This window comes from Ptychodera flava, chromosome 6, assembly GCF_041260155.1.
Source record: "Ptychodera flava strain L36383 chromosome 6, AS_Pfla_20210202, whole genome shotgun sequence".
NCBI classification, from domain to species: domain Eukaryota; kingdom Metazoa; phylum Hemichordata; class Enteropneusta; family Ptychoderidae; genus Ptychodera; species Ptychodera flava.
This window is the reverse complement of record NC_091933.1, coordinates 3,714,131-3,858,309: the sequence shown is the minus strand read 5'-3', so window position 1 is coordinate 3,858,309 and position 144,179 is coordinate 3,714,131. Positions and strand designations below refer to the sequence as shown.

Below are 144,179 nucleotides of genomic sequence, written 5' to 3'. Positions count from 1 at the left end.
GTGACAAGATTTCTTACTAAGACTGTACCATATATGACTTGAGGATAAAATAGTTGTTCATGATTCTTTATTAATTTGAACAAAGCATGCTGGTTACTGAGCTCTTTTGAGCAGGCAGGGTGGTTTGTTAGGGGTAAATTTGACAAGTGCATTGGTGCAGGTTACAAACTCACATCAATGTGTTCTTTGACAGATCCTAGCAAAATTATTGTCGTATCAGTGATGATCAGGTTCTAATAATAGATGATTGGATAATTTTTATGACTCCCAGAAAGTATACATACTACATTGTAATCATTAAAAATGTACATCATCAAAAAAACTTAGTGCATACAAAGCACCAATTTGGTCTATTTTAAAATCTTTCAAATGAACACCAAATTGACAGAATTTTGAAATTCTAGTGGAACCTAACTTTGGTCTAAGAGATAATGAAATGTTCATACACACACAATATTGGCAGTATTTAGAACTAATGGTAATGGTAAAGCAATGCTGCGTTATTCATATGCAAATAAGCTGTGGGCAGTGTGAATGGACATTAAAGGACATTTTACGAAAATCAAATTTGAAAATGTGTAGGCTTACATTGTATCATTGATAAGCATAGCTATACTAAGAACAGGTCAACAGCCTCTGTACTTCGAAAATAAAATTTGAAATGGTAAAGTCGGTCAAGTCATACTGTATGTATACTTTGCAACATGAACCAGTTTTCATTTTGAATGAATAACAGTATGAAAGTTATATGCAACGGGGAAAGTTTACTAATTATGAAATATGCTCTGAAAGGAATCTTTTAACCTTGTGCAAATCCAATGAAAAATAGCTTATAATTATGACACCATTTTATTACACTGACCAAAAAGAATCAGCATATCGAAATCTTGCAAAGCCCAAGTTTAAATATTGCATTGAAATATATGAGTCAGAAGATGACCCTTGGAAAACACTTCACACTTTATGAAAAGAGTAATAGGTCTGGTTCATGGCCATTTTCCTTTTGTTATACGGATGTGAATTTCAACTTCTGCTGGCACCAGTTTTTGAACAGGTTTCAATACTATGTGAAGTCAGACTGGTGCTGAATTGTGAGTGGTATATCACCTATAATGCTTGTACTCAGCTTATGACCAAACAAATGGTTTAATATCACCAATAGTTAGATATTTATCAATAATTACAAAAGAAAATTGTCAATAATGCAATCAATGATTGAATTATTCACTTACTACATGTAGGGTTTTAAGAAGGATTAATTTTGATGTTGGATATGTTGATTATAGCGTATATGACCAAAGATTGAATGTAGGTGGCTGACATTTGTACTGTTTATCTGATGAAAAATGTGACGATCTGCATACATGAGCAGCATGAATGATAATTACCCATGAGTAAAACTGCCCGCGATTGAAGTATTCCAGTCACATTTGAGCCAGCTGCGAGCTGCATGTACTTCTAGTTGATATATTACCTTGGCCAGGTAGGTGAAGCTGGTTTTGGACTTTTTTACACAAAGGGAGTGAAGGAACCTTTGTCACTGAAACAAAATTCACATTGTTGGATTTACAAACGTAGTAAGGTGGTGGCAAGTCATAATTCCTGTATGTGTAGTTTGTGAGGCCTTTTGAAATATGCAGCTGTGCTTGTCCTGTTTGACAGATAGAAGGTATTAAAAATGCTTTGGATTCAAAATCATGTAGTCTCTGATATTACTCTGTGGATGTGATATTTAGCTGAGATATGTAAACATCTGGTTTGTCATGCAAAACCAAAACTTTGATGATTTGCCCAGATTATGAAACCTCCAATGCCTTTGCCTCATAACTTAATCTATCTCTGTATGGTAGAATAGGTGATCATTTCCAAAGGTACATCAAGAAGGGAAATGGCCGGAAATAGCAGACCAATGTAATTGACAGTCACATCTGAGTTGTAATGTCAGGGCATTCTGTCTTGAATACAGCATCATCAAAGTCTAGTACCGAGGTTTTGTTGTCCCTAAAATGACACTTAAAAATTATGAAAAAAAAAGACGAAAGCAGAATTTTCATTCCTGTACTAATCTAAATGTTTATAATAAAAAAGCTGCATTCCTGAGATGTGGATTCTCATTATATTTTCTATTCACTAAAAATCCAAAGTGTATTGTAAGTAAAGTCATGAATACTGATTGTTAGAGAGTGATAAATCATTCCCATCACAGTGACTTGTAACTAGTGTAAAATATTGGCAATGTGAACTGCAATTATTAATTCTGTGTCTCTAGTAAAGTTGTATACAACATTGCTTGAATCATTTGGGATAAGAAGATGCATTTACATCACTAACCCAAAACTATCACATCAGATAACAACAGACAATACAATTCCTCTTGTCCCCGCAGGATGATGTTCACTCAATCATTGAAGTGGAAAATCATTATCTTTCTGCTGACATGGGTGGCCTATGCATCTACTTATCTGCTGAGGAAACCGCTGGGAGTGGTAGGTATCAATAATGCCATGAATGCTAAGTTGTAACTTCTCAATGTAATCGTCAGCCAGTGCAAGACTGTGTCGTGCTTTGACTGGATTTGACTGGAAAAATCATTAATGCATATCCAGTACACGCATGACAGTGTCGGAATGTTGTTATTATTGATGCTAGTCATATTGACCATCTGATTTTATAAAGAAAAAGTAAATGCATGAAATTATTATTCATATACGTATGGAGCCAACACCTCAAACAGAACTAGATGCTTGTTCAATTTTTTTCAAGTTCATAGCTGAGGTGTTCACAAAATTGGAGTTTGGGATTTTGTTTTTCCGTATCACTTTACTTTGTCCAGCATAAATTGTACACACTATCATTCCATCTGTACTGGAAATCTTGTTTGTCTCTCCATCTCAGCTGACTATTTATCAGTGTGGAAAAAAAGTTATAAATGTTTTCCAAGGCTAATCATAAAAAATGAATGTGACAAAATCAGCAAATCAACTCTCCAGGGAAAAGTACAGAAAAAAGTGTGTGTCTTTCAATACTGTAAAATCATTGATTTACACAAGGATTTAATTTCACTATTTTGATTTTTGAGACATTTCATTCGGATTTAAGTTCATTGTTTTTGCTTGTAAAATAATAGATTCTATTGTTATTTAACATTTTCATTGGGTTTAATGTTTCAGTGAAAATAGCGTAATCAAATCCCAGTGAATTAATGCTTTTACAGTATGTAGTATTTATATTGCTCATGTATTGCAACTGATTTGATATTCACAGTTAACACATAATTTTAATGTGTTTTTGCCATTCTAATAATTGGCTATCGTGTTGCTGACGCATATTGATGGAGTATTTTATTGTCAGGGGAAACAATTATTCTTCTTTCAAACCAAAAATATACTTTCACACAAAACTACTTACCAAGAAATATGTCAGTGGAAGTATTAGCGCAATATAAATAATTTTCCTATTTTATAAAACTTTTTTAGTATGTGTAAAACTGGTAGAAAAGAGTGTTTAATTGAGAACATGACCTCGCGTCATTGCCACGCAATGTCTTCAAAAGGGTGTACCCAAAAACATTGGTGAGGCTCCCTGATTCGCACCATAAAAAGCATGAAGGTCTAAAAGTTGTGGCGATATGATCTCGCTTGCAGATATTTTTTTAAAATTGTTTTTAAGCCACAAAGGAGAAAATAATTTAAATTTTGTAGTTTAATGTACCAGCATGGCTGTACAGTGATCTGTAAGTTTGTAAATTTGTTAAAAGTGGTGTGATGTTGTCATGTACTTCCTGTTCAGACAGCAGACGGAGCATTGCTTTATGTTTATAGTGTTCAAATTAATATCAAGATGTCACTATAAAATAGACTTGCAGCAGACACATTGAACAAACTCATGTTCATATTATAAGAACCCATACTAGATCATTTCACTGTGATGAAGCATTCTTTGAGTGGTCTTTTTGAAAAGATCAAATTCTGTGTGTGGTCTTTTTGAAAAGATTGAAGAATGTTATATAAAGACGGAAAGTAAGTGTATTAAAAATTGTAGAAAGTAAAACAAGCGTAGACGAACAAACAATGACTGGTACCTTTATCTTTTCCTGGTGCATTTCAGAGTGACTTCCCCCCCCCAAAAAAAAAAAAAGTCAAAGCCCCAACATTTTTATGGAGGGGTCCAAATGTCCCCTCATTCAATCCTGGATTAAACACTGGAAGAATTTTGTCATTTAATTAATCACATATTTTTGCCATTGTCATCACTCTGTCAGTCTTTGTGAGTATGTGTGTTCGAGTGCGCAGTGCTACCGGTAGTCTGTCTGTCCATCTGCCCATGATGTTAATCCGTCTTTCTGTCTGTAGACAAAATTTTGGAGCTCATAAAATTATTATGATCGGCTTGATCAGTATAAGTATGTTTTTATGATTATATAGAACTGAGTGACATCTTAAAGATGTGGCTTGCATGATTTAGAAAATTATATTATTATGATTTTTAATAAATTTTTAAAAATCAATACAACTTTATTATTTTGATATTTGTGACAAATTTTGTGAGGGAATATGTCTTTGATATTTATTCAAATTAGCATAAAATTTGCATAATTGTTATATTTGAAATATTTTTTCAATTTTTGTAAAAATCTCTTCAGGAGTCTCTTGTCCTATAGGTCTCAAATTACATTTCTAGAACCTTTGTGATCACCTTATCATTATACTAGCAAATGATGATAATCTTTGGACATGTAAATATTTTGGATTTTATCACATTTTGTCAAAACATATTTTTGTAAAGTGCGAGTGCAGTAGCTTTCAAAACTAATTCATAGATTCCTTAGGGTAATTTAATTTGGCTTATGACAATCATTAATTGTTTTGTCAGTCAATTACTGAGATCTGATATGAAGCAAATAATGTTCACCGTAAAATATATGAACAAGGTTATAATAGCAACAGAAGGACAAAACACTAATGTATACATAAACTAGCAAAACTTTGCATGTTCCAAACTCCACAATTTTGATATTCAAGTTGAAATTTTAACAAATTCCTGTGTAGGCTGGACATCGTTAACATTACTGTGAATGTTCTTTCATGTGTAAGATGTGCTGGAGTTGCATGTCATCTTGAAGGGGTCGCCATCAAAATTTGTCACATGTATTGATACAGTAATACCTGCAAATTTGTCACATGTTGTCTGGGATTATTTACAGATCAAGTCTGATCTTGCAGTGGAGTTGTCATTCAGTAAAACTGAATTAGGATGGTTGGACACAGCATTGTTGTTACCCTATGCAACATTTCAGGTGAGTAGGGCTCCATTAACTGTCAATAATGCCATTCAAAAGGGCCACTAACTATAACTCTTGATGATTTTTTTCATGATTTTTTTTAACGTTAACGACAGTTTCTTGTTTCTTTCCCCAAAGCATGTTGAGATACACAGTGTAGAGATTGCAAACTCAGTCTATACGTGTGTAGAATGCACTGTTATTGTTGAAAGTGAAGTCTCATCCAGACTAGAATTGAAATGTAAACAATAACAGTGCATATGCATGCTGCATTGAAAAGTAAAAGAATGAGTGTTTCAACATGGTTTTGGGAGTAGAACAAGAACTTGAAATTTAAATACAAAACAAAAATAGTAAAAAAATTGTCAAAAGTTCCAATTGCTGGCATTTTAAAGGGACATAAGCTGTAATTTCTGGCAAGTTTTCAGTATTCTGCTTCTCTATATCAACTACCGTGTCTGACCCTAATCTGTTTGTCATGCTGAAATTTTGTGAATTATTTTTGTCAACACAGCTTGTATGTGTGTAGTGATCATTGTTTATTGTTTACAAATGAATTCTAGTTCTGACTTGAATACAATTTTCAACAATAACAATGTAGATTATGCTCATATAGGTTGTGTTGATATGTTAAATACTTGGCATTAAATTACAGTCTAGGGATTTGATACAGAAAGTGTAGGGAAACCACAAAACAAAAGTTCTGAAAAAATAGCCAAAAGATACAGCTTATTGAGCTTTAAATAATTCTAGGTATCGAGGTATATTTTGTTTAGATTTGGAATGCTGTCTGTAATTTTCCTCACGACTACAAGTACCGTACCTTAGCTTTATATACAGCGTATTATGAAACCTATAGGTACTGATCTAACACTGCTATAAATACGAATACCGTTCATGAAGCTGTATTGCAACTCTTTTAATGATCAAATCTTACAAATGTCCACTAAAATTAGTAGTGCTTCAACTGGCATTCATGAAGCTATATCAGTAGTCATAAAGAGACCACCAAAGTATTGATTAGCTGAGTATCCTTCATCAAGTTTTCAGTTCCAGTGTTCATCCATGTACCGGTAGTACTCAGGAACAAGACATGCTGTTACTAGACAGTTCAAATAATCTGAAATGCATAAAACCATCAGGGAAACTTTCGTTTAGAGCATGCACATTTTTAACTATCTACTGGTCTCAGGCTCATGACTTCTAACATCTTGTGGTCAACTTTAGAATTTTTGCCACAATTTCTCTGTATCTATCCTGTGGCAAAACCAACCATAATTTACCTAGCTACAGGGTGCATTTTTGTCTTCTTGCGCCTGGTCATATTTTCTTGTAAGATACCCTGTTTACTGTCAATCAAGGAATTACACAATTTCAAGTTAGGTATTCAATTCTTAGATCATTGCAGTAGAGTACCTAAGACAATGAAAGTAATAAAAAAAACCATTTTTTTGACTGAGTTGTAGTAGTGAAGATGCCAAATATTTTTTCTCCATGATATTCTCTCCAAAAGCAGTGGCACCAGCTTTGTTTTAGGAATACACAGTAAACATGATCATTGACATTCTGTGTAATGTCTTTGCTATTTTACAGGTAGTGTTAGGTTCTCTTGGGGATTTCTATGGTGCTAGATACACACTGTCTATTTGTCTCTTGCTATCAGCTGCTTCAATGGTAAGTTTATAGTAAGTCACCATATTTTCAAATATTTTACACAGTTTTTATGTTTTTACAGAGCTGTTTTGAAGACTTTGTGCCAATAAAAAGGTCTAATGTATATGTACAAAGTTTCTTTAAGGTGCAACAGATTATGATTTTGTTTCAGACACAAATTGTAAAGTGCGAGAGGGTGCTAAAGACTGTTTTAGGGTGTCCAAGGGTATGGTGGGGTGCTATTGCCAGGTATTTTGGACTTTTGCTGGGTATCTGGGGATTTATTCTTTGAGCACCAAAGTCAATTTTTGTCACCTTTGTAAAATTGTAGTAATTTTTTAAAGATTTTTGCCAAAATTTTGATAAAAAACTGTAGCCAATGAAATGTGATTTCCATTTGGTCCAAAATTATCAAAAAAGTTACAGAAATATTCAAAAACATTCAATTGGTAAAATGTTGCACTTAAATTTTGGTGGGAAAAATTACAGTGCTCAAAAGGTTAACCCATAACAGTATGGTATCTTAGAGATATCCATCATGAGACTTATTACAAAGGATGATGATTTGAATCAGTTGAATAGTGTATGTTGGAAATCATAGATGAGATATGACAACATCTCTCCTATAAAGTTCGTTCAAATTAAGTAATTTTTAGCTACTATAGACTATAGTCTATAGAAGCTATTGGGATGGGTATCCGTCCGGCGTCCGTCGTCAGTCTGTATGTATGTATGTATGTATGTATGTATGTATGTATGTATGTATGTATGTATGTATGTATGTCCGTTTGTGAGGCGTCCGTCCACTCAAATATCTTGAGAACCGCAGTACTTACTGATTTGATATTTGTTGTGTAGATGAAAAATATGATTTTGAGAAACTAATTTTTTCAATTTTTTGATATTGTTGAAAATAGGCAAATTAATGCCAAAAAGGGTGTTTTTGGTAAAAAATCTTCTTCTTCATAACCGCTGGTCAGACAGCTTTGTTATTTGGTATACAGGTCCCTAGGGGTAACCCAACTTAGATTTGTTCAAATTGTGATGAAATATGCAAATGTGTATTTTTAAGGAATTTTTTTGTCATTTTTGGTCAAAATTTGACTTACATTGTATGTAATTCTTGTACTGTATAAACCCTATCAATTCACCCAGCAAAAAATAATTAATATGATTTTAAGTTATTGAATTAATTAGGAAATCATCAAAGCCAAAAAAATTTTAGTGTAGAATTATCAGAAAGTTCAACTTTTTTTGACAGTTCATAGTGAAATGCTTTCCATCTTGGAGGATTAAAACATGTAAAGGCAACTTTCCTGAATCCCGACTTTGACATATTCTGAACTGTCATTTATTGTGCCCTGTATGTTATCTAAAAGAAATTGCTCAAAATAGTCAATAGAGATAGAGATAGAGAAAGTTCTAATTTCCATTTATGGTTGACTTGGTAAGGATAAAATAAAATTACTTTTTGAGGAAAAAAATAGAGTGGTCAATTAAAAGAGTGGTCAAAGTGATAGGGTTTTTATGGTAAAGCTGGGCTGTAAGATTCCTCATGTGCTATTTATAGCAATTATGCAATCTGTGTAAACAGTGCAATGAAAGTTACATGATTCCTTTTGATGACCTTGAACTTCTTAAGTTTCAAACATTTGTCTTTTCAGTGTGCTTTCTCTGAGTATGTACAGTCTCAACTTATTCAACAGAACAATGTTAATCAAAGATATCCACCTTCTTCATCAATACATGTGTCACAAAAGGTTATTCTCTACATAACACAGCAGAGCTCTGTCAACTGTTGAGTTGCTTGTTCTTTCAAAACCGCTGGTCAGACAGACAAAACCGCTGGTTTACAAGTCCCTAGGATGACCCAAGTGAGATAATTTCATACAGTCAGGAAATACTTAATTTTGTATCCATGTCTATAGTAGCTTCAGGGACTTTGGCCCTATGTTTAAAATATCCTAAAAGAATGAACTCTAATAAACTGGTGGTCCATGTAGCTGCTAAAAGATTGCATAAATTGCTTCAATTTTCAATGTTTCCTCATCATATATTTTGTGTATGTGATTTAATTGTTTGTGATTTAACATTTTTTTCTCAGGTCATGTTTGGTCATTGGTCTGCTTTTCATATATTTGCATTTTGTCTATTCCTAAATGGCTGTGCCCAGGTGAGTTTTAGTGAATTTGCTATTGATGTCTGAGTGTGGTAATTTCATATAAAATGAAATTTATTTCCAGTGTTTGTCACTCTCTGTCCATCAGGGACAAAAAACCCAGCAAAACATGTTTTGAGCCGATGGCAACTTATGCCTAGTATTTAAAAACGGGAATGTTTAAAATCCAATTCAAAAGTCAGAAACCTAATTTAAAAGTAGAACAGTTTTAATTCAACACAAACATTAGAAATATTAATATTTCAATCTCATTAAAGGAAAAAGTTGGGGTATTTTGCAAAATGTTTCTATGTTCAAATCGTATTAAAATATAAGTAACTGATATTGCATACTTTATTTAATCCACTTTTAACTTTTATGAGTCAAATGCCTTGTTACTCGTTGAAAATTAAGTGCATAGAACTCAGTTTTGGTTTGACTTGCATAGAGATTAACTGTTGCATACTTTTTTCCCTGTTGCAGTCACAGGCATGGCCTAACTGTGTTAAAGGGCTTGGCTACTGGTACAGAGACCAAAGAAATGCTATTTTTGGTATCTGGGGGACGTGTGTTTTTATGGGTGGCATTGCAGGCACTGGTCTTGCTGTGAGTAAAGTACTGTAGTTATCACTGTAGCAATAGGTTGCGTATAGATGTAATATGACTTTGAAGGTCAGAACAGATCAAACAGTGCGAAATTTTGTCTTCTTTTTCACAGAGCAAATTTTATGCCTTCAATGTCAAATATGGATTTTAATATGGGTCTTGAGAAGTATGCAGTCGTAATAACAGATTTGGCCCTGTAATGAGTCAGATGTTTCAGCTAGCCATGAATATCTGCAAATCCCCAATGATAAAACTACTTGTCATCACTTGTCAAGAAGTCAAGTGTAACATTCAAAGACATAGGTCATTCTATAACCATTTTATATTGTCATGTGTTCTATGTAATATGATGTGAAAGTGACAAGGTTAAAATGATTGTCAAGTGTTAAACAACCTTCAGAAGGACAAACCTAATAGTGTGTGTTCTTGATTCAATACGATGTCAGTGCTCTCTCTCTCCAATGCAGAATAACAAATCTTGCAAGGTACTTTTCTGGTGTTTAACAATGATGAAAATACAAATGTGGTAATACAGATAATTATTGTATATCTACAATTGAGAACAATAGAATTTGCATGCGCTTGAAAGGCTTTATGGAACATGCATTCTATAACATGGCACATTCTGTGACATCAACTGTTTCCAGGCACCCAATCACACTTGATGCCTATGTACAATCACTTGTGGACAGTTTCAAGGGACCAACTGGATGATTGCTAGAATCTATCTTAAGCTCTGTATCTGTGGTTGCTCTGACTGTCAGAAGTGAACCCAAGATAATGTTCCACACTGGAATTATAAATTGGAAGAAAAAAGTTGTTACATGGCATGAAAACAATCTCACCTCTTTAATGCCGCTGTCATGAGGTGTGCAATTATAAGGTTATAACTAAATACCGCAAAGGATGCAGACAGATATTAGAGTAGCACATCACCCAATGTGATGCCTAATGTTTTTAGTGGATCCTTTGTGATAATTTTGTAATATACAATATAAAATTACACACTACTTGGGTATAGCCTACGCATGTGGTGAGGGCAACAGATGCATAGTCAACTGTCTATCTGGCTATCAAGAACAGCGTGTCTTTACCAGGTACATTCGCTCTTTATATTCTGAACAGGTCTATTTACAGTCACAGTATGGATGGAGATATGCATTTACAACACCATCATTTATTGTGGTAAGATCTTCATAATTTTGTATTGTGATATAAAAATTGAATACAGACTAAGTGGGAAACCCATGCACACCTCCAGATGATTCATTTCTTATTTGTCATCATTGAATGCAGAAAACTAAACACATTACCATCTTTAGAAAAATTGTCAGTGTGCAAGCTGTCAGGCACAGAAACGATAAATCATGGAACAAATTATTGGAAATTGTCTCGTTCTTGTTGGATTGCTTCTGTTTTACATGTTTTCTAGTGTTGAACTCCTTATCCAAAGGTCAACAGGTCATCTTTATGACCTTAAACTGCAGTCTTCTATCTCTTGTTCTTGCATTAGTGCGTGTTGACATTGGCCATTTACATGGTGTTAATCCTTTATTCTCGTGTGAACGTCACGTTTATGGTTCAGAGAGAAAGCTGTTAAAAACTTTTTCCCTATAACTCTTGTGAGTTTTGATGCTGTTACAAGTGAAAAATTGAACATTTGTCGGAAGAATAATGGTAATTGTTGCTTGAAAAAAAATAGCATACAGTGGCAATGCAGCCCAAAATATCAAGTGAATGTAATTGGCTGTTGCAGAGTGTTAAGTCAAAGTGTTTAATTTATATTAGTGAATATACTGGTCATACAGAAGTCATGAAAACGTGCACTGATTTTTTAGCTCCGCTGTCAGCGACGCGGAGCTATCAAATAGGTTGATTTTCCGTCGTCGTCCGTCGTCCGTCGTCCGTCGTCGTCGTCGTCGTCGTCGTCCGTCAACAATTGCCTTCTCCTCTGAAACTGCAAGTCTAATTGCTTTGAAATTTTATATGCAGTTCACTTGGGGTGACCACACTTAAGTTTGTTCAAGTCGTGGTGAAATTTGCATATTTGTATTTTTGGGGCAATTTTTGGTGTTTTTGGTAAAAAAATCTTCTTCTCTGAAACCGCTTGTCCGATTGCTTTGAAATTTGATATGCAGTTTACTTAGGGTGACTTCAGTCAGATTTGTTCAAATCGTGGTGAAATTTGCATATTTGTATTTTTAAGGCAATTTTTGTCATTTTTGGTAAAAAAATCTTTAAAAATCTTCTTCTTCAAAACTACCAGTCAGATAGCTTTGATATTTGGTACATATGTCCCTAGGGATGATCTATTTCAGATTTGTTCAAATTGTGCAGAAATATGCAAATTTGCATTTTGAGGCAATTTTTGCCATTTTTGGTCAAAAAATGTATTTCTCAAAAAGTACTGGTCTAATAGTTTTGAAATTTGGTATACACGTTTCTATAGATATACTGAGTAATATATATAGAATTTCTTTTGAAATCTGAAATTTTGTATTTTTGGGCAATTTTCGCCATTTTTGGTCAAAAAATGTGTATTTCCAAAACTATTTATCTGATAGCTTAGAAATTTGGTATACAGGTTCCTACAGATAAACTACATGATGTTTATTGAAATTGTGATGAAATCTGCAATTTTGTATTTTTGGGGCAATTTTTGCCATTTTTGGTCAAAAAATGTGTATTTCCAAAACTACTCATCTGATAGCTTTGCAATTTGGTATACAGGTTTTTACAGATCACCTTAATGACACTTGTTGAAATTATGATGAAATCTGTAATTTTGTATTTTGGGGCAATTTTTGCCATTTTTGGTCAAAACGTGTATTTCCAAGACTACTCATCCGATAGCTTTGAAATTTGGTATACAGGTTTCTATAGATGAATTAAATGATATTTATTAAAAAATAATGATGAAATCTGCAATTTTGAATTTTTGGGGCAATTTTTCCCATTTTTGGTCAAAAAATGTGTTTCTCAAAAAAAGTACTGGTCTAACAGCTTTGAAATTTGGTATACAGGTTTCTATAGATGAAGTTATGAACTAAATTTGATCTCTTGAAATAATAATGAAATCTGCAATTTCATTTTTTGGGGCAATTGTTGCCATCTTTGGTTAGAAAATTTTATTCTCAAAAAACTACTCATCAGATAGCTTTGGTTGACATGTTCTTAGGGATGATCTGATGTGATATATTCAAAGTATGATGAAATCTTCAATTGTGTATTTTTGCAGCTTATTTTAGCCACTTTTTTCTGGCCTCAGCATTGAGCTATCAAAGATTTCCACCTTCCTAATCAACATGTGTAAAAAATAGTTATTCTCTACATAAACACAGCGGAGCTATATCGGCCGCTAGGTCGCTTGTTTAGATTGTACATTAAAAATGCTCGTTATGGATCGTGTTGGATGACACCACATTTGAGTTCTTTGAGACAATAATCTACTGGTTAGTGTCGGTCAAACAACAGACTCACTAACAAAATTGATATTTCCATTAGGAGAATCTCAGTGTTAGCATTGTCCATTTAGGATTGAGTGAGACAGCCTTGACAATATAATGATATGCAATGTGTTTCTACTATTTCCCCATGAACACATGTCACTAACCATAATGTCTGTTTTCTTTTCATTCTGTATCTGCTAACCAGAGTGTTGTTGGAGTGTTTGTATTTCTCTTCCTGTTAACTCCAGAAGAAGTCAAGATGAGTATGAATGGTGAAGGTAATTGAGAAATACCGGTACATGTACTTAGAAGTCAGGAAGTCAAGACTGTTCTACTTTTCAGACAAGTTATTTTGCTGTATGTGGAAAAGTAGTACATTGAAATGTTGGGAGGGGGACTGATGTTCTTAGCTGAAAGATGGCAAGTGTTAAGTACAGCTGCTGATTCCTAGGGTAAAAGTCGGTAACTTTGAAGGCCAATACCAAGTGTGAAGGTTGCTCTGTAATGTCACATACTGGTATACTATTACTATACAGCACACATATATTCTACCTAATGACTGTATCTGTAAAAATGACAGGATTTTCCGTGATAAAGTGAATATCTCTGTATTTTTAAACACTTTCAAAATGGTTCTTTCACTGACATTCTGCAACAATTTCAGTGATCAGTTCTCTGTTTATTTGTCTTTTTATGCAGAATATATCAATGGGGTGAGACCTTCCAAACCAGTTCACAGTCCTGATCTTTCTATGCAGTGGTTACAGCTGTGGAAAATACCGTGAGTAAAGTTAGGAATAAACTATGAGATGTAACCGTTTCCGTCCTTCACTCATTTATCTGTTCAGAATGAACAACCCTGGGAAAACATAGTCAACAAATGCTTTTATTGGAGGAATATACATTATGATAAGTACAAAAAATGTTAAAGAGAAAGTTCATGGGTAAAACTGGTTTTCAATATTGACAAAAAAAATACTACAAAAAAGAACAGATTTCAAGACAATTGAAAACTCCAAGATGGAAAATTGTTCAAGTGCCTAAAAGGCATCATGGATTCTGAGGAGGACCAAATGTCATAACACAACATCTGCAGAAGTGCTTTTATCAAGTACCTTACTGTGGCAAATGACTGGCATCAAACATCTAGTTCATGAGGAGTTTTACATTAAGCAATTGGCAGATGACAAGGGTTGACTATAGATATCAGTCAGTTATTGTGCAAACATCATCCCGCCGTCGCATGTAGGTATGTCCGAGTACTTGCTTCTCATCAAACTGTGCTTTTGTTTGGCATCAAACAGTATTGTACTCTTGTTTGTTCTTCTATTCTTATAGAGAGATAAAGTCAATCATTCGGAATTGTTGTTTTTTATCGTACATTTTCACCTAAAGTGCATGTGTTAAATTTCAAGTTGTTGTGTTGATTTTATTTAATAGTGACAAGTATACAGAGGAAAAGGTTCTTGTAATTTGATTAAAAGCATATCAAATATATGTAGTACTCATTATTCCTTGTCTATAAATCTTTCCCACTGCTGATCCATCCTTTCAATAGTTCATAGTTTTTCAGGAAGGAATGAATTCAGATTTACTCAAATTCTGATGTTTTATTGTTTCGTTTGCTTTAATTCATAATAAACAGCTAAGGTCAATTTGTTCATTATTATCAAAATAAGTAAAGAGTTAATGGCATACAGTTCTCACAGAGCATCATTAATGCTGTATGTTTTTGTTGTTGTCGTTGTTTTTTCAGGATGCTTCCAGAAATTTCAATTGCGACATTTTGTGTGAAAATTGTGCGTTACTGTATGTATATGTGGCTGCCGATGTACCTACATCAATTTGTAAGTTTCTGATCATTTCAATCAGGGATCTCAATTTGTTGGGACCCAGGGATCAAAAATCAAATCAGTATTGTGAAACTTTTTGAAAGGAAAGCAATTGAGTCGTTAATGATGGAAACAATTATCTAGAAAGGTGTAGATGACCTTGCCACATAGAAAAACATTATTCACAGGACCATCACAAAGACTTCAGTTGCGTTGGTTTGTACGTAACAATCACATACTGTTCAATCCCGCTAACTGATTTAATGAACAGAAATCATCTTGTGTGGAGAAAAAGCATTCTTGTTTTCTTTGTCTTGCAATCCCTTGAGGGGGAAAAATGGCTCCCAGGGAGTGGCATTACGTCCCATGTCCAAAGCAATTAACACAGATACAAAGTTGTATAGTTACCTTATCAGCAACATGATGTCCAGTGTTTCACATGGTACTTAAAATCACGTCCCTTGTGTCTCCAGTGTCGTGTATACATCAAATTTACAAAAGCACAAGAAACACATGCATATATTGGCACAATGAGTTACAAAGTGACCAAATATCCAACTTAGTTTCTTCTCTGCTTAAAAATTTCCATAATGAAGAAAAGATCTATTATTATATCCGTCATTGTTAATATCTTCAAATTTGCCACATACTTAATTTATTCCTTTATATATCAATGCATAATTACCTGTAGATAGGTTATGAGAAGTCAGAGGCAGGTCTGTTATCAATATCATTTGAGATGGGAGGTGTTGCAGGCAGTGCTGTCATCGGATATGTTATTGACAGGTAAAAAAAGTCAACAAGTCTCTATCTGTATGAGTGTATGTACATTGTGTTTATATGTATGAGTGTGTAAGCACATGTGATACTTTATTATTTACTATGGAATAGACTGTGAGACAGAACACGCTGATTGGTTTTGAAATTGTAATCATTGTTTTCAATTGATATATTATTGACCATTCTATTATAGCGTTGTCATATATTATAGCTTTGTCAATATGAGTGAATTTTGTGACATCATCCTCCAACAATGTTACTGATAACGTATCCAGTTATCCTATATTGTTGCCCAAGATTTTTTCTCAATCTACAAATTCACTTGCATTGTCAAAAACTACAAAATGATAGCAATAATGTTACCCCTTCCGATCCATAATGGACGAAAGCAAACTTTGCACTCCATAATGTACTCGGCTTGGCCATGTATATTATGTTGTGCAAGTTTGCTTTTGTCCACCATGGTCCAGGAGTGGGTACATTATTGCTTGGTGTGTGTATATATAAAGATAAGATACAATAAAGTTAGCTTTTGCTCCAAAATACTATCGCAATCTATACTATAAATTGCATTATGTGAATTGAAACTGCCCAGTATTACAACTCTATCTCTTCATGTGTTATGGAAAAGTAAGGAGTATATAATGATAAATATTCTTGACAAGAAATTCATAAAAAGGAAATGCTAAACAAATCAACATTTTGCACTTTTCCTCACATTTTGCAAAATGTCACAAGAATCAGATTCAGCAAATCAGAAGGTAGTAGTTGCTTGTAAAATCTAAAATTTTTGAACTATGTGTATTTTTCACCTTATTGTAGTTTTAACACTCTCATGTCTGCAGGCAGTTTCAAGGTCAGGCTGTCCTTGGCAGTGCCATCTGTGTTGTGCTGAGTACAGTGGGCTTGATTATGTTCCTGATGACCAGTGAACTTGGAATGACGTGCAATATACTGTGCATGATTATGTGTGGCACGTTCAACTGTGGACCGGATCCTATTCTGTCGGGCACACTGCCTCTAGAAATGGGGGAGATGTCAGGACGGAATATCCAAGCCTCTCTATCTGGTTTCATCAATGGTAAGATTACAAATACTATGATATGAATTAGTCTTTTTTAAAGCTACGATTGTTTCCAGTAGGGTCACTGTATCGGTATAAATAGAGTGGAGTATCTACAAACCTGGCTCAAGTATGAGTTCCATATGAAATAGGCTGAATGAATTCAATGGACAAAGTTTTCCATATTTTCCATGGGCAAGGTGACTTGAAACCTGATCAAGCAATTACCCGGCATTGTAGCTGTCCGTATTGCAAATTCAATGGGTAAACACTTTGGTATAGGTTTGGATTGATTTGTTTTGTGTGTGCTACTTCATGTATAGAGGCAACGTTTACTTGCACTTGTGGCAGATCAGTCAACAATACTGTATTGCAGTTCCTTTTCAACACTTTCATCTTTTCTTTCTCATTCCAGGGTTTGGCAGTTTAGGCACAGTACTACAAGGCCCTGTGATTGGCTATCTAGCAGACACTTATGACTGGACTTCCATGTTTCATTTCATGATCATGATGTCATCCGTTGGTGCACTGGCACTGTTCAAGGCGCAGCTAGTCAAGAGAAGACAAATTCTGTCTGAAAGCAGTACTGAAGTATGATGAGTCTATGTTTTTGTGTTGAATTCCACCAGTTGCTTTCTCCTGGTGCTAAAAGCATGTCAATGTTTGTTATTTGTATGAGGATAATGCCCCCTGTGACAGGCACATAGAATCACCCTCTAGTTGTGATCATTTGTAGATTTGTCTTGTTCGTGCAAATGCTAGTTAGTGGCTCACCAAGTATCTGTTGGTTTCATTGTACACCCTGAAGTGAGATGGACTGATAACTGCCATATTTTCTTTAAAGCAATAACTGCCAGTATAATCCCTATCAAGCCATCAGGCAGCTAACAAAATGACTAACTAACAAAATTAGTGGTGGACCAGTCTTTTTCTGGTTTTGTAGTAGTAAAACACTTTTTTGCATAATTTGCTATGCAAATATCCTAAAAACATGTAAAACAAAGTTTGTGATTTTTTGAGACTATTGATGCACCGATCACCCTAAGAACAGGGTTCGTAAACCTTGGGAGAAATAAAATTCCAGGGCTTTCCAGGGTTTTTTGACCAGTTTTCCAGGGCTATTTCAACTAAAATCAAGTAATTTTCCAGGGCTCTTGACCATGAAAACAAATTTATACTTGACTTCTATCGACACACCGTACCTATCTACTGCTTTAATTCCTGAGCTTTTCCTTCTAACTGTATAGCTACTGATTGTATTTCAGTTTGTTTTTCTCTTTTGCAGTCTTAGAATTTGCACTCCTTCTAAGACTATTTAACTTTGCGACAAAAGACATTTCCCTGTAGATTCAGCTTTCTTGGAATATTTATTATCAGATTTGTTAAGTTCAACTACATCAGTCTCAAGTATCTTCATTTTCCAGGGTTTTCCAGGGCTAAATCACATTTTTCCAGGGTTTTCCAGGGTTTTCCAGGGCTAAAATAAAATTCCAGGGTTTTCCAGGGTTTTCCAGGACCGTACGAACCCTGTAAGAAACTGCTCATTATTTACAGGTTCATGAACACAATTGGAAGTTAAGTAGCTAGAGTTTTTGCCAATTTACTCTCTGATATCAATCATTGTGAAGATCTCGCAAACTCACTCACAGTGTGTCCTTAATCACAACAGCTATAAATGCTCAGATACAGACACTGTTTTTGCAACAAGTCCTTCTAAACTGGTAAGATCAACTGCACAATCCTGCTGCCACTACGTGGTGTTGCTCTTTTCAAGTAATTGGTGAAGGAAAACTTATTTGTAAATGGCATTTTTTCTTGGCAAGAGAAGAAATGTCCAATACAATTGCCAACATCAAGATCTCCAATTTCATAAGGTCACTTGTTCACTTTCAGTCATATTTCTTTCGTAAATGGGGTAAATTTCACTCAAAAAAACAGACAGTAGGTTACCCTGACTTCACACAAATGGTGATAGAAAGTTTCTCACCAAATTTGACCATGTAAAAGTTATTTAATTTTACTCCTGTCTGTGAAAATATCAGGACCAAAATTATTTGTGCTTCTTCATGTTGTTCAATGATTCTTTTCTAAACCTAATGTGAAGGGCACAAACAATGGGATTATCTTGACCTCAATCCAAGCAGAGGTTACATGCAAATTTTGTCATTTCCCTTTGATGGTCTCTGAAATTATTCATGCCTCTCACTCAAGGACAAGGGTCTACAGGGTTGTACTTATATCACCACTCAGTGTTCACACCACAAATAAAATTAAGAGATTTTGCTGAAATTTATTCCCATTATTTATTCACTTGATGATAAGACATTAATAAACCAACAGAACTTGGACAGGCCCTGTCTGATTAATGCCTCCATGTTTGTCATGACACATCTGTGATTGTGTTTGTCTAACCATCCAACATGGTAGTATGTGATAAAGGTGACATACCTACCACCAACAACATTATCATAGCTTTGAGTTATCACTTTGAGTACTGTCATTGTCTTCCACTGTTAGTACTCTTGCAGTGTGATAGCACAGTTGTAGCATCTATCATCATTGTATGTACTTCTCAGTATTATGAAAATGTCTTATGGTTTGTCCATTCATCCCGTCATGATGTCACGTTGTCTGCTCAGTGATCAATTAAAGTAGTATATGCTGTGAGGAAAGTTCTAACTTTTTCAATATTTTTCTGGTCTTCTGCTCATGGGAACTCATTTTGAAGTCAGTAGATTAAATAAAGTATTCACCATTTTGCATTAAATTTAGGCAAATTGAAAATGTCAGTGTTTATCAGTAGAGTTTCTACAGGGCATTGTGGCCATTTTGAATTTCAATTATTGATAAATTTTGAAAATCTGTTTCTCGTTCCAAAATTTGCATGTTGGCTGTAAGTTGATTTTTGACTATGAAAGAGAATGGTTTAAGTTTCCATGAGGAAAGTTTGAGCAAACTTTCTGTTTCGAGGTATATACTACCTTAATACCAGCAGCTGACTACAGAATTGTAACAATAATCACAAATATGTCAGATCTGCATTTCCATGGGTCATTGACTTTTCAACATGTGTACGTGATGATGGCTAGCTGGAACAACACTCCAACAACTTAGTAGAAATCAGTGTACGTTCTCAATGAATATCACAGTATTTCAACTTCCACTTCCTATGCAAAGATCTAAATTTGACATTGAGAATAACATTGTAACTAAGTTCAGAAGTGAGAAGGGTAAAGAGCATGTCATCAGTTTATTCACATCATATGGACTGAAACAACAAATATTCATGGCAAGCCAAATGAAGTCTGATTGGGACAACCACTCTAATAAGAGCGTAAGTTAAGATATTGATGCAACTTTCATGAGAAATGTAAATTTTCAAACAAAATGAGTACATAACAATACTGTATATCTTCAAATTTCATTTTTTATAGCAATAAAACAATGCATTTTAATATTTAATGATTATGGATAAATTGAAATAATTTCTGATGAAAGCAATATGCAAATTTACATTAAAACCAAGACTGTAAATTTTTTGTGTGATGTTATAGATTGTTGTATAGTAGTTTCTGCTACATTCAGGGAAATTCATTTCTGTATATTGGTATATTTAAACTTGGCATTTTTCTGTTTTTGAGATAACTGAAATTTGTTTATTCATGTTTTGATGAAGGTCAAAGAAATGTCAAAATATTTAAATATTGATTCAGTTGTTTACATGTTTCCAACTGGAAAGTCTTGGGGAAACTTCTTTCCAAGGGTAGAAATGTTTTTGAAATTTGTTATTCTCCCTGGACAGAGTCCAGGGAGGTGGTGTAGGGAAAGGGGATTTTGCAGATTTGGTGAAAATATGTCGTTCACAAGATTTTCCAAGTTTCAACTTTTCACAGTGTAAGCCTAATGAAGCATTCTCATTTCAATATGGGTTATTTTTGTGACTTGCTAAAGTACAACACCTGGTACTAGGCAGCTAATCACATCATGTATGAAAAAGGTTAGCCATAGCAATAATTCACAGTTATACTGTTTATTAATGTTGTTGTTTTGTGCTGAACACCTGTTACGCAGTGTTTGATGTATGTGTGAACACTGTCCATGATCTGCAGGGTAAACTTTACATTAGTTAAGTATTTTGATTGTCATATTTGATGTCTGCTTCTTTGAAGGGACATAGTCGTCAGAACTGCGCTCAAAGGTCGCATGGGACCCATACAACCAATGTAAACACTGTATCCCAGGCACGATGGCGATTGATGAAAGTTAAAACATGTCTGTCATAATCTACATTGTATAATTTAAATGTTACAGCTATGATGATGAGGTGTATCTAGATATCGTGCACACAATACATTGTTTGTAAACAAGAAACTCGAACAGGCGCAGTTCCGAAGACTGTTTCCCTTTAAATGGAATCCTTGATTAAAATATGGACAGGGTACAAAACCTCCAATTTAGTGTGTGATTTCTCACACTGTAATTTTGTTATTTTTTCAAACCCTGGATCGATCTTTCACGGCAATCAGAAAACCATAACCCAGTTCAAGTGATGTTCACATTAGTCAGTAGTATATTCTGGATAATGTGATGTGAATAGTTCTACTCCGGGATAAAACAGAGGCGCTGTGTTCTATAGACTCAGTACACCCTATAGATCTCATGATAGCAGTACGAACAAACCCATGTGTACAAATGAGGATGGAAACATACATATTTCTGTGAGCATTTGTGTACAAGGATTTGTGCTTATCATGGTCAATTCTGGGTTTAAAATATTGGAAAGTTGCTGGTGTGCACAAAATCCAAGTCAAGTGAACAGGAAATAGCTATCATAATAATCAAATGTTTTTAGCAACAGTGTGCACAATTGAGGCAGATTGTATTATACAGTATCTGAACATGTTGTACACATTACTGTAACAGCTTTATACAATTTCCTGAACATCATACACACATGTGTAATATGTTTTCAATTTTGAAATCCACAAAAGCAAAAACTAATATGGGTTCAAAGCTTTGTTTAGATTATTATTATGGTTTGAACTTTTTTTGATCAGGGCTATTCAAGTTGTGATTCAAATAATGTTTTGTGTGTTTAACATTGACCGTTTACATAGAGTATTAATTTAGGTCTTCCTGTACTAGTGTTGAAGTCGGTAGTTTGATAAATGGTGTCCAATTTTTTTACGCACTTTTACAAAGTTTGATGTACTTTTCATCATTAGTTTCCATGGAGACAGGATGAAGATGTAGCCATGACTGAATTATGTAATCTCAAAACAGATGAGAGTATAAAAATAGTTGGTAATTACCAGTTGGCTTGAACAGTAGCAAAAAACTGGGTGGCTTGCATCGCTGAAAGGTCTACAGTCATAATGCCTCCACCTGTATGGCTTGTAACAAATATTAGATATTTCTTAAGCAAAATGTGGTTGAAAGGAGTTGAATTAGCTGCAAATGTGAACAATCCAGTGTATAATGATAATACAGGAAATAATTAGGTGTAACTGTTGTTTGTCTCTGACGTAAAATTTCCACTAGGCTTCTCATTTGTAAGGGATGTACCTCAATGATATTCGAATGAGGTGTTGAGGATTCTGGCCATTTTCCAGATCCTGGTGTGAATATTCCATTGATGAGCTGGTGTAGGCTAGTAGAGTATGTACATTTTAGCTATGCAATTACTTCAAATATTGACAATAATAACTAATGAGCAATGATGACAGTAGTCTTTTAATTCAACCAAAGATTCTTTTCAAAGACTTACTGAGGTTTATATTTACAACTATTTTACTCTGATTTCTTACATGTGTTATTCCAGTATTGTATGGATTATTTAAGCAACAATATACATCTCTTGGCCCATAATGGATGAAAGCAAAGTTTGCTTGAGTCCATTATGGGCTGGGAGGGGGTGTATTATTGCTATTATTTTATAATTTTGGCAATGCCGGTGAATTTGAAGATGTAGAAAACATTTGAGGCCACAATACTGAATAATCAGATATATTGTCAGTAATAATCTGGGTGGATGACATTCACTGGTATTGCCAAAACTATAATATAATTCATAATATGATATGAAGGTCAACATAAATTGATTTCAGGGCAAAGTTATCAGTGGATATACAGATATCCTGTGAAATCAGTAAGGGTGAAATTTTCATGTCTTCCTTGTAGTGAAAAAGGTTGTGTCTTATTTATTATCAGAGCAATATGCATCGGATGTACAGAAAAGTGGTTGGTTTTGCATTTTTGGTAAAAATAAAACATAATAGAGTAGTACAGCCACTGTGAAATATCGTTGACTTTTTATTTATACCATGGATGGTGAATGTTATCAACTCATTCTTTGACCAGAGTTATAGGAGTCAAATAAGTTGATTAATTAAGCAATAAAGCACTCCCAGTGACAGTGCATGTACACCACAAGATTTCGACCGTTCATGACATATGTGCACGAGCATAGCGAGTGCACATATGTTGTGAACTGGTCAAAATCGAGTTGTATACCATCGCTGGGTGTGATTCATTGCTATTATATCAAAACAGTATATTGCAATTCTGGCGTGAAACGTCAAAAAGACTATTTTTGCTCTAGCCGAGAGCTTGCGTGTGTGCCAGCAGTGGTATATCACAAATATACAATGGTTCTTTTCATGTCTCGACCAATCAGATTGCTGTATTTGAGCTATCAATATACTAGTATGATATAATACAATTCATGACATTTGGGGAAAGGAATGGGGAAGGACAATTGCAAGTGTGCAAAAGAGACTGTATATAGCAGAAGTACAACGTACATTATAAACTATTCAAATTTGTCATGCCACACTCCTGTTTCCCAAAGACAAAACAGTTGATATTTCAACATGGCTTTTATACTCCCTACATAAAGTTTGGATGTGAAATAGTGAGTGTAACAGAACCAAACTCAAGATATAGATAAGGCATAGTTGAAATAAGATTGTCAACAATTTTAATGTCACACAAGTTGTCCCTTTATACAGTTGAATATGATTTATTTCACTATTAACGTGGAATTTTACAACTTCCTTTGTAAAATTAACTAAGCCTGTCTACCATCTGGTGCTTAAGTTCCTCAATAATTTTATTCATTAATGCAAAGTGTATTAATTTGCATTGTTTAAGTATGCAAATAAACTGATGAATCATTATCAATGGAGAATACTCATTGGCCTAAAATTGTACAACATGTAATAACTACACATGGCAACAATTGTAGCAGACTTTTGTAAATCTTGTAGTTCTTAACTCCACTGACCAGTATTTTCTGTAAATATTTGTACGTAACCTACAAGGAGTTTAGACTGCTTTGGAAGACTAGCCTACAAGGAGTTAAGACTGCTTTGGAATGATATTGATGTATCACATTTCAAAACTTCTCTTATCGCCATGGTAGCATAGCAAGATGTTGGTAGAGTGAACTCCATCTTGAGTGCTTTGAATTTTCCGTCTGAAATAGAAAACATGAACATTATTTTCATGCTGCACCAACAACGCAGATGCTTACAACTTGCTCAGCTAGTGACAGCATAAATACAGTGTTGGATAAAGACAGAATTCCTCAAGTTTAGCCAATTCCATGACTTTGTGACTAAATCTGTCAATATCTGACTGATCATACATTGGTACCTGTCAAAAGAGTTGACCATACACATTGTCCAGCAGTATTTGTTCTAATCACGGTACATATTTAGTTGAATCTTATTCTTTCTACATACACAATCATTTTAAACATATTATCATTGTGATTTTTGTAATCATATTGATATTGTCAAGCTGTGATTCCTTAAAAACCATGCTCTAAGTCACTATCTTTTGTCATAACAGTAGAAGCGTTACCCAAGGGAAATCTAATTTGTCACATTGGCTGTAAAGGAAAAAGAAAATGATTATGGTGCAATTGTCACTGAACAAAGATTGTAATTCAATTTATGTTTGAAAACCAAACAATAAGATTACCTTTGGGAGATTCTTGCAGTCTCTTGCCCTCTATGATATCAACATCTGACAAGACCAATGGAACAGTCAGGTCATCGTAGCGGACTATCTCCCTGTAATCAGGAACGAAACTTCATTCAGAAAGGTTGAATTGCAGAGGACTTTCAAACCATGTAACAACAGTATCATTGTAGCTATTTTAACAATGCAAATATCTGTTTTACAAATGATAACTTGAAAACCATAAATACATTATATGGATGACTTCCTTCAACATCAAAAACACCAAGTTTCAGCGCCAAATTTTTTAACTGAAAGTTATGACCGCAGACTTGGTCCCTGAACAGTTCTATATTTTGTATGTATTATCAATTATGTCAATATAGATATTGACTCATGTGGTGTTGTATGCTACACTGTTAAGTTTAAGAAGGGTTCCATTTTATCTTACCATTTACAGTCTGTCGGCATGGTAACTATCTTCCTATATGTGCCTTTAAGTGAATAGTCCCTGTGGAAAGGGTCAAAGGGTCAAAGGGTCATACATAGTAATTCAGTATTATTTGAAGCATTGGTTGCACCAACTTTTATACTGAATAAACTTCCACTAAGAAGGGTTTATGGTTGCTATTATTGCAGCCTGATGGATATTAACCATTATTATATTATCATGCCCTGTCCATCTCATTGTAATTGGTCGAGCTGAACCATATGGCTGCCCACAAATACACAGTAATGGTTTGTTCACAAGCCTGTGAATATGAATAATACAGTAAACATAGTAACTTTACAGCTAAAACAAAAATTGTGATTTGTACAAAAATCATAATGAATCACAAAATAAAATGAAACACTTGTGGGCCAAGTTTAGACACTTTTTCAAAAAAATCTCCGGATTTGCAAATTTTTGCAGCGTGCATCAGCTACTCACTGACAAGTTCTGGGGGCCCATTGTCGTTTGCACGGGAAATTTTTGTAAATTTTTACAGTTTTTAGGGGTTCGTTGATAATGTAATGGAAATAACAGACTCTGCGCTGACCATTAACGTTTATTTACAGGCGCAGCGAAAGGAAAGCCAAAATTAACGGGCTCGGCAAGCCTCGCCTGTTAATTTTTGGCTTTCCTCTCGCCCTTGCCCATAAATAAACGTTAATGGTTAGTGCATCGCCTGTTATTTCTATAATAATGAATCATTATCAGGCACTTTGCATACTTAAACAAGACCCATTATCAAAGTTAGGAAACCAAGTATCCGATATTGCTATGCCCTATGCTCTTGTATGAAGCACTGATGTACATGGTTTATATAATTCTGAGAGGGGTTCATTCTCTGCATTCACTACCCCTTGCAGTTACATTTTATTATTGAAAGAAGATATCAACCAAATGAACTCTGCAAATACAACAGTCAGACTTTGGTGAAGCAATGATATTAGAATTTGATGGTATGTTAGCTGTGGTCTTGTTTATCACACAGAGAGGTCCTTCATGTGACATAAGATGTTTTCTTCACACGTCTTCAATGATAAACAAATTAACCCCTACCTGACGTCATGCTTCATGCTGTTGATATCAAGGTCATCTTCTGCCAGGGTATGCTTATACCACTCATAAACTATCAGAGATGATAAAATGAGATGTCAGACACGTTGCATTTATAGGGAGCACTGTTCATAAATGCGGAAACAACACCCTTTCACCACCATGGTTTGTCCCAAATCCATTGTTTTCTATGGTTAAGTTGGACCTGTACACAGGGAACTGGGGGTGAAAGGGTTAAGGGATACCAGTAACTTTACACCAGGTACTTTCCTGTTGTCCAAAACGTAACACAAAAACTTCAATGACACCCGACCCAAAAGATCTCTACCAACTTAAAATTGTTCTTACAGGAAAATACCTTTGACAAAAAATAAAATTAAACTGAATTTAAATGATCAGACAAAAAATTTTTAGAATAGACAAATATTGTTAATTTATGAATACATATACCACAAAATGCTGTCGTACAGCAGTTTTGCAAACATATTTGTCCAAATTCAATACACCACAAAAATTTTGTACAAAGTTTCCCAAATAGGTACACTGCTTGATGATTTGGAAGATAAATGATGGTTATACTAGTGTGAAATTTCATTGTTGTTGAGGAGGGTGGGGGATGGGGGGAAGTGAGGGGGAGTTGTTTTGCTTATCGTACTAAATGCACTTAGGATAACAGTATCTCTGAGGGTGATAAATTACATGCAAGGCTTGAAAGCATGGGTGTGCAAATCATTTTACAAATGGAAAGCCATCTTTTGCCAGTTCACACAAAACTGTAAAACTTGTGCTTTGTTTGAATACGCATTTCACCAATACTGTCAGAATTGTGTGAATATTACTCTTATTATAGAGGGCGCTGTTGTCACAAATTTCAATTTCATCTCAGGAACTTATTTTGTTATGAATATGGATGCCAGATCACCAAGACAGATACGAACATACAACACCAGCTTCCCTGTGACCAATGATTGAACTTGATAAATGAAGATTATTTTGGCTGTAGAAATGTCAAAATTATAGAATATACATCCAGCATTCATCCCGCATCATGAGGTGAAATCAGATTATGAATGCTTTCCCTTCTTCAACTTTCATTTAAAGTACACAATTCTTCTCCCTTACTCAAAGCTAATATCTCAAAATCAAAATAAAATGACAATGATATGTACAAATACTATGGTTCAAAATGAAATGATGTGTTTACCTTCATTTGCAGGATATCTCACATCGTATCCAGGCATTGGCAGTAGTACATCATATATACTAAACTTATCAATGTTATCAGCAGTGATTTCAACAACGCTGTTTTTACCATCACTTTCTGTAATAAGTGGAAAAAATCCAGAATAATTCAATCTGAGTAAATGCAATCAATAGAATAAAGTTTACTGACACAAACACTGGTTGCTCATTTTCCAAAAGTGTATAATGAGTAAAGCTGACATTACAGGTCACTGTGTGTGTTATGTTTTATGATTGTCATTACATTGGGTTTAAATGTAGGAGCACTGATGGTTGATAAAACGTAAATGTCAGATCTAATTACTTCTCTCCTCTCATCTTGCTATTTAATTTTCATCTCTTTTTCTCCCATTTTCTCATGAGTCTGGTAAACTTTTGCTAAAGACCATCATACTACTGACCAAAATTTAGGCAGTCAAAGGTAGATATGACAAGAATTTGATTTCACCAAAGAATATCAAGAAGAAAATAAAACAATATTATATTTGAGAAAGCAAAGGTGGGATTTTTTTTTTTTGGGGGGGGGAAGAGTTTCTAAATTGACATTGTTATCTTTTCTGCATCAGAAATAAATGCATAACTAGCATGACTGTAAACAGAGCATGGCATTCTGAGATTTTTTTCTGAAACAAAATAATGAAAAGTGACTCACTTTGGTCATCACTCTGGACAAGGTCACCGACCGTTACTTTCAACCCATGAAGTTTGACCTTTTTGCTGACCATGCAATTCCAGACATGGCTTTGATAACTGTGCACATACATGAGTCTTGTGTTCTTTGGAATCTGGAACCAACAAAATGAAAACAAATCAGAGAACTTACACTGAATGATGAGAAAATACCACCATTAGGTACACAGTCAACATGCATGTATGGCAAACTGACAGTGCATCAAGCTTCAATTAACTATATTTATCAAGGCTGCCTTTTACAAACCTTGGTTTGGTGCACACTAAATTCACATGTTCTGTTCAGACTGGTTTCAACTCTAAAAGCAAAACTTCCGGTTATACAGTAACACAGTGCTACCATGCACTCACATTTTCTATAGAATCTTTACAAATTTAGCTGTATTATTGTTGAAAAGATGCATTTTTTCTTTCACCCGATTGAGTTAGCTTGCCTTTGAAACTGTTAAAGAGAACTAAATGACCCAAAACTTTTACATCTCACAAATCAAACCATCAGCAAACCTAAACAAGAAAAAGGAAGTTTAAACGACATGTCCTTGAGCTTTGCATCTTCCTTTTCACAACCTGACTGTCCTTCAGTTTTGACAGGTAGTAACTGATTTACCCTTGAAATCCTGGGGGGGGGGGGGGGGGGAAGAGTTTCTAAAGATACAACTTTCTGCAGATACAACCACTTCTTAGATTTCAAGTGAGAGAGTCTTACTCAAAAATTTCTGAAATATTGCTCGATTCTTCAAGGAATAAATCTCTTTTTTAATAAACAAAATGAGGGACTGTGCCCTGACCAATATCTCAGTCCTTTTATTTTGTCACATGTTTGTAACATTTGTTTTCATTTCCATGGTTAATGATACTTATCCATGGCAACATTGTTTCATTGCTGATTTTGTTGCAAGAAACATCTATGCAATGTTAAATTAAAACATCTATTTGAACACTAATACAGGATATGACATCATTGCTGTTTCCTACCAGTGAGAAGCATGGACCAAGCCTGTCTTGTTCATGAAATAAGTTTAATAAAGTCATCGTTGATGACACAGTCCCCACTTGTACATGGGTACTTTGGTTACATGTCCTCAGGGAGGATAGAGTCCTCTTCATTAATTAGGTCTGTGATAAAATACTTTGATACAGATGGCACTCAATGGCCAAGAATGAGTTCTATGGTGATGAAAACATAAAACCAAGTAGGCCACCATCCTAAAGTTCATAAAATGAGTCTACTAGGAATTAATCAACAGGATGTTGCAAAACATTTTTGCATACAATCCTAACACTTAACAGATTATCACTTGTACCATATTTCATAAAGTTTGATGCAGTATTTACAACACTATGAGATCAACATCTGTATCAAGTTTCATCACATTTGACGTTGTATTAATTTGTGGCTATATCACCCTAATTAGGAAAGTTCATTACTTATGCAATTACAAATTAATTAAAATGACACTGATAAATGTCTTTTTCAATGTTAAAGCAATGTGAGCTTAAAATCTGTACAAAGTTTCATGAATTTGATGTAGTATTTCTTGACATATCAGCCTACTTACGAAACTTCAATAATTGATATGTCACTGCTACATGACGTGAAAAAAATTGAAGAGCATATGTATGAAATAGGTCAATGTCCTTGTACCAACTTTGAATGATACTGGTGGAAATATGTCTGAGTTATGGCTCTGTACATGAGAAAATTGTAACAAAATCACCGCCATGCAGCGATATTTGATCTTACTGTTTAAAAAATCAACACGTATATGTATGACATACGTCAATGTACATGTACCAACTTGGAATAAGATCAGTTGAGACTTGCCAGAGTTATGGCTCTCGACATGAAACAACCATAACGAAATTGCTACCATGTGGCCATATTGGACCATCTCGTGAAACCAATCGAAATACATATGTATAAATAAGTCAATGTCCTTTTACCAACTTTGAATAAATTTGCTTGATACATGTCTGAGTTATGGTTCCGGACATGAAAAAATCGGAAAAAATGGCCACACGGCGGCCATATTGGATTGTATCACAAAACAAATCAATGTGCATATGTATGACATAGGTCGATGTCCCTGTACTAAGTTTAAATAAAATCGGTGAATAAAATCAGTTGAGACGGGCTGCCATGCAGCCATATTGGATCATATCATGAAACAAATTGACGTACATATGTATGACATAAGTCAATGTCCTTGTACCAACTTTGAATAAAATCGGTTGAGATATGCCTGACTTATGGCTCTGTACATGAGAAAATCGTTACAAAATGGCCGCCTGGCGACCATATTGGATTGTATCACAAAACAAATTGACGTGCATATCTATGACATTGGTCAATGTCCTTGTACCAACTTTGAATAAAATCAGTTGAAACATGTCTGAGTTACGGCTCTGTACATGAAAAAATCGTTACAAAATGGCCGCCTGGCGGCCATATTGGATCGTATCACAAAACAAATTGACGTGCACATCTATGACATTGGTCAATGTCCTTGTACCAACTTTGAATAAAATCGGTTGAAACGTGTCTGAGTTATGGCTCTGTACATGAAAAAATCGTAATAAAATGGCTGCCTGGCGGCCATATTGGATCGTATCACAAAACAAATTGACGTGCATCTGTATGACATATGAAGTATTCTTGTACCAAGTTTGAATGAAATCGCTCCTTGCATCTCTGAGATATCTGCGTGAACGGACGGACGCACGCACGCACGCACGCACGGACGCACACACGCACGGACATGACCAAACCTATAAGTCCCCCCGGACGGTGTCCGTGGGGACATAAGTTTAATAAAGTCAAACAGCAGTTGAGCATATTGGAAAATCCAGTTGGATTGCTAGATATGAATAAACAGCAGTTTGTTTCTAAATCATGCTAGCTCTACATGCGCCAACAACTTTCATTCAAATTTGGAACAACAAAATGACATGAGCCATAATTCATATGAAATTTCAATAATTATATCCTTTGGTCATTTCTCTTTGGTTATGCTTCACTGCAGGATTAAATGAAAACTAGAAAACTTCAAAATAATTTTATCACAGAAAATTTTGTGTCAAAGGTAAATTTAGGGTCAAGGGTCATCCACGTGAACAGCAAACTTACAGCATAAAGTGCTTTGACAAGCTGATCTTTAGATCCATGTTTAATCAATGCTCGTAGTAACATATACTCAAGTGAAAAGGCTTTGGTATTTTTCATTTTCTCCAGAGCAGACTTTGCATCCCTTGTCTGCCACCAATGTTCTCTAGCGGCACGCATCTCATCAGGTTCTGAAATGTACAAAAGTGCTCTTTATATTGCTCTATTGCTACCGTCAATGACAAAAATTTATTAATTTTGCAATACATGTACAGCAATCTGATCAAACAAACAAAGTCTTTGCATCACTATTGTTTGACTTGATACTATTGTTCCAAAGAGGAATTCCAACCAATCATGTGAAAATAGGATGAACAGGTAACATAAAACTAAATGGCTCTGATTATTATTAGACCTTATCTGTTACTCATAATCCAATTTTATAATGCTGTGTTCCACTGTTTAACAAATTATCTTCCTGCACCACAGTACATAGCATTGGAGTCTATTATTACTGTAGAATCATGGAACAGTTCACCGAGTTTGAATGGACACAGCATTGCACTCTTTTTACAATCAGAGTAAAACTCACCACCATCTCTGGGTTTAAGGATCAAGTCTACAGCTTCCTGCCACTTGCTCAGCAGGAGAGCCCTGGAATGATATGAGTTGTGGAATATCACTTGATGTATCATGTCATTTGGAAAGATGTCTCTAAAATAGTGCTGAGTAACAGTTCACACAAAAAAGGAACAAACATCCGTCAAAAAATAAAAAATGTTGTGATATTACATTGCTCATAGATATTAGAGAGGTTATAGCTCCAGTAGCTGTATTTTTTTTGATAAGATGGTTTGAAATCAAAGGCAGCTTATGTAAAAATGTTTGCCAAAGTGTCACCATAGAACATTTTCTAAACATTGGCAATGAACTTAAAACTTATTTTTAACAACTGAATAATTTTTGGCTTGCATTCAAATGTGGTGGTCTGAGTAAGTACATAAAAACTGTGAAGAAGCCACTGAATCTACAGCCTAGGACCGAAATATGGTAATAACATAAGTAAATCTCCTTTGATAGATAAACACCTATTTAACTATGGTGGTACTTGCATCAAATCTGTTAAGGGCTATACATACTTAGGACTGACAATTAAATCAAATGGTAGCTTCAGTGACACAAATTTGGCTGATAAAGCAGCAAAATTTTTGTATAGTTTAAAAAGGGTTTTATTGCACAACAGAAAGATAAAATTTGCCCTACATTTATTCAATGTTTTCATTAAACCTGTTTTACTGTATGGCTCAGAGATTTGGGGACAAGATTTCATGGATTACAAGAAGTGGGATAAATCAGCAATTGAAAAAATTCACTTCAAATTTGTAAGAACATTTTACAGTGTAATAGGCAAGCTTGTAATGCTGCTGTGAGGGGTGAACCAGGACAATTCTCACTTCTACTTGAGATCAAACTTAATATTGTTAAATACTGGCTTCATATTGTACAACTGCCACATTGAAATCTTGCTAAAAAGCTTTTCTGGAGCAAATGGTAAACAACACTAACAATAGATCCTGGTTTAACTGTTTACGTGCTTTAATTAAAGACAATGGAATGGACTTTCTGCTTGATAAACTCCATCACTTAAACACCATTAAGTTATAACTGGATTAATGAAAACAAATTTAACAAACAATTATGAAGTCTTTTGGAAAAATTTGATCACTGTTGAAAATAGCAAACTAAAAATGTACTCAAAAATAAAACATAATTTTAGATTAGAAACCTACTTAACACAGTAACAAGGTGAGAAAAGAAAATTACTCACCAAACTTAGCATTAGCAATCATGATCTAGCAATTGAAAAAGGAGACACACTGTTCCAAAAACCCCATTACAGTAAGATACTGCAATCAGTGTAACACCAACAGTATTGAAGATGAAACACACTTTTTATTAGTCTGTCAGAAATACAAAGTCCAAAGAAAGAACTTTTTCAGTAAAATAAATTTCCCAAACGATTCAACTGAAAATCAGCTTATTTCTCTACTAACAAAACAAGAGTTATCTTTTAATGAATAACTTGCAGATTATATTTTTACTTTATATAAACCAAGAAATACCTAGTCATATTTATTATTAGCTACTATTATTATACTGTATTACTTTATCTTTATTGGAGAAAATTTGAACTTACTTTTGTATCACACTTTTATTGCCACAAATGTGATAAAAATCCATATTTACAAGCAAGCAAGCTAAAATATTATTATTATTATTATTATTATTATTATTATTTTCAAACACACATGGCTTAATAACGGGAATAAAGACATCTTTCCTGAAGACTGGACAGTATTTGTTTTTGATAAGCAAAATGCAAACAGATACAGCTCATGGGCATTAATTCTAGCACGGTCCCTCTATGACCGTGATTCTAGATAAAAAATGTTTTCACAAGATATGTAGTTACGAACTCTTGTGGTTTATGTGACATATGCAGAGTAATCACATTGAAAATGACTGAAAATAAAATTGCAATATACACAAAGGATTTTTGCCTGTTAACCGGCAAAGGCACCAACAATCAAGGTAAACTAAAAGGTGACACAGTACCCATCACTGGTGAATATCCTGTTGATATGCATCCTAAAAGTGAAACAATCATAGAAAATGAAAATGTGCTTGCCTGCCAATCTGGTAAGTGGGGATGTCAGTTGTACCAAATCTTTGCATGCCGTAGTAATTGATGAAACCGTTGTCTTTTAATGATGTCATTGCACTTTCAATCAGAGAATCATCAGCTTGTACATTCCTGTTGAAAGATACAGGTAGTTTTATCAATGATGCAGCACACACAGACTACACACTGGTCAACTATAAGTTTTGGAAAAGATCAAACGGTCTACCATCAAAACATGCTGCCATCCCTGTGTTAACTCTATGGGGGAAAATAATGTTTTTTCAATATTTGAAAAACTTGGATGGCAAATGTTTCTCACACCAAAAGCTTTAAAATGAGCCCCCACAAGTGGTAGATCAGAAAAGAATTGTAGAAATTTGAGAGGCTGAATATCTGTCCCCAAGGCACATTCTACCTTAAAGTTGTCTGTTTTAATCAAGACAAGCTGAGGAACCAATCAAATCAGTGGCCAAAACCACCCCTATCCCTGAAATAGAATGGTTGAGTCTTCCCCTGTCATTGCTTTCAATGCTACAGTAGAATCCAGTAGGAGGAAAGACGGTCAAACACAGGATACAGAAGATTAAACTGAAAGCAAGTCTTATGCCAATAAAGAATGCTAAAATTTATAGCCTGTTAATACAATATGGCTAAACAACAAAACATTTAAACTGTGAGGTTAGGACTTAGGTTGTTACCGATAAAACCCCTATGAAATACTAAAATATCTGCATGTTACAGAATGTATATATTCCCATAGTCCTTGTAATTAAACAGGTCAGTGGACCCTTTGTGTATCATTAGCAATGCTGTTTGGCAGTCTTCAGAAAAATAACTGACGGTTGACTTTTAAAACTTCATGAAATTATCAGACTTGTGAATTGATTGGTTATGAATTGTTCTGTATCCTTTCCAAGACACTCATATTAAAATCGGGGCTACCAGCTATCATTCTATCAGATCATCTTCAGATCATCCCTGGAATACTTCAAACACTGTGCTTACCTTAGGATGATGACAAAATGGTTTCCTTCCAAATCACCAAGTCTCAAAGCATCTTTACTGTACCTGAAAAAAACAAAGTTTTAGGGCTATCAAAAAAATGAATATATTTGGTTTGTTTGTTCCAAAAGACGTCCAAGAGTGAGCAAACCAGTTTATGCATGCATATTCATCTTCACAAAAATTTAATTGAAATAATCCATTTACAACGCTATATTAATCTCTACAACCCTAAAACCACATGAATAATTTTATCATTGTTGTTTCACAAAGAATGGAACTTTAAATATAAGAAATGGGCAGGATTTGAAGTGAAAAAAATGATCCTTTGAATGGCCTTGAACAGTCATACATAGAGTATACTAAACAAAATCCTGCTTTATTCAAAGAAAGTGACTTGAAAAATTACATGTCTTCAAGACCATTGTTTTAGTCTGTCAAATGCATCAATGTGAAAGTCAGTTTTAATGTGAATGGTTGAATGTACGGAGGCAAAGGAATCTTGATTGTACTTGCTATCAGATATCCCATTTATTCTGAGGATGACCGAGCTCAGTAACTAAAAGAACAGTTGACCTGATTACGTAGGTCATTGGAGATCAGATGGCAAAGACAACAGATCCACAGAAATAGCCTATAAAATATCCTTTTTACTGATGACTTGTTTTAAAGCTCTAATTCTGAAAAAACAGTCACAAATTAAAACTGTGAAAATTATGGTTGCTGACGTGTTCAAGCAATTGGTGGTTAACAACATTATTTGAACAAAACACTACGTGTCTCTGTCATATGTGTGTCTCTGAGTTATGTTGAAAAAGAACTTGTGAGGCAGTTTGTCTGTAACATGGTCACTGTAAAATAATATGCAACAGGGATTTATCATTTGTGTCCTCATAGTACCAAGTAATTTAAAGACAAGATGCAGATACTGCAATTCCATGGTTACAAAATTCGGAAGTTCATCAACCACGTCAAAAAACATAAAAAAAAACACTATTTATCATCCTTAAGTCCAAGCACTCTCTTGCTGTTCAGTTATTATGACCTAATTTTTGTTACTCTACTGGTAAGAACACACTGGGTACGTTCCTTAATGTTCAATCTTTTTTATTAAAAAAATTCTGAAGTATACTAGCGCCCAAGAATAGATTTTATACTGACCTGAAATTACCAACCCTCATGTTTCTAAGTGTTTCATTTAAAGAGTATAATTTTGATGATGATACCCTGTGAAAAAAAATGAAAATGTATTATTAGATATAAAATTGAAGAAAAAATGAACAAGTGTCGTTGTTATTGAAACTTGCATCAAATGATTTTTAAGGGTTTTCAAAATTTTTAAGGGTTTTCAAAGTTCCCTAGGTGGTGGTACACAAACAACTTCCAGTAGTGACTTTGCAGCTGTCAAATTTTGATCTGCTTTCTGTTGGGTAAAAGTGAAAATCATGACCAAAGTTCAGAAATTGTACTGTTAATATTGCTTTTATTTACCTACTGTGATTAACAAAAATATCACAGCTCATAAAAATGAATGACAATCTGTTATCACTAACAACTGTTCTGGAAGGAAATGACAATTTCAAAACAGGTATTGATTGACACATTATTTTATCACAGGTCAATATTGAAGGATTGTCTATATGGTGCAGATTTTTTATTCTGATAGACTTCGGTGGTAATAACATTTACAACAAACATAGGGCCAAAGTCCCTGAAGCTACTATAGACATGGATACAAAATTACAGTACATTTACCAATGATTTTGACGATGAGATACAGCTGGATATTGATACACTACCTAATTAGGTTTGTCAGTTTGCTCTTGAATTTACCCTTTTAGTGGTCAACTTTTACAACTTTGCGCCAACATCAGACAGACTAAAACAGCAGGTGACGCAGCAAGATGTCTGTAAACTAATTTACTATTTAGTATGTTTATATCTTTACAGCAGCTATCAGTTTCAATGGTGACACACACAGAGACTGGTTGCTGACTCAAAGCCCTGACTTCCAGACAGTTAGTGTTAGATTTTGTTTGAAGTCATGAACTTTATTGATATTCAACTACAAAGAACACTGTCCTCTGAGTCTAAATTTGCAGTAACGTCGTTCTTTTACCACCTCTCCATGAATTTGAACTGCTTGTAAAACTTGGCAACCAGTCTCTGTGTGTGTCACCATTGAAACTGATAGCTGCTGTAAAGATATAAACATACTACATAGTAAATTAGTTTACAGACATCTTGCTGCGTCACCTGCTGTTTTAGTCTGTCTGATGTTGGCGCAAAGTTATAAAAGTTGACCACTAAAAGGGTAAATTCTAGAGCAAACTGACAAACCTAATTAGGTAGTGTATCAATATCCAGCTGTATCTCATCGTCAAAATCATTGGTAAATGTACTGTAAGTATTTCCTGACTGCATGAAATTATCTCACGAAGGTCATCCTAGGGACCTGTAAACCAAATATTAAAGCTGTCTGACCAGCTGTTTTGAAAAAACAAGCGACTCAACAGTTGACAGAGCTCTGCTGTGTTATGTAGAGAATAACATTTTGTGACACATGTATTGATGAAGAAGGTGGATATCTTTGATAGCTCATTTCAGGATGGCCTGACCAAAAATGGAAAAAAAAATTCTGTAAAAATACAGATTTGCATATTTCATCACAATTTTAACAAATCTAAGTTGGTTTATCCCTAGGGACCTGTATACCAAATAACAAAGCTGTCTGACCAGTGGTTATGAAGAAGAAGATTTTTTACCAAAAACGCCTTTTTTGGTGCTAATTTGCATATTTTCAACAATATCAAAAATTAATAAAAAGAGTTTCACAAAATCATATATTTTATCCATAAATCAGTAAGTACTGCAGTTCTCAAGATATTTGAGTGGACGGACGCCTCACAAACGGACACACCGGTACATACATACATACATACATACATACATACCGTGGTACATACTGACAGTGCACGCTGGACAGATACCCATCCTGATAGCTTCTATAGAGTATATTAGTCTATAGTAGCTAATAAATGAGAGTTAATTACATTCTAATTAAAGTAAACAAGACTTGCTTAAATCAAGATTTACGTCATAAAAAACAGCATATCTGTCAGGTTATAAAGAATCTTAAGCTGGTTATCTTTTTATCAGTATTTTCATCCTATTAACGAAGCACATTTTAACTTTCAAATTAACATTGTAAGTAAGTTCTGTTGAATAAGTTGAGACTGTACATACTCAGAGAAAGCACACTGAAGAGACAAATGTTTGAAACTTAAGAAGTTCAAGGTCATCAAAAGCATCATGTAACACTTTCATTGCACTGTTTACACAGATTGCATAATTGCTATAAATAGCACATGAGGAATCTTACAGCCCAGCTTTACCATAAAAATCCTATCACTTTGACCACTCTTTTAATTGACCACTCTATTTTTTTCCTCAAAAAGTAATTTTATTTTATCCTTACCAAGTCAACCATACATGGAAATTAGAACTTTCTCTATCTCTATTTATTTGACCACCCTATCATGACAAACTATTATGAGCAATTTCTTTTAGATAACATACAGGGCACAATAAATGACGGTTCAGAATATGTCAACGTTGGGATTCAGGAAAGTTGCCTTTGCATGTTTTAATCCTCCAAGATGGTAAGCATTTCACTATGAACTGTCAAAAAACGTTGAACTTTCTGATAATTCTACACTAAAATTATTTTGGCTTTGATGATTTCCTAATTAATTCAATTATTTAAAATCATATTAATTATTTTTTTCTGGGTGAAATGATAGGGTTTATACAGTACAAGAATTACATACAATGTAAGTCAAATTTTGATCAAAAATGACAAAAAAAATTCCTTAAAAATACAGATTTGCATATTTCATCACAATTTGAACAAATCTAAGTTGCGTTGTCCCTAGGGACCTGTATACCAAATAACAAAGCTGTCTGACCAGAGGTTATGAAGAAGAAGATTTTTTACCAAAAACGCCTTTTTTGGCATTAATTTGCCTATTTTCAATAATATCAAAAAATTGAAAAAAACAGTTTCTCAAAATCATATTTTTCATCTACACAACAAATATCAAATCAGTAAGTACTGCGGTTCTCAAGATATTTGAGTGGACGGACGCCTCACAAACGGACATACATACATACATACATACATACATACATACATACATACATACATACATACATACATACATACAGACTGACGACGGACGCCGGACGGATACCCATCCCAATAGCTTCTATAGACTATAGTCTATAGTAGCTTTTACAACAAAAAGGTGAGAATGGTTGTTGATTTCCAGAAATAGCTCTGTCTTAGGAACATGAGCAATTTTCATGCTGAGCAGAGATCCTAACTGTGTTGCTATTCTGTAAGCCAACACAACTAACACATCCTGTGTGCTGCCTTATCAGTCGCCTCACAAATAATAGTTCCTTCTCTTGGTCTAAATATAACAACAAAATCTGAAATGAATCCAGCATTGCTAGGACAATGGTCCATGGAATGGGAAGCCAATAGAAAAAACATCCTGTCTTCCTGCCAAACTTTAATTTATGAAAGTCAATCCGCTAATTCCTGGATTTATGAGTCTTGAGATCCATTGCATATCATTAACAGACTCTAGGTCAACTGTTATAATGAGCTTTTAATTTTATATCCATATGAGAGGAATTGCATATAAAACAAAAGTTTCAGCCTGTTAAAGTAAAATCTATTTCCATGGAAACCATTTTACAGCAGAAAGTCTAACACTATACTAGTTTCATGGCACCTGATTATGAATAGCACAATGACCACAATATGAGTTGTTTTAAATATGCCAAACAATTGCTCAATTTGTTCAAACCATTATGTTGGTTACTTGCTCATAACTTTTCATTTAGTGTGGTCAATAAACCTTGAAAAAAAAACAACTGTTCATGATTAAGTAAAATTTTCACGATAATTTTGCACTCTACCACTTGTGGGGGCTCATTTTGAAGCTGGTCGCATCAATAAAATTTTCATCTGCTTATGTTTGTGAAAATCGAAAATTTAATTTTTCCCCGTTGCGTTAGCACAGGGATGGCGGCCATTTTGAATTTCAAGCGTCAGTAAATATTAAGTGATTTTTTGCTCCAGTACCAAATTTTGTTCGGTGACTTAAGATTGTTAGTCTTGATTTTGAAAAGGAATGGTGTAAAGTTTCCCTGTAGAAGTCTGAGTAAAAGTTTAAGTCTTTCATTTTCAAGGCACTAACTACCTTAAGTTTCATGTTGATCAAAAAATTGGTTAAGAGTCCTTGTTTGGTTGCAAGTACGTGACAGGAAAAGCTCCCTACTTCCTCTCCTCTGTGTTTAGTTAAGCTTACAGACCGAAAGATGGTACATCATATTTTCATTTTGACAATACCTGAATTAAACTATCTGAAGCATTGTTCAAGAAAAATTTACAATTTAAATCATGTTTGATAGAGATGCACGCTCTCTTTCAAGACGCTTACAAAAATAGTAGACCCTAGAGAAACCAACACCAAAAAAAATGACAGAAGTGTAAAGTTAGTATTTGTCAAAATGAATAAACAGAATTATGACCTCCAAACCACTTTGTCAACGTCTGTTGAAAATTCCAATCCTTGTGAACGTCACGGACGATCAAATTTTATTTTTATCTGATCAGCACTTGTATCCTGCTTCCTGTAGATGTGTCACATGACCAATTGCTTTTACATCGCTGTGGTATACAGGACATCCAGGGGTTTATTCTTGACGTCGCAGGTATCTGAGACAGTCAGAACACAACCAGTTGGGCAGCATTTACAACCAAGGATGGATACAGCATAGGGCTACACACAAGGCTGTCTTTTGATTCAGATAGACAGAAAACAGTCACTAGAGAGAAAAGACTTGGATGGGAAGCAGTTGTCTGTGTCATTAAGTCAGCATCTGTTTGCTAAATGAGATACTGGGTTTCTCAAGTAAGGTGAGACTGAATGAGCAACCGATGTCGCACAGGACCTGTTCAGCGATCATTTACTTTGTGCAATAACCATTTTCAACACTTGGCGTCTCTTGTCTACCTGGCTGCTCTTCTTCCACTGTCTGGTCTTCTGTGATATAATCAACACTGGAGAATGAAGATACACTGGACGACTCTATCATTGGTGGTGGTGTTCGCTGCCTGCTGCCAGTCTGTGAGTACCGACAACTGCCCCTGTGAATGTTCCTCTACAGACAGATATTTCTATCCACTGCAGCAGGCCACATACTTCCTCGTGAACTGCCGCAATCACGTTCCACTCCTGACAAGTGTGCCAAAAGACTTGCCAAATGCCACCCAGTGCCTACAGCTGAACTATAACACCATCACAAGCATTGCCCCGCTGGACTTCCAAAACCTGACAGAGTTGCTCTACCTGGATCTGTCCTATAATGAAATACAAGAGCTGCCTGCTTACACGTTCAGCAACAACACCAAGTTAGAGGCACTGTTGCTGGGTAGCAACCAGCTGACATTCATTCATGACACAGCATTTGAAGGCCTCAATGAGCTGAAAGATCTGGTCCTGACAGAGAATGCCCTGAAACTGATCCCAGCAGCTGTACAGAATCTTAGATCTCTGGTTTCTATTCACCTTTACCAGAATCGGATAGAATCAATGCCATCACAGACATTCCTTGGATTGAATAATCTCCAATTTGTCAATCTCCATGACAACTACATTGCATGGGTGGCTCAAGATGTTTTGTGGAACTTAACGGAACTCAATAATATCTACCTGACTGCCAATAGGATTGAGAACTTGCCGCCGACTTTATTCAGAGACAACGGCAAGCTGCAGTACATTGCACTTGGTAATAATAAACTGCAGAATCTTTCCGCAGACGTTTTTGCCAATTTGCCACATTTGCGACACCTCGACCTCCGGCAAAATTACCTGAAGACTCTTCCCTCTGGTATCTTCAGTGGATTACCAGTTCTCTTTGAACTTCACTTTGAAGATAATGACATACGAGGTCTGCCGAAGGATATTTTTGACGGCCTATCAGAATTGACCTTGCTGCAGATGGTAAACAATCCAATTGGATCTTTGCCAGAGAACATCTTCCAATCAAGCATCAAAGTAGCCAGATTGGGATTGAGCCATATCACAGACATTGCCGACAACACTTTCTCTCCTCTGAAAAACCTGGTACATTTAGAAATCAGGAACAGCCGTATAAGCACTGTAAACAGCAAATTATTCAAAGGGTTACAATCATTACAGAGCTTATCCATGAAGGGTAACCAGATTAAAAACATCGATGTAAATGCATTCAAAGATTTGACACGATTGAACATCCTCTTGCTGGCACAGAATGAGATCAAGTTCCTACACTCTGGTACCTTCAAAAACCTATCAGCACTGGACACACTAGATCTAGAATCAAATGGATTGGTGCATGTTGATGACACTGTTTTCCAAAGCTTGCAAAATCTGACAAAACTCACACTACACCGCAACAATTTGACCAGAGTCAGTGCAGTGCTACTGAAAGGTTTGACTTTACTTAAGACTTTGTACTTACAGCAAAATAAAATACACAACATTGAGGATGGCAGTTTTGAAGGTCTCAAGCTCCAGGAATTTGATATTTCATCGAATCCTTTGTTCTGTGACTGTGAACTGAGCTGGTTTAAGGACTGGATTGACAAGAACGGCCACAATTTTTTCCGTGCTTCTGTAGCAAATACACAGTGCAGCCAGCCTGAGGTTTACAATGGACGCAGTGTATCAACAATGACCACTGATCAATTCAAGTGTGTCTTTCCCACCATTGCCACACAGCAGGTCAGCCTTCAGGTCAACTATGGGGACAAGGCCACAATGGACTGTAAACTCTCAAACAACAGCATCGCGAGTTTGAAGTGGACGTTGCCAGACTTGAGCAAAATACACCAAGGAGAGATGTATCCTGGGATATCTATGAATGATGTGGGGACTTTGTATCTCAGTAACATGACGACCTTTGACACGGGTATGTACATCTGTACCTCAACTAATGACATTGGCAGTATGAACTTGACAGTTGATGTGACAGTAACTTTGCCAACTACAACAATTCCACCTACCACAACAGTGACAGTTCGTTCATCAACAATGCCAATCACAGAGTCAAAAATTGTGACAACAAAAGGCCCAAAAAAGGGACCATCTCACAAGTCCTGCAAGCCAAGCCCATGTCGCAATGGTGGCAAATGTGTAGTACTGGAAGATGGTCTAGGTCCAACCTGTATATGCACATTGTTATACGGAGGTCCTACATGTGAGCTCCTGATACCATCAACACCCGCTGACCTTCGTGTAGTCGTCAAGACAGATACAACAATCACTGTAGCTTGGAGTCAATTAGATGACGCCCAACAGGTGTCCTCGTATCAGATCTTGATGACTAACCTTGATGGAAACGGAACATCTCAAACATTGATGGTTCAGAGCAAACTAGGTAGCGTCAACCTGCAGTCACTAATGCCAAACACGTCCTACAACATCTGCATCATTGCAGTGAATGCTGCTGGTCCAAGTCTGATTGACAGTGACAAGTGCCTTGTCGTTGTAACCAATCCATTAATGGCCAATGCCAGTACAGCTAGCACTGGTAGCAGTAAAATTACACTGATAGCTATCGTTGTTGCAATCTGCCTGCTGGCTTTTGTTATACTTGCAATCTGGGCATTTTGCCGAAAGCACAGGAAGTACAGACTGGGTCAGTACAACAAATACAGTGACCAAACAGATGGGGACAACTCTTTCTTCTCTGACCAGGTTAAATTCCGTAACTGTGATAACGCTAGCTTGGACATGTCACTGACACAGATTGGACCTGCGAGTAACGGCGACACAGACACAGACACAGACACACTGCCAGGGGAAGAGGCCAATCAAGTCACTTCAATTCCATCTTATTAGACGCTGATATTTGTTTCTGTGCTTGAATTGCCTTTGTTTTTATGTGATGGATGAGGAAAAATCAAATTCACAATCTCATAAAAGTGGTACCATTCTATCAAAACTTCATCACTGAAATGGAAAAGTCTGCAAAGTCTGTAATTATCAAAAAGTGTGTAACTGTAACAGCAATAATAATACTGTGATAGGCGATCCCATGTGAACTTACGGTGTTCATATTATTTTTTATAATAGGTAGTGTGGTGTCAGAGATAGACAAACATGATAGTGGAAGAAAACAAAGGTATACCATCCTCTATGGATGAGAAAATTGGTTATGTTAAACAGCCAGGCACAATCAGAGTCTCATGGTACAGCTACAAATTAATAGACTGTGAAACTTAACTTATGCCTAATACCTAATTCTTGTAAGAAAGTTGTCGCAGATATTTTCAATAGCAAGCTTTTTTCATTCCTTGGAAACTTTCTTTAATTTTTTAATGAAATACTTAGAACTATGAAAGCAAACCATTCTGAAAAGGATATTTTCAAATGTTCTAGAATATTGAGATTTTGAACACTCACAATTATAATGTTCTGTTTAATTAAATTTTACTGTAGCATTGCTTAACATTGACTTTGAAAACAGAGAAATGTCTGGACTAAAACAAGGTCAAGATTAAGAGCTGGACAGCAAGATGTCATTTGAAGTTCATCGCTTTATTCACTGTACCATTTTTTGATATCATACTATTCAAATAATGTACATATTTCTCTGAAAATGTAATTAATATATAAAATTGATAAATTAATTACAACACGGTCTACAAAACCCATGATTCATTTTGATATAATAATATTTGTTTCATCGACCCTTCTGTTGAACAAACTTTTCATATAAAGGCTATACTCAAATATTCAGGTCGAAATATTCTTGTTCAAAATCTCAGTACATGTATGCTTGTGTTGCACAAATATTTTCAAAAGAAACTCATTTATAAATTTGACACTGTATTGAGAGGTTTTATTGTAATTCAGGGGTGAAGGCATTTTTACAATTTTGCAAAGCAAAAAACATTGAGAGACTGGCAGCTTACCTGTACGCTGTGACCTCTTGAACTGTGATTGCTCTCTTGTCTTTGTTACCAGCAAAACTGAATACATTATGTGGAATTCTGTCGGAAGGTCAAAGTGTAGAGGTATAGCTTTCATGGATAAATGGTTTTGTACAGGTTCTGTTACATTCAAAATGACAGGAGTCTATATACTCAGTTTTTGCACTTTCTTGATATGTTACCTTTTTATTCAAATGTCATGAAACTGATGGACATCTTTTTCAATCAACAGAAATAATGTGGTTCCTTCTAGTAAAAACAACAAATAACCCCAAAAATTGTCCTCTTCATAGCAGCATATCAAAATGAATAGGATGCTAACGTATGACTTCAAAATGTAGAAAAATTGAGTTCTGATTGTCTTTTGGTTGCTCTGCCACCTGTTGTTATGAGTAACTTACTCACTATGCAAATATGATGTACAGGGTTCTTTTTAAAGTGACACATTTGTAAGATGATGCTTGGAAATTTCATGAGACTTTTAAACTGTTCACCCTCAATTCCCTGTAAACAAGTCCACTCTCACCACTGATGACAATAGGTTTTGGGCCGAACCATGGTGGTGAAAGGGTTAGTTTACTGGAGTGGTCCTTGATTTTTAGAAGCAATTGTCATACTAGCATTGTGTAAAAATGGGACATTTTAAACATAGTAAAATATTTTCTTTATATAGCATAGTATACTAAGCATATTTTGATACCTATCTATGCATTGTGCCAGGATTGTTTATGTTTCATGTTTTCTTGTTTCAGTGTTTTGTGAAGGTGCAATGTCTACAGAAAAATTCACTTTTACTTTGAACAAATACTGAAAATGCATTTTAACCAAACATTCTACTTTGAATTCTATAATTATCCTTTCCCACCATGTTATGTGAAACATGTCAGCAGTGTTCTTACAGATTTGAAACCCTTACATAAATAAAATACAATGACTATATCATTTGATAGAAACGTTGGAGTCTAGTGTTTTTCCATTGCTGGTAACTTATGTTAATAATCATTACTTTGGAATTAGTATCGAGAAGTGTGCTGCTAAAAATGATATTTCTCATTGGTAAATGCTAAACTAAAAACTTTGGCATACCTAAGTTACAGAAACTTCATGGGGATAAAACAATGGTGACAAGATTGACATCTCTTTAAGGCCTGTGCCGGAGTCAGATTGTCTGGGAGGGATAAGATTACAATTTCAATGGAAAACAAAAGGCTATGACACTCCATAGTCCTCTTATAGACTAAAACAAACTTGATCTCGGGGATCAAGTACCTGGCCTTTAAAGTCTTTGTTATAGTTACAAAATTTGGCCAACCTAACCATTATGACTGATTGCCTTTCTAAAGCTTACATCAAATGATCACAAATTCTGTGTGTTTTGCAACCAGGTCAAAATTTAGAACGAAATTCAAACTTGAAAGTGACACTGACCTTAGTAGCCTTGCAAGCAAGTTCAATGCATCCATTGTATCCTTGTTTTCTTTGTACAAGACAAAGGAACAATAATCTGGACAATCTTTAGACCACCGACTTTTAGCTTTTCTCTTCACGCCTGCAAGACACAATTCACATAGATCAGTAACAAAACATCTCAATCATTTGCTTCCTATTGGCTCTTCCTAATTTGATATTTGTTTCAGAGATTCTGTCTGTCAACTAACTGAAAAAAGCTCAGCCATTGGCTTCCTAAAATTTACAGAGTTTCATTTTCTTGTCTATACTTTTGAAGCAATTGTTGTCACACAAGAGTATTTACATGTTATACTCTGAAAGTAGAACTTGGAACATTGGAAACACCAATTATTAATAAATTATCTGTAATTTAAACCTCACATGTTACAGAAAACTATCAAAATAATTTAAAACAAACCAATTACATTACATACTCAAAAAGAATTGCAACTGATTAAATAATTGAAATGAAAATGAAAAGATTAGTATAGGACAATGCAAATTACTGCATACAAATAGACAAATGGCTGTTTTATCACTCTTATATGATAGACCATACATTGTGTTGATTTTAGAGGTGTTCTAAAATCACCATTTTGTTCCAAGAAAAAGCAAACGTTTGCTGGAAGTCCAAGTACATTAATACCAGCCAATGAATTTGAGAATTCAGAGCATATGGCTGCCTATCAGAGTGTTAAATAAATGTAACTAGCGGCGTCTACAACAATTAAAATACTCATATGTAGTCAGAAAATAAAAATTTGGCTATTTTGGGAAATATGTTCTCAATGCCTGAAATGATTCTGCTACGTAATCAAAACATCTTTGAAAACATTTTAGATTCTGTATTATGAGTCAATATTGAGCATTGAGGTATCATCTTTCACATATCAGACTTTGTTGCGAAGACAAAAATGAGTCTCTTGCAAGAATGGGGCAAACCACAACAAATGATGATGTACTCTTTGATTCCAGGTGCATTATTGCAGGGTATGGACTGTATTCATTACCGGGATTCATTATCAACTCTGAGCTCATGAGGGCACTGTTTGAGAAAGAAGAACTCAGTTGACCCTGAGCAGGAATGCATAGATCTGCTTTCCTAACACTTTGCTGTAAATTGTTGCCCTACTTGTGGTCATGCCATGTGATGGGTGATTACATCCTTCCAGGATGACATTTGAGTGAGTGGATGAATGAAACAGTCAACTAAGAGCAGAATCATGTGAATAAAGAGGTTTTTAACACTTAGTCTGAACCAAAGGATACACCAAACCTTAACACTGGTGGCGCTAAACACCTCAAAGTTTTACTTCCATGTATAACACAAAATTATGATTATATATTTTCTGTAGTTTACAAGAACTATAGCCATATTGTCGGATTATCCTCTTTTTCTTTCTAAAGCCAGTACAATGATACAATGTAGGCAGTAACAGCTATTAATGGAACAGAAATAGATGCAGACATACCTTTGTTTTTAGAATTGACAACTTTTATGGCTCTTTTACCATCTTTCTCAATGGTTTGACTCTCTAGGGATGGATACCACTGCCGTATTGTCTGATGAATTTTGGTTCTTACTTCTTTACTGTCATCTGTAATCTTAAAAAAGACATCATCAAGGTGTATGGGATCCCCTCCAAATAACTACAGATAATTATATTACATTTCTTCATTTTCAAGTTACGTTCTTGTTGTTTTCAGTTATCAGTTGCATGCATTTGTTCAATGATCTCAAAGATTAGACTAATAGATGATTTCATACAGTTGCATTGGGGAAAACAAATCAACTGGCATGACGTCATTGACTACCAAACTCATTTCAATCTTCTTTTTTATTTTCCTTCACTAGTGGATTCGCCATATTGCTAAACTGAGGCACAAAAAACCTGAGAGCAAATAGGACATGCTAGCTTAGGACTTCATTAATTAAGACTTGCATACTGTATCTGAAATGACAATTATATAAGCCTATAAACACCACGAGATTTAGGTTGATTTGGCATTAAAGTGGACACTGATTTGAGACTAGATCAGATTCTAAATGGTACTTCCTGAAGACTGCAATGTGAATTATTTCTTGACATTCTACAAAATTCCACTTGATCTTAAACTTACAGCTATGAAAACACTCCCTGCTTTATCTTCACTATCAACCAATTCTTGCAACTTGTGTCTGTCTTCTTCACTGATAAACTCATCACAAGGTACACTCTGCTCTTCCTCCTGTAATCAAATTGCAGGCAGAATATCAAATAAAAAGTTATCAATTACTTCCTGGAAAACATTGTTGATAGATAATAACTGATCCCAATAGCTCAAAAGATCAAATACATTCAGTGATAGAGAGTAAATAAATATTGAACAATTAGTATCTTTTTTGATACTTCACTATGCACCAATCTACAGACCCTAGGTTTTTACTGCCACAGGGTTGCAAACATTTATCCAAACATCCATAGACTGCCATAGGGTTTTTTTTAATTGAAAAATTTGTACATGATGCTTTCATGTTTCTGGACACACACTTCCACCAACAATTTCTGACAAAATGCTGAAGGAAATGATGTCCAATCAATATGGATTATGAGCTCTGACACCCTGCATATGAAACTGATATGTCCTAAAATTTCATCTGAAAAAATTACCAACAATATTTCCCTTCCGCTAATTTCACTGGTTTCTTTTTAAAAGGAAATCAGTCCATCTATGTGTACATCTATTGAATGAAGTGGCAATATTTACCTCTCTAACAGCCCATCTATGTGTACACAAAAATGAACTGGAAATGTTTACCTGGCAGTGTGTACATTTATTAAATGAAGTAGAAATATTTAGCTGGCAATCAGTCCATCTATGTGTACATTTATGAAACGAACTAGAAATATTTAGCTGGCAATCAGTCCATCTATGTGAACATTTATTAAATGAACTAGAAATATTTAGCTGGCAATCAGTCCATCTATGTGTACATTTATTAAATGAAGTAGAATATTTAGCTGGCAATCAGTCCATCTATGTGAACATTTATTAAATGAACTAGAAATATTTAGCTGGCAATCAGTCCATCTATGTGTACATTTATTAAATGAACTAGAAATATTTACCTGGCAATCAGTCCATCTATGTGTACATTTATTAAATGAACTAGAAATATTTAGCTGGCAATCAGTCCATCTATGTGTACATTTATTAAATGAACTAGAAATATTTAGCTGGCAATCAGTCCATCTATGTGTACATTTATTAAATGAAGTAGAAATATTTACCTGGCAATCAGTCCATCTATGTGTACATTTATTAAATGAAGTAGAAATATTTACCTGGCAATCAGTCCATCTATGTGTACATTTATTAAATGAAGTAGAAATATTTAGCTGGCAATCAGCCCATCTATGTGTACATTTATTAAATGAAGTAGAAATATTTAGCTGGCAATCAGTCCATCTATGTGTACATTTATTAAATGAAGTAGAAATATTTAGCTGGCAATCAGTCCATCTATGTGTACATTTATTAAATGAAGTAGAAATATTTAGCTGGCAATCAGTCCATCTATGTGTACATTTATTAAATGAAGTAGAAATATTTACCTGGCAATCAGTCCATCTATGTGTACATTTATTAAATGAAGTAGAAATATTTAGCTGGCAATCAGTCCATCTATGTGTACATTTATTAAATGAACTAGAAATATTTAGCTGGCAATCAGTCCATCTATGTGTACATTTATTAAATGAACTAGAAATATTTAGCTGGCAATCAGTCCATCTATGTGTACATTTATTAAATGAACTAGAAATATTTACCTGGCAATCAGTCCATCTATGTGTACATTTATTAAATGAACTAGAAATATTTAGCTGGCAATCAGTCCATCTATGTGTACATTTATTAAATGAACTAGAAATATTTAGCTGGCAATCAGTCCATCTATGTGTACATTTATTAAATGAACTAGAAATATTTAGCTGGCAATCAGTCCATCTATGTGTACATTTATTAAATGAACTAGAAATATTTAGCTGGCAATCAGTCCATCTATGTGTACATTTATTAAATGAGTAGAAATATTTAGCTGGCAATCAGTCCATCTATGTGTACATTTATTAAATGAAGTAGAAATATTTAGCTGGCAATCAGTCCATCTATGTGTACATTTATTAAATGAAGTAGAAATATTTAGCTGGCAATCAGTCCATCTATGTGTACATTTATTAAATGAAGTAGAAATATTTAGCTGGCAATCAGTCCATCTATGTGTACATTTATTAAATGAAGTAGAAATATTTAGCTGGCAATCAGTCCATCTATGTGTACATTTATTAAATGAAGTAGAAATATTTAGCTGGCAATCAGTCCATCTATGTGTACATTTATTAAATGAAGTAGAAATATTTAGCTGGCAATCAGTCCATCTATGTGTACATTTATTAAATGAACTAGAAATATTTAGCTGGCAATCAGTCCATCTATGTGTACATTTATTAAATGAAGTAGAAATATTTAGCTGGCAATCAGTCCCATCTATGTGTACATTTATTAAATGAACTAGAAATATTTAGCTGGCAATCAGTCCATCTATGTGTACATTTATTAAATGAACTAGAAATATTTAGCTGGCAATCAGTCCATCTATGTGTACATTTATTAAATGAACTAGAAATATTTAGCTGGCAATCAGTCCATCTATGTGTACATTTATTAAATGAACTAGAAATATTTAGCTGGCAATCAGTCCATTTATATGTACATTAAAATAAAATGGAAATATTTACCTGGCAATCACCCATCTATGTGTACATTAAAATAAATTTGTAATATTTACCTGGCTATGATCTACAGGTTCTGACAGGTTCTTTAAGCGAACAATATGACCATCTTTGCTTTTCTCATACACATGGAAATCTGAATATCTGTAAAACACAAATATAACAATAGCATCTTCATGGAGACACAAATATTCAAACAAGGCATTCAATATACAATTTTTTGTCTCACATTTTTTTTACTTCTATTTCATTTTATTATTTTCTTTACGTTTATCTATTTTTAAATTATTTTTATTTGCGCTTCTCTTGGCATGGAGCACTGTGAGGACATCTGTATACTTTGGTGTTTAAGTTACTAAAAGTTGTTTTAGTAACAACATTTCCCACACACACACATACAGACAGACACAGACAGACAGACACGGACACACATATATATATATATATATATATATATATATATATATATATATATATATATATATATATATATATATATATATATATATATATATATATCGAAGTATACAGATGTCCTCGTGGGAAATTACAGTGCTCAATGCAAAAGCAGAGCTATAAATAAACAGATTACTTCAAGTACAAAGTACTTGAAGTAATCTGTTTATATATATATATATATATATATATATATATATATATATATATATATATATATATATATATATATATATATATTATATTTGTTGCAACCCTTTTAAACTTTTACAGCTGGAAAGCAGGGGCTCACTGAAAACAACAGGAGCAGCAAATTACACTGGGCACTGGAAATGCAAATAATTGCTGATTTGGTTAAATACTGGAGACTCATTGTGCATTGGAATGAATGGCGTTTACCTCTGTTTGAGTATGCCCATGAAACCATGATGTTGACCTATGTACTCTGTAATTCCAACATCTGTTTCTAACAGTCCAGTTATCTTACTGCTAGAGGTTGTCGCAACCGTATTATCAGCAACCATATCATCAGCCGGCAGCTCTGTAGACAAGCTTCTGTCCCTCGTCGATCGACCTGTTGCTGGCAAGTCATCTGTCTCTCCTGCTTCTCTTCTCAACTTTTTGGCATGCAAGCATGGCACTGACGCTGGACTTGCTTCTTCTAATGTTCTTTTATTCTCCATATCATAAGCTAGAAATGACGATCTGGAATACACCTATAGCTCTGACATTTCGAAACATAACATCAGGACACCATGCACCGAGCACTCCACAGAGGACACATGTGTTGACACATACTCTGCACAGAGTAGACATGACCTCTTGACTTTTCAACGACCCTATTTTAGCCTCGTTCACAAACAATTTCAATCAACGGTAAGGTATACCTGTAACATCTCTACATTCTTTATATAATTTATGTTATTTCTTTCATTATTTTATGTTGTTTAGTAGCTGTCTTTTCCCTGAACCGTACTTCATTTCGTAGGATCATAGGGGTCGACCGTCATTCGGCACCTGATCAGCACACAGGCATACAAGCAAAATGCCACTGATGCAAACAGTAATCTTGATTACATCAGTGACGGTTTGCTTGCATTGAGTCGAATGCCTGTGAATCAGCAAATTGTGCGCATGCGTTTTTCAAAATCATGCATGTGTATACTGTAGCGATTTATAGTCATTCATCATGTTATTGGACATGTACAATGTCACTGCATCTATGTACCAGAAGTGTACTTCATAAACTCATCATACATCTAAATTGTCATGATTACATTGGAATTAAAAATAATAACATTATAATTCTCCTACTTTGTCAGCAGGTCAGGATGGCCGAGCGGTCTAAGGCGCCAGACTCAAGGTTGAAAACCTTCTACTCGCATGAGTAGAATGTGGGCGTTCTGGTCTCCAAATGGAGGCGTGGGTTCGAATCCCACTCCTGACACCACTTTTTTTTTTTTTAACTTACTCCTTCAATCTGATTCGCTATAGAAATGAGTTGATCTTTCATGCTTTTGTATAGCGCTGTTCACGGTTACAGGTGTGTTACTAAATATAGCTGTACGCGCGCGACATCGGACACGCAGCTTGAAATGCGGACAAATTTTATCAATGTTGCATACATGGCTGTTTTGGCAGCTTGTACTCTGAGTTGTGAATATGTTTTTTAGTATTCACTGTTACACTAGCAGTCGCCCACTGAGATGTATTTTCGTCGTTTCTTGCATGCGTAATTTTCAAAAGCGTAATCTAAAAATGCGGACAAATATTTATTTTTGCATATTAATGAGAGAACAGTGACGTAAACTGTGAACAGCCCTATTGTTGTTTTGATTTTTGCTATTTTCTTTTAATCAGAATCTAGTTTCTTGTACTTGGCACACTCCACAGTCACTAGTGATCAGTCTATTCCGCTTGGCGTCTATGTGTACATATGCCTGAGAAAATGTACACACGTCTATGGGGGCATAGACGCTAGCGGAATAGACTGATCACGAGTGACTGTTGTCGTTAAACTACCGGTGTATTATTACTCTCATTGTTTTTTTTTCCTTCAGAGTGCTTTCCTGGGATCGCATTATTTTTTTCTGTGACCATACACACTTTGTTTTTTCGCCATTCACACGTACTTTGTTTGTGCACAAACATTCATTCATAAGTGACTGGTCAGTTTCTTCGGCCTTGGGGGGGGGGCCGGTGGATTCATGGGGGTCACCCTGTTTTTGACTTTGGTGATGGGGGGGGGGGTGTCACCATGTTTTTGAAATGCCCAATAGGGGGGTCAGTGTGTTTTTGAATTTCGACGCAGGCTCATCATTGCCTAAAAATGCATCGTGTCAGCCACAAATTTCATCCAGTTGCATTTTTGGGCGCCGTGACGTTTAATAATCAGTCATATTTTTCAGCACGCCCAACTTTAACATATGAGGCATACACATATCAGAGACATTTTTCAGCATGCTCTTTGCGCATTACTTTAATATATCAGACATTTTTCAGCACACCCTTCCTGTGCATTACTTTAATATACAAGACATATATCAGAGATATCAGGATGTTTCAGAATATTTTTCTCCGTGCCCTTCGGGCGCCATACTTTAATAAATCAGAGATTTATGCCAGAGATATCTTGATGTTTGCTAAGTGAAAGTGTACTATTATGAAATCTGCATTTCATATGAAAAGCATGACAAATTCCTGATACTTTTCTGTTCTCTCTATGAGAATTCAGTATGAGAAAGCAACATGCACAAATATCAATGTTACAAGAAAAGGTCATCTCAGACTCTGCACACATCAGATTTGGCTAAAATGCCTCTCTATGGTTCCTCAGGAGATTTAATTGGATGGCTGGCAAGTCTTAACACCCATCAAAGTTTTTGATTTACTGCTTTTTGCTGTTTGATATTAATGATTGACATCCACTGCATCCATTTCAATACAACAGTTCAGGACATCTGGTTAAGCATAGAAAGTGTGAAACACATTCACAGCTCATTCAAAATGTACTGTATTCAAACTTTAAGATTGACACTTTGAAATTCCTATCTTACAACTGACATGCCAACAATTTCATTAAAACACAGAATGACTTAAAATATAAATGTATGTAAAATATAATATATTTATATACATATATATATATATATATATATATATATATATTTATTTACATATATATATATATATATATATATATATATATATATATATATATATATATATATATATATATATATTACAGTATTATATTATACATATTACAGTTGTCGCGTGCGGGGGGGGGGGTGTCACCCTGTTTTCAAAATTTGGAATAGGGGGGTCACCCTGTTTTCAAAATTTGAATAGGGGGGGTACGGCGCGCCAAATGTTTCAAAAATATTTATCGTCATAGAACAAAAATAAACTGTCAAATTTTCTTTCTAAAAAAAAGTCGCAAACGTGTATGAATAGTAAAGAAAAAAGTTCTTTCGTCCATATCATTGGATTTTATTACTGTACCTTTTCATAAAAATAGATTCATTTGAAAATACGTGTCATTTATTTGAATGTGTCTGTGCAGATAAAGATGACGTGCAACCGTCTTTCTTGATTGGAATAAAAATTCGATGGAATTACGGAAGAAAATAAACGAGAAAAGTATTATTGCAAAAAAGGGCAGAATATTATGTAATGCTTAATTGTAAAATATTCTTTAAACCGTAATGAGAAGATAAACTTTTCAAAAATTTGGAAATACCACACTCCCATACTTATTGACGTACACATACATGTGTATTTGAAATAACGGTGCAATGAATGCTGATTACAAGGGAAAAAAAGAAAAAAAATCAAGCACACACACAAAAAATATTGAAATGATTAAAAACAAAACCACAAATAGTACTCACACTACTACCAAAAAACAAAACGAACCACCATCAGGTCTGACTAAAAAAAGAAAGAGAATCACAATTGACAAGTCGACCGAGATCGCGCCGGCGTTGAGGCTGTAAAGAAACCAAAACGAGGTCAGCTTGGAAAAAAACCCAAAGCGAGGTTACAAAAAAAAAAGAAGAGGTTACCAAAAAAAAAAAAAAAAAAAAAAAATTCAGTAGAAAAAAAAGAGGCCCGTTCGAGAAAAGAAAATAGAGTGGGACACCCCGCAGAAAAAGCCCAAAATGTAAATTGAATAATTGTCAAGTCATGATTGTTACAGTTTAATGCCAGAGGGTTTTGGATCATCACACTCGGATGTTGGACAAGATATTTGGGGTATTTCAGCGATAACTCTCAGCTTCTAGTCTTCAATATCATCTCATGGACCTCCAAGTTACCGACACGTCCCATTCTATATTAAACAGTTACCAGTTTTGGTTAAAAGTGGACAAAACACTCGTGGTGGTTCGTCGGCTGCCAGCGGTCCCCTCGCTCCGATGTACACTCGAGATGGTACGCCAGCGGCCGGCGTTCCCGTCGCTAGTACAGTAGGCCTACACGTCGGCAACAAGTGATCCCCTCGCTGTAAAGTGTAGGGCCGCCTCTCCCAAACCATAGACAGTCTGTGCCCAAACCCCAACAAAACGATGGCTAGCCGCTAGCCCACGGTTACGTGTGGTTCGATACACAGCGGCCGCCGTGTAGGTATGCATAGTAAAACATACAGCCCTGCCATGCAGAGCTAGCAGCGGCCGCTATATATCGAACCACACACGTATCCCGTGGGTTTAGCCTCTAAACGGAGTGTGGCAAAGGCAAAAATACTCAGGCTGAAACACTCCGTTTAAATTCGAGGCAACGTTTTCACTAGTACATGTAGAACGCGAACGCGCCCGACTTGACAAACACTGATCAAGCAGCCGCTATTCTCTTATCTGTAGCTCTGGGTGGCAGGCAGGCTGTGAGTTACCGGCGTTATACGGCCAGGCCGTATAACGCCGGTAACTCACAGCCCTGCCACCCAGAGCTATGTATAGACTACTGCACAAATATTGTAGCTCCATATATTGGACTGTGTGGATATAAAGATTTCTGCAATGGGGATCGACATGTCGTGTATGTGCTGGTCAAGCCCTGCGAGTATAGTGAGAGTGTCTGGCGTTGCGAAGGCCGGACACTCTCGCCATACTCGTAGGTTCGTAGGCTTGTACAGTTGCGTGCTCGTCTTGTCGAACACGGAAAACGATGGACGTTCTCTCAACACGCGGCAGATTTCTTCAAAACTATTCAATTTATCATGATTTGGGTGATCTTTGAGGATAGACGAGGAATTACCAAACAACGAGGTGGTTTATTATCATGGTATTTGAACGCGATGTATCGAACCACACGTATAAAACTGTGCAGAAATTAGGCGAACGGCGATGACAGTGCGGCTCGGTGGAAGGCCTGCAGTGGGCTCCATGCCATACCGCGCCTAAGGCATCGATATGTTCGCAGCGTTGCTATGAAGGATCATGGGTTGTACGTCTCGCTCGTGATCTGACCTGTGGACTGCCTGAAATTGGCTCAGTTAACTTGACTCTCTGGAACTATTCACTGTTAACTTGGACGTTCTTTAGGTGATATTGCCCACTTCATTTCATCAAGTATGGTTTCAAGTAGAGCAGGGCCCAGCCAAACAGAGCTAGGTTTCAAGATGTCACGTTATCACTGAAATGCTCAATTAACATTTCGTCAAACATTGTAGTATGTGGTGATCGGATTCCCGGCTGTTGGGGATTCATGGATCGAAGGAAACGTGAACCATGAGTTTTTTGAATAAAATAATTGTAATTTCGGGCTTGTTGTTTTTTTTCCTGTGGCGAGTACTCGTTTTTTTTTCTTTTTTTTTCTTTTTTTCTTTTTTCTTTTTTTTTTTTTTTTGCTGTGGCAAGTCCTCATTTGTTTTTTCTTTCCACGGCGCCACACGTTTTGTTTTGTATCTCTGTTCATGGCGTTTTTTTATTTTTTTCGTTTTTATTTCATTTTATTTTATTTTTTTGTAGATGAGATCCACTTCTGTCTAGAACCATCACTGCCGAATTTTTTCTCCGATTTTCTCTCTTTACTGTCAAAGCGGCTGGTGATTCATATTATATTTTGATTATCTATAATACGTTTATTATGAGACGTAGTGCTTTTTAATTTTCTTAAGTACATAAATAATTTTATGTATGCATGACTCTTTTTTTGTCTGATTCTTTTATAATGATTTTCTGTATGTGGTTCACATTTTCATTTTTTGTACTATTTTTTCCGAGTGGTAGTAGTGATTTTTATTGATTTTCTTGTGAATTTTGTGGACGTACCACTGTAAAACATATTTTTCTTTTTTTTGTAAAATCAGCACTCATTGCACCTTTACGCGAACTATTATACGTGTATGTATGTCGATAAGTATGGATGTTTGACTTTTTTCAAATCGTTGAAAATTGTTTATTTCCTAATTACGCTTAAAAGATTTTTTCTCAAGTTAAAATGAAGTATTAAATGACATTTCTGTCTTTTGTTTTTTAATTATACTTTTCTTACTTATTTCCTTCCTAATGAGACCGAATTGACAGTTTATTTTGCACTGAATCGATAAATATTTTTGAAACATTGGCGCGCCGTAGGGGGGGTTCACCCTGTTTTCAAAATTTGAAGTAGGGGGGGTCAGCCACTTTTCGACGTCGGCAAAAAAATAATCCACCGCCCCCCACCCCCTCCCGGGCCGAAGAAACTGACCAGTCCCTAAGTTACATCTAAGGTGACATCGCCGACACGGTGTCTGGCCTGAGGTCGACACATTGTATGCAGGGAACCTACCGTGTGTTATATATTAAAAACAACCAAAAGGCTCATAAAAATAAAAGAGATGCCGTCCCATTAATTAATCCAATACAGCTGGCAGAGTGGAAATACGTGTATGCTCCTCTCACACTTTTTCTCGCGTTTGTCCCCCGCGCAGCGGTACATGTATGTTTTCTTGCGTACACTGTATCGTAAGTGAATCAGGTTTCCAGAATTTAAACTTGTTTGTACACTGAACATAAAACAAATTTATAATAGAATGAGCTGCATTTATGGATCACGTGACAGATATGAAAAAAAAATGAAAAACTGCGATGATCAGATTGCTCGCTAGGAAATCATGCCGCTATTATGATGAAAAAAGTGCTCAACGGATGTGAACAAAAGTTATTGCTGATGTTCGACCTAGAAAAACAGCTGTAAAATGTTTTAAATTGCATAATCTTGATAAAGTTTAATAAGAATATATTTCAAGCAATGTTGCTGAATTTGCTTTCGGGTATTTGAAGACGATCCTTCTGAAGAACAGTGAATGTAATCTGTTTCCATGACGAAGATGGTGATTTCTTTTCACGATGTGCTTACACGGCATCTTAGAGTGCACCGTGCTCACATTACATACAGTGATGTGCTTTTTGACAGATGTCAAGGTATATACTGTGCGACCAATAATCGCAAAAAGTAGTCGATTTTGACACAAGCAATTTGAAATTGGACTAGCTTATAAAAGTACACAGTGTATATTGCACGTGCTCACCACTTTGCAACATATCACTTTTGAACTGAGGAAAGCATACCAAATGATAGGCTATAGGACTGCACACTTTCTCCAGTGATTGACAAATTTTGCAGTAAACATCGAAACAAATGTTCTTGTCAAAATTGCAATGCCTTTTCAGCAACTGCATACAGTGTTGGGCACAAGGTAGGATGAATGATGATGTTCAGAGTATGACACTTCAGTCTGCTGTTTAGGTATCAGAAATGATTTTCATTTGAACAAATATATTTCCGTAGATAAGCTTACCACTTTTTTTGGTAGGTAGGTAAAACAAAGATTATGGCATATCGGTAACTGGTGTTTCAGTCTACTATAAATATGATAGTAAAAGATCTCGCAAAAGAGCATCAAATCACAAAGGACAGGCACTGACAGATACCCAAGTTATTTACTCGGGGGTACAGGAGGTAGCCCAGTGGATTCAGCTTCTTGCTGGTTAGGCCATATATCGATTGCTCACACTTGATCTAGGCTACAGACATTCACTGTGGACACAGAAACACAAAAAGTGACAAGCCCATACTGAAAGTATTTGCTATTAAACTAGCACCTCCTATACGCCGGTAAGAGGTTTTGGGCTTCACTTGAGCCTAAAAATCGAAAGCTTGTTTTAATGACATCAAAAGATTATGCCCACAATGCGAAGAAAGTGATACTAGTAGCCTACATGTAGTCTTAGGCCTATTCTTTTTATGGGAAAAGTATTTAAAAACCGGTACCATAATAAAAGCTGTGTACATGTAACAAATGAAGGAGATTTGCTAAAGAAAGTTTCAAACAGAAAAAGTGAAAGATATTATGTCCCTATAAAAAATCTGAAAATTTGTATCCCAAGTGTATTATTAAGTTGACGTCTTGATACCTGCACACATAAGCTTACACGGCTACGGATAAGAAAATATTTAGGCCTGAAATACATGTTCATATGTTGTACACATGTATACAAGCATATCATATTTACTTTTCAAGAAAAAATATCTATATAATCATTAGAAAGCAAACATTCCGAAAAGCTCTATGGAGGGGTGGAGTATCCAAAGAGATTGTTATAATCTCGTAGCGGCAGGCACCGGCAGTCGTCCAGGATAGGTCTTGGCATGCCGATGATATTCGTTGGCATTATACATTTCACTGTTACCAGCATGCATTGCGACTCTCTGTCACGCAAGCGCAGTGCAGGTTAATATCGGAAAAGTGGTGGCGAAAAGTTTACGATGAGCTCCAAAGGACAGAGAAAAGGTATGTAAATTTTAACAAGTTTGTCGAAATTTTTATTATATTGTGATCCTTACTACCTCATATCATATATCTGGTGTCTCGATTTCAGTTCTTGCCATCCAGGCGCGAAAGAAGCGAGCCAAACCCCCCAAGAGTCGTTATGTCAAGCCAGATGAAAGAAATACCAACAAGAAGGCAAGGTGAGTGAAACATTTCCATCGAGAAACTGCCAACATATCTTCCATCATTCAGTAGGGTTCGGAAATTTTACTCGAAGGATGTGGTCTCTCAGAAACAAACACGTGTGATGTGTCCTCGGGTTGCAGATCTATGTAGAGGTCTAGGCGTACGGCTGTGCCATCGGGACAGTTATGTTGATCATGCATGGAGCATGAATCATGCACTGTAGTATAGTATGTGATATTATTAGCAACGTTAGCTTGTAATGGTTCATTCTGACAGCCGGTCGAGGTACTCGTGCGGCTTCCTCAAGAAGGCGTCGTGAAATTTTAGTAGCCCCTTACAAGACACTGCTTTGGTTTGAAAATAGAATGAACCCACAGTGTAGCTATAAGGTTCACACGCAATATACACTGAATCAGTCAATATCACATGTGTACTGTCTAAAATGTGGAGAATGTTATTGTTTGACCACCCGTTACAAGTTACAACGTGACCTATTGCAAAATTTGCCCAGTTTTCATTCTTTTTTAATGTATTATTTATATTCCTTTGTGTACTATCTTATGCTTACTGTGTTACTTAAACTATGAACACCTCTAGTGATGAGGGATATGTGATGAGGCGAATGCTCGATTTGCTGTTGACAATGACAATGGAGCATTTCCTCACAACAAGGCCAAACAATACACTGCACAACTGGTGCAGGACATTGTCAGTCATTACCTTGTTAAGGAGTCATTTACATGTTTATATATCCAAAATGTGTGGCACTGATCAATATCATGCAAAGTAATAGCTGTAAAGCTGCAATTTCCGCAGACATTTTAACAACAAGTTTCATGAATTGTAGTTGACTTTGTCCTCTGACTAAGGTCAACAATATTGGTTTCCTAATGCTGTACCATATTGTTTGTTTGTGAATGGCATTCAGGACTCAAAGCATTGTTATTGACCAAGCTCTTTAATTAATGTACATGGCATTTCAGCGCTTATTTTTTTCAACAGCAAATAGTGCCAATACTACAAAACCATATGTGCACTACAATCATCTATAGCATTAAAAAGGGATCAGATTATGTGAGAGTCATATTTTACACAACAGTAACTTTTTAATGATAAAATTGAGACTTCCCATCAGAATGCCCTATAGCTAAATTTAAGCACTACTGACCACATAGAGTTCTCTCTTAGACTGAAGAAATTTGTATGTATAAAATGTATTTGAGTAGGGCCGGCCTGCTCAAGAAAATCTTTAAAGGTTCCTTAATTTGCTGAAAGAGTTCAGCTATCTGAAAAGTCAAGTGGCATTTTACTTCTTATGAGGCAAGGACATTTAGTTTGCTTTGTCATGAGGACTCTTTCCCTGGTTGTCTCTGTCTTGATTTATGGTTTTGTCTGCTGCAGTCAGACACGTCTGCTGTATTCAGATGTTAGAAATACCAAGGGTAATATAACCCATCATCATCTGTTGTGTTTAGAGGATATCTAGGTCAGTTCTTTTTGATATGATGGGGACAAAAGGATGGATTTCATTTCTATTTGTTCAGAAACATCTGCAAGTTCAGTCAATAACACCTTGGAGGTTTTCATCTCAGTTGTTGTACTGAGGATACACATGTACATTTGTTTAGAATTTCAGTCAATGAATGAAAGTTAAATCACATATTCAACAGTAGGCCACATACCCTAAATTAAAAATGTTTGTTCCTTATGATTAAGTTTATTTGGTGATCATCCATTCAGAATATATGCATTACACAGAACATCATCACCAACCGTGCAAACTCAGTGCCACTCGCTTTGTAATCTGATATCTGTGTTCAGCCTTGATCAAACCAAAGAAGAAATTTACAGTTAACGGGGTGGACTATATGATCCAATATAGAGGTTTGAAGCCATAATTGAAGACTGTGAAATTCAAAAGTTCAGAAATAGCTCCTCTTGGTGTATCCTAAACTTTTTTTGCTGGAAGCAAGCACATATAAGTGCAATGGAAAGGTAGTGCTGAAACTATAGTTTGACAGATATCCACTATAGTTTGACAGGTATCCAACACAGAGGATTGAAGTAATTAGTACATTTTTTCCAAAGGAACACCACTTCTAACTTCAACTTCTAAGCAAATTTACACTGAATAAGTCAGTCTTACCGATACAGTTCCTTCTTTATCTTGAAATGTTAAGTTATGATGATGACTTCTCTCTCTAAGGGACATGTCCTTTGTATCTGGCATATTGTATCCAGTGTATGTAATTCACAGATATTTTGCATCAGTTAATAAGTGACAATTTTGCCAGGTTCATGATAGTCCACACAACCAACCCCAGTGTCTGAAAATCTGTGGAGATGTGCAGAGGATAGCACCTTTCCAGCTAAATAATGACAATAATACGTGATCCTGTAATAGAGTGCTATATGAATCTGGATAGATATATGAGGGTGTGATGAAAAGAAACTTTTTTTGGATGCGATTGATAATCTGTTGAGTTTATCAGGTGCCTGTATCTTTGTAGCCACATTTGTCCCAATGCAAGTAGGAGACCATCGTTATGAGTATCAAGCAAGTGAAGAATTACATACCATACTTCAAATTTTATTCAATTTCATGTAACTCATTGTTGGTTCATTTTATGTGAATAACTTGATATGCACTTTACTATATTCATTTACTTCCATCAACTGGATTGCTGATACAAATACATTGTGTATGCATTATGGATTTGAAATTTGCAATTGGTATTGACAAATGAGGTGTATCTCTTATCTTAGTGAGATATCGACATACCAACCAGTAATTCCTGGGTCTCTGTATCATATAGATTTTGAATTGTCTCATTGTTTATACCTTTTGAAATATAAGCTAGTACTGTCAAAAGGATAATATAAATGTGTAACCTTCATTGGAAGGGTCATCAAGGCCCTTGAAAGCTGAAGTACCTAGAGATGAAAGCTTCCCGTTTGGTAACCCTAGTGTTTGCTGTTATGTAACCCAACATGTTTGGAATGACATCATAATAATGAATTGTCAGCTGACAGAATATCAGGACATCCTTACTTTTGGGGATTTGTTAAAAATTATCACCACCGAAACTCAGAGAAACAAATTCTCAAAAGACCAAGGCATTTCAGTGGAATAAAGACATTACAAAGCTACCAGAAACAAAGAAAGGCAAAGGGCAAACTAATGGAAGTTGAGTAGTTTTTGATCCAGATAGAGGATGGCTACTGGCGATGCAGAACATAAATCAATTCTAGGATGTAACTGCATTGCATTTCAAATGCTTGTAGCAAGGCCAAACTTTGGTTAGGTCTGTCTGCTCTCTTTGTTTAGCAATCACCAAAATCTTGTTCAACAGTCAAAGAGTTTGTTCTTACTGCTTCAAAGAAGAGTTGCTATGATTATGTTGTGAGATACACAAACCCGTACATCCATTACATTTGCATTTATGTTTTCGTTTATTGGAAATTGGATGTAATTTCTCAAGGCCTCTATGAGTTAAAAATTATGCAATGGAGTATCTTCCCCTCATGTCTTTATCTCTGCTATTTTTATCCATTAGATGGTTGTTATGCCTTCTGTCAGTGCTAATCTGTTCACAGGGACAAGGTTGGCGTGTCAGTATTCTGATGGCTTTGCTGTTAGTTTGTAGCTAATACATGATTAATTGGCTTTTGTGTAGTTTAATTAATAAATACGGAGCAAATTAGTCTTACTAATAATGCAAACAGTATATGTTCAAAATGATATGGTATACCCCCAGTAACTGTGTTATGTGACTGTTTCAATATACCACATCTGCCAACCAGGGTCATCGTATCATTGTGATCACATGTACGGTAGGTTGTTTTCTTTGTTGTGATCAAATCGCAATTGTCATTGTGTCAAGTATGCTGGACTGACAGTGTCATTGAGTCTAGCAAGGTTGCTAGTTTAGACAGCAGTCATAGATACTATTAATTAAAGTATAGTGATGTGGTCAATGTACTTCCTACTAGATACAGTTCTGCTGTTTACACTGTCACGGCGAATGGAGCAGCGCGAGTCCATAATTAACCCTTTTCCTGCCGAGCGCCCCTGTCCGTTATCCTGCCAAGTCGGTCAAAACCGGCCCCCTTTTCCGTGTCTACAGAAGATAGGCTCTCCTGCACGCTTTCCTGCCAGGCATTTGGCGGGAAAATACCGCATTTTCGGGTACGATTACCGACCATATACGTGTTAGACTTCAAAAATTTTTCATGCCCGTATAGAGGGGCAACCGCTGATGAGGTTGTGTCCAGAAAATGACGAGGTCACGGGCGTTGTTTGCCCCGGGGGACGTGCACTTTTATGCCCTTTTCTAGCTTACTTTCGCGGAAGTAAAGCTCGTTCGCCGGCACGCACGGCCACACCGGGGAAACGTCACCTCTCTCGTGGGTTAGTAGAAGAACCCAGGGGTTAGTGCTATGGGTGCGGAGCACCCTCAAACCTGTCCTGTTTCCCCTGGGTTGTGTCACTTGGCCACGTACTTTGAACGACTTGGAAGAGTCGCACATTGCAGTCTGCTTTGACGTAGTGTCAACGACATAGTTCCGCCATTGAAGGAAGGCGTGTACGTAGTTTGGCCAGTTCAGTGAACACTTAGCTCGTTAGTGTTACCGTTTCCTAACACGTAGTTGTGCAGTTGTTACTAAGGTGCAGTTTTGTACCACCTTAGCTCTGGACAGTGCAACTGCTCTATGCACTAACCCCAACGACAGATGGTTGGTACAACGTCTACGTCGCACGAGCACAGCCTCCGTTGGGCTGTGCCCCTCCCACGTGATACAACGCACGTTCATCATCCATTACTATAGCGTCCTTACGGATCTGCCAAAAACGAAAGTGGGGGTAAAAACAAAACAAACGAAAATATGCGATCATAGATAGTATTTTATTCGGGAATAATTTACATTATGCCGAACAATAAATCTCGGAGTCTGTCTCGACGTCCGAGTGCATGGTCCGTGTTTCAAAAATTACAATCGGGTGGCAGATCCGTGTTTCAAAAATTATAATAGGGGGAATTGTACAAAATAATCCGTCTAAACAAAACAAACGAAAATATGCGATCCATAGATAGTATTTTATTCGGGAATAATTTACATTATGCCGAATAATAATCTCAGAGTCTGTCTCGACGTCCGAGTGCATGGTCCGTGTTACAAAGATTACAATCGGGGATTGTACAAAATAATCCGTGTTTCAATTTTACAATCAGCGGGATCGTAAAGCACAAACAAACGGCACAACCGTGCTCAAAATGTGATCATGGTCCGTGTTAAGAATACAGTCAAGCCACTGTTAGGCGAAGCTGTCCCCTGTCCGTTATTTACGTCGGTTCTCTTGCTGATGGGTGTCGTCGGGGCTGTGTGAGTAGAGGTCTGCACGCCAATGCTCCTCTTACCTCGTAGCATCATGCGATGATGAAAAGCCGCAAAACACTCGCCCTCGTGAAGATGAACCCCGCACAGACTACATCCTTTGGACGTCTCAGACAGTCGTCCGCTCGCAGTGGTCTTACCCTCTCTGCTACATACTTTACAGCATTTCTGCCGCCCCCCCAACCGGCTGACAACGTGCATCGGCTGATTTTGTGGATTGATGTACGAGGCAAGAGAAACGGTGGCCTCGACCTCTCTCACACTGGGCTGCGATCGCCCACAATAACCGCCAATGAGTTGTTTCCCGACACGCAGATGAAACATCTTATGGGTCAGCTTACTATCAGGGTGTACATGCTTGAAGCATATATATGCATTTACCAGGGCAACATCAATCAGGTAACATGCCAGATATGTCCACCATCTGTGGTTCTTGCGCCCAGTGTGAAAGTACTTGCGCTTCTGGTTGGCTCGGTCGACGCCTCCCATGTACCGGCGATAATTATACAGCGACAGAGGCACTTGTCGCCGCTCGTCTCCCTCCCCCACTGGCACGCACTCCAAGGGTGGATAGACCGTATTCAAGATCAGCACCTGAGCGTTACTATCCTGATAAGCAGTGATGTTAAGACGAGAGTCCGTTCTGGTCGTGGCTTTCATATCCCCAACAGACAGAGGAAGGCGCTTCCTCTTACCCGGCGGAATTAATTGAGGGGGCATGGTGCGACGATTACGGCGGTTAAAACTCCCGACCATGTAGATCCGGTCTCCATCAGCTCTCTAGCAGTAACGACCGTGCTAAACAGGCTATCACAGAATAGGCTGTGATTATATCCACAGAATGGCTGGACCAGCTCCATCGTAATTCTTTTCACCACACCTCGCTCCTGCCGTCTCCCATCAGTCCGATCCCGATATTTCACACCTAGGTACGGTGCAAAGTTAGCGATGTATGCAGTGGTGGAGTCGCACAGCTGCCATATCTTGAAACCGTCTCGATCAGGCTTATGCGGTAATCTCTGCTTAAATTTAGAACGGCCCTTAAATCGCACCATGCCCTCGTCGATGGAGATCTCTCTACCCATCTTATAATTATTTACGCACCGGTCAACTATGGGCTCCATCCATGGATTGATTTTATACAGGGGATCCTCCTGACACCGACGTCGGCGGCGTGCCTCATCAGGATCACGACGTGGATCGTTCTCTGGGTCTGCCAGATGAAAGTATCGCATAAGCTGCTGAAAGCGACTGCGGGTAATCACAGTAGAAATACCCTGGTTTCTCAGAAAGGGATCGCTAGACCAATAATCCTCCACTGATGATTTACGGTCGATACCCATACAGACTAAGACGCCAATGAACGCCTGCACCTCTCGGTAGTCAGCGTTACGCCAGTATTTATCTATTTTCCTAGCGATATGTCGCTGGTGGAATTTGGCGTATTTATTAGTCTCGTCCTTGGCCAATCTGATCAGTGTAGCTGGAATAAACTTAAAAAAGTAATCGAGCTCACGGGCGTGGCTGGGCAAGGTGAAAGTCGGTCCTCTCTCATGGTCAAAATCGGTCTCCTCAAATATATTAGCATCGGTAGTCTCCGACATACGCCAGACAGGAGGGGTGTCGTCCTCCGCCAACACAGCAGCAACGTCATCATCGTCGTCAGAGCTTGCCTCACCTACATACTGCCTGTCATAAAAGTCATCGTCCTCTGCCGCATCCTCGTCAACCTCCGAGTCGGACTCAGCGGTGATATCACCGTCGTCTGGGCGTCTGGGCCTGAACTCGCCCGTAGCGGCATCAAGGATCATATCTGGCTCAAAATCAGGTGGGCTATCCTGATAACGAACCCTCCGCACTATCTTTTTCGGCGGGGACATCGCAGCACACGAAACTATGGCAGGAGCGGGCTCGGCAGCCTCTGCTGATGACGAGGACTCAAGCTCTTTCGCACTGGGCACAGGAACCTCTCCTGACGCAGGATGAGGGCTCATAGTAGCAACAGGTGGTGTCTCTCCCGGAGCAGCCGGGGAGAACCAATGGCATCAGCCGTCTCATTACTCACTGTCTCACTAGCAGCAGCAGACGTAGTCTGTGCAGGTGAAGTATCTCCCACAAGAGCAGATGTAGTCTCTGCAGGTGAAGTAGTCTCTCCCGGAGCAGCCGGGTGAGAACCACTGGCAACCGGTGACCCGTCATCATCCTCATCGGCAGAACGATCGGTCTTACGTTTACGCTTACCATGGGTTTTTCAGCCGGAGATGGCTTCGCCTTACGGGAGCGTTTCTTGCCCGACCTTCTTAGAACGTTTACTAGGGACATCACAACGATCGCTACCACTACCGCCCCGGAGACTCTGCATCTTTGAGCTTCAGTCGTCTGCTCGCCTTCAGAAAACTTTTGCGGTCCGTCAAGCTCATGTCTGGAACAGTGTCGACAGACTAGCAGGTCCCTCCCTTTTAAAGCCACAGGGAAACAAAGCCCTGGACATGATTGGACGCAGGGGTGTTAATATATGCATCCACCTGTTATTATAATGGACCTACGGCAATCAGTCCACCAACCGGCGCTGACATTCCTACCCGTCATGTAAATTGCCTGTCCGCACCATTTGATATGCTAATAATACTCATTTGCGATGCAAATCCCTCGAGCACTTAGCATAACATAGTCAATGTCATTAGCATCTCAACTTGACATTCCGTCCAGCTGGGTACGTGGCATGCGCACCTGCCACCCAAGGACGTTGGCCCAAGCCCATGTTTAGTACGGGTGGGAAACCCGTATCTTTAACCTCATGTCCCTTCTAAGTACGCCTGCGCAGGGCGTATTGTCATCCAAGTCGGTGACAAGCCAACCCGACAGATCGCCCATTAAGCAGTAATGGACTGGCCGTCTCGTTCTTGTACGGCAACGAACAGTGCTTCAGCGGCTTGTTTAGGTCATAACCGTCGCCTGCCGAGCGGCTTACCCAACTAAGGCGGTCAAAGATGAAGGATGCCAAAATTGTCAACGGCTGTCTCGGCCTCGTCCGTTGGGCAAACATGGCTCCTTCAAATAACGTGGCCAGCACGTCTACGTCATCAGCGGTGATGACGACCCGTCATTGACGCCCGAGTGCGTAAAACTCGGAATATACCGACAGGTACCTCTACCTGAGTCGGTCATACTACGGTATAAACCAAACACAGGTCTGCCAACTCCCGTTAGACTCGGCCGTTAGCCGAACTTCACAGGGACAACATAGGCGTAACAAGTCGGTGAACAACGGTTCACGCACCTAACCGCAGCCGCCAAGTCGGTGAACAATGGTATCAAATTTTGAGGCCATGTTCCTGAATGGCAAGGCTGAGGCGGTGTGTTTCGTTGCACGGCTTGAACGTCTAGAGCCAAGTGCAGCCGACAACGTCCGACATCTGAGTGGGTAGTCTTTTCGAGAAGGTAACAAGTCGGTTAAAAGCGGTGGTTACCCTTCACAAATGTCGCTCAAGTCCGTTCGGATCAGTTCCATGTCAGGGACTAATCAAGCCGAGTCCGTCAAATCCGTCCGCACTTCCCGTCAATCAGGACCAAGTCCGTGATTTTCGTCTCGCACCATTGGCAAAAAATTGCACCGCCAGCTGAGGCGGTCTTAGGCGGTTGCCTTACAGAAAGCCGAGTCCGTCAAATCCGTCCGCACTTCCCGTCAATCAGGACCAAGTCCGTGATTTTCGTCTCGCACCATTGGCAAAAAATTGCACCGCCAGCTGAGGCGGTCTTAGGCGGTTGCCTTACAGATTAGCGTTGCCGAGACGGTCAATTTCGGCCGCAATCTATGTAGTGCCTCAGAGCCAAGTTAACCCAAACTCCGCTAGAATACGTCAACGTGCTAACCTGCCAAGTACGCTACTCGTCCCCCCAAAAAAAAACAGTCCCCCACCGGGGTGGGGGACTGGCTGGGTAGCTTCCGCCGCACCTTTCCCTGTCGTTGGACTCTCTGTGAACCCATTTCGAGAGCAAACGCCGTTCCTCGCCCAAAACCTGTCCTCGAACGACCCCTAGCGCGAGCAAGGGTTTTGCTACACGTAGTTCCGTCGACTAGGCAGGAAAGGGGGTACCAAAAAGTAGCCCGATTTCCACCGCCTTGGCAGGATAACGGCCGTGGCTGCTCAGATTCTAGCTACACCGAATTCAAGCCGGATTTTCACCGACTTGGCAGGAAAAGGTTAATGATGTGTGTACCTTTCTCCCTGGGTTATTTACATGTCAAGTGCAGCGATGTAGCAAATGAGATGTTCACTTGGTAGCCAGCCAACAGCACAGGGTGTTGTCAAAGGTTTTTATGGTGGTGTGCTAGTCTTTTTCAATGTCAGAATATTTGCAAGTGAATTTAAGTGTCTTGTTTGCTACCTTTATGCTAACATTACCAAATACCGATGTCACGGTTTTTCATTTGCCTTCATGACAAACATACATTTAGCTACTGCCATTTTTCATAATCTCTTTTACAGTTTTAGTTTTAATTCTGTATACATACAGTGACCACATGTGTTGTGTCTTATGATTCAGTGAAAGACAGATGGCCATACCCCATACCATTTTATTGTCTTACAGTGTGATGTCTTGAACTGCACTTATATCTTGACCCTGGCCATCACAGCTGATTACATACCATATATTTCCATTTCTTATGATCTAATCTTCCAAACGTAAGAACTTCTTTTTCTAGTCTAGCCTGTTGACTCAAATTGTTTTCTCTGATTGCTTTGAATCATAGAAAGTTTTGAGACTTTTTACAGGCATTTTATTTTGAAAATCTTCCTCCTCTTACTGTCTTTTTGCTTTATCATGACCCCTAGAATGTTTGAGGTCAGCTGTATGACACATGATTTGCTCACTCATGTTAGCAGTCAGTTCATGCGTAGAATCTTCTTGCTTTTTAGATGTTTAGTAGTTAAATGTCATAATGATTAAAATTATTATTTCTGTTAGGTAGTCGAATTCCATAAAACATGTCCATGACAACTATTGATCAGGAAATGATCATGAGGCAATAAACTAATGAGAAACTGAAAGTTAGAGACAGTCATTGTTGATTTTAAGTAAATTTTACAATGTAGATACTTTATTAAGAAGGAAACTCTGCAAATGAAATTTGCATAACAGCATGCAAGTTAAATTCTGTGTAAAAAACGAGTTGACCCATACAGGCCAGTGTATAGCATTTATTGAGTATTGCTGTCCAGTCACTTACATGACACAGGGTTGTGGTTTCTATTCCGGTTGCTATGAGTATGTGTATGTTATTGAGAAGACAAAATTCAGCATATTTCACTTTCTGACAAAAGTGTGAAAGTGGAAAGAAAATTACAAATCTTATTAAATTGCTGGACATAATAATTTGATATTGAAAAGATTGTTGATGATTTCATCAATTCAGTTGGGCATAAATGTCATCAAGTCTTGGGTCCTGAAGACAAAGAGAGCAGTGTCCCCAGTGTCCCTGAACATGTATCATGTATGTTTCACTGAAATATAATAAAAATCCATGGTAACATCACATGACCATTATCTACAACAGTGAAACATGATTGCTGTGTGAGTAGTGCTTTCATGGAGGATTGAAAATGCAGTATATTTGCTTTACAAATTACTGAAATGTGTGAATCTTTGGATGTGTTTCTTTTATTGTGGTTTTTCTGAGAGCTTACACCTTCAGAAAAACTGCTTGCCTTGGTTCTTTCTCCATGGCTTGAATTGGCATAGCACATAGAAATTGGTACAAGTTCAATACATTTAAAGTTATCTGTAGCAAGATTTATGATCTTATTACTGATAATTGACACATTGGCTGAAGTTTTACAATAATGGCATGGCTGAAGTTTTACAGTAATGGCATGCATAAATATGTCATACATGCAAATAGACACATGCCATAGAAATTTTATTGATAGTTCCAGTGAAAGATTGACTGTCATTTTACTGTACTGTAGTATGATTTATGATGATGATGGACAAAGACAGTTCTTGGAAACTTACACCTGCACCCAGTAATGCTTTCCATCATATTCCTACAGCAGTAATCATACCTGTTTTTTGTCAAAAGTTGTATGTAACAGTCATAGGCTCCAGTGGCCTATTAGGAAGTAATGTTCAAAAACATATAAGATTTCTTCATGTTTTGCAGCTGTACACATACTTTGATCGACTGTGTACACACTGCTCTTGTTCTAGCTATCAAGTTTGATGAAAAGCCTTCAGGTGTCTTCTTGGACAGACTTTCACAGCAGTCAACATGCGCCATATTCTGTTCAGCTGGTAGAGGTGTTGGATTTCATTTTGACAGAAAGTTTCTTATAGTTGGTGTATTCAGTCATCCCGCCAGCAAGGCTGCAATATTCCAGAAATGTCCCGGGTCATTGACCTGTCCCATCAGGAATCACAGCTTTTCGCATAATAGAACTCCCTCTAGCCACAGATATCAAACTGCAGAAATTCCACTACCCTACATTTATCAATTTTCAAGCCAGACAGTCATGTCCAGGAGGGCAACTCAGAGAGAAAATTAAATATTGATGACAGGGATTTCATTTATGAGACAACTATAAAAGGTAACATGTTATTAAGTCTTGGAGTTTATGTCATGACCCTTGGAGTCAACCCAATCGTAGAGACATTCTATATTGCAATGTGTATTTTGATGGGTCATTAATAACAAGGCAGATGTCTTCATGTTGATGCATGCTGCCAATGTGCATGTGTTGAAATTCCAAATACATGGCGGGTTATCGCTGGTGTAATTCCACACCCAAGCAAAACATACATGTGTGTATAAGAATAATAAAAATTAATAATAGTGTACAGATATGAGATCTCCCACCTGTAAAGTCAAAAGAGCATGTGTTATGAGTGTATGAAACAGTCAGTGTGAAATGTTTGGTGATGTGAGAGCAATTTTTATGTGCCTGTCTGGCATAACATGGGCTCCAAGGTATGGTTGACTGGTAGATCACTTTTCTTGGGAATATGTCATAATTGTGAAGAAATTATTGAAATTGAAAACATTTTATCTGCTTGAACAGATGTGCCACCAGATAGGAGGATGCTGCTAGACTTGGAATTTTTTCTAGAAAATGTTCAGTACTAATGTGGTGGTGTATTTTCTGTGGACTTAGTGTTTATGAATCACAGCACAGTTTGCTTGGAAACCTTGGTTTTCATTTTCTGGAAAGTTGTGGATGTTGTAGCAGGATTTCTGGGTTGTTATAAATCAGTGTTCAAAGACATTCTTGTATGGGGAGGTTGAGGTGTGGGAGTGTGATTTCACCTGGTTAACAGTGATAAATATCTTTAGTACGCCATTGCATTAAAAATATTGATGGTTTCAAAAATGGCTGTAATTTCTACCCATAACTAAGAGTGTCAATTCTCCTTGCAGAGGAAACCTCTAAAAGCTGTGTCTATTATAATTGATATTAATTCTTTTTTGATAAACTGACCCAACAGCGACAGCAGTACAAGACCTCATAGCCTGTTGTTGTAAATCCTGTGTATTACTGCTACATGTGATAAATCATGCAGACTGGATAATTACAGGTAGTCTAAGTTCAGTATCATTGCTTCCTTTCAAGTGCTTGGAATTCGGATATACATGTAATTTCAATGGCAGCTTATTTACACAGCTAGTAGCAACTACCCAAAGATTGTACAGGCAAGAGTTGCTTGTGTGTGTTGTGTTGTCGTGTAGCCACTTGTCCAGGTGTAGGTTTGTGCATGGAAGGGTAATGTTGAAATGAAATTACTGGAAAGCTGTCTTGACACAATTTGACTGGTTATTGTCCATATCGCGGAAGAAGTTTGTAAGTTTGTAATGTCTTGGCACAAGTTCAGTGGGTTTGGTATGCAAAGAATTTTGTACCACACACCATTGAGTCAATCTATTTCCCACACGTTATGTAAACCAGAGTTACACAAAGTGTTGGAAATCGATTAACCACCAACTGGACTTACACAAGCCAAACAAGGGTTCCTACAATCCAAACAACCAGATACAGTGTGTATGTGTATGTGTATGTGTTTATATGCATGTACATGTATACATATGTATGTGTTATGTGTGTGTGTATGAATATATGTGTATATTTATATTTGTTTGTGTATATGATGTATGTACACACACACAAGCACACACAAATCAACTTATCAGACATTTGCTGGATTTCCTCTGGGTCTGCAGGTTATGTTCTCAAAAATGAGAATGGTGTGCTAAAAAAATTCTCATTTTGAGAAAAATTTTCTCATGCAATAATTAGCGTAGACTTTAAATTTTTCCTCAATGATTCGACCATCCCAGTACACCCTACATTTCACTGTATTTCTTGAATTGATCATAATTCTATTATTCATACAGTCAATTGAAGCAAATAATACTAGTACGTTCATAAATTTGAACTTGTGAAGTCAGATATCTTTATTTCCAGTGAAAATACTGAAATGTGAGACAGTGAAAGTAACAATGTAGACCTGCATTTTTCAATATTTTGTTCTGTGCAGCAATGTTGTCCAGTCATATACATATGATAATAAAGTACCAGGTATTAAGGCAAAAAAATTAAGTTTGTTTCTCATCCTCGGTTGCTTACAAAAATGATGCAGTTACGTGATTTTTGATATCCCATTCTGGGGTTCTTGTGAGCTTTGATATTTATGTAAATTGAGTCGTACATGTTGACCTTTGTTGCACCGCAACATTGTACAAAGTGCTGTGCTGGGTGGACAGACCATGGATAGTAGAAGAGAGACTGTCAATGATTGTAAAAGCGACGCATCGAAAAGACGATAATTCATATAAAATAAAAAGACAAAATTGTAAACCAATGAATAATAATGGTTTAATTCGCTTAACAAAATAAATGGGATGTCAAAATAGACAAGTTAGACTGAATAAAAAATAAATACTGTACATTACCAACACTCGATCGTGATCCCAAAACAAATTAAATGATTTTCGAAGTTAAATTAGACCCCCGAATGTATCTTAGAAGAGATTTGAGTTACGGAACTGGTATGACCATCTTTAAAATTATTTTCCAACTTTGATTTCAAATGTAGGTAGCTCCATTAGGGGAAGACTGCATTAACTTGCATGGTACCTGAAACCCGAGTCCTTGCCTGACTAACTCAGGTGACAGACAGAAGACTTTTAATCCCTCAAGGTGTGAATGTTCCATTATTATGTTTATCTAATCCAGCTGGTGCCATTGTAGTGCCATTGTAGGAAAGGCAGGTCTGTGAAATTGATCCTCATAGGGAAGTAGGGTATTCCTAAGTTAATGGAGCCTTCCTGTAATGTCTACGACGTTCAAATCTGCTGCACAGGGACAACTTCATCTTGCCGAGCTCACGTATTTCAAAATGGTATAGGAATCACGCATACTCTTTCTTGCGAAGTCTCCAGCAATTTCTAAGTTTGTGGCTCTTGGCAGCCAAAGCTACTCAATCTCTTTCATTGTCTGATAAAGCTAACCACCGGTAATGCCTTATTAAAGTTTCGGAGATCGGACCTCTTACTTGTTTAGTCATCATCGATCGCAAGCAGTATCGACCGCTCCGTAACTGCCATGCACCATGTGACGTCTGTTGTGTGTCCACATTTCAAATGCATTTTCCAATTAAAAGACGGCTTTCATGCCGAAAGTGGTCCCAACATCAAAACCCTGTGCAATACGAGCGCAGAGACTTAATTATGGTTGATACAGAGTCATTGATTGGTTGAAGTTTTTGGACGATGTCATTTTAGTAGCGGGACTTAGTCGTATTCTTAGTCGTGTAAAACCATAAAGTTTCTGGGCCAGGTTCGCATTACAAACTCAGCAAAATGAAAGGTTTGGCGTAAAACAATGTTTTTCCCTTCGAACATTTTTTCATATCTTCGCAAAATGTATGAATACTAACTAGAATATTTTCGTAAACATCGGAATTCTTCTGAAAATGCAAAAAAACCGAGCAGCAGCGGAAACACAGATTTGTAATTCAATCATATTCAGAGCATGTTGGATTGCATATATTGGTTACATGTGAAAGTATGTCACAGCTGTGCAGAGAGAAGCAATAGTTCTGTACCATCGCAGTGTCTAACCATCTCTTCAGTATGTACTCAGCAGGAGAGAACATTACATGAAGTGGTTCAGTGATTGAGAGTAACAGGTTCTCTCTGTAAAGTGCACAGTGCAGATACTTTATGTGTTCAGAACAGATGCATTTGCAACTGTCAGAGACAGTTGTCGACAAAATCCCTACAGTTGTGTACTCTGTTACGTATGCAGTCAAATTAAGTCGTGAACGTTTATTTTTATATTGATCTTGCCCGGTGTGTAATTCTACTTTCTAAAACTGTATCTAATATCTGTAGGTTAATGTTCCTTGAATGTGAGACAGGTAATATTACAGACATCAAACATAAATCTATCACCTTGATAGTCATCTAATGTACACTGGCCACTAACAAGTACACATAATAACAAGAGAAGCCTCTAGCACATTCAGTCATCAGTCTTTGAAAGATCTTGATGTTGAATTGGATGATGGTTCACTGTTGGTTAAAAATTACCTGAGTAGCTGAGTTCAGGCTTGTAACATGTGTCATGATTGTGTTGCTAGCGTAATCAGCTACATGTAATCACCTTGTCCTTCAGTCATGTGATGAATAGTTGTATTTCAATCGATTGCAATAAGTCTATTTCTGTGACCCTGTTTGACCCTTAAGTGTGACCTTATCTAACCGTGGCATTGGTAGGTGTACACTCCAGCAAAGTATTATGAGATACTCCCAAGGTCACGTTTTCAACGTTCTTTCAACACTAGGGGGCGACCTGTTGTAATCATTACATGAATGTGTCTAGGTAGCTGCTTCACTTCTGCTCTGTTTTTTCTCACAAATTTTCTGTTAGAATTCAGAATAGAGAAAAAGTAGGAGATGTCAAAGAAAAAAATGCATTTGTTTGTTGTGTTGATACAGTTGTTGTAATGTGTTTGTCTTCTACTCAACTTTGCAAAATTTTGTGTGATTATTAGCTCACATGTTTACATGTGTGAGCTATCACGGTTCACCATAATTATGTCTGTTTGTCTGTGTGGCTTTCTTTTTGGAATTATCTCAAGAGTGGTTCATCAGATCAGAAGCAAGATCTGGTATATATTTTCTATTTTGGAGTGGCCAGCTCTGCTCAGTTTTTGGCTGGTATAGCTTGGATAATTAACACTAATTTGCATTATTTATTGTCCAGATATCAGACCCTGCATCACATCTGATAAATCTTGCTACAGATGTTGATCAGAAAAACTTATGATAGATTTCAAGGTAATTTAACAGGGTGATATGATGTTAACTTAACACATGACACTGCTTACTTACATATGTAGCAAACTTTTACAATCAGGGGATATTTATCCTTGAGGACTTGACCAAAGTTGATGAAACTTAGTACGTGTTAAAAATGCAAAGATATGAATTATGATAGGAAAAGACATTTAGCAGTTCCATGTCAGCTAATTGCTAATTTGCATATTTGATGATGTTGAAGCCACATATCAATGAATACTGCAAGTTTGATTAAATTTGGAATAGTTCCTGTTCATAACAACATGAGAGTGAACTGATGGAAAAGTCATAATTCATATCAAATGATTCGAAATTTGCTCACTCAACAAAATTTTCAAATTTGTTTCATCACTGGTAAGCTGAATCAAATTCCATGAATTTGTAATAGTGATGTGTAGATCAGTGCCAGAAATTTTTTCAGAGAAAACAAAAGTCAATATACACAAACAACTGTAGACTTCATAGTTTGAAACATGATATCATTTTCAGTTTTCTGGTTTTTATCAATGACAAACTGACCCTTGTGCTTCTGCTGAATATTGATTCCGTCGTATGGCTTGTCAAAGGATTGGTAACACCATAGACTCTCGAGAAAGTTTTTCTCGGGGGTCCGTGGTAACACCAATAAATACCGTAATCAGGAGGATTGGCAGCAAGAAATTATGGTGACAAAAAATGACTGCCCTCTTAAGAGGCCCATGAGACATTTTCCAGCCTTAAAACCAAGCAAAAGAAAGGTGTGACGGCCAGTGTGACAATTTGAGAACTATATTAGAACATATTGATAGGCTAGTTAGTTGGTGTCCTTGTGTGGAGAGACAAGACAATTACAATTTTAATTTGAAACACTTCATTGGATGTGAAATAGAGAAATGGTTGAAGTGGACTGATAATCAGAGGAAGTACTCCAATCAGGCAGTAACACAGAGATACATGTAGTTGAATTGCAATCAGGGAGGTATTTATCTATAGTGTTATCTTCTACAAAAGCAGAGACTCACTGTAATGTGTATCAGTTTAAGTATTGAAGTGAGTGGTCTCTATTTGGCTCTGAACTGCCCTCACTGGCAATTTTGCAGCCTTGAATAATTAACTGTTGCATTGAATTTTGCTGATGCATTGTTCACTTTTCAATTTCACTGGTATTAGTGATGTTACCTTAATAATAGCTGATGATACCTTTTGTGTGTTTTGTTACCATGACAACGATTTTCAGACAAGGAAGTTACCTGTAAATCTTGTTTAGCATTTAGGGATATTTGAACTTACCTTAAAATAAAGATTTAAAAAAAGTTGCTGGAAAAAGTAATTTTATTCAGGCAATGCCGATAAAATATGTGTATATATATACATTCAGTGCAATTCAAAGTCATTTGCATTGCACTGAATCAAATGCTTGATTTAATTACATTGAATTTCAATTTATGTAATTTTATACATGTTGTAAAATTAAATATTCTGTGCAAGGTCCGGTACACCCAGTACTTGCAGAAATGCTTGTGATTTTTTTCCATTATCTTATTGCAAAAGTTGCCAAAAACTGCTTGGAATATGTATCAAACAATGTTTTTTTGCCAGTTAATCATCTTTGGAAGGTAACCTTCTTAATAAAAATTCATATTTAATTAATTAATTAAAAGAATAGTTTAAAAGACTCTTTTTAGATTCCAATGTCAAGCTATTATTCATGTAGCTTTACGTGTGATTTGAAACACAGGAACAACATTTTAGGTTTTTGCTTTACAATAACCCTCAGCTGACAGGAAGTTTCAGATGTTAAATGGTTGCTCATGGTGTCATTGCAATGTCTGATATGGGAAATTAGAAATGGAGCTGTTTACAGTGATCAGTGACACTAACAGCCAGCACGGATTTACTTGAATTCTCTGGTGTAGGTGTATAGTATCGAAACATTTAGCATTATACAGCTATTTCCATGCCAGTTCAAATCTGTGTTCATGAGTTTAAAAATTAGAGAGTATTGCTTACGTTTGGATTACTGATGACTTCATATGATATGAAAACCAGGTTACCTGTTGGAGCTGTGTGCACCTGGTCTTAAAAGGACCACAATTCCAATTTGATCAAATTTTTCAGCAAGAAATGACATGAATTTCTGTTGTTCATGTGCAGTACATGTACTTCCTTTTTAAGTAGAAAGCTGACTGTTTCATTGTCACTTGTGTACTGATTTCATTATTTACCATTAATTTACACACAAATTTGTATGGTAAACTAAATTGATCATGGTGGCTGTTCAGTAAAATTGTAAAGCTACTTCTGTTCTGCGCATAAAAAAATTTGAAAATCCAAAATTTCTTTTTAAAGTTCGACATGTTCTTGTATATGTTTGCAAAAAATATGTACCATTTTCATTGACCTAAACTTATACACCTAAACTTTGTCAAAATGAAATCAACTAAGTATTTATGTATATGTATGTACTCAATTACTTTTACAATATGGGATATGTAGGAAATTTGCCGGAGCTGTTTAATCTTGTTAAATGTTTCACGGTCGTGGATTTATTTCATTAGCCGCATATTTTAATGTAGAACCAAACCAAGCGTGTCAAAACCCCTACTGAGAAATTTCTGGTTCTGTGTAAATTTAGCATTCAAGAATGAGTGCCCTAAGTGTCAATTGGTTTGGATGTGATTCTACATGTACACTGAGAGTAAAACCATTTTTGCAACAATGATTTTAAAAAGCCGGAATCCCTTTTCTAAAGCAATCCTCTTCTAAGAACTAGCTCAGCATTTAGAAAGTATAAGTTTATTTACCAAAATCATATTTTTTAATGGTCTATCCTAACCAATGGGTCTTTTCTTTACTGAGGAATTTTATAAGTGTTTTGATAATGGAGGTAGGTTATCAGAAAACATGAAGAGAATGTTATACATGAACAGCTTACTGTATATATATTCTTGAAGCCCTCTTGTGCAGTCTACATGTGTGGCAACAGACCTAACACATCTGAAATTAGCTATTATTGTAAATTATTTAGGTGACCCATAATAGCTCAATTAATGTACAGAATGTTTTATCATGAGTTTAAAGCTTTCATAATATACCCACCGGTAATATTTTTTAATGGTGATGATTTTCTTGTGGTTTTGGAAACAGTGATAAAGTCGGCATTCATGCTAATTATTACCTGTCCCGATGTATTATGTAAATGAACATTGCCTTATATGAACTCCTAGCTGGACTGTGTATTCTCAGTTGACTGATTACAGGTTATCTTCCTCTGTTTTAATAAGTAAAGAAGGGGCCAACAATTTGTCAAATTTAAAGAGAAAATCCCTTCAGCCTGTGGTCAAAAAAAAATCTAAACGAGAACAGAGGGCTTTATGCGGGCAGCCAAGTCTTGTTTTATTCAAGATATTGATTGCGTATGTTCAATTTGCATGCTTAAAAAGGCATTTGCAGTCAGCTGACACAGGGATGCCCAACATGCAATACAAACCTCACTCACTCGGATAAAAAAAACACCGGGCAATGGTTGACAGGGAAGGCTATTAAAGGCTAGCCTGCAATGTTCCTACAGCAGTATCACCTGGATAGCAGAGATAGAAAGTTCAATAGGTAGGTAGGTGAGATTGATGGAATTTCACGCTTGTGATCTGTCAACGTTGCGGCAAAGGATTCATTCTGAAATTCTCCCATCCTTATTATCATGGAGACAGTGTTATTACAAGATGGATTAATCCACTAGAATAGAACAAGATTTAGATGTTTTTGTTCTCTGGAATTTAAAAAAAAGCGTGATTGTATTGATTTATTTTTTATGTATTCACGTAAGAAAATCTCCTTCATTGCATTTACGTCAGTATGTGATGATTTATAAATCCTCACAAATAAATTCAAACTCTGGGCTGCTATGCGTGTGTTTGCTTGTCTGATAAGAGTGTATGATAAAAACATCTAGTGAATATGCTGCTCTGTCTGATAAAGTCTGTCACCATTGAAAATCTGTATGCTTGACGTGTGGCAGGAGGGTTCTCATCCCTGCATACTGATCAACCATGTATTTTTTTAAAAAGCATCCAAAGCATTTAAAGGTTCTCGGATGCCATCATTCTTGATTTGATGAATTCATTGAATGAAATAGCAGTGGGTCGATTAAACAGTTCAAAGCAGGTCATACGTGAGCCATTCTTTGAAAAATATTGTACCATCAGCTGAACCAACTGTCCACATTTGTTTCAATTTAAAGAAGTTAGCTTTGATTTTGAAAAATACTGCCATGCATTAAATGCAGTTTGTAAAAGGCATAGGAACAATAATAAACCAGACATGCAACATTTTTAAAATTTTTAGTTGCATACACATGTATATGTGTGTAACCAGTTCATCAGTACAAACACCACTAAATGTTCCACTTTACTCATAGAATTTTCCAGAAGCTTACTGCTATAGCTGTTTTACATTGTGATTACAAATATTGGAAATTCTTTCACTGAGAACAGCCATTCTAATTGTTTCCAGTTTCTTCATGTCAGTGTCTGAATGTCAGTGTCTTGCTGTGTTAATTTAACTATTATTTCCTCCATGTTTCATAACGTAGAACCAATACTTTGATGAAAAAATGGAATCTGTATGCAAATTCCCTTCAAGGAAAAAGAAAGAACGAGTCAAAATTAAGTTATGATGGACTGTGTATGTCTATTTATGACTGGCGTTTACAAAACATCTAGCCATTGAATATGTATATTTTGTGTGTTTGGGTAAAATGCGAAAATGTTTTTGATTAAAATTCTAGGATAATAACATTCTGGAGTGAAAGCCATGACCTAAAATGGTCATATCAAGTCTAAAATGTAAGTAAACTACGGTAATACAATAAATAGCATAGGTTAAAATAGAACCAGTGAAACATAAACTTCACTAAAAAGGAAGTGACGGTACACGCAGTGGTTGTAATTTTATTGTTGTTCTAAGTCTAGCTTAGCTATAGATGGGAGTTACTGACCATGCTCTGTATGAGATTGAAGGACAATACAACTGTGAGATTAAATAATTTGCTTCAAGGTACTGTACTGCAGCAGTCAATAAAAATAGTTTCAGTGGAAAAAAATCAATAAGTATATCTACATGGTTGATCTGTCAAATTGTATCTGAACCACGTGAGTATGAGATGATTGCAGAAAAGTGTGTCTGTCAGTTGTTGATAATGTTTCAGGTTGTTAAGCCTTTGAAATCACACAAAAGGTGAGATGTTCAGATTTCTATTATAATTATGGATGGCCAGGACATGCAGATATTAATGTTATGTACAGTGGCATAGGTGCCAATTTATTGCAACCTTTTCAGTCTCAGAGACACAAGTCATGCTACCTATTTTGAACGTTTGTTGTGAAATAGACAACCTTTGATATTTATTAGCACTCATTGGAAGTCGGTCTCTTATTCTGATGAAAGGAGAAGTTACCCTCTGATTGGCTCATGTCAGCTGAATATTGTTGTCAGGTGACCTCTTGGTGGGGGTATTTGTATGCTGGACAATATGCCAAAGTTGTTAGTATTTTGAGACATAATGCTGTGATTCACCGCGCTCATTTGAATATCCCATTGTGAGCCAACAAACCTGATTACCTCCATTGTGAGCAGAAGCCGTTGTATTCATTTGTTTGTGGATAGAGTCGTCCGAGGGCCCACTGCATAAACAACATCATGCCGGCTATAGTCAGCCACTTGGACAGTGCAGAGCCCGACAACAAATACAGGTTTGTTGAAGTGACACTTTACGCGTCAGCAGACAGACATGTATCGTCCACCTGAAAGTAAATTATTCAGTGCAGTGTATTGACCATTGCATGGCAGTGTTCGCTCTGATTTGGGCATGTAGCTACATGCACCTGGAATATTCAAGCGTCTGGCAAGCTTTTGTGATTGTAGACATATTATCACGCTGTGAAATTTATCTGTCTGTTTGAATTTAATTTGCCATCAGTGGTATATGAAATTTTACGTGTCTTGTATAACATGCAGTTTGGAGAGCATATTTTAATGTTGTAAGAAATTTATATCAAAATTTTTAATGATTCACCACGTCAAATATTTATTGAGCGCTGTTTGTCTCGACACCGTTTTGCTGTTTGGCATGTTTAGCTAGTATATGCATTTGTTACTATGTACTTTATCCATTGAATGCTTACAGAATGGTGCAGCTAATACAGACACAAATGTAATCACTTCTAATTTATTATCAAAGAATTGAAACTAAACCACTATAAAGATATCTGCCAAAATCAAAGGAAATACCTACATGTAATCTGTTTATTTCAAAATTCAGTGACGGGCAGCTTTATTTTTCATTTTCAACAAGATTTTGGACATTTTGTTCATTAATCAGGTGTGATTTGCAAAACCCTTAACTGAAGGAATTTTCCACCCAGACTACCGGTACACTGTATATTGAGATTAATGTCAGCAAAGGTCACTCAGTTGTCTCTAGGGTGATACCTGTGTGTTTCAAATGCTGACGCTAGGCCCCAGTCGTGTAGCTTTTCCCTGTATTGCAATCCAGACTGTTGTTCTATAGCTGAGTGGCTGTCATTACACTCTCATTTCTGAGTCTCATATTCTTGACTCCAGGCATGCCTTGATTGAACAGGCGGACATGGTCATTTCAAACAAGGTGAAATTTGTTTGTACGAGTTATCCATCACGGATCACAAAGAGCATTCTTGCGTTTCACATTCAAAATACATGTAATTATTCATTTAGCAATAATAAATGTTTCATGACACATTCATTTGTCTGCTGGCAGTAATAAATATCAACAACCCGAGTGGGACCAATAAAGGATATTTTTAAACAAATTGTTGATAAAATATCTGCTGAAGTTTTGTAATAAATCATAGCATATGTTGGTAGCATATGGTGTATTAAAGAAAAACAATTTTTGTTGTGTTGTGTCATATTTCAAATAACGTGCATTGTGGACAAATTTTAGCAGGTATATAAATTTCTTATGCCTTATTTTGATTTTGATTTTTAGGAACTAGTTCAAATGATAATCAGTAAAACTTGTTTGCAATTTCAGCATGAGTACAGATATATTTACTTAACCTGAAACTATAAGGGTCATTATTCTTTTATGGGGCACATTTTTGAATGTATACAATTTAAATATAGTAATATTTAAATGTTTAGATGGTGGTCTATTCTGGGAAAAATTCCCATGATGCAGTGCTTTTCCCATTGAATTTGTTATAAATGTTAGATCAATTTTAGTGTACTTCTCATGGTGTGCCATGGATAACATATGCCGGAATACATTAATCTCATCTCAGAATTTTCCAACGTGTGCCTAATGCTGGTCAGATAAGTGAGAAGTGGGACTATACGAGACAAGAGTAACATAAAGATCAGTCTACCAGTCCATGCTCTGTTGTAACACCATGGGTCATTGCATCTGTTTCAGTTCTAACAGCTACGATTATGCAGGCGCTGCAGTGACAGCAGACTCCCAACAGCAGCAGCAGCAGGAGCCGCAGCAGTATCAACAACAACAACAGCCGCAGCAGCAACGCCACTCACAGTATGTAGAGGATCACTTTAAAGATGACGAAGAGGAGGAGATACTGGGATCCGATGATGAGGAACAGGAGGACTCTGCTGACTACTGTAAAGGTGAGTTGTGATAACAGGGTGTTATTATAAAAAATGGTCTTCATACCTAGCTCTATGCAACGGAAGGGGGAAACAGGGATATCACTCTTGAATTTCAACATTTTCACTTAGTCCAACTGTATCATGAATCTTTCATCGCTACAGCTTTCTTACTCCACATCATATGAGAATATTTGACAATGCTGTTTGGTGTCAGTGTGGTGAGATGCCAATTCAGTTGTTTCTTTATCAGGCTACCGTTGCTTTCATAGGATTGGCAAGTTTTAATCTTAAAAGCTGCTGCTTAGATGAAATAGGATAGGGACAAGTGATAACACATGCTAGTGGTGCCAAAGCCTTAATTGTGAATGCTAAGCACTTTTGCAGGTCATGTTCATGACATGGAGAAATTCCCATGTCTACTAAAAGATTGTTTGTTCAGAGCTGTGTATATATATATATATATATATATATATATATATATATATATATATATATATATATATATATATATATATATATATATATATATATATATATATATATATATATATATACATGGGTAGCACATGTAGAAACAGATGCTGTTTGAAATCTCACAAAATACAATGTCATTGGCCAAAAATACCAGAACGGTACTGAATTTCAAGTTGATCAAATTTGGACCATCAATTTTCCTGCAATATGTTATTTTCCTTGTTTTGTTACAATGTAATTACTGACTATTATTTAATTATCATTTGAGGGTGTGTAATATGTTTACTAAAGAACAGTACCATGGGATCCTGTCTCTCCAGTGATCTGCCACTTCCAACAGTTGATTTTTATAACCCCATGAGAAAACCAAATTGTCCGCATATTGAATTTGCCAAGCTGTTTGCAGGGCAGTCTGGGTTTTATACAGAGGTTTGCAAGGGCCCCCACAGCTTACATAGCTAGCTGTAAGCTTAATGGCCTACTAATAGGCAGGCTCTCCTGGATAACTCACAATTAATGAAAGTCACATCCGACAGTAGCAATTAGTATGGACAAAGTAGTGATTAGAGTTAATGCTATGGCTTCAGTTACATGCAAAGTGTGACATGCAGTAGGATATGGAGAACCTTTGATCAAGAGTTTTGTGATCGGTGTCTTGTCTAATACTATGAGGTGTATGTTGATGACAGAAAATTCTAGAATTCATTGTGGTGCTCTTTGTCTAGATGTAGGCTATTTGTCATAATTTACCATTCCATCTGGTAATATATTTGAATATTTCCTTTGTCACAAAATATAGCTGAAGTTTATGCTGCCAATTCATAGGAAACAAATTTTTAAAATATACCTATGTGACAGATTGACTATTTAATGTAAATCCTTTTGTGGTCTGCTGTCAGTAGAATGTAGTCTTCAATTGTCGTTACCCATTGTGTTTATGGTCATGGCCAACTGATACAGTTGCAAACTTAGCTGCTCATATGCTAATACACCATAGAGGATGATTTATTGCTATATTTGACATCTGCTTTGTCAGAATGCTAATAATAGTACAGCTGACTCCAGCTACACTCAGGTCATGTCATCAACAGTGTCAACACAAACCAGATCAGATATGATGTTTTTCCCATGACATAACATGACTGTGTATTTAAGATATTGACAGTTTAATATCATATGATCTGTGAAGGGCATGTTGATATAAGAATAGTTAGCTATCACATAGTGTGGCTCAGTTAGATTATCTCAGTTGATATGATAGTGATAGTGTTTAGGTCTTGAGCTGTGTACAAATCCCACTGAAGATTACTATCCAATTATTTTATGTTTAGGTGGCTATCATGCTGTGAAGATTGGTGATTTGTTCCATAACCGTTATCATGTGGTGAGAAAGCTTGGATGGGGCCATTTCTCAACTGTCTGGCTGGCCTGGGATTTGAAGTGAGTAGCTATTTTGACATTTGGAAAAAAATCTGAATCTGCACAGAAGAAACATTTTTGCTGAGCAGTGAGCGTGTGTCATGTATTTAGCAGTACTTTGGTTAAAATCACCAAGTTATTAATTTTTTCTCACCTGGAGGGATGATAGTCCACATCAGACTGAACATAGTTGAAAGAAATGCTCAATCTCTGATGGATCTGTTGATAAAAGAATTTCCATAATTTCTCATAGATTTTGATATCTTATCTGTTCAATGCCTACAAACAGTTTGACAATTGACGTTTCTTTTTAAAATATCAAAAATATGTAAATAGTTTTTAACATGATTTTAACCTGAATTTTTGTGTTTTTTTGAGATGCAATGGACTAATATGAGATTTTCTGCAAAATACAAGGTGCAAAAAAATTGCATCTTGGTTATACCATATGAGCAACTGCTTGGCTTCATAAAGTATACAGTAGCTCAAGGACATATTTCTCATTTTCAATTGAAAGCGTGAATAGATGAGCAGACCCTAAGGGATTGTGATGACAAAGTTACACGTTTCCCCCTGACTGCTAGAAGAACCCCCATGCATCATCATCACTCTCTCAATAATCCGCCATTTTGGATATTTGGTCACTAATTGATTTACAAGGAGATTATATATAGTGTACTATGTTTACTTTATTCTTAAAATAAGAATGTAAATTCCTCCATTACTTGATTACAAGACTATGTTCTCCAGCTTTCTACGATGTAGCTTCAGTGTCATCAGTGTTTCATTTCTCAGCTCTTCACAGAATGCCCCCAGGGAACATACATTTACGCAGAAAAATCATCTTCCATTTTATACTGGTACAGTCTTGTTGATTAAATTGAAATTCTAATGCTACTAAGAAATAAGTCCATTGTTTGTAATACACTGACAAAATATTTGTATTTTGAAACAATTTCTTTCCAGCGATTACTGTGTAATTTTGCAACCAGAATAATTTTAAATAATGTAGTTAATGAGGAATTAAAAGTGTGCGACAATTTTATCATTTACTTAAAAATTTTATGGAAAGCTGTGATTTTGTGTTAATATTTAGAGCAGAACAGACTTAAGTAAAGGCATTTTTGTACTCAAATATATAAGGTATTAATAAAAGCTTTGATCGTCAAGGCTTTTGCTATGTTGCTGCAGTTGACAAAGTCATTTTTCATTCTCAACCACACAGTCTTGTGGTCAATTAGAAGTACAGTAATTGGTTGCTGACTGGCCATCTTCATCCCTGAAGGGAAGTCACATCCTGAATTTAATTGAAGATGTCTGCGTCAGCAAGAATGAACTTGGAAACTAACAAAAAGCTACATTTTTCTCTACATTTTCTCTCCCCTCTCCATTTTCTGTCTCCAGTGGCAAACGATACGTTGCTCTGAAGGTTGTGAAGAGCGCACAACACTACACAGAGACTGCACTAGATGAAATCAAATTACTGAAATCGGTGAGTGTATCATTTGGTTGAGAAAGATATGATGAAAGCAGTGTGTGTCTCTATCTGTCTGGGTCATTTCCTATGCATGTAAAGCACAGAGGACGGCTGTAGCTAGGGTCAAAGGTTGTACACGCTGAACCCTGCTTACATACTATGTGTGCCATAAATCAAAATAAACTGATTTCTGTGCAGTAACTAATATCTCCTCATATATTCTCAGAAATTGCAGCTTTCCAAAATGTTTGCACAAAATGCTTCAGTTACCATGATACTTCATGAAAAAAATACTTTATAAATGTACAATTGTATTAAAAGCCCATTGTTATGTCTGTATATAGCTTTGATACTCGACAGTAAACAGTAATGGTTTTTCACTTTCAAATTGTTTTTCACTTTCACTCCGGTTTCTCTAATATATTTAGAAATGTTCAGAAAATCCCCACTTTTCAGTGCTTAGTGGAACATTTATGTCATTTAATATCTATGAAACATGAAACTACTGACCTCAAACAAGGGTACACGGTTTCTCAATAACCTTATCAACAATTTGATATTAGAAAAAGGCAGTCGAGATGGACTGTAGGGGGCAGCAGAAGAATATTTTTAAAAAACCAATAAATTTTGAAATGTATATTTCTACTTTTCATTGCAGGTACGTGAAAGTGATGAGAGTGACCCATACAGAGAGAAGGTTGTGCAGCTCTTGGATGATTTCAAAATATCTGGCCAGAATGGTGTTCGTATCCTTTCACTGACCTAGTCTGTGTAACACTGATAAATGGGACAAGAGTTCAACTGCCCCTTTATGTCTCTTGGTATTAAGATATCTAGTGAAACAAAAAATTGATCAGAGTCATTGTAGGAGTCTTTTATTTCTGAGCTTATAGGAGAGTGGAGCTTTGAGAACATACGTTTTAAAAGCTGAAGATTAGTTCATCAATTAGGCCATTTAAAGAAAATTCTTTGTTTGCCGTCCTTTGATTTTTGAAAAACCTACCTGGCAGCCAGGGAAAACAACAAACATAGACAAAAAACAAAAGTGTGTTGCATAAGCCCAATTTTTAGTTGCTTTCTTTGGGGAAAAAATATTTTTACTCGTAATAGTGTTAACATTGGTGTTGATTTTATTTAGATTTTCTCTGAAAACTTACTAGCACGCGGAAGGCAAACAGAGAATTTTATTTAAAGCGCCTTACTCAGAATACGTAGGCTGTGACAGGAGATTGTTTAGCATCGGGAACATCTTATGAAACCTTAACATATATCCTCTAGATGTATGTATGGTCTTTGAAGTTCTAGGGCATAATTTATTGAAACCAATTATCAAGAGTAATTATATGGGTCTACCGTTGTTAACAGTCAAAGTTATAATTAAACAGGTAAGGTGATTAATTTTTACTAATTGCTTTGTATAGATTACATTGTCTTGATTATTTGAAGTTTACTTCATTTAGCTGTTCTGATCAATCATGTGTTGGTTTTTGTGTTTCCGCAAAGATTAATTTACTTTGAGGTTACGTAATTGTGTGATAGAGGTATGTTTTGCCAATTATCATGGGGTCATTGTGGCATTGCTTCCTCTGGATGAACTGTCATGAGTTGAACAATTCACCACAACTTCCAAAATTTCTCACTGGAGAGAAAATTTCATACAAGAGTGCAAAACAAAATTGGAAAATCTTTACTTTTTACACATGTTCTTCCATTTCTTGCAGGTTTTACAGGGTCTAGATTATTTGCACAAAAAATGCCAGATTATTCACACTGATATTAAACCAGAGAATATCTTGATGAGTGTAGATGATGAGTATGTTCGCAAACTGGCTGCTGAGGCATGTTCATGGGTGCAGTATGGTCTGCAGCCACCAAATTCATCAAGTTAGTAATAACTTATTCATTTGTGTACGTTATTTTTGTCACTATCACATACCCATCCTACTCTGTCAGTCTGTGAATGCATTTAGCAGCCTATATTTGCATAACTTCATCGTTTCTGATATCTGTCATTCACAATGGTTCTACTCCGGAATAAAAAGACGCGATGCGTACGCCGTTCTACATACTCAGTACGCCCAATAATCACGTGATGCCGGTACAAACTAACCCACATGTGTACTGAACGCGTACGGAAATACACGTACGTCTGTGCGTGTTTGCGCACATGGCTTTGTTTGTACCGTGGTCGATTCGAATTCCGGGTTGTGGCCTATTCACCTGGCAGTCTGTCCAAATACTGATATATCAACCATTTCCAGGTACATTCAATGTCAAATCTCTACATGTCATATTACCTACAAGCAGTGAAACAAAGTTTTTACTGAATATCCCAGTAAAATGGCCAATAATAATCATATTTTGATACTGTGCTTTCATACTCATGTGGGCATTGTTTCTTGAAATGTTACGTCAGTTCATCCCCATCTTCAAAATATTTCTTATTTTATAATGTTCCTGGCAGTACAGTTACCAATGACATTGTGGCCGAATGTTTCTGTTGAATTTCTGATCTACCTACAGCCAAGAATTATTTCCATCTGTCATACTGCACCAGAGGAAAATTCCCCTTGACCTTTTTAACTCTAACCTCAGTTGACCTCTGATATCATTTGGAAATTTACAGTCCAACAGGGTGCAAAGAGTTTAATCAGTGTTCTTACTTACCAATGGTTGTTTGCAAATACATAGAGACATATTAATTGCTGTTTTTACTTTCTTTCTACACTGTAGTCAGCACAGCTCCTGTAGAGAAGAAACCACAAGGCAAAATGTCAAAAAACAAGAAAAAGAAGTTGAAAAAGAAACAGAAGAGACAGCTGGAGCTGATAGAGAAACAGAAAGCCCAGTTACAGGAGCTAGATCTCAATCCAGACAATGTAACAGAGGAGAGTAACCAGAGAGGGCAGGGAGACGACAGCCAAACAGACACCAATGATCAGAGTGTTAAAGAAGTTGAACAAAGGCAAACTGATGACAAGGATGAAGAAAAGCAAACTGATGACAAGGAAAATGAAGAGACAGCAGAAAGTCCTGTAGACAGCAAGGGTGAAGAAATAGTTCAAAATGAAAATACAGGTGAGGATTTGATTCAAGATAAATTTCTCATTTGAGAAAGCTTGAATCGTAAAAGGAATTTGTTGTTATCAGTAGAAATGTATAATTGCTTCCATCATGCCTTTCCTCTGCCTTCAATGGACTTGTATTGTAATGTGCAGGTGTCAACAATATATCTTTAACTTTGATTTAAAGAAAACATCAGAACGAGCATTTTTTAAGTCCTAGAAACCCATCAGCCATCATGGTTTGGTTAAATCCAGATGTTTTCTATCGCAAAGTTTGATACCTACATTAGGGCACTGGAATGAGTGGGTTAAAATTGATGAAACTGCATGTCTGCCTGTGTATTTAGATACTGGACAATGCTTGCGTTTCAGTGTCCCATGACAAGATTTTGCATTACTTTGTTGTGCATGGAACAGTTACGTGAATATAGATCACACAGCTTCATAACACTCAAGGCCAGTGACATCAAAAGACATGACTTGGTACATTGCCACTTTTGTAACGCCATTAGATTTATTGATTTTGAAGTATTTGGCAAACAAAACACATCACGCAGGAAAATGTTCGTCAGCAACCTTTTAGTTGCTTTGTTGATGCACTATGTGCTTCCATTATCTAAATTTATTTCTTGTGTTGCTGGTTCATCTACTTGTCAATCACTGAATCAGCCGTTGCAAGGTAGGATTAGGAAAGTTAGCAGTACAGAAGTTGCGATGTAGTTGAATACTTTGTAAATTTTTCAAAGTATCACTGTTATTGTGACTGTGTAAAAAATAAGAGAAGAGAGAAATGAAGGGAAAACAAAAACTTCTGCAACTCTCGAGTAAAATTGCAATGTTCTTACAGGTGATGTCACGGACGACATTGCAGAGGAAAAGCCAGCAGACATTGCTGAAGAAGGAATGGACTGTGGTAGCAAATGTGCAGATGTCCAGGAAAAGGAACCGGCCACGGAAACCGCAGAAGCAGCGACAAGTGCTGTGGATGAATCGCTTCCAGATATTGTTACAGACAGTATGAGAGACAATGCTGATGAGAAGATCGATGATACCCAAGGAGAGGGCATCGCCGATAATGAAGTGTTCGTGGATTGCTCTGATAAGGTCGCTGAATGTGAGGAATACCCGCAATCCAAGGAAAATACCGCCAGCAACGGAGAACAGTTGTCGGAAAGTACAGATGAATCAAAAACTGCCAATAACAATGACGGAGGGAACACAGAGGATGTAACAAACTCTGAACAGACTGTGATCCCAACGGAAATGAGAAATGGCCATATTGACAATAAACCTGACTGCATCAACGAGGATGCCCAGAGTGTTAATAAGCAAAACAATGAGTCTACACAACTCTACATGAAAAACGAAGAGAATCAATTTTACAGTTTGGAAAATGACATCATTGCCAGTGACGGCAATCAGACAAATAACTTAGAATCCAATATTGACTTTGAGGAATTGAAAGATTTACAGCAACTGCAGGAGGTGGATGCATGCCTCAAAGACAAGATGGATGACAATGAAGAGCCACTGAGAGCCGAGGTAAATGCCAGCCCCAGTGTGAAGTTTGAAGAAGAATTAGCTCTGGCAGATGTTGCAAATAGTGATGCACAACAAAGTAAGTCTACCCATTCAATGTAGAATTCATATGATATGTTAGGGTTTGGTGGTATGAGTCTGGCACGGTTAAAAGTTCTGTTATATGTGTTAAGCTGGAAGAGAATGTTTGGATGTTTGTGGAATGGTATACATGTACACGTGTCTACACTGCATGGAATGCCACTAAGATGATCACCAGGCATTGCCAATGTGTATGTACATATTTATGTGTAAGTTACATGTCTATGTATATGTATATTACGAATGTATCATATATATATATATATATATATATGTGTGTGTAAATATATTACGAATGTATGATGTAATATGATGTGCATATGTATATATGTATGTATATATCGATCTGTGTATACCATTGTTGCATTTTCTATGCTGTTGTCAATATAAATGTATTTCATATGTTTGTTAAGCAGTAGATTAACTCTCTCTATCTCATTGAACACAATAATAGAAAGATACAAGCTGAAAAATAATTGGTGACATCATATACAAACTTGCTCTTTCTGGTGAAAGTATGATTTTTCAATTTCCTGTAAACTGGAAGTACTACTAAATCATGTTGTCCTGCTAAATTATGAACAAAGCCACAAGCAACTCTCTCAAAAAAAACAAGACAAAATGATGTAAAATGGGGTTAATTTTGCAAATCTTATTCTTGCCGGTTTGTAATGATACTCTCGATGTGCAACAATTGCCCGAAATTGGTCCAGAGAATGTTATTGGTATTGATATTTATTAATAATTATTATAAGATCATTCATTAGTGACTGTGGCCAATGAATAAAGCCAGGGCCAAAAAATAAAAAATCCAGACCATGATGGTGTAAAAATACCGGTGTTCAATACATCTGTTACACATTATTTATGATGATTATGTCAAATGAGAGTGAAATGTTAGAACTATCAACAGCATCTAATCATGACATCAAGACATATGTAAATATGACAGCTGTCAAAGTATGTATTGATTGGACGGTATGTACATGTGTATTTAGAGAAACACAGATGCCATTTGACAGGCCTGGAACCAATGGCTATTATTATTATGCACTCTACGGTAATGCCGTATGGTAAATATTTCATATTATAAATAGTGCATGACATCTCCTGTCTAAGTCATTATTCTTTCATATTTCAGTTTAACTCATGTTAAAATTAAGGGTTTTTCATTTTGCTTGTTGAAGTCTAAACACTGGTCCATATATTACGCATCAGAATGAAGATAATTTTGAAGTGTGGTATATCTTTGTCGAATTGTTGAAGCTGCTACTTACCTATTTTATTATCATCTGTGTTCTATTTTTTAGGCTTCAGAAATACAAATGTACATCAGTTTGGTGTAAACTCAATGATATTAGAGCTAAATATGAAAAATATTCAAATCAATTGTAATAATCAAAAGTGGTAAATTTTTCATATCAAATAGAGATAGTTTTCAAATACAGGGTATCTCAAGCAATAAGCCTTTCCTCATGCCACAAACAATCATAAAGCCTTTACTCATTCCATAAACAATCTGTATTTGCCATAATGAAAAAGAAGTAATCTGAAAATGTGTGCCCAAAGCAATGACTCCAGGGCTTAATGCAATCCCCATTGCCATTCTACTCTTAGTTCATTTATTATGACGAATTAAAATCACATTTCTGCCATTTCTTCCAGCCATATGTTTTTTTCAGAGTATCCCTTTTTAATGCTGTTGACGTCATGTAATGTGAGATTCATGTCGGGAAGCTCTTATCCAATAAAACATGTCAATATAAGTGCCTATATTTTTTCCCCTTTATTTTTCTCTGTTCAGAAGCAGAAGACAAATGTACCTCACCAGACCCACCACCACTTCAGGTTAAAATAGCAGATCTTGGCAATGCATGCTGGGTGGTAAGTACTCAGTCTTGTTCTGTTTATTTTGAGGAAGACTAATAGGAACTGAGGCAAATCATTTATGTTAGTGCCCTATGGAAAATTGTAAGAAACAGTTGTCATTTCTTGATAGTGTCTAGTGCTAGAACTGTATGTGACAACCATAACTATGTTGAGTAGAGAGATAAGTTCCTTGAAGTAGTTCATATTTCATTCATTTATTCATTGACTGATCCATTCCATATTCAGTAGAGCCCACAAGCTAAAGTTTTCATCGCTATCAGTGTGCATTGTTGCAGTCTTATCAAGGATGTACATTATATATAACAGTCAGAAAAATGAAGCACATTACTAACCACTATGGAGGGAAGACATAAAAAAGTAATACAGATTTATGGAAAATAGCTACAAGTACTGACGATCTGTAAATGCAATGTAAGGAAAGTAGGCTGGCCTCTTTATTTTCTCCTGTATTCCTTAAGGCACTATAGTGCTGAATCAGGATAAAAATACAATGTGATTCAACATACAAACAGTGGATTTTGTACATATGAAAAAATCTATAATATGTACTAAGAAGAAAAACTACTGAAAAATTGATACCTATCATCCATTCATTCAGTTTCTATCTCTAGAACCGTTTCTACATCCATCCATGTTCTTCTTGTCTTCTAAAACTAGTTGAGTTAGTCCAAAATTTACCTGTGATGGAGTGACATAAGCATTTTTGACTGGCGTTGACAATGGGTAACACAGCCTAGTAAACACTAATTGTGAGATGTAGTGGACTTAATTAAATGGATATAAGTCAGTAAGGTTGCTACATAGTACCAGTGCTTGGTATATAATTATTGAAAGTGGAACTAAATCACTAATTTGGCAACCTTTTCATGTCAGTTTCATTTCTCTCTTTATATGGATTGATAATGAACACGCTTTCAATGCCATATTTATGTGTTACAAAGTGGCTTCTCTCTCTGTAATGTTGTATATTACTTAGTGTAGGTGTCGTGAGAACACAGAAGAATACAGTATTTTCACCTTGCTGTGCAAATCAGAGAACAGTTTGTTTCAAACTAGAGAGTCAAGTTCTAAGTCTATCAACATTTCCCAGTATCATCTGAACTGACACAAATGTTTTGTAAGGACCACAAACAAAATTGTTGCAGTTTGAAGAAACTTTGATACTGTGCAACGATAGTCTGGGAAAACCTGCCACCTTACAAATTCAGTTTTTTACCGCATTTTGTCTGAAAACATCAACAAAACTTCCTTATATGCCAATTAGATTTACACTATGGTTTGTTTAAAAGCAGTTAAGGTTACCCAGCAACATGGCATGTGACAACACTAGGAAAGAATCAGACACATTATCCTCTGAAACACATAGTGAACTTTCAAAAGGCTTCTTTGATTTTGTAGAAGTGCATTTTCATGTTGAAGTCATCATTTGATTTGAAAACAAAAAATAAATGTTATGTATGAGGATGAATATAAATTGACAGGTACAAAGTCCTGTCAATTTTGAGTTGAGAACATCAGATAGGATTTGTCAAGTGTCTGTGACAGGCCACTTAATTTCATAAAGGAGAACTAGTTTATCAGATCAGTGTGGTCAACTGACTGTGAATGTTCTGAAAGAAAACATTTATTGCATGTTTTGTGTTTGAACAGTGTAACAGTGGTCTTTGTCTTTGCCTATGTAGCCCCTGTTTTAGGCCCCTGAATCTTGGTCTCAGTGTTTCATAGACACCAATTGAGGTTTATTAATTTAGGTGTTTGTACACAGTATTATATTTCTCATTGTCTATGATATCAGACGTAAATGTGTGTTTCAGCAGTCATAATTTTTAGCTCCCATAGCCATATGTATATATGGCAATGGAAGCTATTCTTATAGGCTAGGGAAATGTCTGTATGTCTGTATGTCTGTCCGTCAACATCAAAAACTCCAAACCGCTGTACATTTCATCTTGATATTTGGTGTGTACATGGATGAGGGGCTGTAGATGAGATTTTGTTCAAATGAAGTTGTCATTGCCAAAAATATGCAAATTAAGTGAAAAAATGTAAAAACAGTCAAATTGAAAAAACTCAATAACCACTGAGCAGATTACATGAAAAATTAGCATGTAAGTACTTTGGGCTGACATGAAATGATTGTGCACATCTTGGGTCAGTATCTTGGACTTGCTATTTTTCATGAATTTTTTTGTAATTTTCTCCCATTTTTGGTCAAAAATCTCCTTCTCTGAAACCACAAGTCCGATTGATTTGAAACTTGGTATGGAAGTGCATAGGAGTGACCTTTCCCAAATTTGGGCAAATCGTGGTGAAATTTGCATATTTTTAGTTTACACGTCCATAGACTCCCATGTATAAGGCAGATCTCCATAGACTCCCATGTATAAGGCCACGAAAAATAAAAATTTAGTTTCTCATCGTATTCATATTGCAAAAAGGATGCAGTGACACAATTTTTAGTCCTCATCGATGAAGTCCAGTGAGCTTATAGATTGGGTCATGTCCGTCTTATCGTCCATCCGTGAGTCCATCCGTTCACGCAGATATCTCTGATATTTTGACAAAATGTCATGTGACCTCGGTGACCTTTGACCTCAAATATACATATTTGTCCATAACTCAGTAACCACAAGTGCTACAACCTTCATATATGGTATGATGGGACAGCTTATGACGCCACATATTGTACCTCATTAATTATGCACATATCTAATTTTGAGCGAGCCAATAGAGCTAGAGGTCTGATTTTTGGTATATAGGGATAACTTAGCAAAACAATTTTTTTGACAAAATGTCACGTGACCTCGGTGACCTTTGACCTCAAATATACATATTTGTCCATAACTCAGTAACCACAAGTGCTACAGCCTTCATGTATGGTATGATGGGACACCTTATGACGCCACATATTGTACCTCATTAATTATGCACATATCTAATTTTGAGCGAGCCAATAGAGCTAGAGGTCTGATTTTTGGTATATAGGGATAACTTAGCAATACAATTTTTTTGACAAAATGTCACATGACCTCGGTGACCTTTGACCTCAAATATACATATTTGTCCATAACTCAGTAACCACAAGTGCTACAGCCTTCATGTATGGTATGATGGGACAGCTTATGACGCCACATATTGTACCTCATTAATTATGCACATATCTAATTTTGAGCGAGCCAATAGAGCTAGAGGTCTGATTTTTGGTATATAGGGATAACTTAGCAATACAATTTTTTTGACAAAATGTCACGTGACCTCGGTGACCTTTGACCTCAAATATACATATTTGTCCATAACTCAGTAACCACAAGTGCTACAGCCTTCATGTATGGTATGATGGGACACCTTATGACGCCACATATTGTACCTCATTAATTATGTGCATATCTAATTTTGAGCGAGCCAATAGAGCTAGAGGTCTGATTTTTGGTATATAGGGATAACTTAGCAATACAATTTTTTTGACAAAATGTCACGTGACCTCGGTGACCTTTGACCTCAAATATACATATTTGTCCATAACTCAGTAACCACAAGTGCTACACCCTTCATATTTGGTATGATTGGACACCTTATGACACCACATACTGTACCTCAATAATTATGTACATATCTCATTCTGAGCAAGCCAATAGAGCTGGATGTCTGATTTTTGGTATATAGGGATAACTATAGGAGAGAAATTTTTTGACCAAATGTCATGTGACCTCCATGACCTTTTACCTAAAATATATGTTTATGTCAATAAATAAGTAACCACAAGTGCTATGTCCTTTGTATTTAGTAGGATGGGAGACCTTATGACAACACACGCTTTACCTCATTAATTATGTACACATCTAATTCTGGGCAAGCGAATAGAGCTAGAGGTCTGATTTTTGGCATATAGGGATTAATTAGCAATACAATGTTTTTTTAAAAATGTCACGTGACCTCAATGACCTTTGACCTTGATTATACATATATATGCATATTTCAGTAACCACAAGTTCTATACCCTCCAATTTTGATAGTATATTAGACCTTAAGATGTCACATCTTGTACCTCATTTATAATGCGCATATGTATTTCTTGCCTGGCCAATACTGCTAGAGGTCTGATCTTTTTTTCCCGATTTAGAACCATAACTTAGACATGCCTCATGTGTTTCAAATTGGGAACAACGACATAGACCTATGTGCCCATAGATCTCAACATATACACTCCAGTGATACTTCTTAATGACCACATTTTCCTGCCCCATCAAGACTAATACTCCTATTACAAGTGGGGACTATGTCATTGTAAATGACTTGTTGAGTTAATGGTTGTATCACAGTATTCGATATATCTAATTCTGTATTTTTTCCATTTTATATTCTGAATAATTACATTAAACATATTTCACTGTCTCCAGTACATTACATTTAAGTATTTTCACTTCATGCACTTTATCCCTTTCACACATGTTCAAATATCTGACCAGAGAACAAACAGTAAATAGTCCAGGATGGGAGCTACAGTGTCATTGACGCTATTTTTTATGTAAGTTGCATTTTAAGATCACAGTAAAACAGTTTTTTTTGTTGAGTATAGGACCAGGTCTTAATGTAAGATTGTGTTTTTCTGTACAAGTCATATACATTCACTTTATCGTAACCTTCCATTGGCAATATTTTATGCAGTGTTCTATTCCCACAGCAGGGTAGGATCTCTATGCTGGGAAATGTGGGTGAAATGGTGAATTCATCAAAACTTGAGCTGACTACATCAATTTTCTCTTCTGTATATTTTTAGCTCCGCTGTCAGCGACGCGGAGCTTATCAAATAGGTTGATTTTCCGTCGTCGTCTGTCGTCCGTCGTCGTCCGTCGTCGTCGTCCGTCGTCCGTCGTCGTCCGTCAACAATTGCCTTCTCCTCTGAAACCGCAAGTCCAATTGCTTTGAAATTTTATATGCAGTTCACTTGGGGTGACCTCACTTAAGTTTGTTCAAATTGTGGTGAAATTTGCATATTTGTATTTTTGGGGCAATTTTTGGTGTTTTTGGTAAAAAAATCTTCTTTTCTGAAACCACTTGTCCGATTGCTTTGAAATTTGATATGCAGTTTACTTAGGGTGACTTCAGTCAGATTTGTTCAAATCGTGGTGAAATTTGCATATTTGTATTTTTAAGGCAATTTTTGTCATTTTTGGTAAAAAAATCTTTAAAAATCTTCTTCTTCAAAACTACCAGTCAGATAGCTTTGATATTTGGTACATATGTCTCTGGGGATGATCTATTTCAGATTTGTTCAAATTGTGCAGAAATATGCAAATTTGCATTTTTGAGGTAATTTTTGCCATTTTTGGTCAAAAAATGTGTATTTCCAAAACTACTCATCTGATAGTTTTGAAATTTGGTATACAGGTTCCTACAGATCACTTTAATAATAATTGTTGAAATTATGATGAAATCTGCAATTTTGTAATTTGGGGGCAATTTTTGCCATTTTGGTCAAAAAATGTGTTTCTCAAAAAGTACTGGTCTGACAGCTTTGAAATTTGGTATACAGGTTTCTACAGATGAGCCAAGTAATATATATTGAATTTCTGATGAAATCTGTAATTTTGTATTTTTGGGGCAACTTTTGCCATTTTGGTCAAAAATGTGTATTTCCAAAACTACTAATCTGATAGCTTTGAAATTTGGTATACAGGTTTCTATAGATTAACTAAATGATATTTATTGAAATAATGATGAAATCTGCAATTTTAAATTTTTGGGGTAATTTTTCCCATTTTTGGTCAAAAAATGTGTTTCTCAAAAAGTACTGGTCTAACAGCTTTGAAATTTGGTATACAGGTTTCTATAGATGAACTAAATTTGATCTTTTGAAATTATGATGAAATCTGCAATCTTTATTTTTGGGGGCAATTGTTGCCATTTTTTGTCAGAAAATTTTATTCTCAAAAAACTACTCATCATATAGCTTTGGTTGACATGTTCTTAGAGATGATTCAATGTGATATATTCAAAGTATGATGAAATCTTCAATCGTGTATTTTTGCAGCTTATTTTAGCCACTTTTTTCTGGCCATAGCATTGAGCTATCAAAGATTTCCACCTTCTCCACCAGCATGTGTCAAAAATAGTTATTCTCTACATAAACACAGCGGAGCTATATCGGCCGCTAGGTCGCTTGTTTATCAAAAGTTGATTATTTTCCATGTTGTTTGGTTTTGAAAAGGAAATCAAAGGTCACAATTTTAGGAGAAATATTTGAAAGCAATAAACTTGGTCTTTTTACTCAGTGCTACTGAAGAAGGTATCTACGTGTAAAACTACATGAATCTGTACTTAACCCCTGACTACCAAGGCCAATGTATTCCTATATACCAGGCCCCTTATGTAAATATTGATAAAATCTTGGGTGTGGTCATTGCATGAACACTGCTTATTGTAAACATTAAGTAAGTACCAATAAACCATATATTTTCTGAATCAGCATGAAATTTCCCACTTTTTCATACTGAAGTTTTGTATTTCCAGGTCACGTGACTGATCACATGACACGTCATGTGACCAGAGTTGGCAAAGAATATGAATATTTGAATCATCAGTACGTGTTTTGAATCCATTAAATGATGCAAATTTGAATGCAGTTGCAATTTTCATGGCATTGTCTTTACATATATGTAATAATAACTACCCTTTACTTCATTTATAGATGTACCTATTTAAGATTTTTCTCACAAAAGGGGGCGTAAATGAACCATAAACATCAGCATCTGACATGATTCTGTATTTGAAAATCAACACATTTTATATTTGTAAACACCTGCTTTATTGTCTTCCTTGCAGGAACATGCATCTAAAATGGTTATGATTTATCAAAAATAATTAACAATATTTAAAAATACATTTTAGGGAACAACATATCACATGACCAAACACATGACCAGTCATGTGACCAGTCATATTGATAATATGGCTGCTATAAAATTTCACTGGCTTATAGTAAACAATTGTATTTCCTCTAGTTTCATTTACGAATATTGCTGTTAATAGAACATATTTACATATAAATCATTTGTTTTCAATAAATAAACATTTCATTTCATTAAAAAAAAACCCCATAAACATCTTTGCGATCGTCCGTACTTCTGAAAACTGTAAACAATCAGTGCGACGCTTCACTGATCAGCCTGACCTTTCAGGGTCGAGGTCATGGGTCACGACATTTGCTTCCGGACTTTGGCCATACTCGGACGTACGGGGGCGCAATCACATTCAGGCCAGTTCGGAATACATCAATCTTAGTTGCGCTCCGTGCCGGCGCCGAAACTAAGGGATTTTAGCGACAAAACGAAGCAAATACGCCTATTTAACTGTGCCGGATATTTCCGGCACTCTAGGTATATGGTAATTCAATATGGCGCCGGAAATATCCGGCGCCATAGGTAGTCAAGGGGTTAAGAATGTGAGAATCTAAATGAGATCTGTCTGTCTTTGTGTTCAGCATCACCATTTTACAGAAGACATCCAGACAAGACAGTACAGAGCATTGGAGGTGATACTTGGAGCTGGGTACAGTACTCCTGCTGATATATGGAGTACAGCTTGCATGGTGAGTAGTCTACACATCTCAAAAAAACTTTTGGTCAGTTCAGCCGACTAGTGTATTTTGAAATCATCACTCACGGTCTTGGTTAGAGAAGGAAAAATTCAGCTGTTAGTTTCCACACGAAGCATAGGATATATTGTATTTGTAATATACACTGTAGGCAATAATAACTGATATGGCATAGCCAATAAGCAGACAGGAAAATACCATGAGGGAAATCCATGTGTGCTTATTCATTTTACAAGTCTGAAGATAAATTGAAATCTGTATCAATCTCATATCGTGTTTCAGGCATTTGAGCTAGCTACTGGTGATTATCTCTTTGAACCACATTCTGGTGAAAACTATTCCAGAGATGAAGGTAGGTCATGGTAAACTGCAGCCTTTAAACTATCTACCACATGGTGGCGCCTTGTAGGTATAACCCAGCTTTCCCGGCATGGGGTCTACAATACTGATATGTGTGTGACAGATTAATGCATTGTCAGAAATATCACACCTGAGATACTGATGTATCTAGTGAGTCTGTGTTTTCGCCATGACTTGGAGGCTCATGCAGTAACGTGTGGTGATTGAAACATAAATAGTGACATAGCCTCATAAATTATTGGCTAAAGTCTAATGGAAACAGGGTCTGTAAATCATTGACTGCCGTGATAGCAAAGATTAATAGCCCAATATTTGGAGATATTCCAGCTATTTACAATAAGAAGAAGTCTTTCATTTTAATGACTGGATACAGGTGATCCTAAACCATTTCACTTTATGTGTCTTTTTCAGATCACATAGCCCATATAATAGAATTGTTAGGCCCAGTACCAAGGTCACTTACATCATCAGGAAAGTATTCCAGGGAGTTCTTTACCAAGAGAGGTGAGTCTTAAATCAAATAATTTTGACGATGCAACAGCACGATTGGTTTTGTTAGCTCCCATAGCCATATGTATATATGGCAATGGAAGCTATTCTTATAGGCTAGGAAATGTCTGTATGTATGTATGTCTGTATGTCTGTATGTCTGTACGTCTGTATGTCTGTATGTCTGTCCGTCAACATCAAAAACTCCAAAACCGCTGTACATTTCATCTTAATATTTGGTGTGTACATGGATGATGGGCTGTAGATGAGATTTTGTTCAAATGAAGTTGTCATTGCCAAAAATATGCAAATTAAGTGAAAAATGTAAAAACAGTCAAAATTGAAAAAACTCAATACCACTGAGCAGATTACATGAAAAATTAGCATGTAAGTACTTTGGGCTGACATGAAATGATTGTGCACATCTTGGGTCAGTATCTTGGACTTGCTATTTTTCATGAATTTTTTTGTAATTTTCTCCCATTTTTGGTCAAAAAATCTCCTACTCTGAAACCACAAGTCCGATTGATTTGAAACTTGGTATGGAAGTGCATAGAAGTGACCTTTCCCAAATTTGGGCAAATCGTGGTGAAATTTGCATATTTTTAGTTTACACGTCCATACTCCCATGTATAAGGCAGATCTCCATAGACTCCCATGTATAAGGCCACGAAAAAAAAAAATTTAGTTTCTCATCGTATTCATATTGCAAAAAGGATGCAGTGAACAATTTTTAGTCCCCATGGATGAAGTCCAGTGAGCTTATAGATTGGGTCATGTCCGTCTGTTCGTCCATCCGTGAGTCCATCCGTTCACGCAGATATCTCGGATATTTTGACAAAATGTCATGTGACCTTGATGACCTTTGATCTCAAATATACATATTTGTCCATAACTCAGTAACCACAAGTGCTACCACCCTTCATATATGGTATGATGGACAGCTTATGACGCCACATATTGTACCTCATTAATTATGCACATATCTAATTTTGAGCGAGCCAATAGAGCAGAGGTCTGATTTTTGGTATATAGGGATAACTTAGCAAAACAATTTTTTTGACAAAATGTCACGTGACCTCGGTGACCTTTGACCTCAAATATACATATTTGTCCATAACTCAGTAACAACAAGTGCTACAGTCTTCATGTATGGTATGATGGGACACCTTATGACGCCACATATTGTACCTCATTAATTATGCGCATATCTAATTTTGAGCGAGCCAATAGAGCTAGAGGTCTGATTTTTGGTATATAGGGATAACTTAGCAAAACAATTTTTTTTGACAAAATGTCACGTGACCTCGGTGACCTTTGACCTCAAATATACATATTTGTCCATAACTCGGTAACCACAAGTGCTACAACCTTCATGTATGGTATGATGGGACACCTTATGACGCCACATATTGTACCTCATTAATTATGCGCATATCTAATTTTGAGCGAGCCAATAGAGCTAGAGGTCTGATTTTTGGTATATAGGGATAACTTAGCAAAACAATTTTTTTGACAAAATGTCTCGTGACCTCGGTGACCTTTGACCTCAAATATACATATTTGTCCATAACTCAGTAACCACAAGTGCTACAGCCTTCATGTATGGTATGATGGGACACCTTATGACGCCACATATTGTACCTCATTAATTATGCGCATATCTAATTTTGAGCGAGCCAATAGAGCTAGAGGTCTGATTTTTGGTATATAGGGATAACTTAGCAGTATAATTTTTGACAAAATGTCACGTGACCTCGGTGACCTTTGACCTCAAATATACATATTTGTCCATAACTCAGTAACCACAAGTGCTACAACCTTCATGTATGGTATGATGGGACACCTTATGACGCCACATATTGTACCTCATTAATTATGCGCATATCTAATTTTGAGCGAGCCAATAGAGCTAGAGGTCTGATTTTTGGTATATAGGGATAACTTAGCAGTATAATTTTTTTGACAAAATGTCACGTGACCTCGGTGACCTTTGACCTCAAATATACATATTTGTCCATAACTCAGTAACCACAAGTGCTACCACCCTTCATATATGGTATGATGGGACACCTTATGACGCCACATATTGTACCTCATTAATTATGCACATATCTAATTTTGAGCGAGCCAATAGAGCTAGAGGTCTGATTTTTGGTATATAGGGATAACTTAGCAGTACAATTTTTTTGACAAAATGTCACGTGACCTCGGTGACCTTTGACCTCAAATATACATATTTGTCCATAACTCAGTAACCACAAGTGCTACAGCCTTCATGTATGGTATGATGGGACACCTTATGACGCCACATATTGTACCTCATTAATTATGTGCATATCTAATTTTGAGCGAGCCAATAGAGCTAGAGGTCTGATTTTGGTATATAGGGATAACTTAGCAAAACAATTTTTTGACAAAGTGTCTCGTGACCTCAGTGACCTTTGACCTCAAATATACATATTTGTCCATAACTCCGTAACCACAAGTGCTACAACCTTCATGTATGGTATGATGGGACACCTTATGACGCCACATATTGTACCTCATTAATTATGCGCATATCTAATTTTGAGCGAGCCAATAGAGCTAGAGGTCTGATTTTTGGTATATAGTGATAACTTTAGCAGTATAATTTTTGACAAAATGTCACGTGACCTAGGTGACCTTTGACCTCAAATATACATATTTGTCCATAACTCAGTAACCACAAGTGCTACAACCTTCATGTATGGTATGATGGGACACCTTATGACGCCACATATTGTACCTCATTAATTATGCGCATATCTAATTTTGAGCAAGCCAATAGAGCTAGAGGTCTGATTTTTGGTATATAGGGATAACTTAGCAATATAATTTTTTTGACAAAATGTCACGTGACCTCGGTGACCTTTGACCTCAAATATACATATTTGTCCATAACTCAGTAACCACAAGTGCTACAGCCTTCATGTATGGTATGATGGGACACCTTATGACACCACATATTGTTCCTCATTAATTATGCACATATCTAATTTTGAGCGAGCCAATAGAGCTAGAGGTCTGATTTTTGGTATATAGGGATAACTTAGCAGTACAATTTTTTTGACAAAATGTCACGTGACCTCTGTGACCTTGACCTCAAATATACATATTTGTCCATAACTCAGTAACCACAAGTGCTACAGCCTTCATGTATGGTATGATGGGACACCTTATGACGCCACATATTGTACCTCATTAATTATGCACATATCTAATATTGAGTGAGCCAATAGAGCTAGAGGTCTGATTTTTGGTATATAGGGATAACTTAGCAATACAATTTTTTTGACAAAATGTCACGTGACCTCAGTGACCTTTGACCTCAAATATACATATTTGTCCATAACTCAGTAACCACAAGTGCTACACCCTTCATGTATGGTATGATGGGACAGCTTATGACGCCACATATTGTACCTCATTAATTATGCGCATATCTAATTTTGAGCGAGCCAATAGAGCTAGAGGTCTGATTTTTGGTATATAGCAGAATGTCACACGTGACCTCGGTGACCTTTGACCTCAAATATACATATTTGTCCATAACTCGGTAACCACAAGTGCTACACCCTTCATGTTTGGTATGATTGGACACCTTATGACGCCACATATTGTACCTCAATAATTATGCGCATATCTCATTCTGAGCGAGCCAATAGAGCTGGATGTCTGATTTTTGGTATATAGGGATAACTATTGGAGAGAAATTTTTTGACCAAATGTCATGTGACCTCGATGACCTTTTACCTAAAATATATGTTTATGTCAATAAATAAGTAACCACAAGTGCTATGTCCTTTGTATTTAGTAGGATGGGAGACCTTATGACAACACACGCTTTACCTCATTAATTATGTACACATCTAATTCTGGGCAAGCGAATAGAGCTAGAGATCTGATTTTTTGGCATATAGGGATTAATTAGCAATATAATTTTTTTTTTAAAAATGTCATGTGACCTCGATGACCTTTGACCTTGATTATACATATATATGCATATTTCAGTAACGACAAGTTCTATACCCTCCAATTTTGATAGTATATTAGACCTTAAGATGTCACATCTTGTACCTCATTTATAATGCGCATATGTATTTCTTGGCTGGCCAATACTGCTAGAGGTCTGATCTTTTTTCCTGATTTAGAACCATAACTTAGACATGCCTCATGTGTTTCAAATTGGGAACAACGACATAGACCTATGTGCCCATAGATCTCAACATATACACTCCAGTGATACTTCTTAATGACCACATTTTCCTGCCCCATCAAGACTAATACTCCTATTACAAGTGGGGACTATGTCATTGTAAATGACTTGTTGAATTAATGGTTGTATCACAGTATTCGATATATCTAATTCTGTATTTTTTCCATTTTATATTCTGAATATTTACATTAAACATATTTCACTGTCTCCAGTACATTTCATTTAAGTATTTTCACCTCATGCACTTTATCCCTTTCACACATGTTCAAATATCTGACCAGAGAACAAACACTAAATAGTCCAGGATGGGAGCTACAGTGTCATTGACGCTATTTTATTTTTGTTTCAGATGAGAGAAAATGTTTGTTATTCAAGTAACTAAAATATTCATGTTAAATCTCCAGGGATTTACTCATCCCCTGCATGTGTAAATTAGGACAAGGAACATGTAAATACATCTTTGGACAAATTTCTGATACGTGCAAAATATGATGTGGTCAAGGTATTATTGCTTGTGTATACAGTCACAAGATCCCTACAAACAAAGATGAGTATGAAGAATTGTAATGGCTGACAAGTGAGCATATTTGAGATAGATTTAAATATAATACATTACATTATGCTACCATGCATCATTCTGATTGGACGAAGGTCATTTCACCGATGCTAAAATACTGTTTTAGCAGTGCTAAAGTCCCTAAACCAGCATAGAGGAGGGTTCATGCAGAAACCAATAAAGGAAAGGGCATTTACCTTGCAGGGAAATTTTGGGGTAATAAATAAATAAAATAAAATAAATAAATAAATAAATGGTTAATTTAATAATTAGTATTTTGCAAACACAGGTGTAGACTTTTTCATCCTTGTTTTAGAAATGCCTCACTGTACTTTTGGCACTTTGCCATACTTGCACTGTCACTTTTTGTCGTCTGCGTGTGTTGCTTGATAGGCTTACTGTGTGCATGTGTTGTCAACATAACCCTGACTTATGAACATGCTCTGTTTCAGGCACTGACTTTCTGACGTTCTATCTCTCAGACATCCATAGTCTGCATTTAGGACGTGAAGTGACAAAAATACCCAAATAAGACAACAAAGACATACCATTTGATATAATATAATAGCAATAACCCCCACCACAGTTGGGTATACATGAGATTTTGGTACAATATTGCTCCACATACTACTTGCTTATAAGGTCATGCTATATATGTCGTGAATTGTACCAAAATCTTGTGTTTACCTACAGTTGGGGATATTGCTTAAATAAACTTACGCTTTTGTAAGTCTAAGAATAAACAATCAAATATAGACATAAAAAAAATGCTAGCATCAAAATATTATGTTATACAGATGTATTTTGTCCAGCTTTTTTCTGGTGTTGTAATGATTCTGTGGTAACAAGCACACATGAAAATAACATTTTTGTTATGCTTGAAAGCTTGTCATGCTTGAAAGCTTTTTTAATTGTATGATTTTTACCCTGTAAACTGACATTAATTGATCTCTCCCACAGGTGAACTGAGGCACATCCACAAACTGAAGCCGTGGGACTTGTACCATGTCCTGGTAGAGAAGTACGAATGGAATCACCTGGAAGCAGAGGAATTCACCTCCTTTCTCATGCCTATGCTGCAGACTACACCAGAGAGGAGAGCTACAGCTGCCGAGTGTCTCTCACATCCATGGCTAGCAGATGTAGAAGTCTAACAAAAACACCAACCACAACACAAAAAAATAATATATATATGCAACTGATATTGTTAGGTACTATTGATAAGTATTTGTGAATTTTTGAAGTTATGAAGGAAACTATCTTTTTATACCCTAGCATAGTTGGGTTGTCTTGCACAACAGTTCCCCTCCTTTCTCTGTATTCAAATTTAGTAGATCACCAACAGCTTTGCAAAATAGTTTTCACACACCATGTGGGATATTCTACTATTCCTAGTATACCTACTGTGTGCTTGTTTTGATTCCACTACTTCCCCCTGAGGGGGAGAATGACAAAGGAAAGCTCAGCCCCTGTATGGAGAAATTCACTTTTGGGTTTTAGATTCTAGTAGTGTTCATTTTGTTTAGGACTGTATGTTTGCTGAAAACCAGAGCTGTGCTAGGATATGACATTGTACAGTGTGTGTATGCGTGTGTGTGTGTGTGTTTACTCTACTCATGATATTTCCTGTCCAAATTTATTTTTTAGTCCTTATCAGGTATTGAACTTAGGGCAAGGTAAAGTACTACAGAATGCACTTTCAAACAAAAACAAGCAAAAAAAATGAGAGAAAGATGACAAGAAAATGTTGAAATGGCAATACAATGTATAGATTATGATTACCGTCAAAATTGAAATTCTGCTTTGCAATTGTAGGTAGCAGAGCAAAATCCGAGTGTGGCATATGTCCATTTAGGGTAATAATTATTGCAGGCACATGCAGATAGTAGAAATATTTGATTTTATCCGATGCTAAAGATTCTCTGTAAAAAAGTTACCACAGATGTTGTTTCCAGTACTCAATGCTATTTCATCTGAGATGTCATGATAACACAGATTACTACAATAATGACTCTGTGTGTTAGCAGATTGTTGTTATTATGCTGTTTACAGATAGTTTGTTATATCCTTCTACTTGTTGTTGTGTAATCATTTTACATTTTCAAAAGTTTATTTATTTGTACTGTACCTGGCTTTTTTCTCCCCTTTCCCTCCTACTTATAATTTAAATAGTCGTCTGATGTTTCGTACGAGAGATACCGATGAGATTTGTCAATTTTCCCCCATACTATAAATATTTTTGAAATTTATGGGAAACTGATATTTCAGATTGTTTAAATTTCATCCAACGATATTGTTTGAATTTCATCTAACAATATTTCAAATTTAGAATAAATGACATACTTGCCTTTACCACGTGATGTCTTCGTCACAAATGGTTGCACTTCATGCTTGAGACTTACTTTGTTTGGCCCAGTTTCGCACCCAAATGTGAGAAAAAAAAGCACATTTTGACAAAGATTAATGAAACGTTTTAACTTAGCATAGTTCTGCTGACTAGTCAAAGCTGACCCATGAAAGTGTTACCCCATGAAAGTGTTACCCCATGAAAATGTTACAAAAGACAACATGTCTACAGTAATCATTTTGATGTTGTGCACAAGCAGTTTGGCTGCTTGAATGTAGGAGGTTGAATTAGTGTGTATGAACATGAAAGAACCATTTGGAGAATACCAAGACATCGCTTGTTATCAATAATAGGAAATAGTATGTTTTTACTCAAAGCCCTCACTATTAATACACTTACTGCTCCTTGGACACTTTCCAGAATGAAACGATTGTTGTTCTGTAAGGTAACTATGAGTGAATAATGTGATGAGTTCATACCAAAGATTAGACGTTGTTATGAGCAACTATTATCATGTCTTATTTCAGTCTATTTTATTTTTTAAGTCATTTACATTCAATTCTTTGAGCAATGTTCTCTGCAATGGTTGAGTTGTTTTTGTTCTATCCAAAAATATTGTTATAATTTTCCCAAACTATGTGTAAAATGTTTTGGCAATTTAGTATCTGACACTCAAATATTAATTTTTTTAGTAATAAGTGTAGGGAGAAACAGTCTATTGGTTGCAAGTCACCACACAAGTTTCATAGTTCAATGAAAGTGTCTACATGGCAGTGCAATAGAGAATGCGTTAGGTGCCATGTTATGATAGGCACTGTGGACTTTATCACATATATTGCCACCTTCTGCTCTCAATCTTGACCCTCAAAGTTGTTCATTGCAATTCATGTCAAAAGATACAGTGCGGAAAATACAGTTCCAGTATATACCATCTGTTGGAAATCAATTAAAAAATACAACATGCATCAGTCAGTGTTGTGCTGTCATGCTGTAATAGGATGTATTATTTTCTAATACATGCATGATAGACATAATATCATTTTATTTCAATGAGATATCTTATATATCTTGCTCTTTATAGGGATATTGTTTGTTCACATTGTCTTTTGTCAGCTAGGTATGTTTTAGAAAATGAGGTTGTATCAACCTCTTATTCATTCCTGCAGATGCTTCATTGCTCCAAAATGCATACGCAGAATTGCCTCTTAGAACACCCCAGATCAGAGCAATCCAATGGCACTTTGATATCCAGTACAACCAATGGGTTCTCCTATTAGATGGAAACGTGTTCATCTTAACATGCCTGAGATGATTGAGTTTTCCTTTGACCTTAGCCTGTGCAGTGTGGTTCATTCTTCAACATGTGAAAAGTTTTTAATCTTTCTCCTAAACTTGCTTTGACAAGGAAACCTGAAAGCAGTCTCTTTCATAATCAAGAATAAAATCAGTCATCACCGCTCAAATTTTATGATTTGAGAAATTTGGTATTGAAACTGTATTGATATTTGAAATCAAAATGGCGCTTACTCACCCATGTTAACTCTATGAGGAATGTTTTTTTTTTCACTGAAAACATTTCATTTACTTGAAAGGCCCTCAAACTGATTCCACACAGGCAACAGATCACCAATAGTATTGTAGATATTTGGATGGAAGAAAATCTGTCTCTGAGGTGAATTCTACCTGCATTGGAAAAGTGTTTTCTCCTGGCTCTGCAGCAAATTTTTACATTGTCCAGTGTATAATTTATGTAACTCTTTCATTATGCCATTTGTTCATGTCCAGTGTTTGTGAATCAATGTTCATGTATACTTCTCAATAGTACAAGCTACAAACTCAAGTTAGTATATGTTATAGTCCTTTGTACCATATGTATAATCCTTCCTTCCTCCCAGTGAGACTCAAGTTCTTCCAACTCCCTGTTTCTTTCAGTCTGTGTTGTATATGTTCAAACTAACAAGGAAATGGTTTTTTGCTTGATAACAGATTGCCGCAAAATCTTGTGTTAAAAGGCATCTCATTTGCATATACTGTCTTGTGTGTGGTTGTCATAGCTGTTGAAATTCTGTAGTTGCCAGCTTGCACTGTTTTTTTTCACTGTTCAGTCACATGATAATATAAATGCTGCTGGGAAGATGTTTCAATCCCTGCCGTGAACATCTGTGGGAAATTTCTATTTATCATAGCCTCCTGCACCCCACCGTCCAGAATTTTATTTAAAATGTTTTTAACAAATATTATAAGTGAACCCCTTTAAGTTAAAATTAGCTGTCCCCTTCAGCCTTTGATTGGCTTCCTCTTTGTATCTATCAACTCATTGTAGATATTTTTCATCCTGCTATTTGTGTGTTTTTCATGGGCATTTTTTGCAATTATAGCTGTTAATAGAACAGATTATAGATAATGATCACCAGTTTTAAGTCATACTGGTTTCCAAACACAGCTACCCTAACCCATCTGTTTAGTACATCATTGGTTTTTGTAGCATTCAGTAGTCGATGATTCATATTTTTTGTACTTTTTGTCATCATGGTGTAGCATCTTGATTGATTTGAAACCTTGATGTGTCAAGGGTAAGCCATTCCCCATTGTTTGGTGTTTTAAAACTGATGAAATCATGGTCCTTCCAATTATGTCTGACCATGGAAAATGATAATGTTCACTTCAAAAGATTTGTTAAGAAATGTGTCTCAATCCTCTTTTTAGATTTTCAAAGGAAAAATAGTTCAAGGTTTTGCTGTGCAATTCGTAAACTTCTCTGTGAAGCCATCACAACCTTTACAACAAGGATAATAATACAAAATATGTTGCTTCACATCTTGAACATTTACTCAATGAAAAAAGGCGAAAATGAAATTTTAAAAAAATCAATTGAATTGAAAAAAAATGAAATTTTTTCCGCGATTTGTATGGCGTCCACATTCAAGAGTAAGAAATAAAAATTATAGAACATCTAGGGTTGTCTACCCCTAATCTGTGTTGTAAATGGGAATGGTTTAGCCTGAAATCTTGCAATGGTATGCATGGTGAATTGCAGCAGAGATTTGAAGCACCTGTGTAGATTGTTTTGTTAGTTCATAGGAAGTAACTTTTGTCTCCGCAAGTCAGTTTTCCTTCTTTTTTTTTTTTGAAAAAACAAAACTCGTATAAAATTATGTTTAATTTAAGATTATATTTCAGGCTCACGTTGTATGATATTATTGCCAACTGACTTAAGATGCATGTTTTAACGAAAGAATGATTTAGATCAGATTGTAGCAATCCAACTGTTCCACTATGTGATACCTACAGTCAGATGAGTTAAACAATAAACTAATCAAAAAATAATATGTTGTCTTGTGTCTTTGTTATTTTCTACCCTCCATGAAGAGATATAGTCACTGTTGACTTAAAAAACTCCATTTGCAGTCTCCTAACATTTACTTTTGTTCAACCTGCTTACAGTATTTGGCAAGGCTGTACAAGTAAAAGATTTGACAAAAGTGTTTATGCTGCCAACTATGCATGGATAGCATTTCATATCCATTAAAAAATTGACAAAAAGTGTTTATGCTACAAACTATGCATTAATAGTATTTCATATCTACTAGATTAGATGTTTGAACCAGCAGTGATTTTCTGATTGACTTTAAACCCTTTCACCATTTTATCACCTTATCAAATGGTGACTGTAAACCTGTTCACAGGGAATTAAGCATGAGCAGTGTTGTGTTCTCAATGAATATTTGACACAAATTCACGTATACCTTTGTTACTTCACTAAATCCTCACACCTACAACAGTACAAATGTCACAAGAAATTAGAAGAAAAAATCACCTGTTTTTACAACTTTGTTGGTGATTTGGCCTGATGTGATGTGAAGATTGGTTTTGAAACTTTTAGAATTTTAAGATTTCATTATTTGTGTCAAAAGTTACGTATGAATGAAGTAGGTAGTTATGATCATCTCCAACATAATGCTGTGACAGCAGACATAGCTCATTATCTTTGTATGAAAGTGTGAAGAGATTGAAATTAAAACATTGAAATTTCTTTGCTTGTTTACTTTGATAACAGACAATTCTGTCGATTACATAATTAAACACATCGGCGATAGGGACTAGTAGACTGTACAAGGAGCTGACAATGATTTCCCAGCAGGTATTTACACAACATTAACATCAACATTTTTGTGACTAAGTGGGTATGACAACCACAAAACAGCAGTAATTTAACATATGTTATTTTTTTTTGTATTTTAGTTGAAGAGACTGTCTGAAAACCTTATTTGATATGACAAGTGTTGAAACTAGCAAAGCTGTTGGCCATGAATGTCTTTGCATGATTATATGATGACCATGTTGTTAAGTCTGGCCAATTTAATGGAAAAAATGTCTGACATGAAAATCACCTATCACGGTGTCAGACAACCATATTGACTATCACATCCAATAAAAATTTGAGACTTCAAAATCACTAATTGCCATGCAGAGCACAATTCACACATAAACAAATGCAAAGACATTGGCAGGTACTCTCATTACGTATGCGTGTCATGTTCCACAGATAACACAAGGTTGCAAAGGAATTAAAACTTCTTTTATGAATTGGATAGCTTCAACAAGGTAGCTCACACAACAATTGTCTTCAAGAGAATGTTCTGAAAATTTTGTTGGAAAATTGGATGGTATACCTATTTATAAATGTTAACCAATTTGATATTAGAAAACTTTGCTCAAAATAAGGAATAATGATTTCAGTTTTCAGACACATAGCTCCCATCAAAGGATGCACAAATTACTCATGGAAAGCTGTTCAAAGATATGTTAAACTTTGAACTCAAAAACAAAATTATTTGTTGTTCACCTACATTTTAATTAAATCCGAAGTGGAAGCCATTCTGTGCAAAAGTCTTAATTTTGTTGATGGAAATTAGTACACCTCTGGTTTCAAAAAGAATCTTCTGGTGCCGTAAAGAAGGCATGCACATAAAGCCTGTATACAAGAAACATTAAAATTTTGTGGAATTTTTACTTTTCTATATCAGCAATGTTGCTGCTTCAGTCATTTACCAAATATACAAGTGGACATTGAAGTATGATAGGTATTAATATGGAAGAAGTATGTCAAGTACGCTATGACATTACCTTGGAGAGAGAATTTGTGTAAGTTTATTAGTGACTTACTTTTTTCAACAATAAAATGTTCATAGGGTCTGAAGAAAGAGATATTTTGGCAAGTATTGCTAATATGTATATAACAGACTGATAAATGCTGCAGAAATAGGAAGAAAATGTTCAGCTTATATTGTAATGTTTTGTAGCCATTTTTTATGTCAATACTTCAATTTCTTATTCTGTGGAATGGAAATATGCCTTTTTATTCCATATTAAAAATAGGATGACTTAAGTGTCTTATAAATATTGTAAATTCTCACAAGTTTTATAGACTTTGTATACTTGATTTAACAATGAAAAAATGCACGAAAGTATCCAGATGTCTCTCAGCTATTGTTTTAATCCCTTTGAAAAGAAAAAATTAAGTTCTTAAATTATGAAACTATCATAGTTTCTTCAAACTGAATCTATGCCATAAGGCTGTAGGCAGTGACTTATGGCCTGTGTAAATGTGTAAAACACGGTTTAATCAGCCGAAGTTGCATAATTTTATTTGTCTTGTTTCATCACTATCATTCATCACTTTTAATTGTGTTCTCAGTATGCCTGAAGGTTTAAAACATGAATATATGATGAAGTAATAGTACACTTTTATGACCAAGCATTTCCTCACATAAGTAACCCTTTTAGTTTTTTTCAATTTTAATATTCACTCCATTGTCGATATCAATGGTCAAATAAAGCTTGCACTGTATTGAAGACCTTGCAATTAAAATGAAAGATGTGGAGTGGGAAAACACGGTTACTCTAACCCGCGGGTAGAGTAACTGTGTGAAAACAATTATTTTTACAAAAATGGTTAGAAATTGGCGATGCAGAAAAGTATTTGATGCACGCTTTTCCATGTAAAATGGGAGGTATAAAGACAATTGGCATCGAATATCTGTAAAATGTCCACGTTGTGCAGTGTTCAATGAGATGCATTCCACCGTACAGTATACCTGTATACCGCCGCTCACAGTCCCTCTATCCACCGGTGGATAGAGGGACTGTGCGCCGCTTTTCAGAGTTCACATGGTGCATGCAGGGGAGTTAGGTCGTCCGGCAGGTCTTATTGTTATGCAAATGTTTTTGCCTGAGCAGTGTTGTAGCAACAGATTGAATCACTTCATTCGACATCAACGCTTCATCCGCCAAGTGGGGCTATTTTCATGCTGGTTCGCAGTCGTCTTGTAAATGTCGAAAGGATTGGAACTAATATGGAATAATTTGAAACACTATATCACTTTGATATTCGTCATCGTGTTATAACCACATAGCTTTGATCAAAAGTGAAGGAACGGGAATTTTTGAACGGTGTTCTTTTCTTGTACGCGGACGGATAACGAAGCTTCGTCTGGAGTTCGAAACAGAACTGAAGTACAGAGTGAACTTCCTGTAAAGTAAACTTGGTAAATGTAGAGTGGTTGTGGAATGTATGCCGTATTTTCAGGGATTACGTGGTTTTAGCACCATGTCTTAGTTGTCGATCGCAGCAAGAAAGAACCCACAGATCCGTCCACATTTCAGGTAAGCTTCTTCTGTCGTGTTCTATAATGGAAGTTGGAACGTTTCGGAGCGTTCGATCGATTGGCAACAGAACTTGTGTTATCGTCAAGGCATATCGTGTGTATCCTAAGGCTGAGGCTAAATAATCGCTCATACTCCTTTACTGCGTCCACAGTTGTGCGAGTCTGTTGCATACCATACTGCCGTAAATCCAAACTGATAACTCGTCATTCCCTATCGTGACTTCGGTTCATAGCTCAGAGATTGACACCGATCACCTTACGAGCGAGTTGAAAACGTGCCCTCTGTGCGCCTCCATCGCTTCAATCATGGCACCCTGTGTGCGTATCACATAACCAAGTAGTAGTCTGTACGTTATGCCGTCTAGCTAGATATAGCAGCCCCTCGTATCATGTCGACTCGCCACTCCTATATGGTTGAAGCACAAGTGTAACAAGACGGATACATTTGCCTTTTAACGTCTTGAACTAGCATGTAATAAGAATAGGACAAGAGTAGTTGTTTCACAGTTCTCGCAGCTTTTTGAAGGTCGTCTTGACGCTAATTTTACAACCCCCCATGAGTTAAAAAGTGAAACCCTCAAAGTTTTCAGCGCAAATATAATCACCAGTGTGATATTTAGTGGTTACTTATCGAATGAATTTAATTCGACAACACTTGCAAGTTTATTTGAATTTATGTAGGACTTTCGTGACTAGAAATAACAAATATTACCGTACCTATGGCCATGGATCCGTGGAGTTCTGGGAGGGTCACTATCATCACTAAACCTTATGACAGCTTCACTTGGTGCATGTGCACAGATAAATATTATTATTTTACAAACTCCGCCACAGTTGCGTGGAAAACAAACAACTGCTTGCCTCAAGTGGTCTGCCTACATACTCTCCTCCCTCTCCAAACAGTAAAGAAAACAAACAAAACATCAGTGCTCAGAAACAAATGAACATGTAAAAAATAGTTGCATCTTCTTAACAAATGAATTGTGCTCACAAAACTGTATGAAAACAGCACTTTGTTATGTTGTGTGTTGCTTAAAAGTTTTTAAATGTATTAATTGCCAAGATTCCCTGTTTCTTTTCTTCTTTTATGCCCCCACCATCACTCTATAATAAAACATAAAGCTATACATTTTTAACTTTTCCATTTGTTTCTTCAGATTAATCAGGGAAAATGTCCGAGAACAAAAGCAATGTGGATAGCCAGGACGCAAAGTCCAATGATGGCACAGTAGCTACAACAGAAGGAACAAAGAATGAAGAAGATGGCACTGAAGCCACTGATGAGAAGGAGCTGACTGAAAGCCTTCATACAGAGACTCGGATAGAAAGCCCCAGTGAGGAAAAGACTGAATCAGAAAATAAAGCAGAGGAAACGGACAGTAAGCCAGGCAGTAGGGCCAGCACATCAAGAGGATCCACAATGTCTAGAAGAAGTGGTAAAGGAAAAAAGAAGAAGAGATCTATGGAAACCAAAGAGGATGTGCATAATGTGACATTGACTGTCACCATTGCCAAAGCCATACCTACAAGTGAGTCTAGGGTGTTTACAATGTTCTTGTACAAGTAGAAAACTGTGATTTATAAGACGCAATTGTGACTTTTACCCCAAGCCTGTTATTGTAAACTAGACGCAGGTATCCCAGGTCAAAGCATGCATATTAATCATCTGCGTCTATTTGCAATTTGCAAGACAATCCAACCGATCAATACTAGGCCTAAGTGTTTTTAAGTATGTTTGTAGAACAAGCCTCACTGTATAAGACCCAAATGATTCAATATAAATGAAAAATGCTGCAGTATGCAAATAAAATTCATCAAATTTGTTTTCAATGCCAATTTCTATAAGCATTGTACCTTGCAAAGATAATCCTATCTGACAAGAAAAAATACAAAGTACAGTATAACCTGTGTATTTTTCCTCATCAAATTTAATGGTTTATAGTGATTAAAAGAATAAAGCCATGGATTTTTTTTGTTTCAGGAATAAACAACACGCTTAAAAAATAGGGGTAGTTATGATTTCTATGGATAAAAAGGCTTAAAATATACGGTGATTAAATACCAAAGTTGGCATCATTTAGTCCTCTTTCTCCCAAGTTGTAGTTATTTCTGTGGTTTGTCTATTGAGCCTGGTAAAAAGATGATTAAGAAAGAACAATTTATTACAGATTTCTTTTAAAAGAATGACAATAACGCATTCCGAATTTTGAAACAAACTTTCCTACACTATATTACATACCCCGTAGATTTAGGGAATTACTTGAAATTACATTTGAATTTCTTTTTTAAGAAAATTGTTAAAAATCTTTTTAAATAATTGACTTTCAAGACTATCTGTGAAAATTTTATCACTGAATATCTTATGAAGTTTACGTGATTTTTGTCCAAATTCAGTCAAACAGTTCTTACTTGCCATTTTGCATGTAGTGATTTTATGTTACACGTCGAACAATGACAACAGGTGTATTCAGAAATGGTTTGAAAAATTTTTAAGAGCTGAAAAACTCTGTTTTAGGATATATAATAAATTATCAAATTCCAGGATATGTCCGTTCATTCCAAGTTTGGTAGACAGTAAAATATCACAAACTGTGTTAGCGCTGGGTTTCGAAAGCTGTTAGCCACTGTGGCGAATAGTTTCAAATTTTATTAGCCACAGACAAATTTTATTAGCCACACATTTTTACGAAAACAAAGCTTTCTATAATGCTATAATCTCCAATGTCGGTTGCATGCACAAGAATAAACTATCAACACATCAACCTTGTATCCAGTTGTCTTCATTTTAACACTGAAAATTGCTTGATTCTGGACCCCGATGCAAATCGACAGCAGCACGCAACATTGAGACCACGATTAAAATGAACTGCAACACGGAAGGTTGGGACCGCGATGCAAATCAACAGCATGACAGCAACACTGAACGTTCGGACTGCGATTAAAATAGAAGTTGGTTACACGTTATTGCGTTACATCAGTACACGTAGCGTCTTTGTCACGTCATACAAGACGTCTCGTATATGTGGCACAGACGTTCGGAACGTCATCAAACGACACTTCTACATGTAATCTTAATTACGTGTAGTAATTTTTAGATTTCTTGGTGATTTGCGGGAATTTAGACAGGAAATCTCGTTAAGTACTAGTATGAGTATCATTGTAAATTAGCAAACATCTTTGATATCAGAAAATTCCGCAGAGTTCACCTGAACAAGACGTACGTGCTATGATTTCCTGACATAAATGAAATGTTGTCTAATTCAACTTTCTACCTGAAGCTGTCACAAAGATTTCCGTAAACCACATAAATAACTGTATTAGGCCTACAGAAAATCGGTAAATTTAATGCGAGGATACAACGAGCTTGAATAGTCCTCACGTAGAGAAATTAATTGTTTCTTAAAACTAGACGAATTTCGTATGTTTCTGAAAAAATAATACGGCAAAATCAACCAAAAAAATCACAACTGATCATGGATACGCGTACGCCACTGTGTGCCTTCAGACGTACACGTAATTAGATTGTAACCTCTCTAATGAACAACAACACGGAACGTCGTGACCGCGATGCAAATCGACAACAACACGGAATGCGTCGCTGGGATGGCGATTTTTATGAACATCAATACGGGACCATGAGGACCGCGATGCAAATCGACCACCATTAAAATAAGACCTCGATTAAAATGCGCAACACGGAACGTCCAGACCACGATGCAAATAAATTTCAACACCGAACGTTGTGACCACGATTAAAATGCGTACACGCGTATGTCTGCTGTAGCAAAAGTTTCAATTCTCGCGAGTGTTCGCTTTGCTTGCTGTACACTAGACAAAATGACGTCAAATTTATCGCGAGACTAGGGCTCGATTGCGTCTGCCTGCATTTTCAATTCTCGCGATAGTCATTATGTGCATGCTGTACACTATACAAATTGACGTCAAATCTCTCGCGAGACTTGGCTCGAGATCGGAGAGATCAATACGGAAGTAGATATAGTTTTTTCGCGAATCGCCGAAAGAGAAGCGCAGATCAACAAAAGACTTAAAAACCCCACGTTTTTGCTTTTTTTGCGGAATTTTTTCAACAAAATCACTTTCGCCAATGTGGCGAATTAGGATCGATTTTCTTCGCCACTGCTGATTTCCATTCGCATTTGCGAACGTGGCGAATGGGCAGCGCGAACACAGACAAATTGAATTGATTCCCATTTGAAGGTAGTATGAACCACACCTGTGACTAGTAACTAATTTGTCGTCAGTGTTTTCTTTGCAACATTTGCTTCTGAAATGCAATTGTTTAATATTAATTTGTAATGGCATATTTTTGCTGCCATGAACATACTTAATTTCATTTGATGTGAGGCGGCACACCGGGAAATTGCCTAGTCACAGAAAGGTATAATTTTCTGTCATTAGCCTCATGTTCACCTATTAAGCACTCACAAAGGCTGCCAGGATTTTTTTATTAACAAGACAAATCTGTCGTCAAGCAATTACATATCAATTCTACATTGAGTTTATTGGTTACCGATCCAATCAATATCAGTTTTCACGGATGAATTTTAAGTGTCGACCATATTTGTCTACGTTGTTCAAATGTGTTTCCAGGTTCAGCCTGTACTCTTATGCCTCTTGTCACCATGGCAACTTCATACAAGTCTTGCTTCCTCCTTTCTAAGAAGTATGGCTTTTGTGTGAAAATATTCAGTCTCCGATAATTATGTTTCCATGATAAGGCATTTTATTCTTTCATTGTATAGTCTTGTTTGCCTTTTAGGTTGATATTGTACATTTCCTCTGCAATCAAACTTTAAATTTGACCTCTTGTGATAGGTCATTCTTTCAGAACACAGCCGATAAAAAGACATTGATATGAGTGTCCTTGAAAATAAAAAAAGTAACCACACAGATATAGTACTACCTTCTTTATTGTGGCAGAAAATGAAAATGATAAAAGAATATACTGTCATATAATTATAAAGTGTCAACAGAAAATTTTGATCTGATGACACAAAGCATCCAAAACTGTGTTCCAATATGAAACAAAGAAATACTCAACAGTTGGCAAATTAAATTAATGAACAAAACATGTATTAATAACTAAATTAAACTCCCTTCAAAAACAGACTGTGCAATTTAAATGCATTTAACTTTATTGGTTCAGCTATTAAAATTAAAAGCCATTCTCTCCTTTAATATTTCATGTTGTATAGCAGGCATTATATTATTGAGTTGAATTTTTAGGTTTGACACAAGATCTAGCCCAATACCGCACAAGCACATACAGCTAATGCACAACTCTCATGAACTTTCGTAGCTTATTATAGAATTTCTTTTGTAAATTGTTTGTCTGTTACAAAACTTCCTCATCCGTATGATTTTTCCATTTTTTCCTCTCATTGCAAATACTGATTATTTTTCACTGTATGTATCTTACACATTAGTGGAGGAGGAAGGTTTTCGTCTTGAGGACATGGTGAAGAAGAAGAAAAGAATAGTGGAGGCACCAAAAGCCCAGAATTACTACCACTGTTCATACTACCTGCTACCTGATGACACAGACGCAACCAAGACTGATGTGGTTACATTTGGAATGGCTGCTAAGATCTATACAGATCATGAATCTAAAGTGTTGAAAACATGGCAGGAAGGTGATCACACATGGGTGGCATGGTCACATAGGTATGTGTGATAGTGCAGACTTTAAGAAAATCTGAAAATCTCTTGTGAATTTTTGAAAATCATTATCATGTGATTTGAATGTTCAAGCAAATGTCACATTTTTGAAATTTCTCAAACAAGAAAGAGCCCATCTTCAAAACACTTAAAAGTTTATTAAAATAAAAATTTATCTATATTAATATCATGTATTGGCGAGTTATTCTATGAAATAAATTTCTCCTCATAGCTGACTAAATGCAACATTTTGTTTTCTGCTTTTCAATGGGTGAGCCAAGATTGGATATGTGATATAACATACAAAAATTCACATAATGAGAAAGGGAGTTGGTAGAAAAGTGATTTTGTCATTTTGTTTACCTTCAATGGTAAATTTTTTATTAAGAATTAATCAACATTGTTATTTTTTGCTTACTGTTTATCTGCTGTTTTCATAATCTGTAGCCACACAGTCACTGTTACAAAAGAACTGTTGTTGAAACTATTTAATCACACCTTGGAGCTCCGCATTTGGGACAGCAAAGAAAAAGTTTCCCCCAAGGCTCGGTTTGATCGTCCCAAAGCATTCCGTCTTCCACAAGCCAAATCTGGAGAAGACCCTGAAGACGTGGGTGGTGTGAGGTCCCTAGTGATGAAACAGTCACACAGTTTTATTTCAATGCAGCCAAAGAAATCTTTCATCAGCCGTCCCGTTCCACAGAATGGACCACCAGAGATGCAGCTCAATTGGAAAACTGGTGAGTTAGAAAATATTTTGACAGGTGAAACTTCACAGCATGAAACATATTGATCACTGGTCTTTGTGTAATATTCCCTATGTACAGTAAAGACCACAAGTTGAAGAGAGAATTTTCCAAACGTGAAGCATAGATCATTCTTGTGTTCCGCAATCTCTTCTAGAGTGTCATTTTAGCCACCAATTGTTACCAAAAACTCTATGTATCTGATTTCTGCGTTGTATTTACAATCTTGGTCTACCAACACATATCTCCCAAAAAGAATCAAAATCTGTATATCTTAAATGTGAGATTTTAATATGATATGTCCACAGATGCCAAAGGGCGTCCAATGAGAGAACTAAAGGAATCTGACCATAGTCTGAAGACACAGAAAACAACATCAGATTTGTCCATGAAGTCCCACGGTTATCCATCCACCCAAAAGTTAGACTCGTCAACGGTTATCCCAGAAGAAACTGCACACACACTAGTTTCAGTGCCTGTCGGATCATCATCGGAACAACAGATGGAAAAAGAAGACGTACTTGTCAGGTAATTCTAGTACTACAATTGTGTACTGTACCTGTATAGCTACCAGACTATCATATGCTATTTCAATGAGAGCAAGTACATCATCATAGAAAGTGCCTCTGGAGGATAATAGTTACGCGACTGTTATCAACAACAATCTGTTCACCCTTTAAATTGTGTACAGGTCATACTTTACAATGGGATTTGACCAACATTCTTGTGATGAAAGGGCTAACTTTGACTCAGTGTGTATATGTTGATTATAGCTATTTCTGTAATCATACCCTGCCTTATCATTTTCTCATTCTCACACTCAGATAACATGACTGTCTGAGGAAATTACTTTTTAATTTGAACTATGATGTGGAGTAACTCAAAGGATATCTCGGTCATAATATTCAATTAGTCTGAATTATATTTTTTATCACAAAAAGCGGAAAATATTATTCTTGTGCAAGTAATTTTAGGAGGTGGAAGTTTACAAATGTTTTGTGTGTGCTATAATTTCACAGATCCTACAGCAGACTTGGAAGGCTAGCAGGTGCACCTGCACCCAGCGAGGTCAAACAACTGAAGAAACAGATCAGGGAACAACAACAGAAACAGAAAGAAGAGCTGAAAAAGAAAGAGAGTGGAGGCAAAGTTACAGACATTGGTAGTCAGGGTGATCTTGGCAAAAAGGAAAGTAAGAAAGATAGTCGGAACAAGGAGTCAGCGGCTGGTGGTAAACGGAGTGATGGCGGAGCAGCCTCAGCTCCTGCTGTTGTTGGTATGTCAAATCTATTTACAGATATCTCAGCTTATCAGTTTGTGCCAACTTGTGCTGGCTGTATGAAATAAAGAGAGAAGAAAATAACAATTCTTTAAAAACAGACTAAAGTTTGTTAATAAGTGGAACTATCTGATATCATGAAAGAATGAAAGGAAACATCGCCCAGTTTTCTTTAATTCCTTTGACATAGCCTTTGAGGTATCCTAAGTTTATCAAATTTTTTATCATGTTGTATTATTGAAGTAATCAAAACATGATGTTCTAGAAAATATTTTCTGTAAATTGAGAAGAGTATGATAGATTTTCAGAAAATTATTTGCTTTAAAGTATGTCTCAACATTTTAAAAGCATTTTTCTGAATTCTGTTATCACAGGTAAGAAGAGTCATCATAGGGAAACTCCACTACAGAAGGAAGCTAGGCGTCGTGCCAAGAAAGCTGAAGCTGCTGCGGCTGCCAGAGCAGCATACATCAAGGAACACGGTAACTGCTGTATTCCAGTGCAGATGAAAATCCTGTTTTCTGGCGTCAAGTCAGTGACAAACCGTCTGGATAAACCAGTACAGGGAATTGAGGATGTGTTCATAACTGTTTCCTTGGACGGACCGTTGATGTCAGAGGAGCAAAAACAGGAACTGAATCCATTAGTGATTAAAGTGAACTATGCAACAAATTTACCAAACACGCCAATCAATTATGATGAGCTGGACCGAAAGTGTTTGCCAGTGTACTGCAAATATAAATTTTACAAACAACCGGAGCACCGGAGCATTGGCAGGAGCCACACGGACACTGTGTACTGGGAAGATACTAATGTGGTTTTGTTAGGTGAGTCCGTGAACAGCACCACAGAGAGTTATCAAATTTTAAGAATACAAGGCTTTATGAGTTCGTTCTCTTCTTGCTCTCAAAGCAGTATCATTGTGTGGTGTTACACACTAGATAGTCATTGCATGTCTATCTTACACGTAAAATATCAATTATGTACAAGTTCATGTTCATCAGAAGAGTAACTATCGTAGATATTTCTCTATGTTAGCATTGGTTTCTAACTTTAAAATATTGCGAAGTGTTTGACAAATGTTACTGTAGATATTGATACTCATATGTGATCATACACTGGTAATCATACACTGGTGATCATACACTTGTGGTCCACAAAGATCTAAGATCCTAACAGTATTGCTGTTTATATAGTTATAATATAGACTTTGACATAGTTTCATTGCAAGGACAAAAAATTTACGATACACGAACAAAGCAACTGGTCTTGTACGGTAGCACAGTTCATGAACAAAACAGAGAGACAAGGAAATAAATACATCTTCAATATGAATGGATAGATTAATGAATGTAAATTAAGAATAAGCCAATATTATCAAGAGGCACATAGTGCCCCATGAATATTGTTATTGCTTATAATTTGAGATTGCAGATTACTTGACCAGTAAAAAACGCTGGCAGTAATTTGGCAGGGATCGTTAAATGCAAACATTTATTTATTAGGTATTAAAGGTGGATTGTAAAAGCCTCATAATTTTGATCAGCACTTTAAACCAGTCTCCTAAATTTCCTTTGTATGTAGGTCTGTGGGCAACACAGCAAACATTAGACTGACATTAACCAAAGTATTTTAACTGGAAAGGATTATTATATTCCCCATATATTCTAGACACAGCTAGCAAGTGATGTGTATATGCAAATTAAACAGTTTTGCTGAAATCCATTCCAGCTTGCAGCAGTTGGGTTCTTTTGCCATATTGATTTCTCATAGACGTGCCCCTTTAACCTACAGATTTCTCAGTCATCAAGTTATAAATGCCAAGTTTTGATTGGTTCCTATTTTGCCAACACAGGTACCCTAGATGAAGGAGAAGTAAGGGAGTATCTCAATGGCCCGCCTCTTGAAGTTGAAGTTCATGACAGAGATAGGAAAGATGAAGAAGTGAAACAAGATCCAACTTTATTTGGTGAAGATCAAGAAGATGACAAAATAGGAAATGTTGGCATGGTTACAGGTAGGCAGTGGTGAAGACCTTCAATTTGGCATATAATTTTTCCTTAGTGACTTTTTGGAAACCTGAAATTTAAAACTGAAAAGATATGAATCATAGAAAAAGATATGAATCAATAGAATGAAGCTTTGTGCTGACTGTTTGATCCACTAGCTGTTAAAGCAATTTCTCAATGCCCATCCATACAAGTAATATTGGCCGTTTCTAATACTCCTCTGCCAGTAAGTGTCATGAACTATTCACAAAATGTGCGTGCGTCATATTTGTATTAACACAGTTTCAATCCACTGCCCAGTGGAAGCCAATAAAACACAAAGCTTCAAAATTGACATTTAATTTATTTTTCTCCACACAGGGAAAAGAACTTTACATAATCCCTTCAGAGGTCGTGATCAACCATGGGATCCCTACGGAGTTGCCAAACTTCAATTAGCTGATTTACTGCTTGGAGAGAGAATCGTGTACATGACGGTGCCCATACACAGCTGTCCAATTCCGGACCTGATGGGATTTCAAATGGCACGAGATGGCAAATTAATCGGCATTCCTAATTCAGTTGATGGACCACGTAAGTGTTGACGTCATTAACATAGATGATTGTTTGTGAATTTGCAATTTTCATCAAATTGAGAGCACCCATCAGTAATTTCCTATATGCGTCCCACTGGTATTTTTGATATACAGGTCACTTGCTCACAAATATTGAATTTTCATGTATTTCCTTTTATAATTCTTCATGAAATTCTGTAAAGTGACGATTGCTGTGACTTGGAATATTATGTTCATTATTTTTGATAGCAAATGGTAACTTTTCTTCTTCTTTATCTCCATAAAGTATGCAGAAATACAAAGTATCAGGCATGCAGACATGTACAATATGCAATGTAACAGTTATTGTTGACAAATGACTTTAGTCCAGACTAAGATTCAGTTGTAAACAATAACATTGGATTACAGGCTGTATTGATGATCTGAACACTGAGTGTAATTTTAAAGAGTAGAACATAACCTGGGGAGTGAAACAAGAAAGTAGATTTGACAAACAGAACAAACATAATAGAAAATAAATCAAAAGTTGCATCTTAATGGAGCTTTGATGGCACAGGGCATTATATTTCACATCAGTGACTCTGTACAAATCTGGAACAGTGTCAAGGTTAAGTCAGAATACTCAGTGAAATGGTTACACTTTATATTCCCCTTGGAGACAAGTACTTAGCTTACTGCTAATTCTGTGTACAAAAGTATGATTAAGAACTTCACTGTTGAACTGGAGGTCATAAAAGTCAGCATGTAACCCTGTTTGTTAACTATGTGAGCAAGTGATTTGTGTAATGCATTCACCCTCAGGTCACCATGCTTTGTGACCTATTTGACCTGCAAACCAAAGGGATAAGGTTATCAAAGTGGATGTCATTGGATAGAGTATTAGTAGTACAAGTAAACCAGGGATCAGTGGCTGTGTTTAGTTATTATGCTATTTTAATGGAGACCCTCAGTCTACCTGTCACTTTATTGACAGCACTGTTACTATGCTTACAGCATTGTTTGGTGTTCAAAGGTCACACATAGGAAAATCGTGTTGGTTTCTGTTTTTGCAGGTGATCTGCCGCTACCAATGGGCCATTACATGGAATCTAACTCACAGTTGAAAGTCAGAGTCGAGGTCAGCTATCCGCTGACGACACCCAGGGACATACAGCAAAAGGCAGAAATTGAAACACCAGATGAGGTAATGTAAATGGCCTAGCTTTCTGGAATTGTCCTCCTACAGCAAAATGGAAATCAACATCAACACGTACTTATGTTTCCCAACAACCTGAAAAAAATCTGAATTTGACGTACCAGACGTTGTAAATTTTGATGATAGTTTGATATAAATTCAAATACCTTTATTGTCAAGGTTAGGTGACTTTAAGTCAGGGAGAGTTTTTGTTTGACCTTAGCAACACGGCTTAACTCCAAATCTGCCATGTTGTACCAACAGCATGAAAACAACTGTCAAATCAAAACTGCATAATATTAATTTTACATTTTACATATCATTACTCTTACAAATTACCCAGGTAGTATTCAGTGTAGTATTACAGAGAAATTTTATCAGATAAATAATAATATTAATTTAGAGGCATGGATATATTTATGATGGTTTTTTTGTGTTCAGATTTTGCTAGTAATTAATCTTGATACCAGAAACCAATACATTACAAACAGACTGTTCCATAAATGACATCAAAGAGAATTGTAACAGCTAACTCAAGTGAGTTGTATCAGTATCAATAAGACACCAACGTTTGTAAAATAAACATGGCTGAATTGCTAACCCATCTAGCATGCCTGATCGTATTCAAAACCAAAAGTTATATCTTGTGAAAAACATTTTTTAACAGGCAAAAATTTCCTGTTGAGGTTAACAGTACTTAAATAATATCTACCTTTTTAGTAAAGTCAGTACGAACCATCATGTATTGGAATTCTAACATACTGGTAATTCCCAAGATACAATCAGACATACATTGTTGGAATTTTAGTCAATATGGAATTTGTTTGTAAAAATTATCTCAACAGACACGGTATATATTTTCTCTCTCATTATTTTTTGTTTTGTTTGTTTTTTCCAGTGTCCATTTGCCCGTATTATCTACATATTTGAATACAACAACACCAAGTTCCTCAACCAAATACAGAGTTTGGTGACAGAGATCAATGCCAAAGCTCTTAGTTTAGATAGCATGCCTAAACATGTTATAGAAGCAGCCTTATCTACTTACAAGCTATCAGAGTAAGTTTTGAATGTATACTTTAAATATAAGTTGTAAATAAATGTATTAAAAATATGTCAATTGTGACATTGTTTGATGGTCAGCAACATAGTGGAGAAACTACAAGCTGTCAATAGTTAGTATTTGATTACCATCTTCATAGACAGACTGATTTGCAAAAAATACCCATGATGAACACACATACCATCATGCCTTAGCCCATTCACCACCATGGTTTGGCCCAAACCCATTGTTTTCAATGGTGAGTGTGGAACTGTTCATAAAGAAGGGGGGGGTTGAACAGACTGCAAAAAACTGTCTGAGAGATGTTATTAAATTATAATATAGACTAACATATATCTCACTATCTATAAAGTTCACCAGAATTCATATACTACACGGGCAATGTTCATTACATGTATTAAAACCAAAGAATTAAATATGTTCTTACTCTAAATTAATTTTGTTGACATGCAAATTAAGTGTGCCTTTCAAAGTCTAAGCTAGTGGAATTGCTATACCACAACATATCATTGCAGTACAGAAAATTTTGTAAGAATTTTGAATTTGACCTGTAAACATCTGATGACAAGCTTTCATTCCTTTCACAACAGAGAACAGCAGAGAAGTCGTAACCTTGACATTGTGACAGGTTTTCAAGTGATGGATGGAGAGATGCACATCTTTGTACTGGAGGGTTTGAGGGATGAAGCCATCAAGAAAATCTGGCAAAAATTACCTAGGCTACCAGCAGGAGGTAAAACTGTTTTCAGCTCATCTGTATTTGTGTTTGTCAACCAAGCAATCTTAGAAAAGTACTATCAGTGCACTTTAGTGTGTTTGGAATGCTCACTGTGAACAAAATTGAAATCTAAGCATATTATAATTCACCATTTCCTCCCCATACTTTCTTTTCTGTGGATTTCATACCAGTCATGTTATTGTGCATCTCGACAGAAGAGCAAAAATTTCCTGCAAACTGAAGAACACTTGGGGTTATATTTTTAAAATACAAACAGGAAGACCCCCTAAGTCCAAATTGTTTTCATAGAGAAGTTTGGCCAAGTTCTCTTCAGGTGCTGAAAATTTTCCACCAGCTTTGATGTATCCATTGTCTATGGCATACTCGCATGTAGGAAATGTTATGAGAATATCAAGATTCAAAATACAAATTTAAATGTAAAGATCTGCTTACAGTGTCAATATTTAGGTAGAGTCAATGACCCTGTTGTCATCAATCTATTTGTATTCGTCTTTTCAGAAACCAGGTTATTTGAAGCACTTTACAATTCAGACTTGATGTTCAGTGAGAGACAGTATGCAACGTTGGATGTTGATCTGACACGAGTACGTCTCCATGAACCTTTGTCCATCATATTGAAACAACCACTGTTGTATGTGCGTGATATGGTACCAAAACCATGCCTAGATGCCATCATAAAATTGGATCAGGTAAAGTAATACATTTTATTCTGCATTCTTGTTGTCAGTTTCATAGACACACACAGCTTGGCAAACAAATTTGCAAATGAAAAGTTGGCTATCAGGCATGTTATTTAAAGTTGTTCAAAATGTTCTCCTTACCATTTCTTGCAACAAGTATTGCTTATATAAGGGAGTAATGTAGATAGTCAAACTTTACACTGCATCACAAGTCTGTTATCAATTAATTATTTCACTAATGTGTTATAGATGTAGAATCATCTACTCCATGACAATTTACAACTCTAGTCCAATATCAGTTGTGTTTTCACTAAGTTTGATGTGTCCAAATCTCTGCATCCATGACAATTTACAACTCTAGTCCAATATCAGTTGTGTTTTCACTAAGTTTGATGTGTCCAAATCTCTGCATCCATGACAATTTACAACTCTAGTCCAATATCAGTTGTGTTTTCACTAAGTTTGATGTGTCCAAATCTCTGCATCCATGACAATTTACAACTCTAGTCCAATATCAGTTGTGTTTTTATTAAGTTTGATGTGTCCAAATCTCTGATCTGCATCGTGTTGTAGTTCATGTATGGAATATCTACCATAACATCAATGTACAGAACTGCTTGATCAGTTTTTACATTGTATTTGTACTGTTTTTGTTTATAGCTTACTCAAACAAAGAAGTTGCGTGATGTAGCTCGTAATGATCTCTTCCCTACCTCTGAGATGATTCTGTCATTGAGCAGAGAGTTTGGTGTACCACTCACAATGGCTGACTTTGAAGGTGAGTACAGTCTTGTTTCATCAGCTATTATCTGATAATAATTTATTCATTTGTTATCATTGAAATGAGTCAAAATGCCTGCCACTGTCCTACATTGTTTTTATCAGATACAACCATGAAAGTGGTATATTCTGGTGATATTTATTGCTGATCTTTTTTTTATAATACCCCCCCCACACACACACACACCAACATACACATATAAATAGATAGATAGTTTGATCTTTTTATGCATCTGACAATCGCTGATATTCAGGGTTTCAGAATTCTTGTAGTTACAGTGTGTGAGTGAGAGCAAACAATGATTAATTGTCCATGGTTAATTAATTATTCATGAATTTTAATATTGTGAAAGTGCACAGAATTTAATTTACCGGAAATGACACGTTTGCTGATGTCATGGCCTATGTTTGTTTTCCTGAACTAGAGCTGAAAGAGGTTGACACTGAAGTAGAAGTGGAAAGCAAAGCAGTGACAGTTCATTATCCACATACCAGCAGGGAGTGGACTCCAATTGACATGTACAATGAAGACTATATGCTGTATTTGGAGAACAAAGCAAGAACACAGAAACATAACTATGTCAAAGAAAATATTGTGAGTTTAAGGTGGATTTTGAATTTCTCAAATTACATTCTCTTTCAGCAACACTTCATTATGATGTAAAGCCTCAGTTCTGGTGAATTTATACAAACTTTTATTGTCATATATTCTCCCAATTGTAAATAACTATTTGGTACACAGCAAAATTGTAAATCTGCAATTATGGAAAGTGATTCAACCACAATAATACGCCCACATATGCAGACTGAATGATATACCCTTTTTTGAGTTGGATTCTTGCCAAGCAAAATTACGACAGAATTCAAACTCTGATAGTTACATTTATTTGTCATAATAACCACTGACATTTTTACGATTTGACTTGACAGGGCACTGTCCATGAGAGGAGCAAAGCTAATAAAAAGGAACGTCCCAAGACAATTGCAGTGGTACCTGTCAATGGTCAAACACACAATTACAGTACACAATATTTGAATTCTACGGAGCAAGCAAGGGAGAAGCTACGTCAAGAACTGAGCAAGGTAAATGAGATAGTTGTTCAGTATTAAATTTTGCCTAGAGTTAATGGTTTCTCTTTGATATGGTATAGATACACTCATAGGTAATACACCATGGTTGTAATGTGTGTATAGCAGGTTTAAACACCTTGCATCTTTGCTCCCAAGTGATTGACCTCACAAATAACCAACATCTACATGCATTTGAAAATCTAACATCAAATCAAGATGAAAATTTCTATTTGAAATACCTTTCAGCCATTCGTCAAAAAAAGATGTATTTATAATCAATATGAGATGACTTAATGTCAAAATATGTGAATGTATTTGTTCAGAAAATGGTTTTCCATGATGTTCACATGATGGAAAGTGAAAGTAAATTTTGTGATTTTAATTCTTCATGACTTTGCCAAAATCCACAAATTTAGAAGGGAGTTATATATATCAGCTGTTAATTGGTTACATAGTTTGAAAACATAACAACATTTATCATCATTCTAGGGTGTTTTGCCATGGTTTGGAAAACGGAAAGGAAGTGGACATGAAAATCAAATCACTATTTTGCTTTACTGGTTCAAATTTTGTCCTATGTATGAAAAAGAGATTGAAAAAAATTACAATTTCTATCATTATCCTGCTACACCATTTTATATTCTTGGAGAAATTGATATGAGTGCTATCAATAATATTTCGGAATGTTTTGAATTTTGCCCACAGGAACCAGATCGTAGATTTACCTACTGTCAGGATTACAACTCAGCCACAGTGGTTCCTATCAATGTGGAGGCTGTGAAAAAGGCAGAAGAGGCGGCATTGAAAGCTGCATGGAGAACAGAGGATGGATTTGTGTATCCTGGTGTCAAAGATGCCATGGAGTCTAACATCCATGTTAAGAAACCACACCCTGCCAGAGTTGATGAATTGACAGAAGTAAGTCTTCAAATATTAAATTTGATCTCAAACACGATCAAATGGTAAACCATGAACCTAGAAAGAGATTTTCTTGGATCTATTTGTAAACCACCAATTTAGGTACGGTAAGATTCAAGTCCATATGTTGTAAACTAATGTGTAATACATAAATGTATTACTACATCAAGAATTATGCAAACATACCTGTTGCCGTGTGTAACTTTCCTGGCTCCCCAGCCAATTAGAATACAATTATTTCATGATAAAGTTATTTTTTGTTTGTCATGAGGGGATGAAAGTCCTAAAAATTGTTTCATAGGGTTTTCATGCTCCGTAAAGGTAGACGACTCAATCCCAGGGATCGAGTTTGTTCTAGTCTGTAAGAGGATTATGAAGGTGTCATACTATAGCCTTTTATTTTCCATTGAAATTGTAATGTAGTTAGTAAATTTCCTGGCAGGACAATCTGACGCCTGACCCATGCTTTTAACTGTTAGCACTTTACTTACCCTAGGGACCTGTAGATATTTCATGAAGTTATGTTCTTTCCACTGATTTTCATTATTTTCAACAATGTTCAAAATCTGCCATTTCACTGGTTATACACTATCTCAAAACAAAATTACATAAGAATTTTGCATACAGAAAACATTTGCAATCTCCATATTATAATTGCCATCATCAAATTTCTGTTTCCATGTGTGAAAAGTTGCAATAATGATAGAAAACAACTGTTATCACAATTTATCCATTTGTTATCTAACAGACATGGAGAGAAAACATCTTACACAGCAGTATCCTGAAACCCACCTTGGAACGTGACAGAGCAGGATGGAGAGACAGATACCAGGACTTCAATGTCTGGTCAAGACCAACAGGTTACTTTGCACCTCGCCCTCCAATCACCATCCATCTAGCTGGTGATACACTAGCCAGTGAACAACAGGTGTCTACCAAAGCAGACTTGGACCAGTGGAAGTCTCGAATCATGGTGGATAATATCCACATGAAGTATCATCGCTGTGCTCCAGATACTGAACAGACATACCGAGGACCCATGGCTAGTAACCAGCTTGACAAGCTTCAGGGCTTACTAAAAGATGAACCAAAGAAGATCTCTCTAAGGAGAGGCCCTGAACTTCATGAGATACCCCCACTGTCAGTGGTGCTGAATCCCAGCGTTGATACCAAAGCCAGGCTCAATGGTGTGCCTCCTATTCAAATGGACGATGAAAGCCGGGAAAAACACCATGGATTCAACCCTGGCCCCTATGACTCTCTCAGCTGGGGTCTGCCTCAGAACAGGATACCCATACGAGACATGGAACATGCAAAATTTGCAGCGTTGAAAGGCCATGATTTCAGGTGAGATATTTGCGTCATACAGCTTGATGAAGTTGTTTGCTGATGTTAGAAAACTGATAACAACACAAAGTTTCAGAGCTGCCAACTTTTGTTCATTTGTGATTTTTAGTACTTTTTTCCATTACTTAACATGTATTTTAAAGGATTCATGTATGCCAAAACCTTTTGGTGTTTAAGCTGTACAGAACCAAATACAGAGACACTATAATTCCAGTCTTGAAGGTTAAGATCAAGCTTACAAAATGCAGCTGCCTTGCTACAAAGTAATCCTGAACACTGTGTAAGATATAACAGTGTTACAAAATACAATATGTCCTGAAAATAAGTGATAGATATTATTGTGACAATGATGTATATGTTTTGTTATCCTGTGTTTGCTGGCATTCAGATGATTTCATCAATTGTTTGACATGAAAATCTGACCATTTATATCTGTTTTTACCGGTAGGTTATTTCACAAAGACAGACATGTTCTGAGTCGCATCCCTGTGAAACCTCTAGTAGCAGAGGAGAAAGACAACCATTTGTTCAAAATTGGTCCCACAGAAGAATACCGCTACAAAGAGATAACATCTGGTAATATATGCTATCGTCAACCACAGCCTTCCATCAGGCCTGCCCCTGTACACACTGAGTTTTACTATCCAGACAGAGACAAGTATGTTGAGAAGCCAACGTGCAAAAAAGCAGCTGCCGAACTAGAAGCAGCGCAGATTGCATAGATACCGTCCAAAGCTGTACAGATTACCGCTTCCATGTGATTGAATGTTCTCGGATCTCTCACTTTTATGACTGTGCCTTCCACACCTTGATAAGTAAGCCAAGGAGAAGTGATGTTATGTAAAATGTTTACATATAAAATGCTTGTAACTGTAATCTGTACACTAACCAAAACAGAAACTGTATTACTTTTATTTGTAAATAGAACCACACAAACATTGTGTGTTTTAACATGTAATTTACAAGAATGTTTTACACTGTCATGAACCGAAATATATTTATACATAAATGAACAGTGCATATTTTTGTGTGTGGTTATTGTGACATTCCAAGTCTTGATTATGTATTTACCTAATATGAGAATGTAATCACACAGAGATCAGATCAGCAAATGTCACACTGCTTTGAATTCACTGTTGATGTCATCGTCAGAGAAAATGCAAATTCTGTGTTCTCATATATTGATTACTTGCAGTATTCAAATACCTTGTTGTCTTTTTATATCAGAAATACAACCATGCTGAATGAAATGGACATAGATCCAAAAACCCATGATTGCATTCAACTGAGAGTGAATTTTCCTCAACACTACAATAAGATATTCCGCAGTGAGACCTAACATTTGCCAAATTTTAATATCTGCCCTGTCAATGAGTGGAATGGTTACAAAGACATTTGCCAAATGATTTTGAAATGGTTAGCTTGCTCTTCCAACAATGTCACAATAATGAATAAAATTTCCTGTTGAAAGTATGCCTATGCACGCCTTTACAGTGTAAGAAATAAATTATTTTGTACAATAATTTCAATGGCTCTAGGTTCTCTTTATATACGCATTGAGTTGAAACGAAGGTGCGAGTCCTCCCACTGGCATTTGTAGGTGTGTGTGGGTGCGTGTTTGTGCATTGATGAGTGTCGCTGTATGTGTGTTGTCATTGGAATGGGGATGATTGCAATATTCTACAGCGTAGCTAGGGTGAGTTTGTGAAATTGAACGACAAGTCATAAATGTGTGTCATTGGATAGAAAATAGACACTGAATGTTGTTTTCAATGTATGAATTTTGTTATAAACCAGAACTCTGAACACAAGAAAAATTGGAGTATCTACCGTTTTAGGCACTCTCAAAAACATCTCTCTTAAGGTAGGGAAAAGTTCTCCTTTTCTATACGGCATAGGATTGCAGCTAAAGAACTAACATTTTTATTCACATGGAGGTCACAAAAGATGAGCATCAGTCATATGGCCAGGAAATTGTTGGTGTGTTTCTCATTCTAGGTCTTACAAAACTCATGTGGTGATGGACATTATTTTATTTTTGCTTCATTTTTTAGTTCACAAGATCCAACCTCTGCAGTGAGAAAACAACAAAAACTTTTTTAAACGTAGCTGTAATTTTGACTTGCTGGTTAAGATCAACGCATACAGGGATGAGAAAATTTGATGAAATGAATTTCAAGAGTTATTTTATTGATCAATGTACATTTGAGGAATTAAAATACTTCACAATAGTAAAAAGCAGTTAAAATGGCAGTGACAGTGAAAACTAATTTATGCTCTGTTTACACACTCAACATTCATTATTTATTGCATCAAATGCTATTTTAAGTATCAATTAGTTTGCAAATGGTAATGTTTGTCTTATTCAGGGATTAGCATTACCATGAATTGGAAGTAGCTATGGTAATTATCATTATCTGTAGGGTTTGCTCAAAACTACCAACCTACTGAATTATTTTTATTCACATCAAAGTTATACCAGCAAGAAACTTGTTGAGAATGCAAATATCCATTGAAGAGAGAAGAGATAGATCATGGTTGTACTGTTACATGAACAGGAAACAGCTCATGGATGGTGCTGTACTGATGTTGTCATTTGCATCAAAATCACCACATATGATTACGGAAAGTGTCATCACCATTTCAAGAATTAGTTCAACTTTCATTGATAATTTCTTGGAGTTCCTTTTCCACACAGCCAACAAAAGCTGGAAAGTCAGCATCTGTCAGGCAGAGTCTAAGCAATGCCTGCAACTTCTCTTTGGGTATTTGGATATTGCAGTGTTGGTAAGCAATAGGCAGATTAAAGCTGCCTGGAACTGTTACAGCCTGTATGAGGGTAGAATGAAGAAATATTATGAATTTAGTCCATGCTATGTCTTCTTGCAATAGATTCTAATGTAACTGCATGAATGTAACAATGAAGTAAGCAAAGCATGTTTGAAAATATGAAATCCTGCACTGAATTGATAGGATGAAAAACTAGTTTAGTAGTTTAGGTATGGTTGAAATGGTTATACACACCAGTTAGCTTTATACCGGTATAACTATTCAGTTTTTATAAAAAATGATTCCACAATTAGTAATAATATCTCTATGTCTTTGATGAAGAAGTCCATGATTTGGATCCTTTGGTAAAGTAACTTATACTCAGGCGTTTATTTCTCCTGTGTTATTGTTGTTTGGTTGCTGTATACTTTCATCTTCATCTGAGAGGACCAAGGAAATTTTTCATCCATTAATGCCTTGCACAACAATGAAACATGTGATGTGTACACAGTTGATGCATGTAACTCTTACAAAGCTGTAATTGTTTTGTTGAAATCTTCATAAATTTTATTTAAAGAAATGCCACCATTTTCAAAATCTATGGAAAAAGGACTTGTTGAGAAAATTTACCAATTGCATAATAATTTTCAAAATATTTCATCAGGAACTGACCTTGTGACCTTGAGGCTACTATGACTATGAATTGGCAGTCTGTTAGACAACCACTACATCTATGGTAAGGCGATTTTCTACTCAAACCCACTTTGAATTTTGAGGTAACAGAAAAACAACGACAACAAATTTACATTGATAGAAATATCTTACCATACCTTTGCAACATCTTGTAATGACACTTCACCATTTAAACGACATGTTTCACCGGTATCAGTCTGATGAGCAAAAAGTGAAATACCATTAAAACTTAAAACAAATACAGAAAATAATTGGTATTGCTCATATTTGTATCATACCCATAGAAGGGAAACATGCAGATTTTCAAACTGTATACATCTTGATATAATCACAGTCTCTTGTATTGTCATTATTCCACAAAGAATAATGAAGAAGAATATATCTGTGCAACTAAATTCTGGCTTGAAAAAGGAACAAATTTCAAAGTTTTTGATTGTTTCAGAACATTGTAAACACTGACAATCTTGACCTTGTCAATATTGTTAAAGTATACAGATCACTATGTGAGGACATGAATATAACAGAGACATTATCAATACATTTACCAAAAACAAAGCTCATTTATACACCTTACATATTAATGAACAGCCTTTACATATGCTGCTTCATGCATTAGGTGGAACTGTTGGGTAGTTACATATTTGTGAACACACACCTCTTTATTCAGGTCCTCCAGCTGTGAGTCACCATCTGCAGAACTCGTAGCAAGATTGGCATTTTTAACTCTGATATATGTTGCCAGGACATGGCTGCAATCATGACAGTGCTGTATGGCTGTTTTGTGGCTTGTCTTCTTAAACTGGATACGAAAACGACGAATCTCATTCTGTCCATGGGTAAACATAAATAAACTATCAATTTTGTATGTAAGAGGGCATAGTTCTTACACTTAGATACCTCCATATGGACCACAACTTTATTGCTTTAGCCTTCACTTTCACATCTTGATAATCTCAATGTTCAGCTTTGAATTTTACAATAATCTATTTAAATAATACATCACCATGTCAATCATTAAAATTCAGTAAAGGAATATGCTGTTTAACACCATAGATATTTGACTTTGATAACTCTAAAAATACATGGTAATAATTTGTCAAACAATTATGAAAATGTTTATGCCAAATTCTGATGAAACTTTTTATGCATTTCCAATTCAAGTGTTTGAGAAAGCACACTTCTTGATCCATGGAAATTAAATCATAGATCCTAAAAAAAGAACTTTTTAGGGTTTATGATTAAACCATCAGGTAGAAATTTGGTTTATGAAATATAAGATATAACATATAAGATATCTACAAAACTTACTGATCATGAACATCAAAGTAATTGTTGAATTGCTCACCTTGATTCTACATGCAAAGAGCACACTGTCTCCCTTGCTGATAGCTCTCATCCAATCACTGGCATTGAGTAAGGAATAATTCTCCTGTTCAAAAATCAAACATCAGACATTGTTGTCAACAATGTAAAAGTGCAAGCATCTGTTTATACTATAGCCACCTTTGAAAACTTTTGACTCAAAACTTGTGCACAGAGCATGCAGCACTACATGATACATCTCAAAGTGCGCGTAAAGTATTTTCACCGGTACTGTTGTCTTTTTCTCATAACTTTGCACAGTTCTAAGTACATTGTATCCAGGCTGACAAACTTCAAAATGGCTTAAAACTTTGTATGTCAGATCTAATCTTCTGACTGGTCTATGGTGTGAAAGTGCTCACTTTTAAGAAAGGTAATTTTTGCTGTCACTGAGCACTGAAACTTCTGAAAAACATGAAATATCAAAAAATATCTATCTTACTCCTAGAAAAACTATCTGAGTCTTTGCTAAAGAGGGTGTTTTTTCTGCTGTAGTTACCCTACTTCTACCTCAATATATTATATTTTTATATCTTAAGGTTGTTGAAATTGAATATTTCATTAATTAAAAATCATTGGAATTCAGAGGATTGTTTGATGTATTCCATTCAGCTTAAGAGACAAATCTAGATGTCACTCTGTAATGTACTGTAACGTTACATTTCAAAGATCATCATGTTATTTGTCTAGGATCATGGGATCAGCAACAGGCGTTGAGATATTGTTAACTTACATGTATTGTATTACCACTGCTAAGAATCATGTTTTTAGATTCTAGGAGCACCAATATCAGGTCACTACTCTCAATATGCTGCAAAGTAAAAGACGTGTTTGTTATTCCTTTTATATTTACTAGCCAAAACACACCTGTCCAAAAAGTAATGTTTGCATGCATTGTGGGTGAATAGCACTCTAAAAAGTTGCAATGTACCATGCTACAAAAATGCCATGCCCCTCAGTTGTAGCTATATGCACATCTCTACGGTAAACTGTTTTTAACTATTTTCATGCTCTTGTCTAACTGCAGTAATGTATGCTGCCACTTTCCCGATGAAGTACCCTTTAACAGAGGTTCAAGAAATCTGCTAGCTGATATGGTACTTCTGTTGTTGAATAAAATGAGATAGTTTGACCTGTGTCCAGTCTTCAATTTCAAAGGATTAGGATTACCAATGTTTAAGCAACTCAGGTCATTTCTTTATCAGAATAATACTGTTAACCCTCTCCTTGGAACATTACCACTGACTAATACCGGATCCAGAAATGGTGACAGGTCCAGCTTTGCATGTTCTTTGCTGTTCTCAACTGTTGTTTAAAGACAGACAAAAATGAATTGAATTTGCTCTTCCAAGATCTGTATGTATTTGAAATTAAGTGTCAAAGGGTGTGCAGAAAACTGAAACACTAACAGAATGATATATTTTAATACATATTTATATGATACATTTGATGCAATGAGCTAGTATTTTATGATGTGAAATGATTACTCTCTTAAACCGGTACTGAAGGAAATAAAAGTTGCATTTGATGTGCTGCTTCCAAGGAAAGTCCGCGATTAAAGTGATTTACTGGTATGACGGGCCTATTATTAAAGGAACTCTTGCTGGAGGAATCGCGATTGAAATCTGAAATCTTATTTTTTTTCAGATCCCCCTCAATACCCTCAAAAATTTTCAAGTCCCCCCCTCGATACCCTCTAAAATTTTCAAGTCCCTCCCAAAATTACCATATAGCCGCATTTTTATAGGGAATGCACACAGAGTAAAAATAAACATGTAATGTGTCGTTCTGCATGCAGATGTTCAACACTACCTCTTATCAGCAGGTTGTAGAGCCATATACCTAGGGCAAGTTCTTAAATTGCTTCATTTTTAAATGCATCAGTGGACTTTTTGGATTTCTCAGTCTAAGCCGACTTGAGTTTATCCAACTCTGGCCAGGTCAATGGCACCAGCTGAAAAGCACACAAAATGACAATCATGAGAGAGTATGAAAATTGTGTATTCCTGGCTACATTTTACCAAATTGTGAAAAAATGAGCACAGTGACCTACCGAAAAAAATTATTTTTTAAAAGTACAAGACATATACAACTTAGATGCCACTTATTAATGTTATACAAAATTGACAATACTGAAAGGTTAAAATATTCCCTAAAATCAATGTTTTAATCTCAGACATTTTGGGTGTAATAATGGCAAATTTGATAAAAAATAAAAGATTCCATGTAGTCACACATTTTTCTATTTTCTATTTAAATTAGAGTCTTTACTGTTCAAAGTTTTACTTTTGTATTATTGTACAATGAAATGTGAAAATTTCATTCATTGCATGAACTTGAAATGAATGGTTATATATATTGATTTTAAGTGATTTTAGAAAAACTGACTTTAGGCTGCGTTCACAAAAAACGGTTGGGGGGGGGGGGGCTGGAGGAATTCAGGGGGGGATTCAAAAATTTTGGGGGTAGTGGAGGGGGGACTTGAAAATTTTGCTCTACCTGTAGGGGGGGACTTGAAAATTTTTGGGTCCCTTTTGAGTTTTACATTTTCCAATTCCAAGTTTTTGTAGGTAATTCAATGAAAAGTGAATACCATTTTTTATGTCATCAAAATGTTGTAATGTTAGTAATAATTTAACAAAATCTAGAACCATTTTGTCACATTTCATGACTTTATCTCGAAAAATCTAAACGTGTGATTTGTTGTAAAAAACAAATGAGCCTTGTAACAGGGCAGAAGCTGCAACTGTTAATGATTTCTGCAATATTTCTATGCAATATAACAACTACAGTTTCTTGCTATCTCCCTACAGCATGCTCAAACACACACAATATTTAGTTTGTCGACAAAGCCTGTATATATAAATATAAATATGTATTTGGTGATAATTTAATTGGAGTCCAGACTGACAATCAGTTGTCAGTGATACAAATGCATGGTACACATACATAGGCTGTGATAGCAAGCTGAATACTGGACAATTCAACATGCTGTAGGGAGTAGAACAAGAACGCAGTTGTAAAACTGAACAAAAATATTGCCAAAATTATCAATGTTAATACAGCTACTGCCTACGGGTAGTGTCACTATCAGATGCTACCCTGCTCAGTACTGCAGTGTCACTGTCACTGCATACCTGAACAGTGACAGAGACAGCTCTGACTCTGATGTACATGGTAGTTGAAGAAGAGTTTTGGTCAAATGACATTCATGACAGTGAAACTCACTTGTACACAAGATCAGGCCAGAGAGCAACACATGGAAAAAAACATAGAAATGTTTGAATTCTGGCATATGAGAATAATCTAATATTAAAGAAAAAAGATGGGTTCACCATGCTTGATATTCTAAATTTTCACACTCTTATTATAAAATGATACAGAAGTAAAACTTTGCATAGTAAAGACTAAAAGAAAAAATATGTGACCAAATGGAATTATTTATTTTTTAACCAAATTTGCAATTATCACACCCAAAATTTCAGAGATTAAAACATTAACCTTCCGGTATTGTCAATTTGAGTAGCATCTAATTCATATAGTCTTGTAGTTTTGAAACAATTTTTTGGTAGGTCACTGTGCAATATGGCAATTAGCCAGAATTCACAATTTTCCTACTCTCTCATGATTGCATTTTGTGTGCTCTTCAGCAGGAGCAATTGACCTGGCCAGAGTTGGATTAACTCAAGTTGGCTTTTAGACCAATAAATCTAAAAAATTCACTGATGCATTTAAAGAACTTGCCTTGGGAATTTGACTATACAAAGTGCTAATACAGGTAGTCTTGAACACCTGTGAGCAGAACGGCGCAATACTTGTTTATTTTTTCTGCACTCACATCCTTTACAAATATGCGGGCCTGTGATAGTTGGGGGGGGGGGACTTGAAAAATTTTGACCATATAGAGGGGGGGGGGGGCATTTGAAAAATTTTTGGGGAACTTAGGGGGGGGATCTGAAAAAAAATAAGATTTCAATCGAAATTTCTCCAGCCCCCCCCCCCCTAATCGTTAT

At 36.2% G+C, this 144,179-nt stretch overlaps 6 protein-coding genes and 1 non-coding gene across 10 annotated transcripts in view; 5 read left to right on the top strand and 2 right to left on the bottom strand.

The window, feature by feature from the left end:
- LOC139134616 (uncharacterized) overlaps positions 1–23,113 on the top strand; it is a 28,166-nt gene extending 5,053 nt beyond the window's left edge. The window contains exons 2-13 of the mRNA XM_070701544.1: positions 2,387–2,486; positions 5,204–5,296; positions 6,875–6,955; positions 9,039–9,107; positions 9,576–9,698; positions 10,824–10,883; positions 13,353–13,425; positions 13,847–13,928; positions 14,904–14,994; positions 15,671–15,765; positions 16,605–16,840; positions 17,238–23,113. Of these exons, the coding sequence (XP_070557645.1) occupies positions 2,388–2,486; positions 5,204–5,296; positions 6,875–6,955; positions 9,039–9,107; positions 9,576–9,698; positions 10,824–10,883; positions 13,353–13,425; positions 13,847–13,928; positions 14,904–14,994; positions 15,671–15,765; positions 16,605–16,840; positions 17,238–17,419 (1,284 nt within the window). The 5' untranslated portion in view covers position 2,387 and the 3' untranslated portion in view covers positions 17,420–23,113. The remainder of the gene's footprint in view (positions 1–2,386; positions 2,487–5,203; positions 5,297–6,874; positions 6,956–9,038; positions 9,108–9,575; positions 9,699–10,823; positions 10,884–13,352; positions 13,426–13,846; positions 13,929–14,903; positions 14,995–15,670; positions 15,766–16,604; positions 16,841–17,237) is intronic.
- LOC139134615 (pseudouridylate synthase 7 homolog) lies at positions 22,538–52,672 on the bottom strand. Its single transcript, XM_070701543.1, has 17 exons — positions 52,184–52,672; positions 51,385–51,472; positions 48,675–48,782; positions 48,026–48,158; positions 46,533–46,653; positions 45,087–45,164; positions 36,212–36,277; positions 35,054–35,116; positions 34,055–34,180; positions 31,958–32,019; positions 31,390–31,556; positions 28,225–28,357; positions 27,535–27,651; positions 26,334–26,403; positions 25,239–25,298; positions 24,809–24,900; positions 22,538–24,299 (listed from the first exon to the last, which is right to left on the bottom strand). The coding sequence occupies exons 1-17, from the start codon at positions 52,465–52,467 to the stop codon at positions 24,172–24,174; spliced, it is 1,896 nt and encodes a 631-aa protein (XP_070557644.1). The 5' UTR covers positions 52,468–52,672; the 3' UTR covers positions 22,538–24,171.
- LOC139134613 (insulin-like growth factor-binding protein complex acid labile subunit) lies at positions 40,811–44,983 on the top strand. The gene has a single exon (XM_070701541.1). It carries the CDS (start codon positions 41,194–41,196, stop codon positions 44,008–44,010), a length of 2,817 nt encoding a protein of 938 aa, XP_070557642.1. The 5' UTR covers positions 40,811–41,193; the 3' UTR covers positions 44,011–44,983.
- A 437-nt stretch (positions 52,673–53,109) lies between the features above and the next one.
- Positions 53,110–53,231, top strand: Trnal-caa (transfer RNA leucine (anticodon CAA)). The gene is made up of 2 exons: positions 53,110–53,147; positions 53,186–53,231. It is a non-coding gene; the product is annotated as a tRNA-Leu (tRNA).
- A 7,225-nt stretch (positions 53,232–60,456) lies between these two features.
- On the top strand, positions 60,457–113,962 carry LOC139134612 (SRSF protein kinase 1-like). 4 transcript variants are annotated; one of them, XM_070701536.1, is made up of 15 exons: positions 60,457–60,560; positions 60,649–60,739; positions 84,914–85,122; positions 86,910–87,018; positions 88,402–88,489; positions 89,133–89,220; positions 89,753–89,859; positions 90,196–90,358; positions 91,208–91,552; positions 92,387–93,157; positions 94,964–95,043; positions 102,530–102,637; positions 102,926–102,995; positions 103,415–103,507; positions 109,249–113,962. In XM_070701536.1, exons 1-15 carry the CDS (start codon positions 60,536–60,538, stop codon positions 109,440–109,442), a joined length of 2,541 nt encoding a protein of 846 aa, XP_070557637.1. In that variant the 5' UTR covers positions 60,457–60,535; the 3' UTR covers positions 109,443–113,962. The 4 variants fall into 4 exon arrangements, with proteins under 4 accessions (XP_070557637.1, XP_070557641.1, XP_070557639.1 ...); XM_070701538.1 differs by lacking the exons at positions 60,457–60,560; positions 60,649–60,739 and adding an exon at positions 80,936–81,069; XM_070701537.1 differs by lacking the exons at positions 60,457–60,560; positions 60,649–60,739 and adding an exon at positions 83,062–83,210.
- A 3,178-nt stretch (positions 113,963–117,140) lies between these two features.
- On the top strand, positions 117,141–136,865 carry LOC139134611 (uncharacterized). Its single transcript, XM_070701535.1, has 19 exons — positions 117,141–117,301; positions 118,461–118,832; positions 122,751–122,988; positions 123,430–123,722; positions 124,037–124,256; positions 124,748–125,004; positions 125,382–125,834; positions 126,863–127,024; positions 127,377–127,589; positions 128,623–128,753; positions 129,643–129,803; positions 130,398–130,540; positions 131,045–131,235; positions 131,887–132,004; positions 132,432–132,601; positions 132,937–133,089; positions 133,783–133,995; positions 134,744–135,342; positions 135,791–136,865. Exons 2-19 carry the CDS (start codon positions 118,475–118,477, stop codon positions 136,062–136,064), a joined length of 4,347 nt encoding a protein of 1,448 aa, XP_070557636.1. The 5' UTR covers positions 117,141–117,301; positions 118,461–118,474; the 3' UTR covers positions 136,065–136,865.
- Positions 136,866–137,472: 607 nt separating this feature from the next.
- Positions 137,473–141,325, bottom strand: LOC139134245 (meiotic recombination protein REC114-like). The gene is made up of 5 exons (XM_070701159.1): positions 140,900–141,325; positions 140,150–140,233; positions 139,460–139,630; positions 138,942–139,001; positions 137,473–138,171 (listed from the first exon to the last, which is right to left on the bottom strand). Exons 1-5 carry the CDS (start codon positions 141,098–141,100, stop codon positions 137,998–138,000), a joined length of 690 nt encoding a protein of 229 aa, XP_070557260.1. The 5' UTR covers positions 141,101–141,325; the 3' UTR covers positions 137,473–137,997.
- Positions 141,326–144,179: the final 2,854 nt, after the last annotated feature.

Coding starts and splice junctions, on each gene's coding strand:
- LOC139134613 (XM_070701541.1), top strand. CDS start 41,194: ATGAAGATACACTGGACGACTCTATCATTGGTGGTGGTGTTCGCTGCC.
- LOC139134615 (XM_070701543.1), bottom strand. CDS start 52,467: ATGGAGAATAAAAGAACATTAGAAGAAGCAAGTCCAGCGTCAGTGCCA. Junction 45,165..46,532: donor TTGCTTGCAAGGCTACTAAG/GTCAGTGTCACT, acceptor ACCTTCCGACAG/AATTCCACATAATGTATTCA. Junction 31,557..31,957: donor CCTTAAACCCAGAGATGGTG/GTGAGTTTTACT, acceptor TGTACATTTCAG/AACCTGATGAGATGCGTGCC.
- LOC139134612 (XM_070701536.1), top strand. CDS start 60,536: ATGAGCTCCAAAGGACAGAGAAAAG. Junction 90,359..91,207: donor GCAGCCACCAAATTCATCAA/GTTAGTAATAAC, acceptor TCTACACTGTAG/TCAGCACAGCTCCTGTAGAG. Junction 102,996..103,414: donor AAACTATTCCAGAGATGAAG/GTAGGTCATGGT, acceptor TGTCTTTTTCAG/ATCACATAGCCCATATAATA.
- LOC139134611 (XM_070701535.1), top strand. CDS start 118,475: ATGTCCGAGAACAAAAGCAATGTGGATAGCCAGGACGCAAAGTCCAAT. Junction 127,590..128,622: donor TAATTCAGTTGATGGACCAC/GTAAGTGTTGAC, acceptor CTGTTTTTGCAG/GTGATCTGCCGCTACCAATG. Junction 132,602..132,936: donor ACTATGTCAAAGAAAATATT/GTGAGTTTAAGG, acceptor TTGACTTGACAG/GGCACTGTCCATGAGAGGAG.
- LOC139134245 (XM_070701159.1), bottom strand. CDS start 141,100: ATGGTACATTGCAACTTTTTAGAGTGCTATTCACCCACAATGCATGCA. Junction 139,631..140,149: donor TCTTTGCATGTAGAATCAAG/GTGAGCAATTCA, acceptor ACCCATGGACAG/AATGAGATTCGTCGTTTTCG. Junction 139,002..139,459: donor TGGAGGACCTGAATAAAGAG/GTGTGTGTTCAC, acceptor TTTGCTCATCAG/ACTGATACCGGTGAAACATG.